Below are 140,455 nucleotides of genomic sequence, written 5' to 3' on the forward strand. Positions count from 1 at the left end.
AGTGTGTCAAATCACAAAGGCCTGGTTACCCTTCAGGGCTGTTTCATTTGTTTTACTAATTTCCAAATCTTGGTTATTTTTCTCTAAGTAATCAGGCTTGTCTTACCTAAAAATACTTCAGGGGCCACATGTGGAAATGTGCGCTCCATCTTTGCCTGTATGGTTTTTTTAGTACTAGCAGTTGTGTATGCCCAATAATGGAATTTGCACATGCAAATCCCATTTGTGCAAACTGACTTCAGACAGTAATTGCATGTGTAAATCCTCTAATTTTATGAGCATTTTATTAATGCTCAGAATCTGTAGGTGCAAGTGATTTGTTCTTGAAAATGGACTCTGTGTGTCTTGTTAATATCCATAAATTTCTGTAGCTCTCCAAGAAGGCAAATTTTGGCTTCTGGTGAGCATCATATTGGTTTGAATGTCTGTTTATGTCCTGAACAAAAACACAGAGTTCAATTCTATAATTAAGCATTAAGGCCCTGATTCAATGAGGTACTTAAGCATGTGCATAATTTTAAGCACATGATTAGTCCCATTGACATAAAGTTACACACAAGCTTAAGTACATTGCTGAATCAGAGCCTTAATCACCATTATTTTTTCCACAAATCCAGTTCATATTATTACACATATTCTGCTTTGGATCCTTCCAGTGGTCCAAATAACTCTAAACCAGTCTTCATTGGAATCAATGATACTGTAGAGCTAATGTTTGTTTTGTTTTTCTTACAGAGACTTTGACCTGTTTTCTCATTTATGGTACATCTCACATACTCACCCCTATTCATCCTACCTTAGTTTAGAAAAGACAGAAGGAGATTTGTATATTTCAGTCTAGAAAAAAAATATAAATAAAAAATATTCCTTCTTGAAACACATGATCTAGGATTATCCCTTAATATTCCACACTGATGGTCAAAGGGGAGGAAATTATTCATTGCAAAAACCTTCACCAATCTCCTTGCTTGACCAGTAACAAAGAGAGGATCACACATTTAAATAAATGCGCACTGGAGGTTTTTTGAATGTGCAAATTGTTATTTGAATGTGCAGTGAGGTTCAATTGTTGTACATTGAAATAAGGGACTCAGGTCATTGCAGTGGAGGGAATGCTGGCCAGGGTTGTGATGAAGGGCCAGGAGAACAAGGGCTGTCAACTTACACTGTAATGCTAAACAAAAAATAGCTATAGAAACTAGGTTATTTATTGCACATGCACAGAATGCTGTTCTTAAACATGTATAACTTTGTTTCTAAACAAAAATGGTTCAAACATGGTAAATGCATTGGCCCTGCTGGAGGATTATGTCAGTGGCAAGTATGGAGTATCCACAAGCAAAAAGAGAAACATGGAGCACCAGGTGAAAAACACCACTTTGTCACACCTGAATCCTAATCAGTATTGCATGATTAAAATCTATCTTTGTAATAAAGTGCATTGGTAGCCTGAAGCCAAACACTCCCAAATTTTGGGGACCAGGCAATTGTGATCCAAAACCTCCTGATTCCCAAATCAGGTTTAAATTTTGCAGCTTTATGCCTTTTCTTTATTTAAAAATAATAAATACAAATTTTAAAAAAAATTGAACCAATTTTCTGTTTTAAAGAAGATTAGTTCTTTTTTTCTGAAAGATCAAATGTTTGGATAGCTAAACTCCTCTGATGCGGTAAGGAAAGTGGTAAAGTCCTGAGTATGCGGCTTAGAAGCTGTTGCAAAACAACGTAGAGCTACGTGGAGCAGCAAGTGCAATGCAGAAACTGCAGAATATGTACATTGACTCAGAGACCTAAATAGACTTTACTGATCTGGGTGAAGTCTTTACTAAAAAAGTTACTTGAAAGCATGTAATGGAACAAGGCTTTTTAATGAATAGCTCTCTGAATGGCTAATTGATAATCATGGGCATACTAATTTATAAATAGACAATGATTTTAGGCTAGAGAAAATTACAAATGCGCGCTGTATCATTATGAAATGCACATGGCATTTTTTGAGTTCATTTATGTGGCTGTGTACTCTACGGTAATAATAGTACTTAACACTTATATGTCATTTATTTCCATCTTCAAAGTGGTATAGAAACATTAAGGATTGTGGGCCCGATCCAAAATCCACTGGAGTCAATGGAAAGACTCCCATTGACTTAACTGAGCTTTGGATCAGGCCCTAAATTGCGACTTCATGGCACAGGCTGTGCGAAGAGCAGGTGCGATGGTGTGCTGCTCCCGTAGAATTTCACAAAGACGCTGTGCCCGAGGGAGGCAGCGTTGAAGATGGAAACACACATAAGAGTTAAATGCAGTATTTCATAAGGTGCAGCATATAGTTCACCCTACCCATTCTGCACGGGTCCAGCTCTGCCGTCCAGTGCACAGACGAAGGGGCTGGGGGTTTCCAGAAATGCCAGTGACATTATGGGCCCTGGCCCTGATTGGCTGTTGTCCTGCACCTTGTGTAATCATTTATCCCAGTGCAAAGAGAATGTGAAATGCTACCATTCTGCGGAGGTAGCATTCTATACCCACTTTGTATTGTTGTGACTAGACAAGGTGCAAGGCAGCAGAGACTTAGTACACACACACACACCAGTCCTTATGCATATGGAGCACAATGGCAGAGACTGTGCTGGTCCCCTGTGTAGATGTGCAAAGCATGTGGAAAAGCTCCCTGAACCCTCTCCCCCCAGTGCCGAGTTTGGCCCTAACTAATTAACTGATTACTAATGACTTCTCTGCAGCTCAATCAAACAATCTTCTCTAGAAGATCAAAGGTAGCCAGGGCTCCCTGTATGTTTTTCCAAAAATGAAATACTAAACCAAAATAAGCTGTTTAGTCTACTATATAAGCTGAGGCAACTTCACTACAGTGATATGGATGCTTTGCCTGGTTTTGATCTCTGTGTTTTGGATACAGTGAGTTTTTCATTTGCAAACTCGTCATGACTCACATCCCACATTTGTTGAAACTCATCATAATTAGTACTTGGCTTCTCTGCGCACACTGATGAAAAGTACTTTCCTTGCAGAATTCTCCTCTCTGGCTTTGTATCTGAGTGCCTACTGTGTCTTGCTTGGAATTCAAAAGATGTCACGAGAAATTTTCTTCCTCTCTCTGTCAACAAAGCCAGAGGATTCAACTCAGCATTAGCGTTTCATGTGAACACTTTGTCTTCTGGATTAGAAGTCTACTAATGGCAGTGGAAGCAACGCTATTTTGCTCCTGTGGATCTTAATGCAGGTCCCATTTCCCCCCCTCTCCTGCAGAAGCTGTGCTACCAGGGCAGAAGGAGAGCCGGAGGAGCAGAATAGCAAGCAACCCTCCATTCAGGATGATGGATTCAGGAGATTCCATGAATTTAGGAGATTCTTTCCCCATTAATCAGCAGGGCCTATAAAGCTGGGAATTCTTGCCCCCTGATATTGGGCAGGTTATTTTGCCACTCTGCACCGCAATTTCTTCCTCTGTGCAATACCTCCTTTGCCAACAAAATGTTATGTCTATGGATGAAACTTGCTACGCAAGAGCTCCTCGTTATTGGCTCATTATTATAATTAGGTAGCACCGGTTGTCATGATTTTATGTAAGAGGCTTCCCTTAACCTAAAATAAAACATGGATATTGTTCTAGATTGAATTAGTTTTATTTTAAAAGTCTGGGTTTAAATAACAGGAAGTGAAGGTTTTGCAAACTTGAACTAATTTTGCAAACTCAAAGAACATTTAGAGAGGCTCATAAGTGTCAAACATTTTCAATTTAAAAGGCAAAACCATGACTGGGGTTAGATCTAATTAATTAAATAAACGTGAACTGTAATTTAGAGCATTAAAGACACTACAGTTATTAAGTGGTGACTATGGGACAAATTGAACACCAAGTTTGTGTGTTATGCCGCTTCTAGGAAGAATCAAGACATATTAATTGATATTGCTGTTATTTAAGTGGTCTCTCCATTGGAAGAGAATAGGTGATTTGACTTATTAACTGGGCAACTTTATTTTATTGGTGTCTTTTTGTTTAAATTAGATTACAGCTCCTTGTCTGTGGCTTTTAGGAGCTGAAGGACAATGTTGTCAATCTAAAATCTGTTGTCAGATTATATTGCTTTGTTATCATAAATGAACACGTGTCAAGTTTCCTTCCCCACTCTGAACTCTAGGGTACAGATGTGGGGACCTGCATGAAAACCTCCTAAGCTTACTTTTACCAGCTTAGGTTAAAACTTCCCCAAGGTACAAATTAATTTTACCCTTTGCCCTTGGATTTCCACTGCCACCACCAAACTTTATCTGGGTTTACTGGGAAACGTAGTTTGGACACATCTTCCCCCCCAAAATCCTCCCAACCCTTGCACCCCACTTCCTGGGGAAGGTTTGGTAAAAATCCTCACCAATTATGCATAGGTGACCACAGACCCAAAGCCTTGGATCTTAGAACAATGAAAAAGCATTCAGTTTTCTTACAAGAAGACTTTTAATAGAAGTAAAGAAATCACCTCTGTAAAATCAGGATGGTAGATACCTTACAGGGTAATTAGATTCAAAACATAGAGAATCCCTCTAGGCAAAACCTTAAGTTATAAAAAAGACACACAGACAGGAACAGTCATTCTATTCATCACAGCTCTTTTCTCAGCCATTTAAAGAAATCATAATCTTACACATACCTAGCTAGATTACTTACTAAAAGTTCTAAGACTCCATTCCTGTTCTGTTCCTGGCAAAAGCAGCATACAGACAGACACAGACCCTTTGTTTTTCTCCCTCGTCCCAGCTTTTGAAAGTATCTTGTCTGCTCATTGGTCATTTTGGTCAGGTGCCAGCGAGGTTACCTTTAGCTTCTTAGCCCTTTACAGGTGAGAGGATTTTTCTTCTCACCAGGAGGGATTTTATGTGGTTTACCCTTCCCTTTATATTTATGACAACCCGGCAGACCAGTTCAAGCTTTTGTCTGCTGTAATGCCTTTTCAGACACACTTCAGTTAAGCAGCAGGCATTTCTTTATATTCAAGGAGCCATTAGACCAGCTGATGATTTTGGGGAAATACATTTCCATCTCTCTATTTCAGTTAAATTGCTGCGTATTAAGTATATATTTTAATTCGCTTGAGATCCGTCAAACAATTTCTTTTACCCTCCGATAGATTTTAAATACCTTTTTCTTCCTGAAATCTAATCAACAAAGAGCCAAGACATTTTTTAGAAGTCTTAGAGCTGCAGAAATCTGATATCTTTCTTGCTTTCTCTCTCTCTCTCTCTCTCTCTCTTTGCAAACTCTTCCTTAGGGTCACACAGTATTATGCATTTTAACTACTGAAATCTCCCATACCTCACTGACATGATGATTAGACAGACCTTCTGAAGCTTCCTACCACTTAAACAGCAATGCTTCCTTTCCTGTAGCTTGCCTAGACGTTCTAAACCCCTCCTTTCCATCCCACAACTCGCCACTAGATCCTGTTTTCTTCCAATCCAACCAAAATGGTTTAAATGTACAGTGAAGCCAACTCTAGCAATTTAATTGCAATATTTGGTGTTCTTTCTAAGCCCCAGTCAAGTGATTAGCTAAGAATCTCAGCTTTCATTTAAAAAAAAAGTTTCTAGCCCTCACGTTTGCAGAGAATATCGCCAGAGTGTACTTCTAACGGCTCAAAAAGGAGAAGGCAAACAAAAAAAAACTTATTTATTTAATAAATTATTTATTTATTTAATAAAATCTCATGATGTTTAAGCCAATCTCATGAGTTGAGGGGACGGGGCTTGGTTCATGATTCGGGGTTGGCAATACTGAAGGTGTAATAGAAAACTAGGGAAAATGGGGAATGGAAGGGGCAGAATTGACATCATTGGATTTATTCTGTTTACACCAGTGTTGGTGCGAGCTTGGCCTATTCTGTCTCCACCTCCTCGATAATGTTTGCTAAGAATAAACAGGTTTCAGAGTAGCAGCCTTGTTAGTCTGTATCTGCAAAAAGAAAAGGAGTATTTGTGGCACCTTAAAGACTAACAAATGAAGTGAGCTGTAGCTCACGAAAGCTTATGCTCAGATAAATTTGTTAGTCTCTAAGTTGCCACAAGTACTCCTGTTCTTTTTAAAAATAAACAGGATAGCTAAACACATGCCACAGTATTGTGGGGAGTTTTGTTTTGTTTTCTTCAAAAGTTCAGCTCCATTTTATAGTGCCAACCTGTGCCATAGATTAATGTTCTGCACAATGAGAGAATAAAGACCATAATCATTCCCTTGGACCATTCATTGATGTTAATATGAGGAACATGAATCAGTGCTAACAAAATGGCAACTTTAGTAGCAACGCAAAAAGCAGGTGGAACTGGGGACATTTTCTCAACTTGTTATAGCATTAGCCTAAAAAAAAAAAAAGCAGCACACCTATATTATTTTAATGATTAAAATGCGTCCATTTTAGTTATGAGGTATGAAAAAACAAAATGGTTTCTGATTTCCTTTGCCAACTCCTATCTTTAAAAGAACACAGTTTTGTTTGAAAAATATGTTTTTAAGGGCCTGGATGGTTCAGAAGATTGTTCACCTCCAGGTCACTGTTTTTGAACTTACCTATGTCAAAACTGGTCCCCATTTGATGACTGGTTCTGTGTAAGAGGAGTTAGTGGCCTCAGTTCAATTCCTACTTGCTTTCTCCAGTCCAGGTTCTGCAGAGGTGTTTCTCCACTCCTGTGAACCCTGTAAGGTTGTGCTGGCATCTTCCAACTCCACAATTCTTCACTAAAGATGGTTAAAATTTTCTTATATTCAATTTATTGACACTTTTTAATTGAAATTTCAAATTTTGACCTAAAAAAAGAGGTGGACTGAGGAGAATCACTTTTTTCCCCACAAATTTTAGCAAAATAATCATCCTGCCTTCTGGCCAGCTATAGAACTGGTCAAAATTCTGATAAAAGTTTTTCAAACTATTGACATTTTGATGGAAAAAGCTGTAAGGAATTTTGCACAAAAAAATTGCCAAAACAAAACAATTCTCATTTTTTCCACCATCTGCACTTGTGAGGCTCATCATGCCACTTACACTACCTCTGAAAGCCTTCAGGTGCTTATCAGAGCCCACATTCCACCCTCCATCCCTGAACATGGTAGACTTCTCAGCTCTTTAGTTGACTCTTGCTCCCTGAAAAAGCTAAAATGATGCTATGGGCTAACAAGGGGCTCAAGGGGATCTAGAGGTGGCCTTGGTGAACCTCCTAAGTCTTGGAGGAAAAGTGGTGGGTCCCCAGTGAGGCTTATGGAGGGCTAAGGGAGCCCCTTTGATGAGTGTCTTATGGCTTAGGGGTTTGTAGCAGCCCCTTGAAAGGGTCAGAAATGTTGTTTATGGGATTCCTAAGCCTTATTGCAAGTTCTCCTTTCCCACAGAGTTTAGTAGATCCACAGAAAAGAAGCCCCTTTATCTCCCTTCATTCCTGTTTCTCTTTTTGGGCCCTGCCTCTACAGATCTCTGAAAGATTCCTTCCTATAGGCCTGAGCGGGGGCTGTGGGTTGAAGATATGTGGCTGGTGGGGCAGAGATCAGGGAGGACATTTCCTGTGTTTCTGTGACCTTCTGCAGGAGAGGAGACCATCCAGAAAGTTTTATTAAGTTATTTTAATTCTGTTTATGCAGGGAAAGAGCTAGAGATTTTTACAAATGAAAGTTTACATTCACAGCAGTCCTTTGATACCCGATACTAAGCTCTCTGGAGCAGCTTATCAAGGGTGACCTACAAAATTAATAACTTAGATATTGTGCACTGGGGGTTAGATCCACTAAGGGGATTTGGACTCAGTGTTGCAATGCCTAACTTTTGGGTGCCCTGCTGCCCAGTGGAATTCACATCCGTGAGGTGGGCACCCAGGCTCTGTATCTAACGCATGGGGAGGTTTAGGTGCCTAAGAATGGATTTCACAGAAGCCAGCAAGCTGAGTGGGAGCCCACTAAACTAGTCAATGGGAAATGTCAAGGCGAGGGGTGTGGCCTAAACCCCAGACCTCAGAAGGATTTAGGTGCCTCAGTCCAGGTTGGAAGGCATGAAAGAGAACAGGACAAATACTGTATGTTCTGCATAACTGCAGCTAACTGCTCTGCTGACTCACCACTTAAACATTGTACAAGTCAGGTGACATTACCACAGTGATAAATCTGATCTATATCAACAGGGTAACAATGCTGAGCCAGTCCTCTGTAGCATATTGAAGGAATATTGAGGAAATTATTGCCAGATGTGAACATTTTTTGAGTGGTGCCGCCTGACAAAATACATATTTTCCCTTCTTTTTGTGCTATTTACCTAGACTAGAATTATGATACACTTTTTTCAAATGTTTCATTTTTCCAGGATTCATGTGGAACAAATTAAAATTAAGTTTCCATAACAAATGACTTAGCAGCAGAGCTGTGAGATCACCTTCTCTCCTTCCCGCTATCAAGCTTCACATCCAGTAAAGATGTTCATGGCTGTGTTTGTGGCTTTTGCACACAGCTGTGTATTGTGAGTAATATAGGGTCATCTCTCCACAGCAGGAAAGCTAGAAGATGAGACATTGTGCCTTGGGTAGGTTTAGTGTCTCCTGGATCGTGCTGGCTGTGCTACCCCTCCAATAGTGCAGAATATGCTCCTCTGAAAGGCTGATGAGCCTTGAGCAAGAGACTAAGGGATCAGGAAGACTAATTGCACTGTCTAAGTATTTATGTGGCCCTATTCACCGTAACATCCGAGCATCTTTGCCATGGCGTTTGAGTACCAGGGCTGGAGACAGTCTGGCACTATCTTGGGAAACCTCTGAGTAGAGAAAGTAAAGACGTAGACACAGTAGGCCCATATGTATTTCCTCTGGAGTACTGTCTTAGCTGGTATATTTTGCACCAAAATAGACACTACTTTTATGGTTCAGGGGCAACAAGAGAGAGCAGAATTGACTTGGGTGGGTTTGCTCCCTTTTCAGATTCTCTATAAAACTGTGGGCAGAGCTTTCCAAAAAGGAACTGTGGAGAGACAAAGATCCCTTATTTACGATGAGCCCTTCAAAAGCACCATCAAATGTCTCAAGTAGCTTTAGCTTGCACTGTCTCCACTCTGTCTATGGGACTGCATCATGTACTTGTGCTTCTGTGGAGGTCTTGGTCCTCAGGGACTCTGGTACCTACAGGAAGAACTGGTGACAAATGTGATCGAAGGCTTGTATGAATGTCATAGTGACGATATGCATGTAATGAGACCTGTTTGTATCAGGGTATGTTTGTTTTACAGGTGTATACATTGAATACGGGGCACTGTGTGCTTGACAGACGTGCCCCCAAATGAGTCAGATGTCTGATATGGGTACAATGCCTATTCATTTTACTCTGAAGCAGACTTTTGTAAGTGGATGTCATAATACAATGCACTTCCAACAGCATTTGCCTCAATGTGAAGAACACCACTCCAGAGCGGTCAGGTGTTCATGAGTGCCATAGAACTGATAATGTACATAAGAGCATTTTCACGTTCAAGTCAGGTGAGCATTTATTTTCATATACCCCTGATTTACCTCCACTGTTATTACCTGTCCTGGGATTCTGTACTGTATTCTCATTATCCATTCTCTTTTACACTAATAATACACTCCTGAGAAGCACAAATGGAGCTGGATATCAATTGAAAATTCCCTCAGTAGACATTCCCTTTCTGACTACAGTCATAGACTTTGTTCAATGAGCTACCAAAATTCCCAAGTATCAGCTGTAATGTTATCATTCTTAGATAAATTCTCCAGGCAGCCTTAAAATTAGAAAGACTTTTCCCTTGCCAGCATTTAACCTCCATGTATTTGGCTGTACAAGACTTCTTTAGTAGAAACATGAAAGCCGTTCAAATAATGTGTCCAGTGTGATGCTGTTGTATTTCCTGAAGCAGCAGCAGCATCTGGAAGTTTCATTTGATAATGAACTTGAACAAAGGAATCTTAAGGACATATTTGACCCTGGAATTAGCCACCCACATTGGGAACTGCACCTGCTAGCACCAGGACTGATTTTGGCCCATAATCTCACCAGACTTCAGTCCATAGATCTACCTGAATGTTCCTGAGAGAATTTGTATAGAGAATCAAGGACTTAATGCAATAAACAAATGTGTCTGCTAAACATGAATGACAGGCCACATCTTTTGCAATTAGGAATGAGACAAAGGCAACATGTATTTAATACAGAAGGGCAAAACCGAAGAGTTCAGATCCAGATACAAACCCCAACTTCCCCAGAGTTTGAGTGTTTTGCTTCTTCCCATTATAGATGATGGCCTAATTCTGCTGTTTCTTGAAGTTTGCTCAATTTTGCTAAATTTTGACCCATGATACAGTATTGGAATAGATCCCTTACCTTGCTTTATTTGTTGTAAACTTTTTAGTTTCTAGTGAAAAAATATGAATAAATATGACATAAATGTGATGCAATTAAAAAGGGTCTTTTTAAATATTCTGTTCCCCCATTACAACCAATAATATAACAAGGAAACATCCAGTCCAGAGCAGAAGTGAATTAGGATGAACTTTCTATCAAACTTCAGCATGCTTTTGCTGGCTAAATATTTTTTACTTTTGTAGGCACAAACTATATATTACATACCATAGAAATGTCATCACTCTACTGTTTACAGTCTTTCTAACTTGAATGGCTAATAAGTTTAGCACATTCATGTTGCAGGACAAATTAAGCCTGTCAGAGTGACTCTCACTTCTATATAAAGGAAGTTCTAAACATTTAAGGGGAAATTTAGCTGTCAAAGTCAGTTAGCTTATTGAGGTGAGAGGAATCCCATGTTTCTTTGAAACCTTTCAGAGACTGCTATACCTGGTAGATGTAGACCTGTGTACTATAAACATTGCTTGGAAATGTATATGAAAAAATACAAATTAGCCACTACAAATCAACAAAAAGCGTAAAGGGAGTCACACTTCTTTGCTCACAACTATTATCAAGGAACTATTTGCAATTTCAAGGAATCAGGGCAGATAGATAAATCCATTTATAAAATCCTAAAAAGGGGTGGCTATCCATACATGTTATATGCTCTTGACATAATTTAAAATACCCTCAAGAACAATACCCCAACATAACTATAATGCAATTTGGTAGAACCCACCAGGAAACTGAAAAACTAGGGAAATGCAACCTAGATTGAGGTACTATAATGTGGGTGCATAACTGGTTGGGAAACCATTCTCAGAAAGTAGATATCAGTAGTTTACTGTCATGCTGGAAGGGTATAATGAGTGGGGTCCCGCAGGGATCAGTTCTGGGTCCAGTTCTGTTCAATATCTTCATCAATGATTTAGATATTGGCATAGAGAGTATAAATATAAAGTTTGCGGATGATACGAAGCTGGGAGGGGTTGCAAGTGTTTTGGAGGATAGGATTAAAATTCAAAATGATCTGGACAAACTGGAGAAATGGTCTGAAGTAAATAGGATGAAATTCAATAAGGACAAATGCAAAATACTCTGCTTAGGAAGGAACAATCAGTTGCACACATACAAAATGGGAAATGACTGCCTAGGAAGGAGTACTGCGAAAAGAGATCTGGGGGTCACAGTGGACCGCAAGCTAGGGAGGGAGAGGAGCTATTTAGGCTAGAGGACAATGTTGGCACAAGAACAAATGGGCATAAGCTGGCCATGAACAAATACAGGCTGGACACTAGAAGAAGGTTTCTAACAGTCAGAGGGGACGGTTCTAGAACAGTCTCCCAATAGGAATTGTAGATGCAAACATCTAAATTAGTTTTCAAGAGAGGGCTGGAAAAATTTGAGTGGGATTTTATGAGGGGGTTGCTTATGATTGTGAGGGAACAAGGCTTTGCTACCCTGGGGGCCCCTCTGTTTATGTCTTGTGTTCCTAAGGCTCATGCCTCAGGGCTGCAGCCAGTTGCCGGCAGGCGTCAGGAAGGGGTTCTCCCCCACCCCACCCCTAGTTTAATTCTGGGGTTTTTTGGTCTCCTGCTTCTGAAACATCAGGGATGGCCATGGCTGGAGATGGGACAGTGGATAGGATGGGTCAGGGCTCTGAGGTGGCACTGAGCGTTCTTTCTCTCAGGTGCTTGGCTGGCTGATTCTTGCTCACATGTTTAGCTTCTAGCCAATGGCCATAGGTGAGGTTGGGTAGGAATTTTCCCCCCAGGTCAGGTTGGAAGTGGTCTTGGGGGGGACTGCCTTCCTCTGTAGCATGGAGTGTAGGTCACTTGTTGGGATTATCTAGATATGTCTCAATGAATTCCCTGCCATTCAGGGGTCTTGGGCACTGGTGCACCTTGGTGTCTCTTATTCTGTGCCTGTGGCACATCATACTTGAGTCTCCTGTGGGCTGCAATATTTTGGTCTAATTTTGGTTGTTGTTCCCTTTAAACAAACACTAGCTCTTTCTTATCAGGAGTTATGCATGTAACTGGTTTGGTGCACCCATACAAGCAGGGGACCTTTCCTCATAGCACACACAGAGAGAGTATTGTTTGGTTATATTTACCAGCGTCTTCAGAAGCATTAATAACGAAACAGAGTTGCCTCCTTGGCTATCTCTTGCACACCCATTGTAAATATTTATGATACATTAACAATGAAATGCTTTTACTGTTTGTTCCTAAATTATTTCACAAGCATAATTCTCTAATATTTATTGCTGCAGTCCCTTCTTGGCCCTTACACAAGCAAAACTGTTAAGTCAATGGGCTTTTTACTTGAGGAAGTTCTTAGCAATAAATTAATAATAAAAACAATACTTATGTAGCATCTTTCCTCTGAAGATATTAAAGTGCTTTGTATATATGAGTAAATATTATTTCTAGAGATGGACAGAAAATAGGGGTTTTTTTAAAAAAAAAATTGTATTGAAAACTGCCAAAAAATAAACAATTTTAACTTTGTTCTCCAACCAAAAAAATTTGAGAAAAGCAGGTGCTGTCCGTGAAAATGTTTGTTTAGTTGAAAACCCAATTTTCCATTGTAAAAAAGTTTGAACTGAAATTTTTTGACCAGCCCTAATGAATACCCTCCTTTACAGATGAGGAAACTAGAACTCAGATAGTTCAAGTGACTCACCTGAGATCACAGACCAAGCTAGAGGCAGAATGGGGATTAGAACCATGAATCAGGCCTGCTTTTTATTTATTCTATCCATCAGACAGCACTGACCACAGAGAACCACAGTATTTTAAATGGAGCACAGCTGCTAGTATTGTTGTTTTCCCTTCTCAGTGAAACTTTGATGAAAGGAGGAAGTTTTCAATGCAAAATGTCCATCACTTTAAGATAATGAGAACATTTTCATTGCTTTAATGGTTAATGAAAATATATGTGGATAATGAGAACTTCCACTTACATGATTATGGATTAAAGAAAAAGTTTCAGGGCATAATTTAGCCTCCAATTTAGGGGGCCTTAGGAAGAAACTTACTCTTTGGCCAGCTTATTCCATAATTACCCACTACTGAATTTTTTTAACCTTCCTCTGGAGCATCTTGAACTGGCCACTATCAGACACAGGCTATGGGACTAGATGGACCACTGGTTCGATTGTATATGGCTAATTCCCACAAGGGTAATTTTCAATGACAATATATATTTACTGCCCATTCTTAAGGCTAGTTTTCTTTACACTAACTTTTGCTTCTAACTGAGAATGCTAATGCAACATCGTGAAACATCACTCAAAGTGGCATCAATAACAGGGCCTGTATAAAGGGAGTTTGAAGTTACTCAGCTGGAACAGGGGATTTCCTACTGAGTCCATCTCAGAGGAGTTGGGTGGGGGGAGGGGGGAAGAAGCACATCAGCAGAACTGTTTCAGGCCAGGCCAGTTGCCATGCCAACAAATTGTTCTGATGTTGGAACATATCGTTTCGGAAGTGTGGTTAGTATAATAGCACAATGGATATATTCACTTTCGTCTAGGTGCTTAAAGATGACTATATATTTCTCTCCTCTGACAAGAATCATGACATCATGCATGAAACATCAGGCAATAAGTGAGAAAAATAAGAATGCAAAGGAAACACCAATATTGTCTCCAAAACAGACAATAGAAACCTTACATGATTGTCAAGGTGTCTGCAATGAATTTGATATTGATGCAAATTGAGTGCCATACGCTTTGGATATCGTGATTTAGAAGGTATGGCCAGGCTGATGTGACATGACTTTAATATGTCTGCAATGTCATCCTGGATCTCTGCTTGCTATTTATACACAGTTAGCTGCACAGATGCAGAATGTTTCAGAAAAGCAGAATTGCCAGTGCTACTTAAACTGCTCATTCCTAATGATATTAGATAGAGCTTTGTTTAAAATACGATGACTTTGCATTTTAACAGAAGTGACCGTCAATATGTAAGTTGGGCATAGTCAAGAGATTTTCATCCCATAATGTTACTCTTTTTTAGCTTTTTATTCTTCAGTGTTAGGCATGTAACTTTCTAAATTCCTTGTAACAACTTAGCTAGGGAGGAGGTGGATTTTCCATTGGTTAAAGTGTTTAAATCAATACTGGATATCTTTGTAAAAGATACGCTCTAGCATAACCAGACATTATGATCTTGAGGCAGGAATTACTGAGTGAAATTCTATGACGGTTGTTATGCAGGGCGTCAGGCTATATGACATAATGGTCCTTTCTGGCCTTGAATGTTATGAATCTCTATAAAAATATTTATTTTAAGATTCACTCTTGTCAACTGACCAAGTTCTGAATGCATGATTAGGCCAAAAGAAGCCAATTACCTGAACTTTAAAGAGTCAATCTAAATTTCACACCTCAGGATAAAGTAATTTACTACGTGGAAGTGTTCATTATATTTATTTATTCCGTAGAATAAGACATAGGTTTCAACACGTACCACAACATCAAAAACAATGTGGCAGATTCTGATTTCAGTTTCATCAATGTACATACAGAATAATTCCAGTGCTGGCAATGAAGCTATTTGGGATTTACCCTGTGTATAAATGAGATCAGGATCTAGCCCAATATACTGCAAGAAGTAGTACTCATAATACCTAATAGGCCTTCTAGTGTTCTAACATAGCGGTGGAGAATAAGTCAACATACTGCAGGAATTACTGGGGGAAAGTCTATGGCTTGGGTCATGCAGGAGATCAGACTAGATGAACATAGTGGTCCCTTATGGCTTTAAAATCTATGCATCTATTAAGTGAAGACAAATGTTACAATTAATCAACTACTGTAACCCAAAGCATTAGTTATGAAAAACTGCACTCACAAGACGTGTTTCTTTATGTTGTTTTTTATTATTGTTGTTCAGCCTGACTGTGCTCTGGAATAATGACACAGCAGCAACAGTCACTTGGCTAAATTTCGCATTGATTGTTATATGTCAGCCAAATCCTGAAATCCTTACTGACATTTTTATCAGACCTAACTCAGGTAAAACTCTGAATGAGTTAGGCCTGCGTAAGCAGCAAATAAAGACTTCAGGACTTGACCCAGTATACATGTGGTGATCGTTAGGGTATGTGGTCAGTTTAGGTATGCGGTATGGGGGAACTAAAATATGTGGGTGGAAGTGGTATAATGGTGTGAAACCTAAGGACTCCTTGGGGGCCTATTGGGTTGCTAGAAGCCACCCGGAATGTTAGTTCAAAAGTCAGCTGCAGGAAGAGGCCCTCAGCGACGGGAGTGTAAAGACTTGCCAGCTGGAAGTGTTTTGGTTTGGACTGGTTGAAATTGCCAAGAAAGCTCACTCCAGACTCCAGAGACTGGCCCATCAGGGATGACAGAGTTCCGGGCTCCTGTGAGATCAGACTGGGAGAACATCAGACTCTGGGGCTTATGAAAAGGAAACCTGAATGGGGGTATGAAATAATATTTCCAGGGATTGAAGAGGACAGCTGACATTGCCAGATGACCCATACTGGAGTTCATTCATGGGTTTTAATTGTAAATAACAAGTTGCATGTTGGTTAATTCAGTTCAAAGCGGAGCTGTGGTGAATGGAGATTTCTGCAGCAGCCTTCAAAGAACACCTACCATACCTATAAGGGGATTCCTGCTCCTGGAGATGGGTCCTTGTAACAAGGAAACAGTGGGACAGGGGCCCTGAGGTAAAATTTCCAAATGAGAAGTTTGGTGGTGGCCACAGATATCCAGGGAAGGAAACCCAGGGCTGTGCAAAACCCTGGGTCATCACAGTATGTAATCAGCAAGTCAAGTTATATCTGTAGTGGAGAAACATATGGTGTGCTTGTCACTTATAGACTGCAATAGCAACAGAGTGAATAATAACGGCTGACGTACAGTATCTGCGTGGATAGATTTGAAAGTCTTAAAATGGAAAAGCGATGCTGTAATTCTTTTGTAGAGTATGAAATTATTATAATCGTGCAAATGTAAACAGGATACATGTCATATGTTTTTATTTAGGTCTTGGGCACATTATATTTGGTGGAGTGTAGCTGTGAGCCGTGTCCGATGTATGTTAGGCACTGAGACGCATGTATTGAAGCTGAAGCTTACAAAAATAGAGACACTTAGAACCTGTGGTAAAAAGATAACATATGCTAACAATCCCACTTATTGCAAAGTCAAACATAATTGTAAAGCCATCCGAAAAACATCTATATTAACAATTATAGATGATGTAGTGGTTGAACTTTTTTCTTGAATGAATAATAGCAATTGTTAAATCTATTTGAGGTATTGAGTAATTTACAAGTAGTTAAAAATACAAACAAAGTGGCAATTTTGAAATTTACACATTCTTTGGTTCCACAATATGCTTTTCATTATTGTACAGTGCCTTGAAGAATGGAACCAATAAAGCTAATGTTTAGTCATGCGTAGTACAGATTGTTTACTGTACTTGATACAATGATTTGGATAAAGACCTTTGCACTGAGAAAGATTAATCTGTTTAAACAAAGACAACTCAGATCTGATCTTCCAGATGAGGTGTTAAGAGGGAACACATTTCTTTTTTTTTTCCCCCAGCGTTAATTTATAGTCAGAAATGTACCTTTTAAAGTAATCATGATGAAGTCCCACACTAGAAGCGGTTCTGAGAGAAACCTGAATACTGCTAACAAGGCTGGTTGACTATTACAAAAAAAATTGTGCATATTTTCATGAAGTAGCAAGGTTAGTTTATTGATGGGTTATATTATTCTTTAGACATAGATGGCTGCCAAAGCCCTTAAGTGTTAGGTATGTTTAAGGAAACATTTTGTTCTGACTTTAGCATGCTATTTGTCTGACCAATCAACAGCTAATCCAGTCTGGCTGTAGTGAAAAGTCACTAGATTTGTTGGCTTCCTCATAGTATACAGTCATTGTCATCATCATTCCTATCTCATTGCCCATCACCCCATTCATTTGGTGACATTTTAAATCTTTCCCAGACATGTCTCTATTGACAGTATGGATTACCCAGGGCAACCAACTAGAGTCCGCCCCTAGAAGGGTCAAAATAATAAAGGGAATAAGATGCACTGAAATTACTGAGGGTGATCAGAATTAATGCTTGAGAAGAAATAAAACTGTGAGCGGATGCAAACCAATAGATTGGGACTTCCCTGAGGGATGATGGAAATGCTTTAGAATAATGGCCCAATTATTTAATTTTGAATTCAGTGAAAATCCTATAAAAGTACTTAAAACATCCCCATTAACACCAAATGAGCTCATCATGATTAATGTTATTAAAACAAGTGCCAAAGAGTTTAGTAATGATTAAGTCTTTTATCTCAGGTAATAAATTTATAACATCCTAGAAATATTTCCAATAAAGCAGAAAAATAAAACTTTGTTTTATTTTTACTCTCCCTAATCTATTTTCGTCCCTCTCTTTCTCCACCCCACCAAATCAGCCCAAGTCACGGGTATATGTTTTTACCCCCTAAACTTAAGGGATGCACAAGAAATTACTAAAACAAATTTAGGTCCCTAAATTTAACGCACCTAAAGCCATATTTAGACATTTAAAGAAAATTAAGGTGCTAGATCTTGAAACCAAAACCCCTGGTGTCATTTTAAAGCTTCCCATTGACTTCAATGGGCATTGGATCTGGCCATAAATCCAGATTTAAGTACCAAGTTTCAGGGCACCAGTATTTGAAAATGTTGGCAAAAATCCCAGTGCTGCCATAGCTTCTTCCTTTCATGGGTTTCAAAAAGAGCATGGGTGGAACTTTGAGAATTGCCCAAGATATGGACCAGATTGTGGCTGACCATGCATGGGTGTGAAAATGGATGAAGACAACCTAAGGAGTCTTTTCATCTCTACATAGGGGCCATGCACAGTGTGTCTGGGGAGCAGAGTAATTCCAGGCTAGCCATTGTCCCCATCCCCAAATTGGGGTGCAGAGGGAATTGGGATAGATTATGGACAAGACCAGGACCCCTCCCTTCCTCCTCCCCAGTCAGCAGAGCTTATTGGACATTAGAACAGGGCGCATACTGCACCCATAAGGTTCGCTATGTTGCCACTGCAGCTTACACTCCAACAGAGCACCAAGGGGAATTTGCGCTGTCAGCCAGAATTCTGGCTTGGTCTTCTGTGGCTTGGTTTTCTGTGGGGTCAAAAGTGCATTTGCCATTAGTCATGCTCCTTGACATAGCCACCTGGAGTGTACTGGAGCAGACAGGAGAGAAGAATGTATTTGATTTGGTTTTCAAGTGGGTGCAGACTTGGTTCTTGGTGAATTTATAGCAGCAAATAATTAAATGTAATTTAAGAAAAATCATCAAACAATTTCTTTCTTTGAATCCACTATTTTTAAAAGTCACAATAGACTTGTACGTAACCAGCAGTTTTCCACTTTCTGACATTTCTTGTAGAACATGAAAGATATCTTGAAATTGTGTGTGTGTGAGTGTGAAATTTCTTTAAATTTCACAGATTTCCCCCCTCATCCCACATTTTGCAAAACGTACCCATTATTTGATGGCAGTTTGCACTTCAGTCATCTTTGCAGTAACTTGCAAAATATTTCCATTTCCAAACACCTTGAAATTTCAGCAGTGAAAAGTGATTATTCCCTCACAAGTTTGGACTCAGGAGCAATGCTGAGTGCTTTCTCATGGTTTTGTCCATGAGAAATCCAGGTGTATTGTATTTGGTCTACATTTATGCTAAAAAAGAACATAATGGAAGTGACTAGCTGTTTTCCTCCCATTTCTTTTTGTAGTGCTCTCCCCAACACACACACACACACTCTCACTCTATAAGCTAGGGCCCTCCATGTTGACCCCCGGGTCTTCAGAGTCTTGTGCACTGCCTGTATGCAAACATGTGGGCCTGCCCATTCAGAGCTCATTGCAGGATTGGGCCTAAAATCCAACAGTACAAGTTCATATCCCTCCGCCATATATACTGCCTTCAGACACCAGGAAACTGAAGTTTTATATGTCTGACCAAAAATGTTCACATCTGACAAGTGATATTAATGCCTAGGAATTGAGCAGCCCAGTACTGTAGCCCTTTCACTGATAAAATTCTCAGTGAGAAAATACTGCTGCATTTGACTGTGCCTGTTTCTTCCCAATGAAAAGTAATAGTTCTTTGTTCTGTGCATTAAGACAAAAAATGAGAACAGTTCTATTCATTTGCACAAACTTCATGAACCTTTAGTAAGCTGTGAGGGGGGAGGGGGGATTATGAACCAAGTAATAGAAAATAGCAACTAAGCTGCAAAGATGACGTCATAGTTTATTAGAATTATTTAAACACCTTAGACATATATCTATACTCAATGGAGAATTTTCAGCACTAAGTGCCCGTGAAAATCAGCTTTTCATTTGGGATAAAATCAAATAACCACCTGACTTAACATAGGACTGTTTTATTTGTCTTTATAGACACAGGGTCTAAATAAAGCCTCTCTCATAATTAGCTATGCTGAAACAACCTTGGTTATCTCATGGTGATGCATATGCTAGTGGCTATGCATCCGGAGAGAAAGCTAACCAGAACCACAGGATATTTCGGACCTCTGGGGGAGGGAAGTGAGCAACACTGCTGTGGAAAGTAGCTGGAAACAATCCAGCTTCCCCAGGCCAGTCAGTCATGAATATCCTGCCTTGGCCACAGAGGGCCTGTGGAGGAAGCAGGCTCACAACAATTGGGAAAGGTTTGTAACCACAGGAGTCAAATGAATGAAGCCAAGAGTCTGCCAAGTGATGCAATTCATGGGAAAAAAAATCTGCAGCTCCTACACAGGAGCATTCATCATTCACTGTGACCTTCCTGGAATGTGCTGACAGACACAAAGCATTTTGTATGACATTCTGCCAGTGAACTGGAATGACTGCTGCTTGCAGTATTGTTTTCTAGCAGCAGGGCACCATCTTCTGGAGAGTGCATAGAATGGCTCAGCAGTTTCTTGCCTGGCTTTGGCCAGTCTGATGGTGTTTTTGAGAATGATGTGCCATCCCTTTGAAAATGCTTCAGAGAAAGGTTTTCAAGGCTCAAATTAAAAGCAGTCGCTGTTTCAATTCAACACAAATGTCAAGTATTTTGCGTGTCAGAAAGGGATGTTAAAATGGAGGGTGGCTATAATGGAGCTGGAAGAGAAGCCACCGTAGAGAGGGTAATGCAGAGAGAGATACCATGGTGATAAGCATAGTATAGAGTCATAGGTAGATGGATGGCAAGAGAGGAAACACATTATCAAATGATCAAGGTACCTTCCGGCATCCTTTGTACTTTACTAGTTGAAGGGGTCTGTAGCTCAGATCTAGTGTGTGGCAAACTTCTCTAGGTGATTTAAGCTTGGATTTTCAAAGGAGCCGAAGGGAGCTGGACACCCAACTTCCTTAGGCTCCTTTGAAAATAATCCCAGTTTTAGTCTCTGATCACATGTCAATTAAGTAAAATCTGCCACTTCTCCACCTCAACCCGCCAGCATCCTCTGTGCACAGCTGCAAACCCTACACACTCCAGAGCATGGATAGTGTCCCTGTGAGTGCCCCGGGATACAAACCTCCTAAAAATGGGCAGGGCCCTAGGTCTCTCCCCCTGCTGCAACAGCCACCAGACCCGTGAAGGTCACAGCCTGATGCATTGCCTAAGGGCTGGTGCAATGTTCTTTTCTATTGTTTGCCGTGGAGCTCCAGGAGAATTTGGGTCTGATTCTCCCTGACCTTGTGTAGTCATTTGCCAAGTCAATGATAGCACTTTGCACTGCACAAGGTGCAAAGCATCAGAGAACCTCTTCCAGAGTGTCCCTGAAATACATGTCTGCAGGCAGACCCTTAAGGGGGCCTGGCTCTGCATTGTCCCGGACACAGGCCTAGGCTTTGTAGGCACAATCTGGCCCACAAACAGTAGAGAAAGATAAAGATGATGTGCACTCTTTGCCTTGTAAAGGTTGGTCATGTAACTAAGGGTATGTCTATGCTGCAATTAAAAACCCATGGCTGGCCCTTGCCAGCTGACTCAGGGCTAGTGGGGCTCAGGCTAAGAGGCTGTTTAATTGCAGTGCAGACAGTCAGGGTCAGGCTGTGGGTCCAACTCTAGGATCCTGAACAGTGGAATGGTTCCAAAACTTGGGCTTCATCTCAAGCCCCAAACAGTCCATAGCTGCAGCCCCATGAGCCTCAGTCAACTGGCACAGGCCAGCTGCGGGGGTCTAATTGCAGTTAGACTTACCTTAAGTCAACACAAGGCTGACTTCTCCTGTAACATACGGTGGAGTTGGGTTTATTCTCCCCTCTTCAGCGCTACTCTTCCAAACTCTGGGGTGCCCCTGAAAATAACAATCCTCATATAGCTTTTTACATAATCACCCTTGTGAGGTTGTGGGAAATGCATTGTTCTTCTGCTAACTGGAAAACAGGGGTGATGAGATTTATCCAGAGTTACACAGCAAGTCATCACAGGATTAGAACCTAGTTTTCAAGACTGCAAGGTCCATGAATAATTCACTAGGAGGAAATAACAGATTTGTCACCCTCTTCATAAAAGAAAGACAGAGACAGCAAGAGGTTAACTTAATGAACAACTCATCCCTATGCCCTCACTCCATAATAATAATTTTTGACACCTGGAATAGATTTTTTCAGGGCTATTTTACCAAAGCCATTTCATAGTGGGCAGTTCAGAAAAAGTGTGTGGCTACAGCTTTAACAATAGAGCAGTGAGCAGCATGGCTCCAATATTTGTAGCTTTGTGTTCACTGAACCAGGCTAAAGCCCAGTCCAATGGAAAATATTTCTGTGGAAAAGCATTTGGGTTTTTCACTCTGACTTTTATAAAACCAAAGTCTGCTTCATTTCTCACAGTACAGCTGTAACCTTAGGTCTCCTGTCCCTGCCACTCATTGTGGTCACTGGGTTTTTCCCATGCCCCTTACTGACAGCAGCCTGCTTATTGGCAGCACCTTCTGGGAATATTCACCCTGGAGCCCCAAATCTTGGAGCATGTGACCCCAACTCTGTCACTCACCAGAGTGTCTGGGAATGGGCCACACCACAATAATCACCCATATCCAAAAGTAGCCTGAAGAGGGCAAGCAGTGTTTAGTGGAAAATGGCAAGATAATACAAGCAAACCAGTGGGTAAGCACTGAAAGGCCATCTCTAGTCTAAGATATGGAGAACAGCTTGCTAGATAGAGAAAAAATTGCAGTTACAGTCATTTAAAATAGAGAATAAAATCCTTCGTTCCTGATGGCTCTGCAGTAGCTAATTTTTCTGAGACAATCAGAACTAGTATTCCAGTTATCTAAGATAAGAATTAACCTCATGGCACATATTTAATGAAATATTGGGCCAGATCCTCAGCTGATGTAAAACAGCTTAACTTCATTGATGGCAATTTGTGCCAATTCATATCAACTGAGGATCTGACTCAGTATGTGTTTTGTCAAGGTTAATGCAATTGAATGTCCGTACTAGTAGAGTAATTATTAGCTGTAACAGTAGTTCAGTGCCCTAGATATGTATGAAATAAAGACTGTCTGGCATTTATATAGTGCCTTTCGTTCTGATGTAGCCCAAAGTGCTTTGCACGCACTACAACTACGACCAGAGTCATTTTACCCACCACTGAAATGCAGCTAACTCTTTCTAGGGCTATATCTTCAGTGGGTGTAAATGAGAATAGTTTCAATTACTTCAGTAAAGCTGTACTGACCTGTGCTGAGGATCTGGCCCAGAAACCTGCAATACACACCTCAAGGTCCAGGTTATGGATATTAACAAGATTTATCAGGCAAGCAGGAGTATCACACCATAGTAATTAAATACAAACATTATTGCTGCCTTAGCAATAAAATCAAAGCTATTTGCTTCCAATATAATTGGCATTTTTTAACATTCTGTTATTGAAGGGACATGGAAAAGAGGGTGTCGAATGGCTTTTTAGAAATGTATCTTGATAACTACCAAATTTTCAAAAGTTTTGGGGAGCCAAACTTGAGGCCTGATTTTAACAGGGTAGGCACTCAGCATTTCTGCACATCAGGCCTCTTCCAAGACATCTTAGGTTGGGCACTGAAAAGTTGAGGCACCCAAAATCATGAGTCACTTTTGAAAATCTTGGCAGAGAGTAATACATAAAACATCCAATGAGGTAACCACTTTTGTATCTAATCTTGTAAAAGCACAACAAAATATTATAAAGCCCGTAAATGTGTCAAATTACAAGGTGATTGTAATGAGTTGTATTCATATTGGATAAATAATAAATAAGAATACCTTGCTTTCAAATAGCACTTTTCATCAGCAGATCTCAAAGTAGGTAAACAATGTGTTATAATCTTAAACGGAGCCCTATTGAGCCACTCATTAAACAGCTCAGTCAGTGTAGAAAGATCATCATAGCAAAAGAGTCCATTTAAAGCAAATGTATCCCGAAGTTTTTGAGCCTGCTTTCCTGACACTCGGAATTCTCACTGCAGACATTGGGAGGTTTGAGTGTGCAAAGAACATAGGATTATGCCTTTGTTGCCTAAATATCATCCTTGAGAATTTATTTAATGGTTGACAAGGGATAATGTCTTTATTTCATTTCACATGTTGGTTTCAATTCCTCTGATTAGCTTTACTGAGCCAATATGACAGTAAAGTCACTATAATGTGCTGCTGGTAGAAACCAGCAGCAATTTCCAACCTCTCAAAGCAAAAGGGGAGCGGGGGGTGGGGGGTTGAGGGGGAAATTGTGGCTGAGAAGTACAATGGGATATTTCAACAGAGGGCATGTTTGCACTACAAAATTAAGTCAACTTAAATTAATTCAATGTACAGCCACCACAGTAATTATCCCAGTGTTCAAGGACAAGGTGGAATTTGTACCTTGGGAAAGTTTTTAACCTAAGCTGGTAAAAATAAACTTAGGGGGTCTTGCATGTGGGTCCCCACATCTGTATCCCAGAGTTCAGAGTGGGGAAGGAGCCAACCTACAGCCACCACAGTAATTAAAGCAGTGTTTCGTGTCCACACTAAGCTCCTTCTGTCGGCAGCGCACGTCCTCACCAGGAGCACTTCCACCAACTTAACTGTGGGGCATTGTGGGGCACTGGCAGCTGTATCCCCCACCCCTCCCTGGGACTGACACCTTGCCCATGTGGGGCTCCAGCTGTGAGCTTCATGTGGGGTTGATAGCTCAGGTTGTCCATCCTGGGGGGAGAGGGGGCCGGTGCTCCAGCTTTGAGCCCCACACAGGGCTGACAGCTAACAGGTAATATAAGTAATGCAGTGTCTACAGAGACACTGAGTCACCTTAACTACATCAACCTAAGCGCTATACCTCTCTCAAAGGTGAGTTATTGTCAGTGTAGTGGGACACTTACTGAGTTAGGTCAACGCAAGCAGCCTCATGTCAACCTAACTCAATTGCGTAGACCAGGCCAGACTGTGCTTAAAATGCTTTGGTTTTGTTTCTTGTTGTTAACACCTACTTAACATCAATGAGTAATATTTTGATGAAAGCTTTTGCTCAAGATTTAACATCCTCACCCTTTGAATGAGGAGTTAAAAGTGCACAATAAACACCTTTGAGACCTCCCAAGATCCTGCACTGAAACAGACAGGGGCAGATTTTACATTCCTGATATTTCTAAGGCCTGGTCCACACCTTTTTTGTTGTACAAGTATAGCTATGTCATGCAGGGGTGTGATTTTTTTTTAACAGATACAGTGTTACTGGTACAGCTCCTAGTATGGATATGATTGTATCAGTGTAACTCATTCCCTTTCCTGCATACAAATAAGCTACCCTGGGATAAGCAAACGTATACTGGCATAACTGCATGCACACTGTGGGGCGGGGGGTGCATACACCTTTAACTAACCTGGGACAACTTTTGTGTGTAGACAAGCCCTAAGGTGAAAAACAAGCCAGGAGTTCAAACAACCGTTCAGGCCTTCTTCCTCCATAGTATAGAAGCTGAAAAAGCAGCTTGGCCAGTTTTTATAATATCCATTGTAAATCATATTTAAAGGTTGTAACCAACTTCCATTTCAAAGCCTTATTTTTACCACCTTTATACCTTTGAATTGAAAAAATTATGGGTCCTAAAAATGAGTAGATTTACTCTGAAGGCAAAGGAGACAGTATCTGGAAAGTTTTTAGAAAACTGGTCAAAGTTTTAAGCTTTAAGTAATGAAACAATGTCAACTTTTGTCTGAAGTTCTCCATCTCGGTCTTGCTCAAAAATGGCTTTTTAGTATCCCTTCCAACTGTCTATTCAACTATTTTACGGTCTATGCGTGGAGATAACAGGTCATGTTTAAGTAATGTTATTAATGATTCTGCTGACAGTTTGGGGCCTAAACCTGCCCCTACTGGAATCCTGATCTCAGCCATGTCAGTGGAGTGATTTGCAGTTTAGTGGGGCAAGGTTTGGGTTCTCCATGTTTGTGAGAACATATTGCCCTCTACTGGCCGGCTGCAGCTTAAAAAGAACATGAGGATGCTTTGAAAACTGACCAGTAACAAAGACCTTCCGTTAGCTCAAGTGGTAGAGGCATGTGTTTTTTGGAACTGTAGGACTAGCTGTGTATACCTAGGTCTACAGGTGTGCAGTTTATTGTGATGGTGATGGCTTATATTGTCCCCCTTGGTCTTCAAAAAGAAAAGAAAACCAAATTCTTCCTGCTTTCAGTTGTGTAGGGTTAAATCTTGTTGACAAACAGTACGTGTGCTGAACATTTTAAAACAACTAAGCGAGTACTTTTTGAGATTAACATTATATAAACTCCCATGCTGGGCTTAAACCAATCTCTACCTTTTATGGGTTAGGGGAGGAGACATCCAAGATTACCCTAAAATTGCCTATGATGGGATTCCTTGCAGCTTCCTCTGGAGTATCTGGTAGTGGCCACTCTGGGAAATAGGATATTGGACTAGACAGACGTCAGGCCTGAACCAATCTGGCAAGTTATATGTTCATAAAAGGTTTGAAAAATAGCTCATTTGTGAAATCCTTATGAAGGGCCTTAATTCTACAAACATGCATAACTTTATTCACATGCACAGCCCCATTGATTTTAATGGAACTAAATGCATGAGTAAAGTTATGCAAATAGTTAAGCATTTGCAGGATCAAGACAGAGGGTCTAATATTTCTTTTTGTTTTGTGCCTGCCTAATAAAATCATATCACACTTCAAATTTGAAAGATAGGTGGATTCTGACATTGGCGCACACAAGAAGCAGTTTTCAAGGACTGCAATAATAAAATGTTTGAAAAATCGCCGTGATTTGAAAACCAGATATAATTCACCATCATTGAAGTTGACCAAAAAAAAAAAAAAAGAAAAGAAAAGGCAGGCAGAAGATATACACAGCCGCTAACAGCTGAAGAACTGCCTGCAACACAGAGAAAGGCCAAAGCTCTAATACAGCAACAAGGTCAAGCAAGGCCTCAAAAAATTCAGCATTCCCACTGACAACTGGGAAAATCCTGCCTACAATTGTTCAGTTTGGAGAAGCCAAGTTAAGACTGGTGCAGTCACCATGGAGAGCCTTCAGAAAGCCCAGCCTGAGGCTCACAGGTGAGCCAGAAAGCAGAGTATGCTTCAACTTCCATCTGGAGAGTGGACCTGTAGCCACGGTGGGAAGGTTTGCCAGTCGCACATCAGGTTCTTTTCCCATACCATTGCTAACCACCACTGACGGACCGACTTTGTCGCATCTCCTTTCATCTGTCAGGATGTTGGACGGCCACCACAACACCAACAAATCCTTCCAACACCTCAAAGCAAAGATACCGGGGAGTGTATTGTCTGTAGACAGTGCATTTTAACTGACAGGTTCTTTCCACCTCCGTTTCCAACCTATTAAGAAAGCCTGGATGTTTGCTTACAGCCATTTTTAGTTTGGCTAGCTCTATTAATTTCATTCAATAAACTGGCTACCCATCCATCCCTTTTATATTCAGTTTGTAAAAATGCATTTTAATTTACCTACACAAATGAGGAATAATGGAACATATTAAAAAATAAAATAAACTGCCTAAAACCTTTCCTTGGCAAATTCCCCAGTAAAATAAAAATTCATTAAAAAATTATTATTTAGGGACTCCAAGGCTATGTCTACACTACGCAGCTTTTAGCGACACAGCTGTGCTGCGACAGCCATGCCGCTAAAAGGAGCACAGTGTAGCCACTGTTTGTCAGCAGGAGAGAGCTCTCCCCTCGACAAAACCTTCCACCCCCAATGAGCAGCGTTAGCTTTGTCGGCAGGAGAGTGCTCCTGCTAACAAAGCAGTGTTCACACCAGCGCTTGTCGTCAACAACACTTTTGCCTTTCGGGGGGTAACACCTCTGAAGGACAAAAGTTTTGTCTTTCATTTACCAGTGTAGACAAAGTCTATAGCACATGAAAGCTTATGCTCAAATAAATTGGTTAGTCTCTAAGGTGCCACAAGTACTCCTTTTCTTTTTGCGAATACAGACTAACACGGCTGTTACTCTGAATCCTATGGCACAGTTTCTCAAAGATATTTAGGTGTCTTGATTTCAGTGGGAAGTAGCCACCTAACATACCTTTGAGGACCTGGGGCTGATTTACGTCTCTCTCAGATCACTTAAAATGAATGTATTCTTTTCATCAGTAACTCAAGATATAAAATATAAACACATCAGAAAATCTGCTTCTTTTTATTTAGGTGTCTAAAATGGATTTAAGTACCCAACCTTAACAACCCAAGAGTGAAAATGATCATCAGATTGTTTTTTTTTAATATATGAGCATTTTAAAAAAATGACAGTGGTGTTATATATTTATTTCCATGCTTTTAAGAGCTAAGGATAGGTCAGTACACCAATGTCACCTAACAATCTTTGCTGTTTTTTGGTAAATGAAGATTTTTGTTTTAGGAATTCATATAAGCTGCAAATCCCAAACCAAACCAAACTCTTAGAAAGATAAAATACAACAATTATGGTTTTAACTAAACCAAACGCCCAGCCATTTGGGCTATTTCTAACAGACAGAACAGATTTTGAGAGAATCTCATTGAAGGTTTTCTTCTGATTCCTTGAGGTTATGTTTGACAATTTTTTTTCCTCCTTATCTGTGTGGCCTGGTAAGTGCAGTGCGTGCCTAGTGTTCTATCCACATTGCATCCAGAATAAGCATCTATGGCCTAGGATGTTCATGGAGTTAAATTAAGGCCTGGTCTACACACCCATTTTATACCAGTATAACTATTTCAGCTAGGGATGTGATGTTTTACTGATATACTTATACCAGTACAACACAAAATGTGGACACAGTTATACGAGTGTGGCTTATTCCCTTCCCATAGAGGAATAAACTATATCAGTATATAAGCACTAACAGGTTATACCATTTTAACTATACTCATATAGTTACAGTCTTTAAATATCTCCCTGTTGCACTGACCATCGAAAATAAATATCAGGGTACCCTAATCTTTGCCTCTGCAAGTTAAACAGTTGAAAGTTCATGGTGTTTCTCTAATTCAATCTCTTAGTTGTTTTTCTTTTTAAAAGGCCTCCTATTGCAAAGCAAGTGCACCCAGCAGGATACATGCTTCCACCCACGGCCCCAGACATCTCAGACCTACAGCTCAACGCTACATTGGCAGGGCCAGTAGGTATTGAACAGTGAGCACAGGTGTGCCAGGCTCTACACATATTTCTTTTTTTCCCCACAAGACATCACTAAAAATGAAAATGACAGACTCTGCTCCCTGCATCACACTGGTGGGCTGTGTCTTGCTTGCTGCTCTGCTCCTGTGTTGCAACACAGGAAATTTGCCTTTGCTAACACCTGGTGTTTGAAACAGCCAGCTGGCCTTAACCTCAGTCTCCTATAATTGATGGCCTGCTTGTGTAACCCTGTGACTACCTCTCTCTTTAGATGCTATCTCGCAGTTAATACCATTCCACATAGAAACATCCTATCTTCCTGTTTTGCATATCAATCAATCAATCAAATCAAGTGATCCTTATAGAAACCAGAGACAGCCTATGTAAACTGGTAGACAGAGGCTGTAAGCAACAAGCGTTAAATCTACACATGCTTAAATGACATACTGCTTGCTCTATTGCAGACTTGGAACCAGGTCATAAGAATAGCTAGGGATGTAACCAGTTAGCAAACACTTTTGTGTTTAATGGCTGGCTGACCATGTATTAAATATTACACAATGCCTCAAGTTCAAATATCCCAAACCACTTGAACTTATTCAGCAATGCAGAAACTTGGCTTACCTATATAGGCTATCTTGCTGACCAAGATTGTTTCCTTGTGTTCCCCCAACTGTCTGTTTGTCTAACCACCCGTATCTCTTGTCTTATACTCAGAGTGTAAGCTCTTTATGACAGGACGTATCTTTTGGTCTCTCTGTACAGCGCCTAGCACAATGGGGACCCAGTCCACAGCTGGGGTTCCCAGGTGCTGCTGTAATACAAATCATAGATTGTCTTTATGTTCTACCTTTTAAGCTTGAAGTCCAGTGAAGCTGGCTTTTTGTTTGACATATTAGGACTTTGGGCTGGTCTACACTAAAGCTGTAAGTCGACCTAAGTTACACTACTTCAGTTATGTAAGTTACGTAACTGACGTCAACTTAGGTTGGCTTTTGCTGTGTCTACACCACGCTGTGTTGATGGGAGATGCTCTCCCACGACTTACCTTATTCTTCTCTGGGAGCGGAAGTACAGAAGTCAACAGGAGAGCGCTCTGCCATTGACATAGTGGGTCTTCACCCGACCAGCCAAACCGACACCGCTGCATTGATCGCAGCAGTGATGATTTAGCTGTAAATATAGACAGGACCTTTGTCCCTGTGCTCCTCATTCTGATGTATCTTTGTTCTGGGGTTAGGAAGGGTGGTCTGTGGGCAAGGGCACTGAGCTGGGTCTTGACGGAGGCCTGGGTTTAATTTACAACTGTGCTCATGTTTCCTGCATGAACGTGGCAAGTCACTTAGTCTACCTTGTGCCTTAGTTCCTTATCCTTATTGTGGGAGCAATATAAATACCGAAGATTAATAGATAGGTACCTAAATTGCCCTCCTCACTGTAATATCTCAACATATCACAAACACTGATGATTTTATCCTCACAACACCCCGGAAGGTGTTATTCTCCTGAGGTAATGATAAACAGTACTAGCATGCTGTTTTGCCGATGGGGAACTGAGACACAAGGTAAATTGATTGACTTGCCCAGACTCATACAGGAAGTCTCTGGCGGACCAGGGACTTAGACCCAGGCCGTCCCCCTTTTAGGCTAGTGCCCTGACCGCTGGATCATTCTCCTTCTTTTACAGATGTTTCCTGATCTGGGATTTGTTTCCTCTCAGTCTGTTGCTGACCCAGTCTTGTGGTCCATGAAACAGAAACACATTTACTGAAAGCATGGATCCTCTCAGAAGAGTAAATGTAAAATAGCATCTTGGGGTCTATGTTTGTTTCTTCTCAACAATTGCCAGATTCAGCTGGCTCAGTTTCTGATTACAAAGATGTTTTTTTCTAACTGATAGCCCTGCAACCTCATCCTAGAATTTGAAAGTCAAGCTGGTGAGTGCAGCGATAATGATTCTGTGGGTCAGATTCTGCCCTCACTTACACCTCGGCAACCCTATTGGCTTTATTTGCACTTAAGTGCTGCTTTTTAAATGTCATTGGGCTCTCCATTCTCACTTCTTTGTCTGTAACCACCCTGCACTTAGACCTGTTAGACCTACCTGACCTTTTATGGAACTGTTAAAATGATCCTTACTTCCACATAGTACCTTAATACTGCCGGTTACTGGAAAAGATAGCATATCCCCCTGAGTAAGCAGGATGCCCTGTTAAAGGCTAGGAGGCTTTAGTTCTTGGAGCTTTGATCAGTCCAGCTGTTTGAAGTCTCTGAATTGTTAATTGCTCCCTGTTAGCGAGGGGCACGGCTGAGCTGAGCTAAGCAGGAAGACTGTATAAAAAGTCACTTGCTAGGTGAACACGAAAGATGTGAACAGAGGCAGACAACACTGGAGTTTCAGAGAGAGTTTGGAAATTCAGTGTGAGATGCTTTTCTTCCAGGTTCAGCCCTATGTGTGGCCAGCAATGGAACTGTGGTGGTGACCTATAGTGGGTGTGCCATGTTCTCTTTCCTACCTGAAGCCAGAAGGGATTTCACATGTAGGAAGTGCAAGTTGGTGGCTGTGCTGGAGGAAAAGATTCTCGGATTGGAGGGGCAACCTGAGATGCTACGGAGAATCAGGGGAAATGGTGAGTTCCTAGATGGCTAAATACCATTTGGAAAAATACCAGTACTCCAAATTCAAGGAAGAATGGAACTGGCCTCCAAAGAATCACACAGAGAGGAACTCAGAGAGGAGGCCTGGCGGCTCAAAACCACCAGAGGCAAGAGGTAACAGTACATTCTATATGGCAGGAGAAAAATGAGGATGAGCAGGCTGTGGCCACCAGAAAGAACAGGACTAAGAGGAATTCCACACAGATAGAAGTTTCAAATTGATACCAGGCCTCAGTGTGGGAACTATGGAAGATGCTTCTGAAGATGCAGCAAGTCCAAGGGAATGGAGATATATATGGGACACACGTGGATGGCAACTTAGCCCAACCTATTAGAAAATCAAGCTTGCCTGCAAAGAGGTCTCCAACCATCCAAGGAAGACAGATCATTGTTGGAGATTGAATACTCAAAAGAATTGAAAGAACATTCTGCACGGGACAGGTGGATAACAGGATGCTGTGCTGCCTTCCCAGAGCCAACACATGAAATGTTACTCTAAGATTGGATGGGCAAGGATCCACTGGGTGGTTGTTCATATTGGCACTAATGACATTGCATTGCAGGATCTCACAGATAGTAGATGACTTCAGCGAACTCAGAAGTGTGCTGAAGAAGAATGTCTAAGTGATCTTGTCTGAGATTCTTCCTGTCCCACAAGCAAATGAAGACAGAAAGCAGAAGATTCTGGAAGTGAATCACTGGATAGGTAATTGGTGTAGGGTTTGTTTTTGTGGAACTTGGGTCTATCTTCTGTGGTGACAGGGGGTTGTATAGTTTGGATGGCCTCTATCTCAGTAAAAGAGGGGCCAGTCTCCTTCAGGACAGGCTGAGTAGAGTAGTCAGGAAGGGGTTAAACTAATAGCAAAAGGGAAGAGTAAAAAGAAGGAAGATAAGAACACTCAGCACAAAAGCAAGATGGTAAGAACAACGTTAATCAACGACCCAAAGCCAAAGGACATGAAGAGAAGAAATTCTTGAACTGCCTCTACACCAATGTTAGGAGCCTGGGTAACAAAAAAGAAGAATTGGATTTGCTCCTTTATCAGCATAAATTCTATCTAGCTGGTATTACTTGACTCAAGTGAGATGATTCACACTATTAGAATGTTAAAATCAATGGTTATAATCTATTTAGGAAGGGTCAAGTGGGCAAAAAGGGGTGGGAAAAATTGCAAATGTGTCAAAATGTGTCAAAAACAGCATTACCTGTTCTGAATCACTGATAATGTGGATGAAAATGATCTTATGGATCAATGTCCTTATAGATGGGGTACTTGTTGGTGCCTGCTGTAGGCTACCAAATCACACTAGGGATAAGGATGACCAGCTCCTTATGCACCCATATATAATGTGTGGGAAAAAAGCTGTGTGATCATGGGGGAACTTCAATCTGCGTGACATGTTGCCAGTACTAAAACATCCTTGGAATGTCTAAACATTATAGATGACAAGTTCCTAACTCAAAAAGTGTTGCAGCCAACATGGGGGAATTCTTTATTAGATCTTGTCCTAACAGATAAAGAGGAACTGATCACAGAACTAAAAATTAATGGTTACTTAGCTACAAGTTTTCATGACTAAGGCTACTATTTGGTCACAGAGGTCGCAGAAGTCACAAAATCCGTGACTTCCGCAGACCTCCGTGACTTCAGCCCACAGTGGCTGGGAGCTGCAGGGTACCCCCACCTCCCGTGGTGGCCAGGAGCTGCGGGGGAAGCCTGCAGTCACAGGGGTCCTCCGCTGCTCCCCAGCCGCTGCGGGTGCAGGGGGTCCCCAGAGCTCTCCAGTCCCCACAGCTGGCAGGGGATCCCTAGCAGCTCCTCAGCCGTGCCACCACCAGTGACAGGGGAATCCCCTGCAGCTCCCCAGTCCCTGTGGGCGGCGGAGGATCCCTGACAGCTCCTCAGCTGCTGCTTCCAGTGGGGAAATCCCCCAGAGCTCCCCAGTCCCCGCAGGCAGTGGGGGATACCCAGCAGCTCCCCAGCTGCCATGGGGGATCCACCACAACTCCCCAGTCCCCGCGGATGTGGGGAACCCTCACAGCTCCCCTGCCTGGGGGCAGGAATCCCCCTCCCCAGTCAGTGGGATCCCTCGCAGCTCCCCAGCTGCCACAGGTGGGGGTCCCTCCCAGCTCCTAGCCTCGGGATAGAAGCCACAGCTCCCAGCCACAATCGGGCCGGGTGCTCGACCCTCCTTCCTCCCCATTTTGTCATGGACATTTTTAATATAAGTCAGGGACAGGTCATGGCTTCTGTGAATTTTTGTTACTTGGCCGTGAACCTGTCCATGACTTCTAAAAATGTCCATGACAAAATCATACCCTTAATCATGACTTGATCACATTTATAATGTGCAAGCAAAAAAAAAAAAGTCCAGACCAGTTAGACGATTGATAGATAGAGAGATATAGTTGGTGCTTTAACAGGGAAAGTGGAAGCAAGTTAGGAACTGTAGAAAACTGCAGAAAATTCATAGGGGAAACCTAGGGACACAAGGAGAAATGTATGGCCAGCAGTGTTAAGGACAATCAGGAATTTTTATAATATATTAGGAACAAAAAGAATCCTGACAATGATGTTGCTTCATTAGTAGATTGAAAAAGCAGATGTGTTCAATAAATATTTCTGCTCTATATTGGGGAAAAACAGATGATATGGTCTCTTCATATGGTGATGAGAATGCTCTTTCCATTCTGCTAATATCTCTGGAGGATGTTAAACAGAAGCTATAAAAGTTGGATATTTTTAAAGCAGCAGGTTCAGATAACATGCATCCAAGATTTTTTAAAAGAGCTGGCTCAGGAGCATGCTGGCCCATTAACATGGAGTCTTGGAGCACTGGAGAAGTTCCAGGAAATTGGAAGAAAGCTAATGTACCAATTTTTAAAAAGGGTAAACAAGGATGTACCAAGTAATTATAGGCCTGTCAACCTGATATTAACCCTGGCCTAGCTAATGGAGCAGCAGGACTCAAGGAGGGTAATGTAATTAATGGAACTCGACATGGGTTTAGAGAAAATAGGTCCTGTCAACTGTCTCTTTTTGATGAGATAATGCATTTGGTTGGCAAAGGTTATAATGTTTATGTAATATATTTAGACTTCTGTAAGGCATTTGACCATTGATATTTTGACTGAAAAACAAGAATGATATAAAATTAAGATGGCACACATTAAATAGGTTAAAAACTGACTGACTAATAGGGCTCAATATGTAACGATACATGGAGAATTTAGCGTCAATTGGGTTTGTTTTCAGTGGGGTCCCACAGGATTGGTTCTTGGCTCTCCACTATTTAATATTTTTATTAATGATCTGGAAGAAAATATAAAATCAGCACAAAGTTTGCAGGTGACACAAAAATTGGGGGAGTGGTAAATAGTGAAGAGGACAGGTCACTGATTCAGAGCAATTTGGATCATTTGATAAACTGGGACCAGGCAAAAAAAGATGTGTTTTAATACTGCTAAATGTAAATACATCCATCTAAGAATGTAGGCCATATTTACAGGATTGGGGACTATAGGATGGGAAGCAGTGACTCAGAAAGATTTTGAGGTTAATGGTGGATAATCAGCTGAACATGAGCTCACAGTGTGGTGCTGTGGCCAAAAGAGCTAATGCAATCCTGAGAGGCGTAATCAGGGGAATCTTGAGGTTATTTTACCTCTGCGTTTGGCACTGGCGCTGCTGGAATACTGTGTGAGGTTCTGGTGCCCACAGTTCAAGAAGGATGTTGATAAATTGAAGAGGGTTCAGAGCAGAGCTGTGAGAATGATTAAAGGACTAGAAAACATGCCTTATAGTGATAGACTCCATCTATTTAGTTTAACAGAAAGAAGCTTTAAGGGTGCCTTGATTACAATCTAGAAGTACCTACGTGGGGAACAAATATTTAATAATAGACTCTTCAATCTGGAAGAAAAAGGTATAACACAATCCAATGGCTGGAAGTTGAAGCTATACAAATTCAGATTGGAAATAACGTACAACTTTTTAATGGTGAGAGGAATTAACCATTGAAACAATTGACCAAAGGGTTGTGGTGGATTTTCCATGACTGACAATTTTTAAATCAAGATTGGATACTTTTCTAACGGATGTGCTCTAGAAATTATTTTGGGGAAGTTCTATGGCCTGTGTTATGCAGATCAGACTGGATGATCACAATGGTGTCTTCTGGGCTAGGAATCAATGAATCCCATGTTAATGGTACCAATTTAAATAGGATTCTCACCCTCCTCTGCCATACCTCTTCTAAAAGACTAAAACAAAAGCAGAAGTAATCCTCCCAGTTCCTCACCTGGTGCATTAAATTCAAAAACTATCTAAAAAGATTAAAAATCATGCAATTACAGGATCAGTCGCTGAATTAAAGGCTCCTTTAGGATAGTTCAATGTTTAGGACTGAAAATGTAGTTCTCAGTTACAGTTGTGTGAAGCTGAGTGGTAACCTTGACGGAGCTGCTCTGCTGTAACTGACATCAGAGTAAGGCCTTTGGTGATTATTTTTGGAATACTTATTGGTTATAAATCAAAAGACAAACAATAAATATTGAGACAAAATCAATGAAACTGTCTTTTTTGTGTTAAAAGTGATGTTCTAAAACAAACCTATTTGTTAAACAAATCAGTTTGAAAACGTGACCTAGTTTCAGTTTGCATGTTTCTTTTAACTGTCTCGGAAAAGGCTGTTTATATAATTTTGTAAAGAAATGTGAACTGTTCTACTCCATTTACATTTCTTTGTTCCAAAATGTATTCTCCCTGTTAAGATTCCAGTCGACAAGGAAAAGCAGACATCGTGATTACTTTACAACTGTGAAACTTTAACCCACAAAACCCATTCAGAAAACACAAAATGAGTCACAGGAAGGGGTCACTTGCTTGCAAAACTCATTAAAAGCAAGGCAAGGCAAAATGGATTTCCTGTATCAATAAATAGAGTGCTGGCAGTACACTGAACACCTGACATTGCTACAGGCTTGGAAACCATATGAAAGTGTAGCCATTAGAAAACTGAGATCAGTTAGTAACTCTCCAGGCCCCAGTTCAGTAAAGCATTTAGGCATGTTCTTAGGTTCTGATGAAGTCCATGGGACTTAAGTATGTCATTAAATTCTTTGCTGAATTAGAGTCACAATGCCTAGCCAAGCCTTTTTTGAAAATAGATTCATGTGGCATTATGGAGCTGTATACCCTACTTCAGAGTGGTGAGCTGCTATATGGTTTTCTAATTCTATGGACAAATTAGGAGGGTATTGTACTTAATTAAGATTTAAATGTAACGGCACCTGCAACTTTCCTCAGCTGCTTGCAATACCCTCTTAGACTCTTGAAAAACAGATTTGTCCTTGACCAGTTTTATCCTCTCCTACTTGGCAAACCAGCCAGAAAGGGCCTTTCACCTCTCTCATGCAATGCTCTCAAAGCAAAGCCTGGCACGGTTTCAGGCAAAATGCTTTCAGGCCAAAGCCTGAGCCCAGTGCCTGACTCGAAAAGCCGGGCTCAGCACTGAACCAATGTGCAGTGATGAGAAGGGAAGATTCTACCTCTCAGGCCCCAGAGCAGTCATAGAGGCACTTCATGGAGACAATGCTAAACTACTGAATTTGTCTCTGCTCCCCAAGCTCTGTTTTTTCCCCTCTCCTTGCCCCCATTCCTCTCCCTGCTCCTGCGCCCATTGTTCTCATGCTAGACTTGAATGGCTAAAGTAGCCTTTGCAGGCCCTTCTGTAGCCCCCTCCCAGGCAGGACAAGAGGATCTTGTAGCACCATTCCCTGTGTGCTGTCACAGCGGGAGCCACAACAAAACTGGAGGGGTGGGGAGAAGGAAAGGGGCAATTTCCTGGGTGATCACCTACACTCAGCCCTTCCCTTGCATAGTTGAAGGAAGGAAAGCCAAGGAAAGCCTGGATTTTCCTCCAAAACTGAACGGGCTGTAGTCTGCTGTATTAGACGTCAGCATCATTCATGTGCATTTTCAATGCCGTATCTTTACTGTGGATACACACAGAGAAGGTCTTTTAAAATGGTGCCCAGCTTGGGTGTACACAAGAGGGTGAGTTGAAGGCCTCATATTTCCAAGTGCTTATATTTGGTCCTGAATATTGAACAAAGTAGTTTCTTGTATTTGGTTTTACATCTTGCAAAAATCTCTCCCAAGGTATTTGGTGCCATTTGCAAAGCACATTAAGCACTCCAATTGTCTAGACCTGTATATTTAAAGGGAAATGTTCCTTCTTCCATTGTAACACCACGAGGCAGTTTTAAGTGCGCAGCTCCTCTGAAAGTTTGTTACCTCAAACTTTTTATGCATCCTTTGTTCACAGGATATCCCAGGAGCAATAAATAGGTCCTTATAAAGTCTGCTTTGTAAAGGCGAAGGTGTCATTTCTGTGATTATTAATTTGAAAAGCACCCTTGTTTCAAACCCATCTCCAGAACTTTAGGGTAAACTTTTACACAGGTCAGAGCTTCACAGACAACAGAGAGGCCTGGTGCTGCCATGAGTGTGGACTGTCCAAACATGGCTTTTTTCACAATTTTGAACTGAACTTCAGCTGCTGTAGAAGCTTCTTAACTCCAAACATTTTTATTTTTTAATCATCAACTAATGCCAGCCTGGCAGCATGGAGAACTGATTGGTCATTATTTTTTCAGCAAATCCAGCAGAGGAAGCGCAATGCATTTTTTGTGTTCTCATAAATAGCAGCAATTATTTTTCTTGTCTATTTCTCAGCACTGGAACAGAAAACAAAACAACCCTTACTGTGCAGTCCTGCTCCCATTGCAGCCAATGACAGTACTCCTATTGCCTTCACTGGGACATAACCAGACCCTTATGTATCCAGGGTCTCAGTCAAACTTGAAGGATGTGAGTTAGACACCCAGGCCCAGATTTTGAGCTGTGCTCAGGCCAGGACTTGAGGACAGGCGGGATGGATCGGGGTGGAGGAGCCAAAGATCTGGCTTTAGGCCTTTGCAGCTCTGTAATTTTGGATCAAGCCCTGGAGGCCTTTTTGGTCCCTGCAATAAGTTAGCATCAGGGTTGCTCTAATGCAGGAGTTCTCAAACTGGGGGTTGGGGCCCCGCAGGGGGTCACGAGGTTATTACGTGGGAGGGTTGCAAGCTGTCAGCCTCCACCCCAAACACCACTTTGCCTCCAGCATTTATAATGGTGTTAAATATATTAAAAAGTGTTTTTGATTTATAACGGGGGTCACACTCAGAGGCTTGCTACGTGAAAGGGGTCACCAGTACAAAAGTTTGAGAACCACTGCTCTAATGTCTGCCTGGCTGCTCCAGACACTAAGTGCTTTTTGACAGCCAGGACTAGTGGGAGAACAGAGGCAGTCTGGCCAGGCCACCTTCAATGGCATCTTCCATTAGCTTTGGCTCCCGGGCTCTCTGCAATGCCACAGGGTGAATACTACAAATGCTGGATGTGATAGCAGGTAACCCTGAAAAAAGACAAGCCATTACTAATGGACACAATTATCACACAACACAATATTCTTTCAAGTTGGCCAAAAGACACAAGGCCACAGCTGACCATTTTTAAGATGTCAAAGAACTGAAATGGCAGAAAATTATTTTTCAGCTGTTTGCGTTTATTACAATATATCTTTAACGTCTTTGCATTCAGCACATCAAAATGAGGTGTTACAATGATTTCCATCAGTGCATTAGACAGAGCAAATCCTGTATATAAATAGAAATAGAAATGATGAGCCAAACCAAAATATAAAATAAAACATTCCCCCAACCCCAAAAGCTGTCAATAAATTTTAGCTTTGATATAACTGATAAGATGCATATATTATCCTCCCCCTCCTATGACCACCCGTGTTGAGTGGGACAGTCATCAGATTCATGAAAATAAACAATAGTCACCACCCCACAGTCTAGTTTATAATATGTCTATTGTAGAAATAGAGCACATTGCGGTTTGGGTGTTTGCATTTGCACTATGTTAGCAAAAAGTATTCTTTCTGTAACAGAAACCACCATTACACTGAAAGCAGGCACCATTTTTCTTTCACGGAAAGAGTAAGAATTCCTTTAACCATTCCACTTTGTTCTTTATGAATGAATAATCCAGTTTAAAGATGTAGGCAGACAACTGCCTGACAGCCAAAGCAAACTATAGTGTACACTTAAAAAATATTATAAAATGGAGCAAAATCTTTTGTTGCTAACAGAACAAGCTTTTGATTTTCCAAACTGTTCTCCCCATGAGCCAATTTAATAAATATTAGCTAAGAGTAATATATACCTTTGGGTGTTTAGACGGCTACAGTCAAACTTCGACAGAGCACAATGTCCCCTAGTGTAGTAGGGTCTTCAAACTGAAATGGTTTAGATCAGCTACTCATCTACACTGCCATTTTGTTTCCAATACCAAAAAGTGATTAAAACTGGATTCACTACTTATTGGCACATCAGCAAATAAATGCTATGGACCTGCCTTTCAGATGCGTTTCACTATGGGTGAGATCAATGGGAGTTCCAGTTGCTCAGCTCTGAAAGTTAGGCCCTAAGTACTGCAGGAGGGTAACTGAACTGAGTGCATCTTATCAAGTGGCTAGGAATTTTTTATATCATAAATGCACTACAACAGGCCATTAGCAAAATAAATACAGACAGGCTATGGCTAATATGTTCATCCGGTAACTCAAGAGTTAATGACAGGGGGGTCATAAATAATATCTACAAAGAATATTTCATAGTTTCATACAGCTTAAGGACAGCAGGGGTCATTAGATCATCCATCCTGACTTCCTGTACATCACAGGCAATTAAATTTTACACCCCTGTATTGAGCCTGTAGTGGGTCATCTCCCCACTCTCGCAGAACGGCGGTTAAAAGCAGCCCTGGCTGCAGCTGGGAAATGGAGTGAGAACAGCTGGGGGAAGCTGAGGGAGTAGCTGACAACAAGTGTGGCCAGCTTATAAGAGGGCCGGGGGCCAGGAATTGGGGGGGGTCTCACTCTAGCCCTGGAGTGGGAAGGGCTAGCTGCCTGAGAGGATGGTATCTGAAGCAGGGCAGTGCTGGGGAAAGGCAAGAGGAGCTGGGGAGCCTTGCTAAAAGCCAAAGCAGGTACTGGGGTTGCAGAGGTGCAGCCCAGGGATAGTCAGAGGCAGCTGGTCCAACTCCTTGCCAATGAGTGGCCATGACAGACTGCAGTTTGCCCCAGTGAGTGGGGACTAGATGATGACTGGCAGTAGCCACTGAGGCAAGGTGGGTTTAGAGGGTGGGGGGTTTCCCTGGGAGGGGGTACTGCCGGGGCAGAACCTGAAGGTAAAGGGGCACTGGGGTCCAGGAGGGACACGGGGCCTGAGGCAGGTGAGCCACCAGCCTGCAGAGGGTGCTCTGGGCTGGAATCGAGCTAATTCCCAAGACGACCAGCAGGTGGTGCCACACCGGTGTGTCTCGCTTTGCTACAGAGCCTAATAACTTGTATTTGGCTAAAACATATCTTTTAGAAAGGCATCCAGCCCTGATTTCAAGATATCAAGAGATGGAGAACCCACACTCCCATGTTAAAAAATGGTGCCTTATTTCCAATTTGAATTTGTCTGGCTTCAGTTTCCTGCTGTTGGCTCCTGTTTTCCTTTCTCTGCTAGATTAAAGAGCCCTTTAATATCCAGTATTTTCTCCTCCTCATATGCTGTAATTAAATCACCTCTCAATCTTCTTTTTGCTAAACTAAACAGACTAAGCCCTTTAAATCCCTCACTCTCAGGCATTTTCTCCATTCCCTGAATCATTTTTCTAACTCTTTTCTGAACCCTTCCCCATTTTTGAACATCTTTTTAAAATGTGGTCATCAAAACCTGTATGACATATTGTAGCAATGGTCTCATTGAGGCTTTATACAGAGAAAATCACATCACTACTCCTAATCCCTTGCTTATACAGCCAAGAGTCACATCATATAAATTACAGTGTGGTTGTAGTTAGAGACTGACTCTCTAAAATTGGCACCCTGAGGCCCACATTGATGGTGTCTCAGGGACTCAATACCAAATTTGTTCAGTTTACAATAAAAAAGATATTTGTTTTTGTTTAAAACTGCCAGCCCAGCACACTTGACCTACGAACTGAAAGTCAAAATGTGTTTTTCCTCCTTGTGCACTAATTCTGACTTAAGTACAGCATACATGCACCTGAAATATTCTTTTCGTGGGTCAGAGATCCAGTGATGCTGCACAAGAAGGAAAGTCTTTGGGCACTTGTGTAAATGATTTCTCAAGATGCAGAGCAATGTGAATTGGCCCCTTGACTTTAACATCCAAAATAAGTCAGTATGCAGGGCCAGCAGTTAGAAAAATCCATATTTTAGGGCACCAATCTATTTCCCACTGCCAGTGGCAAAACTTCCATTGAGTTAAATCAGGAGCAGGGTCTAGCCTTTCCTTTTAAACTGAGCAAATTTAACATGGGAGAAACTGAAATACACTAAATATGGAATCCCATGATACCATTTTCAGAAAGCAATTATGCTTTGGACATACCCCCAGCCAAATATCTTTAAAAATAAAAAAAGATAATCATTTTATTATTTATCTCCAAACGCAAATGTTTTGATCATTTGGCACATGGCCAGTTGCAGTTACAATTTAAAGCAAAGTACTGCAGTACATTATTTGAAAAATGCTCTCAAATGATCTGCAATATTGACTCCAATGCACACAGGTAAAATTTAAGGCATTGAAAAGTAAGTAACATAAAAGAGCAGTACCTACAACCAGTGTCTGTGCAAATGAGAAAAGAAGTTTTCAGGTACAGAACTGAAAACAAAAAGGAAGATTTCATTGATGCCAAAGATGGCCAGATGTACTGCAAAGCACACACAACTGAAATCATGAGATGCATCCTTAACCAGCAGCAAGTTCACATTTTAGCCATAGAAAATGCTTCACAAAATACTTTTCAGTTTTGACAAATCCCTTGAAGCTGTCAGCTCCAGCAAAGTGCCACTCAGTGCAATCAATGGGTAAAATCTTGACCTTACTGATGGCAACAGGAGTTTTGCCATTTACTTCAACCAGGCCAAGATTTCACCTAATGGGTCGAATTCTTCCACTTGTATACTTACACTTTGCCTTAATCCAAATGCTTTTGGATTTCCCTTACTTTCAATTCACACTGTGCATTATTTATTATTTATTTAAAAAAAAAGCCAATTTAAACCAGCTAAAGTTTTGTCCCAATAACTCTTATACGATCCTATGCTTGTTTGGGAGTGGATTACTGTCCGTTCTTTTAAATGAGGGATTTTTAATTTGACAGAGGTTGCAACCTGTACAGACAGACATACAAACTGGTGTCAGGGTGTTGAAACCCTGCCCTTCCCATCCTGCTAAATGGAAGGGGGTTCTGGCTCAATGGGAAGGTGGCTCATGGCAGACATGGTGTGGAAAAGGTTGAGAACCACTGGTGGGGTTTTTTAACTAAATCTTATCGTATTTTTAACTGAAAACCAGTATCATTGCACTTGTAATTGATCTTTTTTTTAAGAAGACTGTTGCACATTTTGAGCATGTTGGCTGAGAAGTTGGAACCACCACTCCCATTCCTAATCATTGGAAATGTGACTTTAAGCGTGGAAACACAGTTCCAAATTTGCTTTTAACAAATGAATACAATGCTCACAATAGCACATATTCCAGCTGATCTGTCCAAGGCAAAAACCAAGCTGTGTCCTTTAAATATAAGATGACCAGTCCTTTGAACTGAGGCCAAGAGGCTGTAGGTGAATTTAAGATGAGGACGGAAGAATATCCTGGTTTTCAAAAGGTGGTAGTGGTTCCCTCCAGTACGTGAACTGACTGTAGGTATCAGAACAAGGGAAGTCTGAAGAATGGCTTCTTTTCAGCAAAGGAAACAGGTGATCAACCACCTCACAGAGTCTGACGTAACTGGGGGGGGAAAAATACTGTTTAAATCATCTCGGATTGTTTATTTATTTTGATTTAAAAATAAAGATGCCCACCTAAGGCTCTAGGAACCCTAATGCATGTTACCAATACAATTTAAAGCTCATCTGCACAAAATGATCAGTCCAACCAGCTGGCTTCCACCCCTTCATCGGCATTCATTTTGAGCAGTGATGTTCAAAGGGTTATGTGTTGGAAAACAGAGTTTATCGCAGCTTATTTTGGAAATGGTTAGGTGGTGAAGCCCACATAGAAGAATTATTTATTAAAAAAAAACAACCATTAAGGCCCAGATTTTCAGAAGTGACTAGAAATTTGCGGTTTCTCCTTTACTGGGTCCCCAACTTGAGACATCCTAAAGAGGCTTCATTTTTTTCTAAAAGAGCTGAGTACTCACTCTCTGACAATCTGGCCCCTTTCAGGTGTCTCAAGTGGAGAACCCAGGATTGCAGGCACCCAAAAATCATTAGTCACTGTTGAAAATTTGGACTAAAATGTTTATGAGGTTTCAGTGTCTCAAACCATATTCTTTCCACCTGGCTGACTCACTGCAGCATCCTGACATTTATCAGACCACCACGTTGTAACAATCCTGCTACTGTTCCAGGATTGCTCACGTGCAGTGACTGTAGCGTGATAACTATATGCACTATTTCTTTTTTTTCCCCCTCTACCTGTAACTCTATAAAATGATTTTTTAAAAATGTCTTTGTAACCTGCTGTGAACATTCTGTGTACCTCTCAGATATAAGGAGTATGAACCCTCACTCACACTAGTGAGCAGTTACTCATACAAGCAGTGTTACTGAGTCAATGGGAATGCTCTTGTGAATAACTGTCCACCAGTATGAATAAGAGGTTCACATTCTGGCTCATAGACACTAACAGAATTAAAGGGACACACACATTTAAATCTACATTTGTCTGATTTTTTTTCTATCCACTATTGGTACCAGTTTACCCTTAGGTTCCTATAACTGAAAGAGAAAAATATAGTTATTTATATTTGTTCAGGGCCTGATTGTAGAACCCTGCTCATGTGAGTAGTTCTGTTGACTGTAATGGGATGTCTAGTGTGTGCAAGTGCTTCCAAAATCAAGCCTTCAGTTCGTTTAAACTCTGGAAAATTCCCATTAACTTCAATTGGACAGGGATTTGTGTATAGCCACTTTTAGCTGTGCCCACCGTATAGTTAGTTTCAGCTTTTGTTTGCCCAAGTCTTTTGCATAGAAACCCTGACAAGGGGAAACGTTAAAGAAAGAATTATTTAAAGATCACAAAACATGGCAGAGGGACTCGGAAAACTACATTTAACTTATTTTTGAAACTGACTGCACTAGAAGCGGACAGCATCCCTATAAGCAAATAAAAAAAAAAAAAAGGTTTATTTTATTTGCTGGCTCAGTGAGTATCTTTCTTGTTAGTTCAAATAATGTCAAGTGGAGACTTGGTATTAAAGTAATCAACTGTTATATCAATCCAAATATTTCATTTTAAACATTTCGAGGAAACCTTTGCTAAAATAGAGCCAAATAAATTCTTGGTTTAACTCTCATTGTCAACTGGGTGATGAATTTGGCCCATGAAGTACTACTTACGATGAGATGTTGGTTTTTGCATGCTCTTGTATAAGTTCTCCTTTGGGATTAACTGTGAATATTCTGTTTAAAGAGACCCCCACTTGCTTGTAGGAATAAACGTCCTGGCAAAAAAGAAAAAACTTAAACTTAAAAAAAATTAAACCATACTTCTGCCTTTGCACAATACATTTTATTCTTTATAGAATATATAGTGCAGAATAATATATAAAGAATACTGAAGTGCATAGTATTGGTACTGAATATATGTGTTATCCTGCATCAGAAGCTCTCATAGCATGTTACTAACATTAACTAAGCCTAACAAAATCTATAGGAACTAAGAGCTTGTCTACATGGTGCATTAGTGTGCACCAGGAAAGTGTAAATTCTTGTCCAGCATGTCATACATTTAGTGGCCCATGTGGACCCTGCTGACATGTATGACAAGTTCCCTAGTGCACATTAACATAGTGCTGTTTGTAAAATGGTTTCTGTTAATGTGCACTAGGGAACTTTTAGTGTAGGGCAGCAAGATCCAGATGGGCTTGTTAGCATGCTACACACTAGTGCAGATTAGAATTTACTCCCCACTGCTGTGCGCTTATGTATTCTGTAGACAAGCCCCAAGTTATCATAATTACTAGAGGAGATTAAACAGACACAGGGGTACAATTTTCAAAACTGGCTAAGTAACTTTGGAGTCTAAGTCCCTCTGACTTTCACCTGCCAAATTTTGCCTTGGTTTATACTACACCAACCACACGTTGCTCACTGGGGTTGTGCTGTGTGAATGGGAGTGGAATTTGGACACACATTTCTAACAGCGCCGAAGAAAGGCATTGTTCTCAGTGTTTTCAAATAACTTTACAGATTTTAAATACAGTTAAGCTGTCAACGACCTGGGATTGCTGGGACTGCTAACTTATGCAAATACATATGTCTCTACTGCTACCTTGCCCTCCATGTTTGTCTCTTTATTCACCTATTGAATATCATCCACATCCTAAACTGTGAAGTCTCTGACTGAGATATACTGACTTTACATTATTCGTTTTTACAGGGCCTAATAAAATGTGGCCTTAATTCCTATTTGAGGTCCTGAGGCATTACCACAAAAGAAATACTGAATAACAACAACAGCACTTTTCCATTTCATAGTCAAAAATAATTGCAGCTATTACTTACGGCAGGTCTGTTTCCAAAGGCAGCATAAAAGGGTTCTGTGTTCGGATGAAACAAATGTTTGATGTCTGTCAGACACTGAACTTTAAATTTTTCTGGCTTCTTTTCTATCACTTCCCTAAAATAAAAAAGGAGGTATTTCATAAATACATCCCCTATTTTATTTTTATTTTATGTAATACATTTCATCTAGTCAGATTCTAGCACTGAAAACGTCCATACAACTTCATTTAGAAGCCAGGGCTCCTATTAAATGTAGATGTTTGCACAGATAAAGTTCACAGTAAAAACAAGCCTCCTAAACAAAGGTACTTTTATTAAAAACAGTGTGGTAAAGATGTGGCTACTAAACAAGGGTAATGAAATATAGACAGCTGTCAAGGTTCCTTCCCCACTCTGAACTCTAGGGTACAGATGTGGGGACCTGCATGAAAACCTCCTAAGCTTACTTTTACCAGCTTAGATTAAAACTTCCCCAAGGTACAAATTATTTTACCCTTTGCCCTTGGATTTCCACTGCCACCACCAAACTTTATGTGGGTTCCTGAAAAAACGGAGTTTGGACACGTCTTTCCCCCAAAAATCCTCCCAACCCTTGCACCCCACTTCCTGGGGAAGGTTTGGTAAAAATCCTCACCAATTTGCATAGGTGACCACAGACCCAAACACTTGGATCTTAGAACAATGAAAAAGCATTCAGTTTCCTTACAAGAAGACTTTTAATAGAAGTAAAAAGAAAAGAATCACCTCTGTAAAATCAGGATGGTGAATACCTTACAGGGTAATTAGTTTTAAAACATAGAGAATCCCTCTAGGTAAAACCTTAAGTTACAAAAAAGACACACAGACAGGAATATTCATTCTATTCAGCACAGCTATTTTCTCAGCCATTTAAAGAAATCATAATCTAACACATACCTAGCTAGATTACTTACTAAAAGTTCTAAGACTCCATTCCTGTTCTGTCCCCAGCAAAAGCAGCATACAGACAGACACAAACCCTTTTTTTTTCTCCCTCCTCCCAGCTTTTGAAAGTATCTTGTCTCCTCATTGGTCATTTTGGTCAGGTGCCAGCGAGGTTACCTTTAACTAAGGGGTTTACCCTTCCCTTTATATTTATGACAACAGCAATTTCTAAATAAAGATGTATGGTATATGTAATATAATGATATAAACTGCCTTACTGAAAACTACAGAATGGGTCAATAGATTATAATGGCCTTCCCTTTGTATAGCTTCTCTACGCTCTCTCTGGGATTTAAATTTCACCATGTACCAGATCCAAAGGACTACCTCCAATTAAGCTACTTCCACTGGCGAGGTCATCCATCAATGACAATTAGAGGTAAGTAAAGACAAATGCATCTTCTAATTCTCTTTAGTGCTTCATTACGGAATAATGAATAGAGGAGCCAGTTCATCTCTGGGCTGCAGCCCTTTCACAACTGCCTCTCTTGGCAAAATGGGACCAAACAGGTGACAGAGTTGTCCCCGAGCGAATTCCCGAGAGAGAGAGAATCCTGCACGTGCAGAGTTGGTGTAGCTGGCCCTGCATCATTCCACATAGCAGACCCCAGCCCAGGAGCACACCTATGGAATGATACCAGGGAAACTGAGGCATGGCTGGAGTGCTGTTGGACTCTGGCTATTGGCAGCTGTATGGGCGGAGCAACAGGCAGCCAAGTACAAGCTAGGCCAACCTTCAGGTAGCTCTAAATTGTATCAGGAGTTGAAGCAGCTCCCCAGATGACTCAGGGATCAAGGAGGCACAAAGGTGGGAGGAAAGCCAACTTTCCCCAACCCACACAAACCCTGAGCCAGAACTCCCCAAAAGCCATGCTGGTTAAATCTATCACTAAGAATGGATTAAGTTTAGAAGTGTGAGCAACAAGGGTGATGTCGTGGTGGGAGTCTACTATAGACCACCGGACCAGGTGGATGAGGTGGACGAGGCTTTCTTCCGGCAACTCACAGAAGTTACTAGATCGCACGCCCTGGTTCTCATGGGAAACTTCAATCACCCTAATATATGCTGGGAGAGCAATACAGCAGTGCACAGACAATCCAGGAAGTTTTTGGAAACGGTAGGGGACAATTTCCTGGTGCGAGTGCTGGAGGAACCAACTAGGGGCAGAGCTCTTCTTGACCTGCTGCTCACAAACCGGGAAGAATTAGTAGGGGAAGCTAAAGTGGATGGGAACCTGGGAGGCAGTGACCATGAGATGGTCAAGTTCAGGATCCTGACACAAGGAAGAAAGGAAAGCAGCAGAATACGGACCCTGGACTTCAGAAAAGCAGACTTTGACTCCCTCAGGGAACTGATGGGCAAGATCCCCTGGGAGAATAACATGAGGGGGAAAGGAGTCCAGGAGAGCTGGCTGTATTTTAAAGAATTCTTATTGAGCTTACAGGGACAAACCATCCCGATGTGTAGAAAGAATAGTAAATATGCCAGGCGACCAGCTTGGCTTAACAGTGAAATCCTTGCTGATCTTAAATACAAAAAAGAAGCTTACAAGAAGTGGAAGATTGGACAAATGACCAGGGATGAGTATAAAAATATTGCTCGGGCATGCAGGAGTGATATCAGGAAGGCCAAATCACACCTGGAGTTGCAGCTAGTAAGAGATGTTAAGAGTAACAAGAAGGGTTTCTTCAGGTATGTTAGCAAGAAGAAGAAAGTCAAGGAAAGTGTGGGCCCTTTACTGAATGAGGAAGGCAACCTAGTGACAGAGGATGTGGAAAAAGCTAATGTACTCAATGCTTTTGTTGCCTCTGTCTTCACGAACAAGGTCAGCTCCCAGACTACTGCACTGGGCAGCACAGCATGGGGAGGAGGTGACCAGCCCTCTGTGGAGAAAGAAGTGGTTCGGGACTATTTAGAAAAGCTGGACGTGCACAAGTCCATGGGGCCGGATGCGCTGCATCCGAGGGTGCTAAAGGAGTTGGCGGACGTGATTGCAGAGCCATTGGCCATTATCTTTGAAAACTCATGGCAATCGGGAGAAGTCCCGGACGACTGGAAAAAGGCTAATGTAGTGCCCATCTTTAAAAAAGGGAAGAAGGAGGATCCGGGGAACTACAGGCCAGTCAGCCTCACCTCAGTCCCTGGAAAAATCATGGAACAGGTCCTCAAGGAATCAGTTCTGAAGCACTTAGAGGAGAGGAAAGTGATCAGGAACAGTCAGCATGGATTCACCAAGGGCAAGTCATGCCTGACTAATCTAATTGCCTTCTATGACGAGATAACTGGTTCTGTGGATGAAAGGAAAGCAGTGGACGTGTTGTTCCTTGACTTTAGCAAAGCTTTTGACACTGTCTCCCACAGTATTCTTGCCAGCAAGTTAAAGAAGTATGGGCTGGATGAATGGACCATAAGGTGGATAGAAAGCTGGCTAGATTGTCAGGCTCAACGGGTCGTTATCAATGGCTCCATGTCTAGTTGGCAGCCAGTATCAATTGGAGTGCTCCAAGGGTCGGTCCTGGGGCTGGTTTTGTTCAATATCTTCATAAATGATTTGGAGGATGGTGTGGATTGCACCCTCAGCAAGTTTGCAGATGACACTAAACTGGGAGGAGAGGTAGATACGCTGGAGGGTAGGGATAGGATACAGAGGGCCCTAGACAAATTGGAGGATTGGGCCAAAAGAAATCTGATGAGGTTCAACAAGGACAAGTGCAGAGTTCTGCAGTTAGGACAGAAGAATCTCATGCACCGCTACAGACTAGGGACCGAATGGCTCAGCAGCAGTTCTGCAGAAAAGGACCTAGGGGTTACAGTGGACGAGAAGCTGGATATGAGTCAACAGTGTGCCCTTGATGCCAAGAAGGCCAATGGCATTTGGGGCTGTATAAGTAGGGGCATTGCCAGCAGATCGAGGGACGTGATCGTTCCCCTCTATTCGACATTGGTGAGGCCTCATCTGGAGTACTGTGTCCAGTTTTGGGCCCCACACTACAAGAAGGATGTGGAAAAATTGGAAAGAGTCCAGTGGAGGGCAACAAAAATGATTAGGGGACTGGAACACATGACTTATGAGGAGAGGCTGAGGGAACTGGGGATGTTTATTCTACGGAAGAGAAGAATGAGGGGGGATTTGATAGCTGCTTTCAACCTGAAAGGGGGTTCCAAAGAGGATGGCTCTAGACTGTTCTCAGTGGTAGCAGATGACAGAACAAGGAGTAATGGTCTCAAGTTGCAGTGGGGGAGATTTAGGTTGGATATTAGGAAAATCTTTTTCACTAAGAGGGTGGTGAAACACTGGAATGCATTACCTAGGGAGGTGGTAGAATCTCCTTCCTTAGAAGTTTTTAAGGTCAGGCTTGACAAAGCCCTGGCTGGGATGATTTAATTGGGGATCGGTCCTGCTTTGAGCAGGGGGTTGGACTAGATGACCTCCTGAGGTCCCTTCCAACCCTGATATTCTATGATTCTATTCTATGATTCTATGAATGACTCACATGCAGTTATTTTGTGACAGCCTATATGTCACTGATACTAAAAGCATTTATGTGGGGAGATAGATAGGATACCCTTTGGCCAACTTTCTAAAATATATGCAGAAAGCAATAACATTTGAAGATATCTGAGATGGAGAGTGGAAGGCAAGGAAAGCTACTCTTTTATTATCCCTAGCTACAACATATCCAAGGTTTCCCATATTTAGAGTACACTGAGTGATACTGACTGACACATAGCAGATTGTCAGTAGAACATTTCAAAGAACATCCCATTAACAATTTTAATGAAATAAACCTTTTCATAGCAGCACTTAATAACCCACAATATTTTCAGTAGTCACTTAACAAGCTTCATTGAAGTAGAAAGTAGATATTAGTTTCACTATCTGTGTGACATGTTAAGCTATGTGTTTAAAAACTTATTATATTTGATTTCCGTGTCCACACAGTTTAGTTTCACAATCAGAAAGAACCACATTCTCTTTATAATATTCTGTGATACGGCTGAGTAAAATATGCATTTCCACATGAAACTGAATGTGACATTTTTGTTAAGCAGCTCGTCAAAAACCACTGGAATTGATCAAAAGTCTTCTGTAAAAAACAATTCACATAAAACATGTACACTGTCTGACAGACATTGCACATTGATTGCCATTAAAAAGTCAGCATTCATGAAAGTACTGATAACTAGAAATATCCATGGTAACTGTGTAGTGAACAGGTGGTATCTGTTGGCAAATGCTGATTTTTTTAATGGCTACCACTGTAAAATGAGACCTGTCTTAAGTAACCATCTAAGATACTAGCAAACTTTGGTTGCCTACTAGAGGTTGGTCTTCAACGAAAGGCTGCACCAACTCCTATTGGAAACTTTGAGAATAATTTAAAGTGGTCACATAAGAGGTGAATTTTGTATTGGGTACAAGCTACTACCTAATGATACCTGTGAAAGGCTGAGAACAAGCTGCTTGGACTTAACAACACAGGTCCTTGAGGTAGCACTGTTCCTCGTTCGTTGACCCAGTGCAAATATCCTCTCGTCATGTCTGCCATTCCTATAGCACGTGCCGAGCAATACAGAAACTTGTACCCATTTCTATTACACAAACAAACGAGGAAGAAATTACTTTAAATAATAAGCTGGACATTTTCACAATTGTGTGATATTTTATTTGCCTAGGACATAAGCCATGACTATTAGAGATTCAGATCTTTAACCTCTTTCAACCAAAAGAACTCACAAATTATTACTAAGGAGTAAAAACATTACAAGCCAGACAGCAAAAATCTGCATAGCTCCAATGAATTCACTGATTTATACCAGAAGAGGAAAATCTATATCAGAGATTTGTATGGCCCCCACATAAAATCTGGCTCTGTGTATTTGCATCACATCCCGCACCATTTACTGAAATGAGTCCTCTTAAGAAGAGACATTATGCATCCAGCAACAATGTTGCATCAACCTTACTTTAAATGGAACCCACCTGTGGGGCTTTGTCATAGCAAAGGCCCTTATCTTGCATTTTGACTACCATAATCCTCTCTCTGACACTGATGCCATCAACCTTCCCTCCTCCCCAACCCCCATCAGCTCTTTGCATCCCTCTACAGGTACTCCCTTCATCACTGCATCGAGCACAAGCTTCTTGTCCTCACTTTTAAGGTCCTTCACCATTTAGCCTGATCCTACTCATCCTGTCCAATTTCCTGTTGTGAGTGTAATTTACACATTTCCTATATTCACTATTCTTGTAAATAGTTGCTGGACACCTGGAGCTGTGAACAGGAATCTGGTTTTGCATTTAAATTGAGAGAAATTAACACAAATATTTGCTGAATACTTACTGGCTCACTTTATGGTACAACTTTGCAATCCCTTGGTGCGTCCAATCCTTGCCAAGAGTGGGCAAAATATGGCCTAAAGTATCTGACCTGAATAAAGATGGGGAAAAACAGAGCAAATGCACTGCAAGAAATAACTTCCAAAGAACAGGCAGAGGCAACTTCAAATTTTTTTTAAGGAAAAGGTGCTACTGATACATGCCCTCCTAAGCATTCATTGGCTAGCAGAGCAGGCTGATAGTCTTTTGGCTAATGCACTGGCCTGAGATTCAAGAGATCAGGGTTTTAGTCCAAGATATGGCACAGATCTTTTGTGTGACCTTGACAAATAGCTTAATCCCTTTGGTCCAGATCCTCAAAGGCATCTAGCGCCCATTGATTTCACTGGGAGTTAGGGCACCTACATTCCTTTGAGGATCTGGGCCTCAGTTCACCATCTAGAAAATAAGGGAAATAGCTTTACTGGTTCCAGTGACATTCCCCGTTGTAAGTATAATGAATTTAGTATTACTATTTATGTTATGTAGCACACAGAGGCCCCAACCAAGACAGAGGGGTCCATTGTGAAAGGCATTGCACAGATACAATCAGACAGTCCCTGTCTTGACAAGCTCACAATCCAAAGAGAAAAGACAGACAGAGTGTACCATGGTGGTGGGATGGGAAACAGAGGCACAAAACGGTGAAGTGACATAGTCAATTCCCAATCAGCTCAGTAGCAGATATAGACCCCAGATCCCCTGACTCCTATTCTGGTGTCCTGTCCACTAGATCACACTGCCTTGTCCCACTGGATTAGCTCTGGAATTTGTCATATCTCTAACACCAGAATGAACATCACTCCAGCGTGCCTCACAGATGGGACATGACAATGAACTCATTAATGTGTGAGGTGCACAGATACTACTGTGATAAGCACCACAGAAAAGCCTATAAGTAACAAACAGATCAACAGTATGGCACATACCAGCCTTTAACAATCCAGTCAATGTAACAGGATTGTTTTTTGCTTCAATGGAAAAGCAGGTTAAACATGAAAATTCAAAGCCTGAACACAATGGTCCCTTGCCCCAACCCTACGTCAATAACGATTTTTTGAGCCTGAAAGAGATATTGCCTGGTAGGTAAAAACTTGCCTCGTTTGTCATCTTACCTTGTGATAGTTCCATCGATGTCAGAAATAATAACCTTGTCATCCCAATTCCATAGGTAGATGGTGCCTTCACAGCGGCACGTGCCTTGATATTGTGTCGTAACACTAAAGATCACATCATTAGGGCCATTCTTGAGCTTTAGACTTTTCTGTGAAACGTTATTAGCAAGATCAAATTGTGCAGGTGAAATGGACAGAATAGTATAAACACAAATGGGAGAATGCTAATTGCCTTAGGCATGTGTTAATCTCCTTCCTGTCATGGGACTATCTACTGAATAATGGAAGCAGAGTTTGGCTGCAAGGGCCATGCTGTGCCCTTGATTCATAAGCTGAATTAAAAACAATGAGTTCTGCTTTGCAATCAGTGTCACAGTACGGCCTGAAGTGATCATGGCAGCAAAAAAAGACTGGCTTAAAGCCCCTGCAAAACTACTGCATCTGAAAAATAAGCCCCCACGAGCTTTGTATACCCCTGCTCTCAATTTATATATCCCTGCTCTCAATTTGTTACAGAACATGACCAATAAACCATATCTGTCTCTTAAGGCAAATTCTGGACCTCTTGCCATCTACAGAGAACACTCTCACTTAGCCACATGGGAGTGGTGGGCTGCCTAATGTTGTATTCCACAAGTATGTTTACTTCTGAAAATTAATTAGCTGTGTGTGTGTATGTGAGAAAATGCATTTTCCTAAATAGCCATATTTTCCAAATCAAATATTAATACCCTGGGCTTGAACAGCAACAGCAGCATTTATCAGCATTAGTCACAATACCTCTGTGCAGAGGAACTGAAATTAATATGGTCCTGGTCACACTAAATTCATAAACAGCTCTTTTAGAAGCTGCTGTCTTCTGTGTGTGTGCATGTGTGAGGGAGGAGGGAGAGAGAGAGAGAAAAATACACACACACAGAGCGCCTGGCCCCTTTAAGCCAGGTAAAAGAGCTGGAGCAGCATAAAGGAGGCTTAAACGCCTCATTTCCAGTTGGTGGAGGATTCTTCTTGTGCACAACAGCCATAAGGCTGTCCTCTGAGAACTCCCTTACAAAACTTGGCATGGGGGCATGCTGGGGACAGGAGTAGAGTCAGATGGACTGTCAGGGAAAGGACCATAGCACACATCACTGTGCTAATTCCTGGCAGCACTGCAGGCCGTCAAGCAGTTCAGGGACGCTGCCCTAACTTAGACAGTCCCCCAGCACTGTCTAAATTATTCGCAGGGCCTCTTCAATCCCAAAGGCAGACCCGAAAGAGAGGGTACAAAGGTCCCTTAAAACCACTCACATCCACACCTGGGCTGCCAGTTCTGTGCCACGCCTCCTAGAGATACAGAATTTCATCCATGACACAGAAGATTCACAGACTTCTGACAGGTGCAATGGGAACTGTTGGGTGCTAAGCAAACCAGGTCCCTTATTTTGGTGTCTTAAGGCAGACTTCAGAGTTTAACTGTAGGCTGCATTTTGGAAGGCCTCAGTCTCCTGATTTGTCAATACAACACCTTTTCCATTAAGCATGAGATTTACTTCAAACATTAAGACATTTTTAAAAATTTCATAAGGCCTTATAGTCAGCACAAATACTAAGAGTTTGTTAACCCTGTGCTAGCCTGAATAACTGCATTGTGCCTGTTGAGCTAGAAATGACATTTCGGAAGGAATATGTAAAAATAACTCACAAGCTGGTCAGAAGTGAGTCGAAGGGTCTTTTTGTAACTGATTCCTGATAATAATGAGAGATGACTTGAGTTTGTTTGTAATGACCCAATGTTTGGTTTTGCAGCTCTCGGGTCTTCATCACTTGAAGAAGATTCATCCTTTAGTCTGGAACATCACACAGACAGAAAACGATGCTATCATCTCTCAGTAAATGCATTTGGGTATCCATTAAAAATACATTAGCACTGACACTGAATAAGTCAATTGATTCTCTGCTTCTAAGTACTGTCTCTTGGGAGGTTATTTACAACATGACTTTAGAAATATATCAATGAAGTACTGAATTCTCATTCACGCATGTCTTCCATTATTCATATTTGGGTTCTTCGAGCTATTCATTTGTCTGTATGCTAGTATTGTCACTTTAAGTTAACAGACTTAAATTACAGTCCATGTTGACTCATTAAAAAACTCAAACAAGGTATAAAATCGGTTAGCTAATGTGAGCAACTACAAAGAAGTTTCATTCTAAGGAAATAAAAGAGAAAAGAAAAGAATGTATTTAATCTATGAAGAGTTCAGCAATTAGAGAATAAACCCAGAACATGATTAATGCAACTTTCTAATGGAAAATAACCTGCACCATCCATTCTTTGTGAAAGCCGCAATTTTTGCCAATGGGATTATATTTTTACTGACAACTCTGGCAGGATTGCCCTACTCAAAATGTTAAAATGAAATGCCAACAACTTTTTGTTCCTGCGCATTATATTAGTTTACGTATGCATCATTATAAAACTATTTTTCCTACCATAATTGTTTTTAAAAACCTGTCAAGGAAAATTTTTCACATAAGAAAGAATTGTAATGGCAAACAGAACTGTCATATTAGGTGGTAGTTTCAAATATTCTTAACATACTGCCAATGTGATCTTTAATATATCACCGTTCACATTTTTTTCTGTCACAGCTTGGTCTGCGTGTTGTTGGGAAGTCCTGACCCTGGTGTCATAAATACTGCATGTTGTGATGGGCAGCATTTAACGCTGTAACCCGCCTGACTCTGTGGTTGCTATATCTGGCCTAAAAACTGCTTGCTACTCAATATTCTATTTACCATAGAATGGTTTTCAGCGACAAATCCTTCCTGATCTGTTTCTGAAGTCGTTAAAACTCAAACACGAAACAGTAATTAAAGAGTGAAGTGTGATTGAAGTTCTGATATTGCTTCAAGGCTGGGTCTCTAAACAAACATGTAAGGGACAAAGAACCAAACATTACTGATGAGGAATGTGTCCTCTCAGGTCCACTCATGGATCTTGCAGTTTTGGGATAATGTATGTTATTGAGGCAGCAGTGTATGTGCCACACATTTAACCTGCCAGTCTCTGGTCTCCAAAACAAAAGGTGGCTCCCAGTGCTTAATTTGTAATGAAAGAGGTGCTGGGGCTCAACCAATTTTTTTTACATTAATACCTGATGCAGCAAAGGTGCTGGAGCTGTGAACTGCCAAGCCTAGAGGTGCTGGGGTACTGCCCTGGCACAAACTAACCACTGGTGGCTCCTCATTCCAGCTAGTTCTCCTGGATTGCAATGTCAGCCTCCAAAAAACCTCAAGCTAATTTGGCATGTGTAAGCTATAACTGAATCTGGATCTTACTACCCCCTCTCCAGCTCTGGCAGATCTGAGTGAGGACAGCACGGAAGCGGGCACTGCTGTGTTCATGGTAAGCCACTCGGTTGTACATCCATGGGATTTGGGCTGTGCAAAAAGGAGACCAGGCAGGAGACAGCTACTGTCTGCTACTTCATCCCCATGGGACTTCAGCAGGTAACTTAATGCTGGCCCTGCAGAATCCTCCCTAAGTGGAGATTCAGGGGCCAGCAAGAAATACTACAAGAGCCGCATAAATTAGGAGGATCTCCTGGCTTTGAAAACCCTTCTTCTGCTTCTCCCTGGAAGAAGTAATAGAAAGCTGTGGAGTTTCCTGTCCCCTGCATGACAAGGATGAAATAAGAATCCCTCTGAAAGGAACAACTTATGCTCCTGAGCCTCCTCAGGTATGTAGAAGCAAACAGCGAGATGTCAGACTGCAAATCTTCATAAATCAGGGGATATTACAAGGATCTAGGATATTTTGATTTCAGTGAGGTGCAAAAAGCTTTGGAAACATCCGCCCGATTTTTATTTATTTGTAGGTGCTTCTAAACTTCCTGCATATGGCTAGGATTGAAAACAGAAGGGCTAACATATAAGGAGAGAGAGAGTAGTCATGGAGATGCCAGAACAAGAAAGTCCAGTTTTACAGACTTAAGTTTGGAAAAGGCTCATTAAAGTACTGCAGACCCACAACCTGGCCCTAGATAGAATCCCCCACACTTCATCGGCTTAGGCTTTATGGAGGTGAAGTGGATTTTACCATGGGTGAATTTCACCAACATTAAGGGATCAAATATAGAGATAGGATAGCATAACAGATTACAAATCTCAACCAGATCTCATTACTTCCCCTGCTCTGCCATTGAAAAACTTGAAGTACCCTGCTTTCATTTTTAAATGATCCAGAGTTACTTTGGCTACAACCCTCTTTTTGCGCACCTGTCTGCAATGCTCATTTGTGATAACTCCTCTTCTGTAGTAAGCACATTCCCACTCAAATCTTGCGTTGGCTTGGTTTCCTAAAACACAGATATTAGAAGTTGTGAATTCCATAGTAGACAGAAAGAGGAAATATTTAAAGGAAATAATCTTTTTGGCTAAATCCTGCTTGCTTCACTCATGCAGGTATTCCTATTGCTTTCCCCAAGACTATAAATGTGAGAAAGGCAAGCAGGACTTGGTTCTGTGCATGTATATGATTAAAAAAAAAAAATCAAGGGTTTACTGTAGGAAAATTTTTGCACAGAGCACTATAATACTCGCAAGTATCAACCACAGCAGAAACTGAAATTTGTTTTTCTTTGGCAGATACAGAGAGAGGGCGGATTTCAAATGGCAAGAATTGGTGGCAATTGTGGGACCAGTAGACACTCACGGCTCAGAAACTCCATTAACAAAATCTGCTACCAAACCTATTTTGGGCAGACTCAGCTCTGACAATTTCATCTCAAATGATGAAAGTTACACGAGGCTATCATGGAAACAAATGGACAGCAATAACTAAAGCTTTTTCTACCTAATTGCAACTGTCACAGCTCAGTTTACGAGGGAACACTTCCAAGAAGGCAGTCATAGAATTCAGTAAGTTGCAGAAGAATATGGCAAGAAAAAAAAATTATATGAAGCTCATAACTAAAGTTCACAAGAGTGTCTATTTTATGTAAACTTAGAAAACTCAAGGATCAGATATTTCAACTTTTTAAAAATTAAATGAAGACAGATTATCAGAAGTTTTAGAGATTAAATATGTTGAATGGGCAAGAGAACAGTGGTTATTATAGCACTTACACAGTGCTTCAATGTTCATAAACAGCTTTGAAGATGTAATTAAAGCACCCAGTCCCCAGAGATTGTTGAAAAATGGGCTGTTGAGGGATTAACAAAAAGTGAGGAAACACATTTCTTTTATTTTTTCATCCAAATTTAGCTTTTGCTGTAATTTTCCAACAAGCTCTAGTAATAAATATTATTATCCTTCAAATGTGGAAGCAGAACTGTAGAAAGGGTGAGCAACTTGCCCAATGACATACATTAAGTTAATCGCACAGCCAGGTTCAGAACTCAGCAGTTCTTGGTCCCCATGTCCCTGACTAATCTATTAGATTATGCTGCCAAAGGTAGATGCAGTGAATACAAATGTAGAAGTGAAATAGACAAATGTTTTAGCTAAGGACCTTATCCACTGAAGTCAATAGGAGTCTTTCTATTGACTTATGGGTTTTGGATTAAATGTATTAAATGCCTTTCTTGTGTGTGTCCTGTCTGTAGAAGCACAACCTCTAGAGGATGCATATGTAAGCTACATGAGATTCAAACCTCTGACAAAAACTAACTCCATCTGCTTTTTAAACTTACCTCTTTGACAGTGCTATTCCTTCCTCGCCATGAAAACCACCATCTTCCGCCTTTCTTGGGCATCTTATCCCTCATAATAGATTCCACAGTGGCCTGTGATAAATGGATGGTAACATAAATAATGGAACAAAAGAAAGGGACAACCTGACACATGCAAACAAAGGAAAATGAGGAACACAATTTCAACCAAGGATAAACAGAAGAAAAGGAAACATACTGTCTGGGGGCCATAAATTTTATAAAAGCAAAACCTAATGGCATCCAGAACTGCACTGAAGTAACTGAAGCACGAATACTTGAGGAGTTTTTAAAGGAAAAAGAAAAGGCGGTCAAACCAAAAAAGAAAAAGAAAGCATAAAATGGCATTAGTATAATGTCTAGCATGGGTAAATAATCGTCTGATTTGAGGTTGTTTAATGAAAATTGTAAGTTACAAAAAATATAAAAAAAACAGGTGATCAGCTTTTGGAAGAGGTCTCAGGTGCAAAGGCTACAAACTAAAGGGAAAGATGGTGGGTTACTCTCTCTAAAATAAAACTAACATTTGTAAAAAATTTATCATCCCTTTGTGGGGAGTAGTGGGGTTACTATTTTTATAGGAATTTAGAGATGACACATGCTGGATTGACAAGGACTAGATCCTACAGTTATTTATCCAGAGATACAGTGTGGAGGGCAACAGCGCATACTTCCCTTCAATAACTCAACACCCAACGTATCTGATCCATGATTTGGAGTGATCATTTCCAAGGGTGAAAGGATTTCGTTTGCACACCCATGAGCCCTTGGCCTCTCCACTAAAACTACAAGGGTGTCAGTGGTGTTTTGCAACCTGCCTATAGGACTACTAAGGGAGAAAGACATTTTTATGGAAATATATGATGGCCTCTCCTCATTTAAGGTTGCAACCAGCTTTCCACTGTAAGCCTGATTTTGCCCCTCCTCTCCAAAGATCAGTGTAAAATTGTGTAGGTGATAAGGGATATTATAAGACAAACCACAATCAAATCTAAGTTCTATTAGTGGTTAGAAAGATGAGAAGCAGAGTTCAGCTACAGCATCCATCTCTCTCTCTCTAACTATATTAGGTTTTTCAAAGGCTCCCCTTTACTGTTGAATCTAAAATGCATAAGAACATAAGAATGGCCATACTGGGTCAGACCAAAGGTCCATCTAGCCCAGTCTCCTGACTACCGACAATGGCCAATGCCAGGTGCCCCAGAGGGAATGAACAGAACAGGTAATCATCAAGTGATCCATCCCATCACCCATTCACAGCTTCTGGCAAACAGAGGCTAGAGACACCATCCCTGCCCATCCTGGCTAATAGCCATTGATGGACCTATCCTCCATGAATTTATCTAGTTCTTTTTTGAGCCCTGTTATAGTCTTGGCCTTCACAACATCCTCTGGCAAGGAGTTCCACAGGTTGACTGTGCGTTGTGTGAAAAAATACTTCCGTTTGTTTTAAACCTGCTGCCTATTAATTTCAATTTTTCATGAAATGAAAAACGCCACAGCTCATGCTTTCCCAACTGACTTTCATGTTCAATCTCACCTTTGGCAAAGGTTTCTGGAATGCTTGCATTGCCAGTAGAAGTGGAGCAGCTGTGGTCCAGTTGTAGTACCTGGAAATCAAAAAAGTTTGTGTACTGTTACATTTTGTAATACCATCGATCCCAATCCACAGCCTAACAGTAATTGCACAGTCAGTTAAAGCAATGGAGTTTATTTAAACTAAAGAATAAAGCCATGAAGTTCAGATTTGGATCTGCAAATCCATTTCCTACTTAGACTACTTTGGTTGTGTCTACTTATTAAGGCAAAGTTCCAGTAAAATGTTAACATCATACTTTACTTATTCAGGATGAGGTTAATATTCAAAGAACCTGGTTAAAGACTCTGGCTTGCTGGCTGGGGAATCCTCCTCCTCTGAATTGCTATAAAGGGTGACCAAATTCCCAAATATCTATCCTCACCTTGGCGCTTCCGTTGTGTACGTACCTAGTGTGAAAGCTTTTCCAGTACAAGGACAGTGCATATTTACTATACCACAATTCCACAGGAGGAGAAGACACATAGGAGATCATGAAAGAAAAGCTAAGCCCCAAACAGAAACTGTATTTCTCATCCATTCCTCATATCTGCACCATAGCTCAGGGACCTACATTTTCTACAAGACACCTGTGTTGCTCTTTGCCCCTTCAAGGCACTGTACAAATGTTCAGGTTTGAGTTCTGTGAGGTGCTGACTTTCTTCTGTGGTGTGCTGAGGGCCTGCAACTCCTATGGCACTTAGGAAGCTAAATCCTCAGTGGTGCCGCCCAACTGCCCATGAGAGTGAGGTCTGCACAGCATCACACTTGAGGTCTCCAGCATCTTACCTAATCAGAACTTCCCTAATTAGTCCTCTTCTCACTACACCCTTGTGAGGTAGGTAAGTGGTATTATCCCCATTTTACAGATCAGGAAATCAAGGCAAGAAATTAAGCAACTTGTCCAAAATCACAAAATGAGTCAGCAGAGAGATGAGGGAATAATATATTCAGTGGATGTAGGTTCTTTCTCTGCATATAGAATGGCCACAGGCCGATCATGATTTCCCCATAAGTATTGATCATTCAGTTGTACTGAATGAATGTCTTAGCAAGGTTTATAGTCCATTTTATTTTTACTCTAGGTATTGAGTGTGAACACTGTCAGCATTCAATACTAGCTCTTTGAAATCCAAATTAGTTACTTAATTAACTATAATTGGCTTTGAATCTCTCAGGGTTAATCTACAGTAGGAAAATGAGTACCCATTTGTTCAGCAATGGTGCAGCTGGTGTAAGCCCTAGGGTAGCACTAAAAATTTGCAAATGCTTTTTCCACATTCCAGACTTTTGCCTGCTGAAATGTACTTACTTATTTCCAATCTTAACCACAAGGTTGGGGTCGTCAATGATAGCAGGATTGTCCACAAACTTCTGATACGTTACTGCTTGTTCTAAGAACTGATCTGTTGGAAATATTTAAAACATACTCCCATAAATACAGTACTTGCAACGGGACAACCTACCCCCTATAACTAGCATTAAAACATCCTGAAGAGCTAAGCTGCAGGCTCAGGATCAGTCCTTCACGACACGGGTGGCAGAGACTAGCAGTACTATGGAGACAGGGCTTAGATCTCCAATCTTGCAAGTGCTTAGTATTTCCTGTGAGCTGCTCAGTGCCCTTAACTCCTCACAGGAGGTGCTCAATGAAAGCTACGGTGATCAGCACATTGCAGGATCAGGCTTTTCACTCCTGGGAAAGGATGTACCTCTTCAGTGACCTTCTCTGGCTAATTAGGGAACAGGTGTTGATGGACTCGATGCAGAACTACAGCCCCAGCCAGAAACCTGATCAATACTTGCAGGGCCTGGAGGAAAATGAAAATGCACCCTCCTGGACAAACACCCCCATCCCCTCCTTGCCTTCAAGAATCACAATTATTTGGATTATTAACAATATAATAAATAGAACTACTTTATCATAAATTACCCTCTGTATGGAATATTTTAACTTCTAGTTTCTAAATAGTTTCTAGTTTCTAAAAAAACTTCTAGTTTCAGAGCAGTGTCAGTCTTAGATATTTCAATGGCTCCCAGGACTCGTATCTGAGCACCTCAAGGTCTTTGATGTATTTATCCACACAACACTCCTAAGAGGTAGGGAAGAGGTGTTATCTCCATTTTACAGACGGGGAACCAAAGTGCAGAGAAACTAATGACTTGTCCAAGATCACACAGGAAGTCTGTGCCGAAGCTGAAAATGGAACCAACGCCTTCTGAGGCCCAAGCTAGCACCCTAACCATTGGGCCATTCTACCTGTCCATGGTAGTGACAGCTGTGAATTTATCATCAATTATACACCACAGTAATAGGCATAATAAACAGCAAATGCACCCTTTTATTACAGTTGCATGAAGTGAACCTGTAAATACAGTAATTTCCAAAATATATTACATTAAGTTAAAATCAGTAATATAGTATTAATAACCCCAGAACTTGACATTTTTATGCAAAGGAGAAGAGCTACATACTCCCTCAGCCTTAAATTCCTACCTCTAGCCACAAGAGGGTACTGTTTCCTTTTTAACAGGAGTTGAGAGTTGACTAACAACATGTAATCATAAGGTATAGGATCATTCTGTACCTTTTGTTATCTCTTTGTTGTCACTAAGACCTCCACAGAGTGAAATGGCAATTGAAGGCAAGTCTCTTATTCCATCCGAGATGCCTTCAACACCACTGTCAACACCTGAACTTCCACCAGAGTGAGGGGACTGATTGGCTGACCGTGGTCCATTTTCATTTGCATTCTTTCCGTGTGCAATATTATCACCGCTGTGGGGATGAGGAGGGGGAGAACAGTCTTTCAGTCCTCATTGTTTTCTGATCTGTATCATTCCCAAATTCTCTCCCTTCACAAGCCCAAACCCAAACTGTAAACACACTATAGTATGATCTGGGAAGAGGATCATACAAATGTTAAAAGAAACTCTAATGGAAATTAAACCAAAATGATAATGATATATCTGGGGAGAAAACACATTGTCATAAATAAAGGCATCATATGTGTCATCCAAAAATAATTTTCTATCATTTGTATTTGTATTTCTAGGTGGTCAATCACTATAGTACAGTGAGAGTAATATAATGATATTAATAATACTAAACTTTAGGTGATTTCAGGTAACAAACAAGGTGAAAGCATATTGTGTATATATCTTTTATGCTAAGAGCCATATATTCATGGATCAAGGGCAATATAACACCCAATAACGTTAACGGAAATTGCACAGCAGTCTGAGACTAGTATATAATGCTTCGCATTTTCTATCACATTTCTTATGAACAAGTATAGATCTGTTACAAAGTTTCAAGAATCCCATCTTTTCTCTGCATAATTTTAGGTATCCTTCCCAACATCCTTTTTTGACCTAGACTCTCATTTAGCTGAATGTTACTTACAGCCGGTATTCCTATAATCTTGGCACGAGACCTGCTAAGAATCTGATGGGAGAAGATGGAGATTTAACTAATATAGTCTAATCCAAATAAATAGTTATACTTTTTGGGGAAATAAAGAGCAGCAGCTGCTGGATCCATGTCGGTGAGGTCATCTAAATAGACACCATCAGCACCAAGATGCCGGCTTCGTTTATCTGTCAAACACAGAGTAAATAAATAATAAATTGGTGTCTTCCAAATACACAACAAGAATTAAAAAAACCCTTACATCTTAAGGAGCTATAAAGCACATAAAGCATGTGCACACAATTCATAGTTAAAAGAAAAAAAGATTATTTACAATGAGACAAAACTGCAAGGCCAATAGTTTCACAACTGGCCACTGATTTTCTATGCCTTAGTGAGACACCAAAAGGCTGATTTTCAGAGGTGCTGAGCACCCACAATTCCAACTGAGGTCAATGCCGGCTACACGTGATATCTCATTGGGATACCTAACCTGGATACCTCTTTTTGATACCTAACAGGTGAGGGACCAAAAGAAACTTTACAATGGTGTGGTTTTGCTGGAAGAGGAATTATTTAAGTTAAGCACCAATGTTGACACAAGGACAAATGGATACAAACTGGACATCAACAAGTTTAGGCTTGAAATTAGATTAAGGTTTCTAACCATCAGAGGAATGAAGGTCTGGAGCAACCTTCCAAGGAGGACAGGGGGCGCAAAAAAATCTAACTGGCTTCAAGACTGAGCTTGATAAGTTTATGGAGGGGATGGAATGGTGAGGTTGCTTACAATGGCCTGTGTCTCATCTGTGACTGCTAATAGCAAATAACTCCAACGGCTGGAGATGGGATACTAGATGAGGAGGGCTCTGCGTTCCTACAGAGAATTTTTTCCCTGGCTGGTGTGTCTAGCTGACATGCTCAGGGTCTAACTGATCACCATATTTGGAGAGGGAAGGAATTTTCCCCCAGGTCAGAATGGCAGAGACCCTAGAGGGCTCCTTGTACCTTCTTCTGCAGCATGGGACACGGGTCACTTACTGGTTTAAACTAGTGTAAATGGTGGATTCTCTGTTATGAGTCTATTACAAGAGTGGGTGGATGAAGTTCTGTGACCTGCAATGTGCAGGAGGCTAGACCAGATGATCACAATCGTCCCTTCTAGACTTAAATTCTAACAGCCTATCTTAGGTACTTATATGGCCCCCATCACCATGTTATCTGAGCATGTTACACACTCTAATATATTTAGACTCGGAACATATCTGTCCAGGTAGAAGTGCTATTGTTCACATTTTTCAGATGGGAAACTGAGGCACGGAGCTGCTAAGTGACTTGTTCCTCGTGACAAAGGGCAGGGACTGGAACACAGGTCTCCCAAGTCCTAGGTCAGTGACATGGCCACTGAACCATCTTTGCTTTCCTGCTGTAGCCACTTCTATAAGAGTGACTGCACAGAGGGTGAAATCCTGAGAGTCTTACTCAGAGCTGTGACCTCCAGTTTGCATCCTTTACTCAAAACACAAAATTCACTCCCTGAATTTCTGACGACTAATCAAAGGAAGGCAAGTGAAGGACCACAAATGATTGCATACTAGATGGAACACCTCAATCTTACCTTCACAGACACGGAACCCCTGGGGAACTGGTTGAGAAATGTATCTGTAATAATGTCTGCTCATGTAAAGACTCCAGCACCCTGGAGAATTTGGGATCTACCAAAATACATATTATGAATGTGTAAACTTCACGTGGAGATTATATCCCTTATCAGAAAACAATCTAGCATCATCTTTGGAAATTAGAGAGGAATAAAATGGACACAGTTATATTCCAATTGAAGATTATGTGTATTCTGAACACAACTGAAATTCCTTGTGTGTGACTGGACCATTCTGCTTTGTGGTATGTGTGATGTTTAAGCAAAGGACATGTTGCAACTTTGTTTGGCGGCTGAGACATTCCACAAGCTAGCAGTGGCACGGTTTAGCTGTAGGGCAGACTACTGATACAGCTGAAAAGGAAACCTGTAGCTCAGACCACAAAATTCTGCAACCCGTGGGTTTGTAAAATAGGGAAGAATTTACTACAAGTTTTGCAGCGCTGCTTATCCGCACAGATCTGCTAAGTACAATAACCAAGGAAGAAAATTATTTCTCTCGCTGTCATTCCAGCTCTCTTTGAAAAAACCCACTCCACACATACATGCTCAACTGTTGTTTATGTTAAAAGGCATATTGCTCTCCTTTCAGGCTCTCCAGAAATGCTCTGATCTTATGGATTAGTTCATCTGGCTACAAAGTGCCTAATCACTGTGGGATCTTGGTGCAATATCATGTGCATGGATTTGCAGGAGCAACTGCTTTACCTTTCTTTCTAGAAGGGGAATCTATTTTGCTTGCTTGCTGGACTAAGCAAGCTGCAGCTTGTTTGATTTCTTCATTTGCAGGCAGTGATGGTGCAGCTGCTCCTAGAGCCTCTATCTCTGGTTCATTTATCTCGGCTGGCGCTGGCTGGGAGTCATTTTCATCGGAAGTCGCAACAGCTGCCTGTCCAATGGTAGGAAAAGCAGTCAAGCTGCTTATCTCCTCTGCAGACTCACTTTGAATTACCCGAAAATGAGTGCTTTCCGAAGGATTTACATTCACCGTGCTGGATTCCTTTGCCTTGAGTAGAGAAGTGGACTAGGAGAAAAAATGAACAGATCAGTATAATGAAAGCCCTTGAGAAAAAGAGAGAACCAGACACAAAATACAGGTTTCAGAGTAGTAGCCGTGTTAGTCTATATTCACAAAAAGAAACGGAGTACTTGTGGCACCTTAGAGTCTAACAAATTTATTTGAGCTATAGCTCACTTCATCTGACACAAAATAGTCAGAGTTTAGCCTGGTCTATTCACACAAAGCTCTACTTTCCACTGCCCTGTATGGTTTTGATTTCAATGGGAGGTGAAGGCATTCTGCATCTCCTAGGAAGCGGAATAGGGCCCGTAACACTTATCGTTTCCATGCCCACTAAAAGCTGATTCTCAAGTAAACCAGCTACAGCTGGAAATCTCAGTTAGTTGAATCACTCATTCTTAACAGCCCAATTAAATAGATGCTCTGTCTGCAGAACTCCTGTTGATTTCAGAAGGGGAGCTGCACTCAGTGGTTACAACCCTGGGACTTTAGTGAACAAACACTTCTAATAAAAATGGTGGCTCCTAGTGATTCTCTGAGAAGCCATGCTCAGAACAACTCCTATTAGCCTGCCCAGGAGCTAAGCCCCGTTTTTCTTTACTTGGTAGCGCTGCTGCTTAGTAGAGCAGCTGCCAACAGACCACCCGGATCTTAGTTTGAGTCTTGATTATGATAACGTTCAAGGCATACACACCGCAAGGCTGTCATGTCAGAGTCAGCCTATTGGTTAGAATATGCAACAGCTAGACATGCACCATCCGCTGCCATACCCCGAGTGCCAAACGCTGCATTTACTTCAGCGTCACTCATTGTTATGCAGCTCTAATACTTTACATAAAATTAATAGTTGTGATCCATATGCTTACAAAGCCATAGTAAAGATGCCTCTTAGTTGGATATATGGGTAACATTTTCAAAAACCTCTTAAGTGACTTTGGAACCTAAGTCTCATTGACTTTCAATGGGACGTAGGCTCCTAAGTCACTTAGGCACTTTTGAAAATTTTATTCTGCATCATCTGTCCATAGGGCAATTGTGGGACATAGCATTTTTGTACCTGGTTGTTTCAGTCACTGATGTCTCTCGCTATCTATAACCAGTTACAGGTGGGGCTATGAATTTCAAAATCAACTGGTGACTTTGGGTGCCCATCTGCAGACCCTTTGAAAGGGCCTGACTGTCAGAAGGTGGGTGCCCAGAACTTTCTGAAAATCAGCTCCCTTTAACATACTTCAAGATGGGCACCCAAAATACCTATTCACTTTTTTCATGAAAACTTGGCCAGGAATGTTCTCTATTTCAGTCAGTAAAAAATATGAACAACATTAAGTACCTTTAATTCTGTGCACAAAGTGTTTACATGCAAAGTCTTCCTCATTTAGCAGAAATGTTTGCCTACATAAATATTTCCTGTCTAGGCCAAGCCCCTAACTTGCCATTTCTTCCCCTGCAATACTTTAAAGATCCAACCCTTCTACTCTGTTCCAACAGCTAAACTCTTGTCCAAGTTGTCATCATCTCCCATATCAATCAGTGCAACCTCATCCTCTTGGACATTCATTCCAAAAGTCCACAATGCCCTCTCCAGCCCATCCCAACTGCAGCCTCTAAAGCAATCTTCCTAGCCCATCCATCAAATCGCATCACCATCCCCTTTTGAATTCCTCACTGGCTCCCCCTTCTCTCTCTCATTAGATATTAATTTCTTGTCCTCATCTTTCAAGACTCAACATAATTCAGCTCTTAATCCTGACTTTGATTTGCCTGTATGAAGTAAAAGCCTAAAATCAAACACATATATCAGCTATGTGAAATATTGCACCTGCATGTACATGTGCCCTATTAACAATACACAGTAGATATTGGAAGGAATGAAACAGGAGTGATGTTTGATACCTTTGCAGCTTGAGGTAGTTCTCCCCAGGCCCAGTGCATTTGTGGGTTATTCTTCTGCATCCCCCTGTCCAAGGATTTACTGACTAATTCTGAATCGCTCTTAGGAGTGGGAGGGCGTGAACTTGAGGGACTGGAAAACAAAACAAAACGGTACGTATTAAACAGCTAAGTAAAAGCAAAGCATAGACCAAGCTGCATTATGCAGCATTCTTGTTGTATATTATCTGTATTACAAACGTCACCACAATATGCTAGGCACCTTCCAAACAGTCACTGACCCAAAGAGTTCAAAAATCTAAGGAGCTTAGCAGCAAATCAAAGATGTGGAAGAACGACAAACCATTTTCAAAATAACTATCTCAGACTGGCTCTCTGTGCACCCATTAACAGCTGTCAGGTTTTGATAGGCATCGGGGTCTTGAGGAGGAATTTGAAGGTGGTGGGGGTACAGACTAGTTCAGGGAGGGCATCCCATGCATAAAAACACATGGAAGAAATAGTGATAATTAGTAAATTACTACTCTGTGGCACCACCAATCATCTTTGTTTAATGCAATAAAGTCAGTCGTCAATAGTACAAATGGTCAAATCAGCCACTAATCAGTGACGGTTCATAGACTCTAAAGCCAGAAGGGATGACTCTGATCATCTAGTCTGACCTCCTTTATAGCACAAGCCCCTCAAATTTCATCCTGAATTCCTGCATCAAGCCTGTAACTTCAGGTTGAGCTAAAGCATATATTTTAAATACACATCCAATCTTGATTTAAAGACTTCAAGTAATGGAGAATCTACCACATCCCTGGGAAAGCTGTTCCCACAGTTAATTACCCTCACTATTAAAAATGTGCTTTTTACTTCCAATCTGAATTTGTCATGACTATGACATTTCTTAACCTTTTCTTAGATCAACTAAATAGATGCAGCTTCTTTAGTCTGACTGTTTTCAGATAACAATTACTTTGCACTAACACAATGGCAGATCTTAAAACTTGACAGTTTTCCCTCCGATAAATAGACAAGGTTACCTAATTATCTGCATTTTGCCGTTACAGTTTCCTGTGCTTGCTATAGGAAATACCTTAAACACTGCAAATGCTAAGTTCCTCCAGCTACAAGTAATTAGTTATTTAAGAAAATGAGCACATTTGTGGGTCCTTGCTGTAGAAAAAAAATTTCCTATTGATTTCCAAGCTCTTTACAATCATTAATCAATGCTCACCACAATCTCATCATTTTACAGATGGGGAGATTAAGATTTTTAAAGATATTTAGGTGCCTAAAGATGCAAACAGGCATCTAGTGGGATTTTCATGGGAGTTATGCACCTATGTACTTTTGAAAATCCCACTGGGGCCCACATCCACAAAGGTATTTAGGCTCCTAGCTTCCATTGATTAAGGCCCAGGTGTCTATCTGCATCTTTAGGCACCTAACTACCTTTGAAAATCTGTCCCTAAGTGACTTGCCCAAGGGAACACAGTAAATCAGTAGCTGGGTTAGGACTTGAACCAGCAATCCTACTAATCCACCTTTGTCCCCCACCCAAAAAACCAAGAATGCATATTGTATCTACATATATATATTCAGTATTTTGTTTTGTAAATGTCTGGCTTTGCTTAAATGCAATTTAGATATAATAAAACTTAAAAATGTAGAAGGCAAAAGATGTCCACATTCCGAAATTCTTTTCTATAGAGCTCCCCTTGTAGATTAACACACAAACACTAATGTCACTTTAAGAAGTGCATAAGAATTATAATTAGAATGTTTGGAATGTCTGGGCCTCTTAAATTAAGTGCTGTAATATCAAATCAGAAACATAAACATGCACCAGGAGGCAAAGGAGAAGAAAAATTGCATTTGCAAAAAAAAAAAAAAAAGATATTAAAGCATTCCTACTGTCCTACTACTTAGATTGCTTGGAACATGATGCAAAGGTTAGTTTCCCATGCCATCTACAAATAGCAAGCTAGGGTTGGTGTTCTCACCATTCTGAGGTGAGCTGTCATTTCCTTAGAGTGAAATCTTCTGACCCTCTTCCTGCCCACAGAAGTCCCAAAACTACCATGCACTGGGAAGCAAAAAGCTACATAGTGCAGCTCTGCAACATACCATGCCTTTGGAGCCATCGCAAAAAAAGACTTTAGGAGACTCCAAGGCTGAGAAAGAACGTGAGCAAATAATGCAAATGCACTGTCTCTTTGCAGCATACTACTACTGCTCTGCTTGGAAAGGATTTTCTCTTCCATGGATGTGCATAGTCTTTTTTGGGCCATAAGGTTACTCAACTGAAGAGAGAACTCTTCCCCCCATGGGTAGGGATTGAGCCTGGCAGAATTCTATGAAAAATCACCAGGAATTTAAATACCCTGATCTGTGATGTGGGACTCCTCCTGCCTCAGCGCTTCCCCTGGGCTTACAATGAGAAACTCAAGGACTTTTTTCTTTACATACGATGTTCCCTTAATAATGTTAAACCGCTCCTCCCACTGACCAACACCTCTCTGACCCATGGTTTATTAATGAAGGCACTAGCTATGTTTATGAGCTCATATGCGTATACTTCTGCCTTCACACCTCATGTATATTTCTGCCATGCTGTGGCTGCTTAAGACAGTGTTCACTGCACATAGCTACGGTCAAAATCAATTTTGATAAAGAACTAACAAAGCTCATGATCACATTGCTCATTGTCTTCAAAGATTTTTGTTTTGTTTTTTACTGAGTTGGGACAAATTACGTGCCAGAGCAATGGAAGAGTTTTGCATACTTCAATCAGGGATGAGCGGGACTTATTCAAGATCAAGACCATGTAAGACTGGTAATCTAGTGATTGTGTTCTGCCATGTAGGAGACCTTCTAGGTTCATTTCCCACTTCTAATTTCTTGCTCTGTGGCTTTGAAGGGGTCGGGAATATTCTTCAGGTAATGTACTAAACTCCTGAGGAAGGCATGTCTTGCATCAGTCAGTAGCCTCAAGAATATTAATGGCTCCCAAAGGAATCCCGATCATGTTTTAAAAAATGGTGATCATGACATGAACCTCAAGGCTAGGAGGTATACGTCAGAAGGGAAATAAATAAATGGAAGGGTGGGATGTCAGTGGGAGAGGGGCGGAGATTAGAGAATGATGTTGTAGACTATGGGGGGGATAAATTATAATCCCACAAAACAGACTGAATTTAGTCAGAAGAAACTGTTACAGAATCTATGTAAAAAATACTATGCTCTTTCAGGCAAAGGGAACCATATAGTATGATCTGAACTTCATTAACGGAGTAAATATTTGGAGAAGACTGAGAGTTCTCAAAATAGTCCACTTACCATCACAGCAAGGTGATGTGCACCGACAGGTCAGGCAGTATAGCAAACATGGGAAATTCCTCTGGCATACAATAAACCCTAGTGAAATTATTATTATCTTTGACATTTGTTATGTGCACTGCAGTAGCGGCATGAAGGCAGGACCCTATCATGCTAGGTGCTGTGCTAACAGATATCAAAATAGAGTCTCGGCCTGAAGCTTTTACAATCTAAGCTGTGATAAGAGGTGGGGGATATGACAAACAGATGGAGAGACCACAAGGAAACAGTGTGATGGTTGTGTACAGGGGAATAAGCAGCATTCACAGCACACAAGCTGGCTGATCAAATGCTAAAAGGAGCTATCTGTTTCTCGCTGACACAGAAAAGATGCATTTGAGCACAGGAGGGAGGTGTTTTTGATTATTTAAAGTGGTCTTGTGCTTGGAAAAACGACACTGTAAAACGGCATTGAGAGCTTCCATCTTTATAACCACCAACCCGGCAAAGACTACCTGAGATCTGAGATTCAAACCAGGCTCTTTCCCTCTCTCAAATCAACATCAGTAATAAAAGTTCTATAGGTTGAATTAGGCCCTGTTATCACTGGGCAACCCCACTGTTTTCCAATTAAGCCCTTGGTGAGACTTGTGAAATTCCATTGTCTTCAATTAGTTATTACAGATTAAACCATGATTGAATCATATCCAGCATTCTGTTGATGTTACACAAGAAGGAATGGAAACCTTACTTTAGTCACTGTCATGTCAGCATCCTTTCGTCTACAAGAGACAGTGGGAATTGCCGTCTATGATGTAGATGGTTTGCAATGTCTCATGTGACTGAATAATCCAATCCAAGATTTGCATGATCTTTGGCAGTTATTGCAAATGTATGTATCTTGATTGGGAGCTGCTTGCTTCTTACAGGCTCTTGTGTCTTCAAGCTGTAGGAGCCAGCTTCTGTCATGGACTTTGATACCCTGATGGAGACGATGGTGCCACTTTTTATGATCACTTGCCAAGATTTCCCATTGGTCAGGATCAATTCCAAATTCCTTTATCTCTCACTTGCATTTGTCTTCGTAGTGAAGCTTGGGATGTCCTGTTGTTCTTGTTCCCTCTGATAGCTCTCCATATATCATGTCCTTGGGTATGCATCCATCTTCCAACCTACTCAGATGGCCCAGCCAGCGCAGTCATCTTTGCTTGAGTAGGGCTGTCACAGCTGGTAAATTTGCCCTTTGAAGAACCTCTGTGTTGGTGACTTTATCCTGCCATTTGGTGATGAGTATGTGGCGTAAACAGAATAGGTGGAAACTGTTTAACCTTTTCTCCTGATGAGCATAAGCTGTCCATGTTTCCCCACCATACATGAGAATGCTGAGGATACAAGCTTGGTACACTAGCATTTTGGTCTTGATCATAAGCTTTGAGTTGTTCCACGCTCTTAGTTAGTCTGCCAAAGGTGATGGCAGCCTCTCCAATGCGAACATTTAGTTCTTCATCCAGTAAGAGGTTGGTGGTCACTGTAGAACCTAAATAGCTGGACTTTTGGACTACTTCTAGCTGGTTTGCATTTAAGGTGACGGAAGGATCTTGTGGAGCTACCTGTCCTAATACAACAGTTTTCTTAATACTGACGGTGAGAGTAAATGCCTGATAAGCACTTGAAAGGTGGCCCATGATTTCCCGTAGTAGATCTTCATCATGGGCTATGCGGGCAGCATCATCAGTGAATAGAAGTTCCCTTATTAGCACCTTTTTGACGTTGGTCTTTGAGTTAAGTCATGATAGATTGAAGAGTTTCCCATCCGATCTTGTGTGGAGATACACTCCATCTTTCATGTACTTAAATGCACAGTTCAAAAGTACTGAGAAGAAGATTCCAAAGAGTGTAGGGGCAAGAACACATCCTTGCTTCACTCCGCTTTTCATCTCAAAGCTGTCTGAAGTGGACCCATCAGACTGGACAGTTGCTCTCATGTTGCTGTGGAATGAACATATAAGACATAACAGGGCTGGTGGGCATCCTATCTTTTCTAGTATTACAAATAGACCTGCTCTGCTGACTGTGTCGAATGCTTTGGTTAGGTCCACAAAGGCCATGTACAATGGTCAGTTTTGCCCTTGGAGTTGACTCAGAGAAAATATGTCTATAGTTGATCTTCCAGCCCTGAATCCGCACTGTGATTCAGGGTAGACATGATTCGCCAGCTGTTGTAGGTGCAATAAGATGACTTTTGGAAGTCAGAGCTCTACACACAAGAAAGAAACATCACCAACGAATCGCTGGACCAAATACAAACTCCACAGGTCACGCCAGAGCTAGATGTGGAGCCCACTGTAGAAGAACTAAGCAAGGCCATTGATTTGCTATCAAGTGGCAAGAGTCCTGGAAAAGATGGCATCCCAGCAGAAATCCTCAAGTGTGGGAAAGACAACCTACTACATATCTTCATCAGCTGTTATTTAAATGCTGGAAAGAGGGTGAGGTACCACAAGAGATGCATGATGCAAACATCATCACTCTGTATAACACTGAAAGTGAAAAGGGCAACCGTAACAGCTAAAGGGGTATCTCACTAGCTACTAAGTGTAGCAGGAAAAGCTTTCACAAGTCATCTTTTAGTCACTAGAGTCAGCAGATATTACTCAAATGCCATATCCCTTGAATGTTATGCAATCTATCGTAGATACTTACTGTGGTGATAGGAGGATAAATGCACTGAAGATTGTGAGGTGCTCAGATACGTGGTCCCCAACATCTCCGTGAGGTAAGGAGGTTCTATTATTCCCATTTTACAGATGGGGAATGGTGGTGCAGAGAGGGTAAGTGACTTGCCCATAGTTACATAAGAAGGATGTAGCACAGTAGAGACTTCAATCTAGGTCTCCTATGTCCTCTGCTATTGTCCTATGCACTGGATCATCCTTCCTCTCTCTAGATGCTCTCTCCCGAACAGTCCAAAGTACAGAAGAGCTTCCACCCCCGACCCAAAGAATGAAGATCAGAGGACAAGAGAAAAAGGCTTCCTCACTCATGCCACCCCCTCTTTTGTCTGATTAAGCATCATCTTGTGCGGGGTTTTAGATTTTTCATTTTAAAATACTCTGGTATCACAGAGGGAAAGCAAACTCTGCAGGAAGGCCCTGTGTTCTGTGAAGTGGAAATGATTTTTGTTTTTAAGCTACAGAAAGCCCGAAAGGAAATATCTGTATTAATTTCAATAGAACTACAGCAATTGACACCAGCCGAGGAGCTGGATCATTTGTCCTTGGATGTTTCCTTGGTCTTTTTTTCCATTTTTCTAATCCTTTTTCTCATTATACTGATGTTATATTACCCATCATAGTGTAATGCAGGGCTTCTCTGTGCAACTTACCTACATTCAAAGCCCAGGTAGGAGGTAAGTAAAGGCAATTCTGCTATCTTGCATTTTCCTCCCAAGTGTCTAGGTTAGTAATAAGCAGCTTTGTAAGTTAGGCAAAATTTGCATATTGTTAATGCATTAAAGGATTAATCACACACCCCAAAAGGGGAAGAATAACTCCTCTACCTGTCTATAGCAGGGAAGTGAGAGGATTGATGAGGACAAGAACTAGATAGGCCTCCATCTGCTGGAACAGTGAGATGGGAGGATGGCCCTGTGCAATCAAAAGGCTTACTGGATAGCACGATATATTGAAAGAGAGAAAAACTGGGTGTCATTATTCAAAATAGGTGCTAATTAACACAAGCTCTTCAGGCACTCAAAGGCCATTTGAAAACAGGACTGTACATCTCAAGTTTTCAAAATCTAAGCATTGCAGTCTAGAAGCACAAAGGTAGCATACAGTTCAAACTAGCCACCAAGTCTCCACACAGAAATAGACTTCATTGGAACCTCACTGTGACCTGTGGAAAGAGGACTTGTCTGACGTCAACTGAACAGCTTTGAGGCTGTTCCTCAGGAGGAAAAAATGCAGTCCAAATTGACACACTTTGATTCTAATGTATGCACACCCACACTGTGTGTACACAAAGAGTATTAAACAAGAAATGCATAAGGAATATATGTATATAATATGCTGTATGTATATGTGTATTATCTATAATGAACATTCCATGTTACAGTCACCTTTGTCACTAAAGAAATAGTTTTTTGAAATAGACATAGGAAGCTTATTTTCTTGAATCATAAAGAATCTTGGTTTTTTACATATTAGGGCCCAATCTTGCAAGTCTTGGAAGGATCAGGCCCAAAGTAAAAAAAATACAGTTTGAGCGTTGGCCTGCTAAACCCAGGGTGTGAGTTCAATCCTTGAGGGGGCCATCTAGGGATGTGGGGCAAAAATTGGGGATTGGTCCTGCTCTGAGCAGGGGGTTAGACTAGATGACCTCCTGAGGTCCCCTCCAACCCTGATATTCTATGATTCTATGAAAATAGACTCATGACTAAATTCACTAAAGTCTTTCTGTGTAGCACGGATTCAACTTCCACTGAATGTTCAGCCCTCTATATGGTAATTATACAAACCCATTGACATCAGTATTACTGCACATGTGAGTAAGTGCTGCAGGATTAGATCATTGTTTCTGGACAAATGAATTTTTGGTTTAGGGCAGCATGATTCCCAACTTCAAAGATCAGCACTGGGCACGTGATCAGATTAAGGCAACAAATATTCCACACAGCATATTCCACATTTGAAGACTGGAAGTGAGAGCAGAGTTGCCCTAAAGCTGTTGCATACTGTCTGAATTCAAATGTAGAGAGACAAGGTGGGTGAGGTAATATCTTTTATTGGACCAACTTCTGTTGGTGACAGAGACAAGCTTTCAAGCCACACAGAGCTCTTCTTCAGGTCTGGGAAAGGTTCTCCCAGCGTCACAGCTAAATGCAAATGTGACATTGGGAGTACCTTTCCCAGACCTGAAAAAGAGCTCTGTGTTGCTCAAAACCTTGTCTCTCTCACTAACAGAAGTTGGTTCAATAAAAGATATTACCTCACCCACCTTGTCTCTCAAATATCATGGGACTGACATGGCTACAACTATACCACATATTCAACTGCAGAAGGTATTCATCTAGTAGTTGATAGTGATAATGCTTGACTCAACAAGACTTGAGAAGGCAGCAAGTAGGACTAAGGGCACGTCTTCACTGGCAACATTTAACATGGCTTGTGTAGTCGCAGCCCATCTCCATGAGGGGAATCGCTCCCAGAGCTGGGAGCACGGCTCCCAGCGCTGGTGCACTGTCTATACTGGCATGTTACAGGGCTGAAACTTGCAGCACTTGGGGGGGGGGGTGTTTTTTCACACCCCTGAGCAAGGAAGTTGCAGCGCTGTAAAGTGCCAGTTTAGACAAGCTCTAAGTGAGGAAGGGGAGATTGTTTAAAAAAAAACTATATATTCTACTTCTATATACTGTACCTCTGAAGGGGTGACCACTCTCCATCTGAATGGGTGTATGGTACAGACTGCGAAAGCATACTGATTGCAGAAGCATTTATCTCAGACACTTCTTCACTAAACATATCCGTAACAGATATCCTGAGCACAAAAACAAACAAACTGGAAGTTAAAATAATGCCTGAATATTAATTTTCCTCATATCTCAGTTAATAGAATAATGGAGACATGTTCTAGTAAGAAGACATGCAGATGTTGGTACAAAATCAAATAGTGAGAGAAAACCACAGTCTCACTCATACCCTATAGTTCCACAGATATCATTCTTCTCGTCACTTTGCTGTCAATTTCCTAGGTTAAAACTCATTCTCAGGACCAGATGCTCTTCAGCCATGTGTGCTGCTGGGGGGGGCGGAGGGGGGGAGCTGAAATCTGAAGAAGTGGAAGGGGGAAGCAATGACTCTGCTACATGCTACTCTCACCCCCTGAATCCTCAACATCCCTTCTGTAGGCAGACTGTGGAAATGGGGCTTCTCTGGTTCAGAGTAGATGCATGGGGGATGGGAAGTGCGTACAGTAGGAGGGGACAAATCCGAAGCAGCAATCACTGTACGTCACAAGCTTCCCTCCTATTCTGCCAGATTTCAAAGCAGAAATGCACCCATGAGCTACTGTTGCTCTAAAACACAGGTAGGGAGAGGAAAACAAGGGAGAGCTAACTGCAGAGCTGAACAAAGGGGACCAAGAGAGGACCCACAGAGAGTTTGGCTCTCCATGCTTGTAACTCCAGGATCTATGGGGTTAGCCCAATGATAGCTCCAGTAATTAGTGGATCTGGATATTCTGGATTAATCATCAGAATGTTTTTTATCCACTGTATGGACACAAAATATAGGTCAAATTCTCTGCTGGTATATATCAATGCAGAGGAGAAATGCTAATTTACACTAGCTGAGGCTCTGGTCCTGGGTATCTATTAGACTCCTGTACCTATACATTACCAGGGAGTAATAACCAAACTAAAAATGGGTTTTCTCCATGTTGGTTTCAGATCAGAAGTCTCTTGGATTTCATAACTAGTTTTGAGGGCTTGGTTATTAATTCAGAAGGACATCTTTACACACACATCCAAAAAACACCTGAGTCCCCTCTCTGTGCAATACATGCAAGAAACATTTAATCCTTTCAATCTGGCATTAGATCTGCATTATAAATGATACCTCATATTGTCCACGGGCTCATTCTCTTCCTCTGAACTAATCTGTATAGAAAACATTTCTTCATCTTCTGACGTGTCTTCTCTTTTTAAACTGTCAAGTTTATGGGTAGATTTCCTCCTCCTCTTCCTTCTTTTCTTCACAGAGACACAAATCGAGGAGCTTTCTATAGCAGACTGGGAAGCAAGACTGGGGATTGATACCTGTGAGGATCCAGTGGATTCCAGATTCCTCACCCTGTCTATCAAGTTCCTCTTCAGCTGTGATTCCATCAGAGCAGCTCCTTCTGATAGAATGGGGGATGTAGCAAGGTGGTAAGGAATTACCTCCTGAAGACAAAGAAATCAAAAACAGGGGATATATTATTCCCCCCCACAGTCAAAAATATAGGTCTAGCATCTGAGCCGAATGGTCTCTGTCCATTAACCCAACTGACTATCAAAACAACTCAGGCCCAGAGTGCCCCTTCCCCATGTGGGCTCTCGAGGCTTCAAGCCAGGGGGAACTGTTTTCAGGGTGGCAGCTCCTAGAGGAAGCAAGGGAGGGTACCTGCACTAAGGGGTTCTTCTATATAGCTAATACTGGCCCATCAGTAGCTCTAGTCTCTAGCCAGTTGATACTAGATATAGGCCAGAACCAGAAGACTGGGTCCAAACAACATAGAATTTTGGAGTAAGTCTGATCCATCTTAATGGCTCAGCACCCTCTGTCTCTCTAATGGACCTGAACCAGAATCCTAGATCCAAACCTCCACAGACTCTGCTCTGGATCCATACCCAAAGCTTGTGGTTCAGGCCCATCTCAAATGTTAACACATCAGCATAGAGACATTGGGCTAGACTGTGCCAGGCCTCAGCATGGATGCAAGGAGAGGCCTGAGAAGCCTCCCCACACTGTCCCACCCAGAGGCACAATTACTGTCCCTACACTCCTGGAACACAGAGACTGTTTCTGCCGTGTGCCCCAACAAGCTGTATTCTCCCTGCAGGGCTAAAGGAGGGCAGGAAGGGAGGAGGCAGAGCCACACCCACCCAACAAAAGGCTCGTGGAACTACCCAGGTGCACAGTGGAGCATATGCTGCACCTTGGAAGGTACATTCACTTCCACACTCAGTTAGGGCTCTGCCTTGTAACACAATTGTTCCTTTTGCTTTTCACACAACTTGAACATAAAGTAGGTGACTGCTGAGGTTCCAATTGAATGGGAGCTTCGCAGGCACTGTGCACATCCCAGGGCAGAATTCAGTGCTTATTAAGTGATGGCACCACTATTTCTTAAGTGAAGATTCATAACTTATGTCCTGGTCATGCCCCCGTGATCTGCGTATAGATCACACCACTCTCAGGAAACAGTAGGCTAGTAACCTCTGCATCAGTGACAGGTATGACTTGAATCACACAATGTCAAGATTTCATGGAGACCAGAAATTTCCCAAAGATTCTGTTTATGAGGTGGTTATATACACTAAATAATATAATATACACACCCCAGTTTATTCTGTATTTTATCTAAAACACATTTGGAAAGTTTCCTAGCAATCTTCTTTATCTGGAAATGATTGCTACCATCTAACATATTTAGATGTAAAGACATGGGGAGAAAGATTGTTCATGGATGCAATTCTTAACTGAAGTTAATGGGACTGAACTGGTGCATCAGGGTTTAAAATTTTTCTCATGCTGGAGAATCAAAACAATTGTTGCATACTCCTAAAGCAAATACCTTTAAAAGGTTTCCCCTTCTCTACCTTGTGGGAAGTGTCATCAACATTAGTGTGGGCCTCATTTAAACTGCATAGCAGTTAATCACAGAGTCTCCCAACAGGAGTTCTAATTTAAGTAGTATTCAGTGTGAGTAATGGGTGCAGAATCATACCTTTAATGAGTAACGAACACTTTAAGACCAAATGTTTAAAAGGACACATGCACTTTTGCATAAGCACAATGCTCAGTGCACACACACACAAATCAGAGATTTGTGCAAGCATAGGCCTAGGCAGTGTAAATCACTGATTTACAAGTGTGCATTAGGCAATGTATTTGCAGATATTTGGAGTGTGTTAAAGTGGGTGTATTTTTGTACCTGTGTGAGCATACACACACACACACACATATTTGGGCCATACTTATTATTTGACAATGGGCTATGCCAAGCTGTCAAAATTTAAACCTGAAATGCTAATTTAATCCAGTACCAAACTCCTCTATGAGTTGCTGTGCATTTTTCTATCAGAATGATACAGTTACACATACACTAGATAGAGGCATATTTTTAAACAAAAGCCCTAAATTCAAAATCGCTGCCACAGTGTATGCATCAGAATTTTGACAAATGAAAATTATCTTTGGACATTACCTGATCATTATCCATTTCCTGTACAAAAAATGCCTCTCCGTTGTCCCCTAGTTTCATGTGCAAATCTACAGATTCTCCATTAATTTCTATGTCAACCTTGGGGGAAAAAACAAAACAATAAAAATAAAGTAATCTTAGGTACAGAGGAACTGCCATATCAAGTCCATCTATTGCTCTAGCCTGTCCCGGACATTGGTCAGATGCTTCAGAGGAAGGTGAAAGAAACCTATAGTAAATAATTATGGGGAAAGCTGCCTATTGGGGTAGTATCTTGCTAACCTCTGTTAGTTAATGGTTGACTTGCACCCTGAATCATGAAGGTTTTTATCCCATATTAAAAAAATTCTGTATTTTATCTAATGTAACTGTAGGTGTTGCATTAGCCACATAAATTTCTAATCTCTTTTAAATCCTACTGAGCTCTTGACCTCAGTGATATCTTGTCATCAAAAAGTATCACAGACAAATTGTACATTGAGTGAAAATGTATTTCCTTTTATCAGTTGTAAATGTATTGCCTTTCAAGTTCATTAAATGCGCCCTGTCCTGCCACTATGATAAAGGAGAAATAGGAAAACCTGATTTGCCATCTCCATACCATTCATTGTTGTTCAATCACTGTCATATCCCCTTTCTAAATAGCCCCAATCTTTTCAATCTCTCCTCCATGCCAGAAGTATCTCTATGCCTCTAATCATTTCAGTCACCCATTCTATTTGTTATATCATTTTTAAGATTAGGGTGACCATAACTGAACACAGTATTTCAGGCCAGGGCACCCAACTGATTTACATAAAGGCATTATCCAATATTATTTTCTATCCACTCTTAATACACATTTTCCCTTTTGACTCAGAAAAGTAGTGAGCAATAGTTTTCACTCAGCTATCCACAATGACACTCAGGTCTGTTTCCTTAGCGATTTCAGTTAACTTAGAACCCAAAATGTGTATAAGTAGTACAGATTATTCTGCCAAATCATCATGCATTTGACACCAGTGGCTTTCATTTGACATGAGGCTGCCAGTTCTCCTAGCTTTGTAGGTTCCTCTGAAGTCCCTGACAGTCTTCTCTAGCTTTGAATAACCTAAATAATTTTGTCATCTACAAATTTTACTACCTCACCATTCACACCTTTTTCCAGGTCATTAATAAACATGATGAACAACAAGGTCCTAGTGTAAAACCATGAGAACTTAATGTTAACATAGGTCTGTACTGTCAACCTTTTGCCATATTGAAAAGGAATTTTGCAACAATTATGGAAAGCATTTCATCATGAGCATGTATAGATTATTATTTAACAGAAACTACAGCAAAACTTTAAAATTTAGCTATAATGAGAGGAATCTTGAGATGTACCTTAATTAAAATATTTGTCAAGATTCCAACACTATCCTATAAATATCATCCAGTTAAATAACATAAGCCATAGTTATATCTTGCGAAATTCCAAGTAAAAGTCTAAATGTAGACATGGAAACTGTATTTTCAGTCAATAAATTTGCCTAACTGTAGTTTGGTTCACAGTTATTATGATCAACTGTCTACACATTATGCATTAAAATAACGTTATCAGTATCAACAATTTCAAATGAACCTTGAAAATACAGTTTAGGCTCTTTATAAAGACCATTTAATGAAAGCTTTGACTGCTACATTGTAACATCTTCTGTACCTACATGCAATGAGTTCACACACTGAGAAAACAAGAGAAAAGTAACAAGATTTCTGTTTTCTTACCACTTTCTCTCTAGAACGCAGAACCCCCATTTTCCCAAAGCGCACATGGAAAGGGGAACACTGAAGATTTCCATCTGGCTGACGTACAACAATTATATCAATACATCCAGATAGCGTGGCAGGATTTAATCCCTTGTAGAGCTCCTTCACAGTAACAAATACTTGGCCTGCTAACTGCCCAACGTAATTCATGGTTTGTGCCTGGAAAGAAGCATACAGAAGATACGTGTAGTCAACAAAATCTATGGTATTGTCAAGACTTCTGAACAATCCAGAAACCTTTACATTCCAGCAATGGATTATTTTCATGTTAGAAAAGAAATGATTTCACACAGAATGAGAATACCCAGTCTAATTTATTTACAGTGGCTGTACTTTTGAACAGACACTAAAAAACAAAGTACAGCTCAGAGTTATAACTACTTCCAAAACTCCAGAGAACAGCTGTGTTCTAAACCACAGTCAGACTTTGAGACTCTGCAACTCCCAAATATTGCTCCAACTGTATCTAAATTGACAAGCTTTTTTTGTTCCATATCCCTCCTCCACAACATCACTTTCTTTCGTTTTCAATATTGAGTACGCCTTGCCTGTATAGTTGGTCTGGGCAAGTGGGTTGCCCCTCAGCTGGTCCATTTCTCCCACCACCATTTAAGTCAAGAGCAAATCTCCCACTCCAGTACAAAGGGAGAGAGAGAAACTTCATAAGACTTTTCCTGTCAAAAAAATAGTATGTGATCATGTAATTGGATGTTTTTCTAAAAGATCTGCTCTAGCAATTATTTTGGGGACGTTCTTTGCCCTGCGTTATACACGAGGTCAGACTAGATGATCACAATGGTCCCTTCTGACTTTGAAATATGAATTAAACACTATATCATAATGCACACATACTAGGGGGGCCCAGCCTGTTATGCACCCACTTTAAGGTATTTTCATCTAAACAGCACCCCTAATTTCTTATGAGAGCATCATGTGGGACTGTGTCAAAAGCCTTACGTTCCAGGTATCAAAGTTAGGTGGACTGGTCTACAATTTCTGGGTCCTCTTTTTTTGAAAATAGTACTGTTTGTGCTCTTCCCTAGTCCTCTGGGACCTCACTTGCCCTCCAACCATTCTTGAAGATAATCACTAATGATTCAGGGATTACTTCAGCTAGTTCCTTGAGAACTGGAGGGTGAATTTCATCTGGCCCTTCTTACTTAAATACACCTAACTTATCTAAATATCCTTTAACCTGTTTTTCCCTATTCTGGCCCAAGAATCTTCCCCCTTGTGTAATACTAATTGTCTTAAGCATCTGGTCACATTTAACCTTTCTAGCGAAGACTGAAGCAAAAAAGGCATTAAACATCTCAGCCTTCTCTGCATCACCTGTTATTTGCTCTCCTTCCCCATTAAATAATAGACTTAGATTTCCTTCCTCTTTCTCTTACACCTAATATATTTATAGAACCTCTTTTTATTGCCCTTTATTTCCCTTGCTAGGTGAAACATATTTTGTGCCTTCGCCTTTCTAATTTTGTCTCTGTATGCTTGTGCTATTCTTTATACTCATCCTTAGCAATCTGTCCATGTCTCCATGTTTTGTATGATTCCTTTTAGATTTTCAGGTCATCAGAGATCTCCTCCACAGCATGTGCAAATTGAGATTTTTCAGAGGATTATAACTTGATCAAATTTTGGTGGATATCACAGGGACAGCAAAAGGCAAATCCCTAACAAAAAGGTCACCAACTTGCCAAATTTCAAGTCCCTGTTCCAAGAATGTGGATACTACAGCTTTTCAAAGGAGAGGTTGTCAGCATTTTTAACATGGGCAAAACAGTGTATTTTTCACTAACTTCATTCTTGGAAATGGCTGAAGTGTTTCATCCGAAATTTTCCATAAAATTTCAGCCCATGGCCAATATCCAGCATAGAAAACCTTGTCTCAAAAGGTTAAAGTCTGGCAAAGTTATAAACAACTGAAAACAGGATCTTATAATGGGAAGTTTGGGGAACCTGAGCACTAATGTAGCATAATTAATAATATATGGATGTTTGTAATTAAGTAATGGGTTCATGGTGCTAAAATTTTCAAAGAGGAACACAAATCCACATGGTGTGCCAATGAATGCAGGAATGACCACTGGAGCTTTGAGTTAGCTGAAAGAGGTATACAAACATATGCAGAGAGCTCACTAATCTTCATGAATATGAAATATCTCCTGTTCATTATTTATACTGCTAAATTCAGGGAACACACGGTATTTAGAAAACATGTTCCTGATTAACTCATTTTAACAAGAAATATTCACTAACTGGTGCACACGAGTAAAACCTTCTACTATCAAGAAAGGGAGACAAACCACTCTCCCTCTGTGGGCTCTTTGATTACACAAGCATCTGGCTGAATGCACCTTTAAGGGGCAGCAGCATCCTAGTGCAGCTAGAGCTCTGGGCACAGACTGCTGCTTTGGAAATACTACCGTTGTTTCTACTTGGGGATTTAAAAAAAAAAAAAAAAGATACGATCTAGTAAGAAACAGATTTTATTTTCAGCTCAAACAAATGTAAAGGTTGTTACAATTGGGCCCAACACATCATGTCCCTGATTCACCTCAGTCTATGCCTGATACTGTCATAGGACCTGGCAGAGTCCTGCAGCAACAGAATGTCTAGTAGGTGAGCGGTTGCAAAGAAGCCACAAACTCTCCTCACATGAGAGGGAACCTGCGGGGGCCAGCACAGTCCCAATGATGCCAGCCAGGGAAGAGGACCGGGAATGGCTGATTCAGTGCATCCCCTCAGCAGTTTATACCAGTAGGGCTCCTAAGCAGCTATGAGAAGATTTTAAAATAGCCCTCACCCAGCACAAATCACAGCAATCACAGCCTGTCCTCAGAATGAAGCCCTCTGAGAGTGCAGAGAGTCAAGGTGCAGTTTGCACCCCTCTGCTCCAGCTTAGATGACTTTAGCCCCTCAATAATGCCTTTGCCTCTAGTGCTTTGTTCATTTGTTTAATGTACACCAGGGGTGGCCAACCGGTGGCTCCGGAGCCACATGCGGCTCTTCAGACGTTAACAGGCGGCTCCTTGTATAGGCACCGACTCCGGGGCCGCAGCTACAGGCGCCAACTTTCCAATGTGCCGGAGGGTGCTCACTGCTCACCCCTGGCTCTGTCACGGGCCCTGCCCCCACTCCACCCCTTCCCATCCCCTCCCCTGAGCCTGCCGTGCCCTCGCTCCTCCCACTACCCCCCAGAGCCTCCTGCATACCACAAAACAGCTGATTAGGAGGTGCAGGAAGGGAGGGGGAGGTGCTGATCAGCAGGGCTGCCAGTGGGTGGGAGGCGCTGGGAGTGGGGATGAGGAACTGATGGGGGGCTGCTGGCGTATTACTGTGGCTCTTTGGCAATGTACATTGGTAAATTCTGGCTCCTTTGCAGGCTCAGGTTGGACACCCCTGATGTACAACATTCTCTGACCATGAGGAAATCCTCTTCCATCTTTATGTGTATTTTCATACATCCTCATTCATTTCCAAAATGAAGTCCAGGAAAACTGGATCTGATACTTTTTAAACTGCTGGCCACCAGCTAGAGCTGATGGAAAAGTTTTGGGATTGTTTCAAACTTCTAACAAATGCTGTAGTGGTTGTACGTTCAGGGCATGAAAGGGGCACAAGGCTATTTACAGCATGAAGTAATTCAGAATTCTGACTGAGATTCCCAACCACATTTAATTTTTAAAGAGCAATACAACCAAGAGTTATAGTCTGGGGCCAGGGTCAGTTCCAGAGAATGTCAGCATTCCAGGAAACATTCCTCAATTCCCAAGGAGGCTGCATGTGGGCTTGACCATGTGGTTTACTCCAGTTGCTCCAAGAAGTCTTTTACTCGCTATCCAGGCAGCAGTTCCAAGAACAAACAACTTCAAGCTCAGGGGATATAACCCTTAGTATTCCTCACACTGAATTTAGTGGCCCTCTGACCTCCATAAGAACACACTGTACAAAGACATAATCTTTCTCTGTATGGTAGTAGATGTCATACCATATGAAAATATTGTTGCTACTGGGAAAATATAAAGCCATTCCGCTCCAAGCTCATTAAAAAAATCAAAGAGAAATTATGCTGACTATCTGCACTGCTTCTGTTAGAATTTCCCAATTTCTGTCATTTTGTTCTTTGTACTGAACTAGAATGTACTGGCAGATCTGTACCTTGGGACAACAACATGTAGCTACAATGAAAATAAAAGCACTTAGCCAACTTTTCCGACTACCTGGTATCATTTTCAACCTGAAGAAACATGAGCCTAATTCTGAAAGCTGCTGAGCATTGTCATCTCGCTTTGACTGTAAGGCACATTCAGCATTTTGCATTGCAAAACTGGGATCCCAATGAAGACACTTTTTCTGGTAGATGAATAGGTCAAAAATAAATGGTTAGCTGTCATATTAAATATTTTAGTAACCTACACCAGGCTGATCTACGTAAGCCACCACCACCACCTCCTCATTTAAATCTCTTCTAAAAGTTCACTTCTCCCACATGCCCACAATAACTAAGTTCACTGTCTTAAATCTTTTTTCTCCGTTTTATATATAACTATAACTATAAAATGAAACCTTTAAAAGGAGCCACCATAATGTCCACATACTTTTAACTGAATTACTTTATAACCACGTTTCTGTATCCTTTCTGTGACCCCAATTCCCCACCATACTGTTCTTCACCCTCACTCATTAGGTCACATCAAAATGTAGATTGTAAAGTCTTTTGAGCAGGACTTCTGTTCCTTCTGTAAGGGGGCCTAGCACATCTTCGGCTGTTCTCAAATAATGGATGGGATTTTTCAAAAGCACACAAATCACTTAGGAATACTAGTCCCATTAACTTTCAATGGGAGTTGTGCTCCTAAGTCACTTGGTGCTTTCTGAAAATCCCATGCAATAATAACTTTGATAACATTGTGCCGGTACCCAGGGTTCTGAGGCTCTTACCACCACCTGTACTTAGCGCAAAGTAGTTTTATCTATGCAGGCTGTGGATTAGCTCCCCGAAACTAATAACCTCTGGAAGCACAAGCACTACCTTCCAGGCCTCCACAGACCTCACTCTCTCTGTACAAGTAGTGATAGGCACACACCAAGTCCTCTGGGCGTTCCCTGTAGTGTCCAGCCCCTTATCTAATGAACACTCATAGAATTATCAGGCCTGCTGTTCCCAAAGGAACAGTACACACCAGCTTGTAAGAGTCAACTCCTGACCAGTAATTTGCTTAACACCAAAGCACTTAGCTATATTTATAGTGAGCACAAGGATAAGTTTATCAAAAAACAGAGATTCAGTGAATAAGAATATTGGGAACAAATGGTTATATATAAAAACACAATCATAACATGCTTTCTAGAGACGAAACTTAGCTAACAGGTTAACCTCCTCTCTAAAGAAGCTTATCTCACCCAAAGTTCTTTTCACCGTTTTCAGCTAACTCTAGTTGAGACCACTTTTTCACGAAGCAAGTCTGCCATCCATTTACTTCCTACGTAAGGAATGCCCAGGTATCTCCTTTGTACCCCCAAATATACTCAAGCAAACCTTTTATATGCACCTCAAGATAAGGTTCTCTTCCCCTGCTGTGTTCCTCTTCCTGTTAGTTTAATTCTTCATTTGCATTCATTTCAGACTGGTGATAAGGGACCAATTGTGAATGGGGCAATAGTCAATTTATACATAGTGTGACAGAGTTCCTCCTCTGCCTTGGTGGGTCCTGCGTTTATTGGTGGATTTTCTCGCCTCAGAGGTTCATGGCAGCCCTCAGATTGGCCACTTTTGTGGCTCAAATCTGCCATTCATTCAGTTGTCCTTTCCCCATGCTGGCCAGTGATGAGGCTAAAGAACAATCCCTGCAGTCTCTGCTGATCCACCTAGTGGATCGGAGAACAGGCCAGAGACCTTCCCCTCTGGTGGAACCCACAGTCCAGTTCAACTCCTCCGGTATCAAGTAGGCAGTTGGGGGAATGGAGGGAACCTGGGCCCACCCTCTACTCCGGGTTCCAGCCCAGAGCCCTGTGGATTGCAGCTGTCTACAGTGGCTCCTGTAACAGCTGCGTGACAGCTACAACTCCCTGGGCTACTTCCCCATGGCCTCCTCCCAACACCTTCTTTATTCTCATCACAGGACCTTCCTCCTGATGTCGGATAATATTTGTTCTTCTCAGTCTTCCAGTACTACGCCTTCTCACTCTCAGCTTCTTGCACTCCTTGCTCCCAGCTCCTCACACTCACCACAAACTGAAGTGAGCTCCTTTTTAAACCCAGGTACCCTGATTAGCCTGCCTTAATTGATTCTAGCAGCTTCTTGATTGGCTGCAGGTGTTCTAATCAGCCTGTCTGCCTTAATTGTTTCCAGAAAGTTCCTGATTGTTCTGGAACCTTCCCTGTTACCTTACCCAGGGAAAAGGGACCTATTTAACCTGGGGCTAATATATCTGCCTTATATCACTTTCCTGTAGCCATCTGGCCCAACCCTGTCACATATCCCCCCACTCTGCTCAACAACACGGGTCTGGGCAACTTGGGACGTCAGGCAGTGTACCCGTGACAAGCCATCTGCATTGCCATGGTGGCTTCCAGCCCGGTGTTGCGTGGTGAATTGGAAAGTTCGTAGGGACAGGAACCATCTGGTCACCCTTGCATTCTTCTCTTTATTTCACTGCATTCACTGGAGGGGTGCATGGTCGGTCACAAGGGTAAACTGTTGTCCCAGAAGGTAATAACGTAGTGTTTCCATGGCCCATTTCACAGCTAGGCACTCTCTTTCAACCACGGCATACTTCTGCTCTCTCGGGAGGAGTTTCCTGCTGAGGTAGAGGATTGGGTGTTCTTCATCTTCGATCTGCGATAGGACAGCTCCCAATCCTACTTCAGATGCATCCGTCTGTAAAATTAATTCTTTGTTGAACTCTGGGGCTATAAGCATGGAGTTACTGTAGAGGGCTGTCCGTAGATACATGAATGCTTTCTCTGCGGCATCTGTCCACTTCACCATGTCTGGACTTTTATCAGATCTGTCAGGGGACTCGATCTGGTAGCAAAATGGGGAATAAATCATTGGTAGTACCCCACCACACCCAGGAATACGCGGATTTGCTTTTTCTGACATGTCCAGGGCCAATTTTGGATAGCCTCTAGTTTGTTTAGTTTGGGCTTGACCATGCCCCTTGACCATGCCCCTTTGGGCTTGACCATGCCCCGAGGTATTTAGCCTCAGCTAGCCCTATAGTACACTTGGCTGGGTTGGCTGTGAGGCCAGCCCGTCTTAGTGTGTCCAGAACCGCTTCCACCTTTTCCAAGTGGGTTTCTCAGTCAGGGGTGTGAATAATCACATCATCCAGATATGCCGCTGCATAACTGGTATGGGGCCATAGGAGCTTGTCCATAAGACAAAGTGGCAGGTGCCCCATGCAGTCCAAAAGGAAGAACAGTATATTAAAACAGACCTTCTAGGGTAGAGAATGCCATCTTTTCTTTCGCATCTTTGGCAAGGGGAATCTGCCAGTATCCCTTTGTTAAATCAAGGATGGTCAAAAATTGGGCATTGCCCAGGTGGTCAACTAACTCATCAGTACGGGGTATGGGGTATGCATTGAATTTGGATATCTCATTCAGCCGACGAAAGTCATTACAAAACCTAGTGGTGCCATCCAGTTTGGGCACCAACACAATCGGGCTTGACCACTGACTGTGGGACTCTTCGATGACTCTCAGCTCCAACATCCTTTTTACCTCTGCCTTGATCTCCTCCCTTTTTGCCGCTGGGACCCAATAGGGCCTTAAAATTACCTTTGCCCCAGGGTCTGTGATAATGTGGTGATATGCTTCGGTGGTCAGACCTGGTTTGGTTGAAAACACATCCTAGTATCGGTTGATCATCTCAGTTACCTCCTTCTTCTGGTTTGGTGTCAGATCAGTGGATATCCTGATCTGCCCCTGCATGTTATTTCCCTGGATCGGGGTCTCTTGGGCCACTACACACGCCTCTTGTTGGCTTTAAGAGGTTAATGTGATAAATTTGTTCTTGTTTCCGGCGTCCTGGCTGCCACACCTTGTAGGTTACTTCCCCCATGGGTTCAACCACCTCATAGGGCCCCTGCCATTGGGCCAAAAGCTTGCTTTCTGCCGTGGATACCAACACCATTACCTGATCCCCTAGTTGGAACTGTCGGACTTTTGCCTGGCGATTGTAATGGGTTCGCTGGACCTCCTGCGCCTTTTCCAGATGTTCCCGTACAATAGGGGTGACCTGGGCTATACGTTCTCGCATCTGCAACACGTGGTCAATTATATTTCTCCCCTCATTGGGTTCCTCTTACCAGATTTCTTTTGCGATATCTAGTATGCCACGGGGGTGGCGTCTGTATAATAACTCAAAAGGGGGAAAACCCAGTTGAGGCCTGAGGTACCTCCCAGATTGCGAACATAATGTAGGGTAGTAGGGTGTCCCAATCCTTCCCATCCCGACTTACCACTTTCCTTATCACTGCCTTGAGGGTTCGGTTAAACCTTTCTACCAGCCCATCAGTCTGCGGATGATAGACTGAAGTTCTCAGGGAGGGGATATGGAGCAGCGTACATTAGCTTCGACATAAATGGGGTACTTTGGTCTGTTAATATCTCCTTTGGTAGCCCCACTCGGGTAAAGATCCCCACCAACTTAACTCTTTAGCCATCATTTTAGAGGCCGCGTTCCGCAGGGGGACGGCTTCTGGATAGCGAGTAGCATAATCCAGAACAACAAGTATATATTGGTGGCCCCGGGCTGTCTTCTCCAGGGGTCCCACTAGGTCCATGGCTATTCGCTCAAAGGGGACCTCTATGATGGGAAGGGTACTAAAGGTGCTCTCAAGTGGGGATGGGGACTGTGCAGCTGGCACTCTGGGCAGGAAGCACAGTACCTCCGTACTTCGTCATATACTCCGGGCCAGAAGAATCATCGCAGGACCCATGCCAGGGTCTTCTCTACCCACAAATGCCCCCCAAAAAGAGGACTATGGGCAAGACTTAATACTGCATTCTGGCGTTTTTGAGGTACTAGGATCTGCTGTACCTTCTGCCCCTGTACTGGCGCAACGTGGTATAAGAGATTCTTCTTTGTTATGAAGTAGGGTCGTGGTCCCTGGGTTTTCCCTTCCACGGGGACCCCATCTATTTTGGTCACCTTCTTCCTAATGTTGTCGTACCTCGGGTCTTCAGCCTGGTCCCATCCAAAATTTCCTCTCCCAGGGCTAATCTGCCCGAGTTCTAGGGGGCCAGTCTCTGTTGCCTTTACTGGTTCAGAGGCGTTAAGGTGTGGGACAGACTCGGGTGCTTCTCCCTCGTGGGTGGCCTCCTTTTCAGCTGCTCAGGTCCACCTACCTACAAGAGCGACCCTCTGGCTTTGGGTCAGTATTCGGGTTCCCAAGGCCTTAGCTGCCGTCCTTTCCCTTTTTGACTTTCTCCCCTGTCTGGGAGTGGAGAACAGATCTGGGGATATTTCAAAGAAGATTGGGGGTTGACAGTCTACTGTGGATGCCTCACTGACTTCAGGGTTTCCCCCTTTCTCCAATTCCCCTACCGGGAGTAAGTCTCCAAACCCTGGGAAGTCCCTCCCTATGAGCACCGGGTACGGGAGTTTAGTGACTACACCTGCTGCTACCTCAGTAGTGTTCCCCTGAATCTCGATTTTTACTGGGATGGTGGGGTAATAACCAACTGTGCCAGGGACGCATGTTATCGCCGTACGCTTAGCCCACAGCAGCAGATTACGCTTCACGAGCTTCCCCAAGACAAGCATGATAGCACTCCCCAAATCTACCAGTGCTGTGGTCGCTACCCATTTAGCTTCACTGGTCTGGTGTACATATGTGGGGTTAGTGAGACCCCCACAAGGTGGATTAGGGAGCATGTGTCTGCCCAGTTCCCCAGGTTACACTGCATAGGCTCCTCAGCATTGGGACACTGTGCAGCTATGTGTCCCCACTCCCCCCAGGTGTAACATCCATATGGTGCCCTAGACATTCCCCGGTCTCTCGGTTTGGGCAGTCTAACATCACGATCCTCTTCCCCCTCAGTGCTCCGACTCTTTGTGGACTCTGGTGGGCCTTCAGCCCCTCTCTTTTTCCACCTGGGCTCTCCTGGTGGCCCAGTCACCCGAGCTCTAGGGCTTGGTGCTGCTAGTTTAACCCGGGGTGCTTCTTCCTCAACTGGAAGGGTCAGCTCCCTCACCGTCCTTCGCCTCTCTACCAGTGCGACAACCTCGTCATAGGTGGAGGGTTCGTTCTGGCTTACCCAGGCGCGAAGGTCTGGCGGTAGTCCTCTCATGTACCGGTTGATGACCAGAACCTCAAGTATCTCTTCTGGACTCCGGGACTCAGTTCGCAACAACTTTCGTGAGAGATGGATGAGGTCAAACAATTGGGACCACGGGGTTTTGTTTTCCTGGTACCTCCACTCGTGATACCGCTGGGCCTGCATTGCGGTCGTTACCCCAGATCTGGCCAGGATCTCTGCTTTCAGCTAGGGGTAGTCTGCTGCAGCTTCTTCAGGCAGATCATAGCAGGCCTTCTGGGCCTCCCCACACAGGAATGGGGCAAGGATGCCAGACCACTGATCTTGAGGCCAGGCCTCCCGTAGGGCTGTCCTCTCAAAGGCCAGGAGATATGCCTCTATGTCATCCTCCCCTGTCATTTTCTGCAGGCAATTGCTGGCCCATATGATCCGCATCCCATCATGGCCGTGGTTCATCTCTGTAAGGGCCTTCACTTGATTTACCAGTTCCCGCAACATAGCCCAGTCTTGAGCAGCCTGGTCCATCAGCAGGCGATTAGTCTCTTGCTGCAGCCGCACTGCATCCTGCTGCCTGGACACAGGTAGCCTCCTGCTGGGCAGCCATGGCTTGTATCAGTGCCCGCACTACCTCGTCCACTGTGGTGGAAAAAAAACTCCTTTTTTTCTTTTTTTAATAATAATAACGCCCTCCTTCTTCCGCCACGCTGTGCACACTAAATCCCACTTCTTTCACCAGTTGTGACAGAGTTCCTCCTCTGCCTTGGTGGATCCTGCGCTTATTAGCGGATTTTCTCGCCAGCCCTCAGATTGGCCACTTTCGTGGCTCAAATCTGCCGTTCACTCAGTTAGCCTCATCACCGGCCAGCATGGGGAAAGGAAGAAGAACAATCCCCACAGTCTCTGCTGATCCACCTAGTGGATCGGAGAACAGGCCAGAGACCTTCCCCTCTGGTGGAACCCACAGTCCAGTTCAACTCCTCCGGTATCAAGTAGGCAGTTGGAGGGATGGGGGGAACCTGGGCCCGCCCTCTACTCCGGGTTCCAGCCCAGAGCCCTGTGGATTGCAGCTGTCTACAGTGGCTCCTGTAACAGCTGTGTGACAGCTACAACTCCCTGGGCTACTTCCCCATGGCCTCCTCCCAACACCTTCTTTATTCTCATCACAGGACCTTCCTCCTGGTGTCGGATAATACTTGTTCTTCTCAGTCTTCCAGTAGTACGCCTTCTCACTCTCAGCTTCTTGTGCCTCTTCTTCCCAGCTCCTTGCACGCACCACAAACTGAAGTGAGCTCCTTTTTAAACCCAGGTATCCTGATTAGCCTGCCTTAATTGATTCTAGCAGCTTCTTGATTGACTGCAGGCGTTCTAATCAGCCTGTCTGCCTTAATTGTTTCCAGAAAGTTCCTGATTGTTCTGGAACCTTCCCTGTTACCTTACCCAGGGAAAAGGGACCTATTTAACCTGGGGCTAATATATCTGCCTTCTATCACTCTCCTGTACGAAGAAACAGCATATCATAGAAACCTTAATTAGTAAAAAGCAACAGATTACTCTGGCTACTCAGATGGTTAGAATGATTCTAAAGATTGATGATATTCATAGGCCAGGAGAATCTGAAGAACGAAGGCTGAAAAACAAGGAATAAAATGTAATGGAGCCACTGCAGTAACAAAAATTAGTGGGATCTCAACAGTTCATCTTTTATTTCTTGACAACTTTTCTTTTTGTTTTAGATATTTTAACTGCTAGTTTTAAAGACAATAAAGTACCATTTAGCAAAAAACAAAAAAAATCACTCTCCTGTAGCCATCTGGCCCGACCCTGTCACAATAGATAGATGGTGTGACAAAGTTCCTCTTTTGCCTTGGTGGGTCCTGCGCTTATTGGTGGATTTGCTTGCCTCAGAGATTCTCGCAGCCCTCAGTTTGGCCACTTTTTCTAGTGGGTCCAACTTGCTGTCCACTCAGCTAACCTCATCACTGGCCAGCATAGGGAAAATGGAGAACAATCCCTGCAGTCTCTGTGTCCCACCTAGTGGGTCGAGAACAGGCCAGATCCCTTTCCAATTTAGACCTTCCCTTCTGGTGTTTCTCACAGACTAGGTCAACTCCTTCTGTGTCCAATCAGGAGTTGGGGGGATGGGGGAAACCCAGGCCCAACCTCTACACCAGGTTCCAGCCCAGGGCCCTGTGGATAGCAGCTGTCTACAATGTTCCCTGTATCAGCTGCGTGACAGCTACAACTCCCTGGGCTACTTCCCCATGGCCTTCCCTCAGCACCTTCTTTATCCTCACTGCAGGATCTTCCTCCTGAAGCCCGATCACGCTTGAACTCTTCAGTCCTGCCGCAGCATGCCTTCTCACTCCCTGCTCCTTGCGCGCCCCCTACTAACTGATGGGAGTTCCTTTTTAAACCAGGTGTCCTGATTAGCCTGCCTGCCATAATTGAGTCTAGAAAGTTCTTAATTGGCTCCAGGTGTCTTGATTAGCTTTCCTGTCTTAATTGGTTCTAGCAGGTTCCTGATTGCTCTAGGGCAGCCCCTGCTCTGGTCACTCAGGGAACAGAAAACTATTCATCCAGTGGCCAGTATATTTGCCTCCTACCAGACTCCTGTACCCCACTCATCTGGGTCTGTCACAATGGCTAAACATCTCTTGTCTGACAGAAAACCTGTTTTCTGGTGACTAATGCCTTGAAATAGACTTCAGTAACATATTCTCAGTATACATACATAACTCTTTACATAGTATCTGCACATACATTTCACAATGATATTGATGAACCAGAATATACAAAGCAGAATCAGGAGATTCCTATAACCCCTCTGCACTCCCTGTTGCCATTAACAAGTTCTTGAGTCAGAAATATGTTGCACTCAGAGTTGTCTGGCAGGCTGTTAGAAGATGATCTGTAGCACGTTAAAATGCAAAGCAAACCAAAAGCTCAATAAAAAAAAAACCACATCTACAGAGATGTCTTTTTGCTATATCTGTACAACACCTAGCACAGTGGACCGTCACCCATGAATAGGGTCCCTAGACACTATAACAGTATGAATAATAAACAACCGTTAATAATAACGTATACTATCCCTTTAATAAGTAGGAACTTTTCACTAAACCAGTGCAATGCTGGAAGGGGCCAAAACCTGAGGACAAATCCTCAGCTGATGTAAATCGTCATAGCTCCATTAAAGTCACCGGAGCTGTGACAATTCCAGCTAAGGATCTGCCCCACTGGTCTCAGCTGTAAGGATGTAAAAACTACAGCTCACTTCATCGGATGCATAGAATGGAATATATATATATATATACAGATAAGTTGGAAGTTACCATACAAACTGTGAGAGGCTAATTAATTAAGATGAGCTATTATCAGCAGGAGAAAAAACTTTTGTAGTAATAATCAAGATGGCCCATTTAGACACTTGACAAGAAGGTGTGAGGATACTTAACATGGGGAAATAGATTCAATATGTGTAATGACCCAGCCACTCCCAGTCTCTATTCAAACCCAAGTTAATGGTATCTAGCTTGCATATCAATTCAAGCTCAGCAGTTTCTCCTTGGAGTCTGTTTTTGAAACTTTTCTGTTGCAAAATTGCCACCCTTAGATCTTTTACTGAGTGGCCAGAGAGGTTGAAGTGTTCTCCTACCGGTTTTTAAATGGAGAGTTGGGGTAGGTTAAATACCACTGCAGATACACAGGTTCCCCCAAACAACAGCTTTGGCCTCCATAGATGACAAGCGATATGCTCATTTGGGGGCGGGGACTGGAGTAAACTTCCTGGTATCACCACAAGGAAGAAGAGGAAAAATCCTGCTGCCACCCACTCAAGTGAAGAATAAGGAGGAAACTCCACCTGTTTGAAGTATGGATCACTCACTCACCTATTCAGAAATACACTATGTAGGCCATGATGACATGACCTTATAAGCTCCAAGTATGGTATGCCTGGCTTTAAAAATAAATATCTCATTGCCAGCATGACAGATAAAAAGTTTGCTTTAGACTATTCTGTAAATAAGATAAAGCAAGAAAAGCAACAAGAAAGGCTGGGATATTAAAAATATGGCTTAATCATAACATATTTTAATCACATACCTATTAGCCAAAGCCAGTACCAAAGGCCTTCCCAGCATGGTCCAGGGGCAGCAGCCTAGGAGAAAAATCAGGCCCACCAACTTCCTAGCTGCTGAAACATGTCCCTACCACACCCACACACTTCTGTCGTGTTTGTCTACTGGTGCCTAGTAATCTGCCCTCTGTTAATGTATTAGGCCCAACCATTATTTTTCAAATATCAGAAATATTCTGCAGTTCAACCCTAGTAAATAAAGTTCCCTAGTTCACTTCTGCATTTCCATGTTTGAAATGCAAGTGTAATCCACACACCTTCTGGGTGTGGTGTTCTGTCCTATCTAGTGGCACTGAGACCACTTAGAGCAGGGGTGGCCAAACTTTTTGGCCCGAGGGCCACATCAGGCTGTGAAACTGTATGGAGGGCAGGTAGGGAAGGCTGTGCCTCCCAAAACAGCCTGACCCCCGCCTTCTATTCGCCCCCTCCCACTTCCTGCCCCTGATTGTCCCCCTCAAAACCCCCGACCCATCCAACCCTCCCCCCCCTTTTCCCCTGACTGCCCCCTCCTGGAACTCCTCCCCGCCCCAAACTGCCCCCCGCCAGGATCCCACCCCCTATCCAACCTCCCCCCTCCGCTCCCTGTCCCCTGACTGCCCCGACCTATCCACACCCCCGCCCCCTGACAGGCCCCCCCAGGTCTCCCAGACCCTATCCAACCCTTCCTGTTCCCCAACCCTTGACCACGCCAGAACCTTCGCCCCTAACCACCCCCTGCTCCCTGTCCCCTGACTGCCCCCTGGGACCCCCTACCCAACCCCTTTACCGCCGCATGCGTGCGCTGCCGCCACCCCCTTACCATGCTGCTCAGAGCAGCAGGAGCTCGCAGCCCCGCTGCCCGCACAGCGGCGTAGCTGCAGGGGAGGGGGAACAGCAGGGGAGGGGCTGGGGGCGAGCCTCCCAGGCCAGGAGCTCAGGGGCTGGGCAGGATGGTCCCATGGGTCGGATGTGGCCCGCGGGCCGTAGTTTGCCCACCTCTGACTTAGAGAGAGAGAAAGAGAGAGAAAGAAATTAATGAGTCTGCTCTACAGCCTTTGCTAACAGCCAGTTGGCCTTTAGCTCATGCTGTAGAGGCTCATACACTGAGGTCCCAGGTTCAAGCCTGCCTGCCAAAAACCAGGGTCTGCTGATGTTACACAAGCACATATCAAACAAGAATGCCTTTGTGCAAATACTTGTATTTCTTTATCTTACACAAACTGTGGATCAAGACCCAAAAATGGGTTGCAACCCCATTTTAATGGGGTTGCCAAGGCTAGTGTTGGCCAAGGGCCCCAGCAAGTCCCAAGCCCAAGCCCCACCACCCATGGCTAAGGTTACATGCCCCCCACCTACAGCAGAGCCCTTGGGCTCGGTCTCCGGTCTCCTCCTGGGGTCATGTAGTAATTTTTGTTGTCAGAAAGGGGTCACATTGCAATGAAGTTGAAGAACCACGGCAATAGTTCATTGTAATAATGTCCTTTAGCTTGTATGGAGTTGCCATCATTTTCAACATCTGTCATTCCAAAAGCCCAAGAAGTCCTTCAGTTTGAAAATGTTGATGTTATATAAAAAATGTAGTACTATGTTAGTGCAGTACTATGTTTAGTTATATAAAAAATGCAGTACTATGTTTATAAAAGCACTTTAAACCAAAAAAGCAAGCTCAATCAAATTGGAGAGTGGAAGTTTGCTAGTGATGAAACCTCATGTGCAAAGACAGGAAGGATGGTCAGTGGTTAGCATGTTAGCCTGGGAGTGGAGTGACCCAGGTTCAACTGCCTCCTTTACCACAGAGGCCTTAGGCTCTTACTCTCTCAGTGCCTCAGTTTCCTATCTGTAAAATGAGGATCAATGTGGATATTTCTCTTTCTCTCGGGGCTGTTATTGGGATAAATACAGTAAAGATTCTGAGGTGCTCACATACTTTACCAACGGGGTCAAAATAAATGCAACAGATAGACAGCAAAGTACAAATTAGTACATGAGATTTAGAAACTTTTAAAATAACTGGAGAAAATACAGCAGGCTATATTCTGGTGCTGATCCAGGCTATTCCACTGAAGTCAAAGGAGTTTTAGAAAGGTAAATCAAAGCAGAATGCGGTCTGGTGATCCAAGAATAGAGCATATTCAACTCTGAGCTGGGACCTCTCTGTGGCCTAGTGTCCCTTTCTTTCAATTAAGTTGTATGGTTTATAATAATACAAAGTAAGATTTGTCTCTTAGCCTTTGACTCTATATTTTCTGGATTTAAAGAGTTTCAGATCAAACCCTTATTATATTTTGAGTTGTTCTGGTCATCATTGTGTGTGTGTGCATATACACACACATACCTACACAGCATACACATATGATGTATGAAAAAAAGCCTAGTATCAAATCCTGTTCATCTTCCTGACAACCCAATGTCACACTGAAGTGAATGGGGTACTCACATGAGTCAAGAAAGCAGATATTGGCATGCAGTTCACATCCTGGGCTAATAACATGAAGATTTTAGTTTAAAACAAAGCTATTAGAGATCTAGGAGCATCAGAAATCCATTAGTGTTCCACTGCTCTTATGTTTCGCACCCTTACTCTTGAGATTGTCAAATAATTTTGCTGGGGATTATTTTTTACTTGATTTTCATTTTTAAATTCACTCCAGGAATTTATGCCACTTTTAAAGCAAGCAGAAATTTCCATCTGACTTTATAATTGAAATGCTGACAATGACAAATCCTTATCTACAGCTATTTAAAAGTTGCTGACATATATATTTTCTGCCATGGTAATGAAAACAAGCAAAGAAACAACAAAACAGAACAAAGTGGAGTTTAAGGGGTCTGTTGGTAGGCCAATGAGTTTACATATGAAAGAGAAAATCAACTCCAAAGCATAGTAGTTAAGGTTTATCACATATCAGTGGTGAAAACATCATCTTGGTTATCTAAGTATTATTAGACAGGCTACTACATAGTAGTGAAGCACACTCTTGTCTTATAATAAAAACATAATTCGCACAAAATATAGCATTTCTTCAAAACACAACACAAATTCTTCTCACGTAGCACAGTCTCAAAAATGAGGGTGAATATAATGACATTCATATAAAACCTTATAATAAAGTACATAATGAAAGTTTAAATCCCTCTTCTTAAAGGACAAAGAGGATCTATCGCTCGAAACAACTGCTAGTTGTTACAGAAGGAAAACACCACAAAACAAAAATTGAAGTTCAGTTTTACACATTCCACTACACAAATTCCACTACCCTCAAACCAGCTTTTACTTATCTTAAATCTATGCCTCACCTGGCCTGGTTATCCCCCTTTCCTTTTCCCCTCTCAGCTAAAGCTGGGATGTAGTCTAGTGACATTAATGTAGCATGTTTCTTCAGTAGATCTCAAAGGCAGGTAAAGACATATGGGAAAAGTGAAGCACGGACGGGTGAAGTGACTTGCCCAAGGTCACACAGTTAGTCAGTAGCAGAGCTGGGAACAGACTCCACGTTTCCTAACTCCCTGCTCAGCTCACAGCTGCCTATAGGGGAGTCAGGTACACTTTGCTGAGAATAAACAACTAAAGAGAGAAATCCAGCTCTCTCCTCTCCACTCATTTTTTGACTGAGGCAGACAGGGAAAGAGGATTTCTCATCCTAGCCTTTTGGGGATCTGGTGGAGCACTTTCTAAAGCCTAGCATTGATGGTTCCAGCAAGCCAATTTAAAATTAAACATTCAGATGAACCTGAAAACAGAATTTAGCTGGAGGAAAGTAAGCTATATCATTTCTTCACAAGAATTATTATTTTCACTAAAATTGTTACTAAAACCAGACCCAGAATTAAGAGAAAAAGCTAGTGCTCCAGGCAGTTCAGACCATCCAAGGCACGGATCTGAATCCAAGCAGGTGAGAGAAGGGACCCCCAAGGTCATGGCACCACATGCCAGAGGAGGATGAAAAGCCTGCCTGGTGATGCTAGCTTAAAGCTCAGGATTTCAATGGGTGACATACCCCAAAGCAGTTAAAAACCCAGCTCTGTCTTTCCCATTGCCCCACCCCAAATCCTCCTTGTGTTTTATAAACTCCCCAATTCCTCCTTTTATCATCGATTCGCCGCACCTTTCCCCCCCCCCCCCCCAAACAGAAAGCATCAACAGCTCCCAGGACCACAGGAAGGCAAAAACACATCACACATACACAACACCCCACCCTCACCCCTTATTCTCCTTTAGGGCAAAGAAGGAGGTAGGGAAGAATATCAAGACAAAGCACTGAGTAGCTCCAAAGCTTGTCTCTCATCAACAGAAGTTAGTCCAATAACTGATATTATCGCTCCAAGAGGAAGCTCAGTTACTTACTGCCTTGTCCTGGGACTGTCCTTTGTGTGCAAACAGCTTGCTGCAGAGATGTCAATTGACCTCACTGGCTGGCTAGTGCCCGCCCTAGAGGAGGGACCCACAGGATACAGACATGGGTAGGTGGGGGGCGAAAGGGGAATCAGGAAAGCCTCAGAAAAGCAGCCTTCAGCCTACACCGCAGCAGACCTATCACGTGTCAGTCGCTTGGGGCCTGATCCTGTGAATGTCCCCAACACCCACTGCTGCATGCAGTGTAGATGCAGTGTAGTGTGGGCCCCAAGATATTAAAGAGAAAAGACACAGAGCTCTGCGTGGCTCGAAAGCTTGTCTCTCTGACTGACAGAAGTTGGTCCAATAAAAGATACTCCCTTACTCACCTGGTCTCCCAAACATCCACTGACATCAGTAGGAATTAAAGCAGCCCAGCATCTAATAGTAGGGACTCAGCATCCCACCAGATAAGGCATTTGGGGGCTGATCCAAAGCTCCCTGAAGTCAGTGACTCTTCTCGTTGACTTAATGGGTTTTGGATCAGGCCCTAGGTAAGGAAACTGACTCCATGGGATTTTAATGTTCATTCGGTTTTTTTTTTTTTTTAAATCTCACAATTCAGGGCAGACAGATTTTGGTGTGTGGGGTGCATTTCAAATCTGCCTCCCCTGCTGGAAAAGTCCTACAGAATGTAATGGGATGAATTCAACAGGGTTCATTAGAAATTAAACAGACGTCTACAGGCATGACGCTGAAATCCTATCAGTGGGATTATATCAGGGACGTCTTTGGCCAAATATACCAAAAGGGGTTATACTAAAAGTTACATTCTGTGCAAACACGGGGGGGGGGGGAAGCAAATGCGGGACCTAATTTTATACATTGCCCAGACATAAAAAATGAAGAGCTCAGGAGAGAAACCCCCCAAATTACAGTTCACCCTCAACTGACAGTCCTGGGGGGACCAGCCAAAAAAAAAAAAGCAGCCAGCAAGCCAACAGGCCGGGGCATTAACTAAAGGGGGGGAACCCCTCTGTATCAGAAACCTGGGGCGTTCGCCTTTTGCAAATGCAGTTGCTCATCATATGGCGCCCCTGCCAAAGTGACCAGATCAAGGGCCCAACCCTGCTAGTTTTCCACCCACAGGACTAGCCCTGGGAATCACAAGAGACAGGGTGGGAGATCATGTCTGTGACTGGACCAGCTTCTGTTAGTGAGAGACACACGGTCTGGAGTCACACCGCGCTGTTCTGGGAATCAGGGCACTTCTGTGCAGCAGGGTGCAGCCTCTAAACGGGCTACCCTGAGTCCTTTCTCCACCAAGAACTACCAAGGAGCTTCCTTTTGGGGGGAAGCAGCGTCACGTAGCACGTCACCCGCGCTGCTCTCACACCCCCATGGCTCCCGGCGGCCGCCGTCTGGAGTCCCCCTGGCGGGGCCCTCGCCGCCCAGGCTTGCCTCCGCCTCTCGTATTGTGACTCAGCGCTAGGAGGCGGAGAGCTGAGGTGATCCCGCCGGCCAATCAGGAGCCTGCCTGGGCTCAGCCCAACGCAACCGGGTGGGAGGTGGCAAATCGGCGTCAGCTGGCCGGCGCCGGGAGTAGGGGGCTGGCTTGGCAAGTTGTTTGCAGGAGGGGGTTTTTTGGTTTGGTTTGGTTTTTTTTGCGGCGGGGCTATGTCGTGTAAACGGACTGTTCCCGAGCGGATGGGGTGGGTGGGGGTGTTATATAACCATTGGGGGGCAGAGCTCAAACCCGAAGTTGCAGCCAGTGGCGTGATTTAGCCGTAGAGTAAAAGTATTGTGCACAAGTTCTGAGTGCTTCAGTGGGGTTGTTTGTGTGAGTGTGGGGGGGGGGGGGTCCTTTGCAGATCCATGCTCTGTGACACACTGATCTCTCTCACCCCAGCAGCACTCAGTAATTAAACCGTGGCCAGGTCCTTTCCCGATTTCCCAGGACGAGCTCAGCTAGACACGTGCATCTATCCTAGCTATCCAGTGCGAGAGCTGCGGACACCCCACGGGTGTGCGCCTTCGTCACCTCTGCTAAGTGCATCTTCATAGCTCTGTGATACGAAGATGCAAATCATGCAAGGGGCGAGCCACAAGTTGCTAGGCTGCGGGGGAGCCAACCAGACAGGATTGGGCAGAGGCGGGGGTGAAGAGTCACGAAGGAGATTGAGAGCAGAGGAAAGGAAAAGGAAGATGGGGACAGAGAGAGGAGAAGGAACTGGCAGTCAGCAGAGGAACACAGGATAGAAGTTGCAGCGTTCTTCTCTGTGTACCAAATACAGACTCTTCGCATCACCAAGGACCTCAGGAATCGAACTTCCAAAGATGTCTTTTGAGGGGAAGGAGCCTTGTGGCTCAAGCACAGGAGAGAGTGTCAGCAATCTGTGTTCTATTCCTGCAACAGCCACAGACTTCTCTGTGACTATCACCAAGGCACTTACACTTCTCTGTGTCTCCATTTTCCCATCCATGGAATGGGAATGGGAATATTACTAATTGTTGGTTCAGAGAAGTGTGGTGAGGCTTAATTCATTAGTGTTTACAAAGTGCTCCAAGATCCTTGGAGAGAAAGCAAGATAACTTCAGAGTGTTATTTATATTCTTACCTTAATGAGATTGAAGGGGGGGAAGAATTTTGAACTGGAAGAACTCAGAAGTCTTAGAAGGCCTCGAGGAACGAGGTTCTCAAAGTTTTATCAAGTTTAGACAACATTCAGAGATGACCTCATGGATCTTCTATTTATGACCATGCAAGGGACTTTCCTTCCCATTCATGATCAAATAACATCTCTGTGGCAATGACAGCAATTGCTTACACAAAGAAGAAATATCAGGGAAAAGATTAATGTATTGTAGGCTTTTTGTAATACTGTTTATCAGTTGGAGATGAGGAAGAGAATCAGCATCACCACGTGACCAGCCAACTCTATGTGGGCCACCAGTGGACCACATCATTGATATTCTAGGGAGAAAGGTATGGAATCCTAACATGCATAAATCTTCCTGTGATACCACCGGAAGGGAGTCGGTTCCAAGAGCGCAGGTCAGCCGAGCTAGTCGTCCTTAAAGGTGATCATTAGTATTCACACTGTCTGAGCAGACACACTATGAGAAGATTGTAGTGTGGTTGAGAAGTTGTGGGGATATATACAAAAACAGTCCACGCATCAAATCAGGTTATTTTTCATAAATTTTTCCATGTATAATATCTATTGTTCTTTTTTGCTTAGCCTATAGTTTTGAGAGTTAGGAATAGTAATAATAATAATTTAACAATATCTAGTTCTTATATAGGGCTTTTCAACAATAGATTCCAAAGCACTTTACAAAGGACATCAGTATTCTTATCCTCATATTATAGACAGAGAAAACGGAGGCACAGAGAGATGAAGTTATTTGCCCAAAGTAATTTAGCAGACTGCTGGCAGAACTGAGAAGAGAACCAGTCTTGAGTTCCACTCCAGTGTTCTGTCCACTAGGCAACACTCCTTTCAATTCCACCCCACGCTAATCTGATGATTTACCATCCTTATTTGTAATGGAATATAAAGTAGAAGGTTTTAGCCTAATAGTGATTCACTCTCATTAACCCACTATTGTAATATATAACAGAGAGAAAGTGTGAGAGAGCCCTTTATGCTGAATTACTTATACATTCAAAGTAGGGGGTTGCTAACCAATGTAAACACATTTAAATGAGGTTTTAGGAAGAATCCCAAATACTGAAGGTCTGTTATGGTGAGCTGGCTGTGATAGTATGCAAAGGAGAAATTAAAGGGGAAATGGAGCAATGAGGATGAGAGAGTGTCCAGAAAGTAAGGAGAAGATAGACTATAACAGTTTATACAGAGACAATGAGGAGAGTAAACAATGGTGCGTAGCAAATGATAGCAGAGAAAAAGGAGAAAAGAAAAGAGGAAGAGAAAAACAGTGTTGGGGAAGACATTAAACTGAAGAGAAGGGTTAGAGGCACTGTCCGCACATCACACACATATGGACATTTTGTAAAGGAGAGACAACTTTAGGTTTGAGGAACAAGAGGGTCACATTACCTTTGGTATTCTAGGGCCAGATTTCAAAGCTACTATTTTATATGTGCAATTCCCTTTGCAAGCACAGAATCCAGGCATGTGCAAAGTTCGCCTTCAAATAACTACTCAGTAACATTTCAAGTTTTTCTTAGTTTTTCAGTTACGTTGGGAAAGCACCTGCCTGCTCTCTCCCCTAACCCCTCCTCCTAAAGGTTTCAAATTCTAATCCGTCCATCAGACTCATCATCTCTGGCAGCACGTCTTTTTCTTTCCACTAATCCCTTCCCCACCTTTGCTAATCCTGAGGGAGCCGTGATGCTAGTGCTCAGACAGCTCACCACCAAAGCTTAATTGCTGGATGTCACTGGACCCTGTGCAGCCTTCCAGACTCCCTCAAACTCTTGTTTATTTCCTGCTCCTGCACTTCCCAAATTAAAACTATGCCATTGGTTATATCTTTGTTAAAAACCAAAATGAATCACGATTCACACAAAGGAATAGCTAAAAAGCTTATTCATTCAATGTAACATTCAAGGAAAAAGCCCTAACAATATCGTACTGTTCTCTGAAGTTAACTCTTAGTCCTTTTGGTTTTGTTTCCCACTCTTATCCAATCCTTTACCAATAGACAGTAGTCATCCCAGGCCTTGAGACATACCAGTACATAATTCCAGCACTGACATAGATGTGATTAGATTTTGGTCTGCACTCTGCTGTATCAGCATTTAGAATCTAATCCATTATTGGCCTGTCCTTTGAAAGGATGGACATCATGTAACTCCTCTGTGCCTCAGAGGCCAGGATTCCTGCTAGTCTTCCAATCCTATAGCTTCCACAGGGATGTAGTGCAGCAAAACTTCTGCCCTTCCATGATCTCAATTCACTGCTCCTTTCTCCTTCTTCTCTGCTATCTTTTGCTACACACCATTGTTTACTCTCCTCGTTGTCTCTGTTTGACCTCTTATCCTCTATCTCTTCCTTACTCTGTGCTCTCTCGCTTCCTCATGATCTACTTCTCTTTAATTTCTGGAATTCTAGCTTTGGGAATTATGGAGTTATGTGCTCAAATATTTAACATGTCTAGCCATATGCTGCTTGGACTGGGATAACCTGACTGTGACTTCCACATTTTTTAAACACAGTCCAACCATTATACCATTATGATGATGTGCTTTGTAATATTTGCACTTCCTACTCTTTAGAAAAAATATAGTCCTGATGCAAATATAATACTGCAGAGACAGCCACGTGCTTGCAAAGCATCTCTAAATTTACATTAACAGCAGAACAGCATCCTGGTTCTTCAACCTACTGTTTTCTCTTCTTTTTGGCAGTCCCTTTGTCCTGGTTGTTCTGGACTTTTCAGGCTACACCCATGGGACAAATTCTCCAGTAACTGAGCGTCAGATTCTGATGCCCTTACTCATGTTGCACAATACATTATTGAACAAGTAGTCCTACTAGTTTCAATAAGATTTCATGAGTAGTAAGCTATTTTGCTACCTGTTTGAGTGAGAGTATATGAATCTGGCTCTTAGACCACACACAATCCATTGCCAGACTGTAAATCAACACATAATTGGCTCTGTAACGCTGCTGTTCCCCAAGATTTATTGTTGAAGGTGGTAAGAGTGGTAGTGACACGGGTTTGTGTCCCAGGATTTGAATCTGAATTCCCCCTACCACAACATTAAAAGGCGGTTCACATTAAAGATACTGATGTTGGCCCATCTCTTGTTCTGACAATAAAACTGTTACAATTTTTAAGGGCACAAGAAGGTTAAGAACACTCAGTCACAGATTCCTACATGGCAATAAACATATTCATTTACAGGGAGATGTCAAAAATTTGGATCCAAACCTGGGTCACTAGACTTTCCTGGAAGGTGAGCAAAATCCCAACTCAAACGAAAAGACTCTTTAATTTTTATAATCGATAATTCCCAGCATTCCTCCCCTCTAAAGCCAGAGCTCGCCTTTCAGTTCACAAGTTTCTAGCTATTCATGGATTTCCAGATGTTACACTTTTAATATGCATACTGCACATGCATTAATATTTTCATTCACTACACAGGGATGCTTGGCCTTCAGTAAATTTATAATGAATTCATAGCCAAAGATGGAACTAGAATCTGCGGCTAACCTTCTCTCTTACTCAGACCAGTATATAAATCCAAAGTAGCGAAGCTGATGTCAATGTATATGGTTGCTCTAGTTTTACGTTGATGTAAGCATGCGAGAAGAATTGGGCCCTGGACTGCAGATTTCCTAGATAAATGCTCCATCAATTGAAAAAAAGGAACAGTTAGTCTAACTCGGATAGGTTCAAGAGCAGTTGTCTAATATCAGATTTTGTCCCTCATTTGATTTAGGTCACGGCAGCACCTGTCGCTGCAGTATGTGAATCTTGGCATTTAATCTGCTTCTCAAATGTCTTATTTATTTGAGGACTGCTTAGAAACATGTTTCAGTAAAAGCTATTTAATTCTGTAGGCTTCTAAAATGTTTTTCCCTCTTTTCTTTAGTGCCTTGTTATCAATTTTCATCCCCTATCCTTAAAAAAACATTGCTTTGTGGACCCAATCCTACTCCCATGGATTCCAATTTCAGCTGGCTGGAGCCCTAAATAGTAAACAGCTTGCTTTTAGAAAAATATATAAAAAACATTAGCCCTGCCCCATCTTAATATGGTATTATCCTTTTACCTTATTCCATAGGAAACCATCTAGTCTTCTGTGTTGTGTCTAAATTGTCAAATACTAAACAGGCTAAACCAACCACTCAGATCTGCTTTGTCTTTGTTTGAGATCCGGGCACTCCATGAATTTTAGCTTTCTGACTTTGTTTTCCATATAGAGACATTTCTTACATTGTACATTGTAGTCTCATAGCCTGCTTCATAGCAGACGTATTAGACCAGGCTCTTCTGTCACCCTCTCTTCTCTTCCTTGTTTCCCTCACTTCTTTGGTTCCCCATATCGTCCCTATGTCCTATGAAGAGCTCATTGTTGAGAGGAGTGATTGTGACATCACCCTCAGGGGGACCATATCATCGTCAGAAATATTGTAAGTCAGAGTGAAAGGGGGTGGAGGAGAAGAGCCAAGATAAAAAGGGAACAAGAGAAGAACATTTTATCAAATTAAAAATTATAGTTACTTTCCCAGGGGCTGTTAAAATTGGAGTTAGCCACAGGACCAGAGCAAGATAATGTGTACACAACAAAATGCTCCCCTACAGTCATACTAAACTTATTTCACTCCCATGTGGCTCATATTTCAGAACAATATGTGTTTTAGCACAGTCAAATGTAAAGTCATACATCTAGGAACAGAGAATGTAGCCCGTATATAGAGGATGGGGGACGTTATCCTGGGAAACAGTGACTCTAAAAAAGATTTGGGAGTCGTGGTGGATAATCAGCTGAACATGAACTCCCAGTGTGACGCTGTGACCAAAAGGACTAATGCAAACCGTGGATACCATAAAGTGGGGAATCTTGAGTAGAGGGTATTTGTATTTGGCACTGGTGCTACTACTGCTGTCATATTATGTCCAGTTCTGAAGTCCACAATTCAAGAAATATGTTGAAAAATTGGAGATGGTTGGGAGAAGAGTCACGGGAGTGGTAAAGGATTAGAAAACATGCTTTATAGTGATAGACTCAAGGAGTTCAATCTATGTGGCTTAACCAAGAGAATGTTAAGGGATGAGTTGATCACAGTTTAAAATTACCTATACAGAAAACAAATATTTGATAATGGGTTTTTTCAATCTAGCAGATAAAAGTGTAACAAGATCCAGTGACTGCAAGTTGAAGCTAAACAAATTCAGATTGGAAATACGGTATATATTTTAACAGTGCAGGTAATTAATCATTGGAAAAAATTACCCACGGTTGTGGTGGATTCTGTATCACTAATAATTTTTAAATTAAGATTGGATGTATTTCTAAAAGATATGTTGTAGTTCAAAGAGGAATTATTTCAAGGAAGTTCTGTGGCTTGTGTTACACAGGAGGTCAGGCTAGACAGTCACAGTGGTCTTCTGGCCTTAGAATCTAGGATAACCAGATTAGATTTTGTACTGTATGATGAGGGATTTTCCTTTCCTTTTTTTGCCCTTGCAAAATAGTTCCACAAAAATTATCCATAAGGAAGCTAATGGGCCACTTGAGAAGTTACCTGCTCAGAAAGTTACATGACTTGAAGCTACGGGTTCTCAAAGGAAAGATTCTGAATCTTCCCCCAGCTCTGCCACTCAGCTTAGAATGTCATGCAAACCTCATTGAATCATTTATCTCTAGCATCCTTAAAGAGGTTTCACACCAAGAAATGTCTTTAAAAACATTGTGCTCCAGCATATTTGATTGCTGGAACAGGAAAACATAGTCAAATTTTTACTTCTGTGGTCCACAAATGACCAAAGGGAATGTTTAATTAGAGATGAAAAATCAACACTGATGTAATTCCACTTGCATCAGTGGAGTTGCACCACGGATGAACTGAGTCTCAGCACCGTAAGTAATAATGCCCAAGTTACACAAGTGGAAGCTGAACGCTTACGAACGCTTTCTGAGACTTGATAAAAGTCAAAGCATTGCATTGCTCTGGTTTGTTCTCTTCAACCATAGCTCAATATTCCTGAGCTCATAAGTCCAGTGGTGTGCCCGCTCAGACAAAACACCTATTGACATCTATAGAGGTTTTCAAGAATGCAAGATCAGATCCATTGGGTACATATCTAGCAATGTCATCTCAGTCCTCTTTTAGGAAACAATGTGGCATCTTCCACAAATGCTGTTCCGGCCAAACAAAGTAAAGGAAGTTTCTTTCACAGGTGTTAATCCCACGCATGAAAAGTGAAGCATATGCCTGGATATACTACATTTTGAAAGCACAGCATAGCAAATCAAAAGTAAAACAACATTTATACTGTTCATTAAACAAGCTACAAGAAAACAGTACAAACCTTTGTTTGTGGGCCTTCAGGGTTAGACAAAGAGCCACTATACTTCAAGGAGTATAATATTTGCTTGACTCTTCCCATGTCTCCTTCCACCTCTTGAATAGTGGGTTTAATGCTGGAGGGCAATAACATTTGATAACTGATTCCCCTGAGAACCTTGCTGCTTTTATCTCTCTCGTGCCCTCAATTTCACTGGGCAGTTCTGCGGCTGGCACTGAATTAGCCTACCCAGCTGCTTCTAATATTTTGTTTAGCTGACTGACAAATACTTTCTGTCACCTGTGCATGGTTTGTTCACTGTTTTAAATCATCATTATGTAAAACAATATCCCTTTTCAACACGTTTTAGTAGTAGGCAAGAGTTTAACAGCAGTAGCCAATTTAAGATAACACGTAGGTCTTTTGTATATTCAACCTTTTCTTCTATTGTAATCGTCTGTGCATTGTTAAGGATCTAGTAGTGCTCCCACTGAAGTCAATGGTAAAACTCCAGCTCCCAGCCTTTTTTGCCTTTTGCTCTAACACTAGCATTCCTTAGCTTCTTAATACAGTCGAGTACACAGACATGCATGCTAAGTGTAGTAGTATCTAGGAGAGTGACTTAGCTCTGTCCGTTGCTTGCCCATGTCTGGGCGAAGCAGGCTTTCTTCTTCTACAACAGACATCTAATGAGCTTGTCAGGTATATTGCACGTGTGCCACTAGTGGTAGGATCGGAAGTATAGGCAGGACACAGGTGCTTTTACCATCCTGCCGTCTAAGGGGGTAGGAAAGGACAGCAGGATTACTGGGCCTCTTGAAGATTCCTTGGGTTTGTGAAGAGACCTGAAGGAGGGATGACAAACCCTTGTCCAGGGAAGAATTCGGAGATGTGACTTTCATACAGCTTTCCTCATCCTCAGCCCTCTTTTATGACTTTTACTGTGAGAGTGGGGGCAGTCTGGCCCTCTGTCGGTTGTGCATGGTTTCACCTTTCCCTCACACAAAAATATCTTAAGAAATTTTGCTCAATCGAAAATAAATAAATAAATAAATAAATAAATAACTGCGCACACCCCTCAGGGCATGAGACTAAATATAAGAGATTTCAACTCCAAAGAAAAGTCTGCTTCATCCCTGCCCCAGCACAGGGGGAAAGATTAGGTAGCTTGAAGCTTCCTTCTTCACTGGATGTGGGGATCAATGCACCCGCTGGTGTAGGCTAGAGCAATCCTCACCCTTGCTTCAGTGGGGGTTTGCAGAGGCACGGAATATCCAGGTTGCAGGTCTGCTCTGGCCACAGCCTTTCCTACCCCAAATCTCCTGTAGTCTGACATCATTCCCATACTCCTCCCCTAAGCCCAGGGATGATACAGAGGTTCTACTGAGCTGTCATAACTGGCTTTTGCAGCTGGATATAGATTAGAAGTTGATCTAGTCCAATATCTTGTCATTGACAGTGTCAGAACCAGATGTTTCAGACACTGGTGCAAGAAACCCTGCATTAGGGAGTTTAGGGATACCGTAGAACCCTTATTTTACAAACTAATTAGGGTTTGAGGAGTTCATAAAAATCAAAAATTTCACAATGCTGAACATCTCAAAATTACAGCAGGTCTGGTGCATACATTGCCGGATGGTGAACATCATTGCTTTCTTTTTGTCCTTCAAACCATTGCCAAGCAATTTCCAAAGCATTGAGGGTATCAGAATGTGTAGTTATGTTGACTTCTTCTTTATCAATCTCACTTTCATTGTGTGATCATTTTTTCCCAATTGGGAAAAATGGTTCATATAACTGGTTGTTCGTAAGACTTGCGTCTGTAAAATCAAGATTCCTCTGTAATTTGCCTCAGTGAAATCCGGCAGCAGTGTGTTCTACAGGCTATTTATCCATTTTGTGAAAATGTATTCGCATGAAAAAGGATCTTAGGCCTAAATATCTGGTCTTCTCTTTTTGGTCCTGCCTGAGATCAAAGCTAGCTTCATCCTACTGTTCCTGAGGTCATATGTTTTAGAAAACCTATGATTATTGAATAAGATAATTATCAGAATTATGCTGCACTCCTAGAAACAAGTCTACACATGGTTCAGACACAGAATTAGGTCATGCAAATCTCAGACATGGAACAATAGGTGGAGTCAACAGCTCTTCACTAATTCTGAGGAATCAACTAAAAGACAACTAAAGACTTTTTCTAATTTGTTCTTGTCCAGACATGTTCAATCTCCCCCTTTAGCTTGGAGACTTGCTTAGTTTCTAATAGTCACTGGTGACTTCAGGTTATATCTGCAGCACAGAGTTCCCTGAATTTATCCATGCAGTTCAGCAACTGGAGAAAAGGTGATTGGATAGAATGTACTGGGACACTGTCTACCAATTCTATCTAGTCTAAAAAGCAGAGGTGGGGCAAGCCAGACTTGGCTTTGTTATTGCAGAAACCCCATTGTCATGTTTTGATTTTGGAAATCCAACTGTTGATGCTAGACCCACAGGTTATAGGAATATAGAGAACTTTACCCTTCCTAGCTTTTCTTGCTCACATGTGACTAGAATTGAGCAAAAAAATCAGAATTTTCATACCACTGGAAATTCCAGAATTTCAGCATTTGAATTGGGACAAAGTTGAAATATCAAATTTTTTTTCACAGAACAAAACTTTCAGAAAAATTTTAATTTGGAAATATTTGATGCACTATGTCTCTCGGTCGGGGTGGGAGACTGTGTTGCACCATAGGAAATGTAATCTGGCCACGTAGCCTGGCCCACAGGAAAGAAAGGGCCATCATATATTCAAACAACTCCTATAAGGCAATGTGCCACCATAGAGAAATGCGTTTTAATGTTGAACAGATTCTAAGTGAAATGTGTTGGGTCAGTTCAGCAAACTGAAATATTTCAATTAGGTCAAACTGACCCAAAACAAAATATGCTATATCAGTTTTCCCAGGGGAAATTTTTAAAAAAATCTGCAACATACAATTTTTTGCATAAAAAATTTCAATTTTGCAGAAACTGCATTTTCCATCAAAAAATAATTCTAATGGAAAATTCCCAACCAGCTCTATTTGTGATCATAATACTGATACAATACCTCCTCTTTGTAATACTTGCCCATCTCCTAGGAACGTGATAAAAATAAGACTAAAAACACATAAGCCCCATCATTCACCTTCTGACTATGCCTTTGAGAGCAAAGAGCCAACCACACTCACCACAGACAAAGACATAACTGCACCCAGAACCCTAAGATCAATATTGCAAACAACTCAGTAACAGCTGGCAGTAAACCAGCACCAGCATTCTAAACAGGCAGAGTGTTTGGGGAAGCTCAGTTGCTTTGATGTGGATAAACTTTAGACAATTACCCCACTAAGCCCTGCAGCCCTTCATCCACATCTCCAACGTGCTCCATAACAGATCCTTCTTCTCTCCTCAGCAAGCTCCTGTCCCCTCTAGTTCATTGGCATAAACAGCAAATCTGCTCCTTCATCTGGAAACTATTAAGAACATATCACCTCTTGCCAAGAGGGCCTCTTGATCTTTTCTCTGTCTCACAACAAATAATTCCCCACTCATCCAGCTAGCTCTCAGGCCCCCAACTTCCTAGAGCCCTGTCCAGAGTCTTCAAAGTCAGAATGGGAGAAGAGAAACCTCTCTTAGAGGACCCCATCTCCTCAGGTGAGAGGGAAGAAGAGGCCTTCACAGCTGGGGACACATCCTGAGGGAGAGAGGAAGAAAGAAAAGAGAGCCCTGCCCAGAGACCTTGTCTCTGGGTTATGATGGGAGAAAAGAGTGGAAGAGGACTCAGGCTCTCAATCCCACAGTGTATTAATTTAGAAGACCTATAGGTGGCAGCTCATTGGTCTTTAAACCCCCTCATCACCACAACATCTTCTGGAGAAGATAGTCCATAGTAAAGGGGCAGTGTGCAGTGACTCTGATCCAGGGAGAGGACTACAGAGGGCTGGTCTGGGGGGGAACATGTCCCCATTTTCTCCCCATTTTACCCTCCAGGACCCCCTAGGAATTTTCCAAGAACTGCAATTCTGCCTGCTGTGCAATAAAGAAAAAGGGTATGCAATGAGGAAAAAGCTTCCCCACAAGGGTCAGGCATAATTGGCTCTGGGTCTATTTAATTCAGTACATAATTAAAAAGTAATTGCAAGCACTTGCACGTAGACACAAAAATAAAGAATATGGATGTCAACATTCTTAGTGAGGAATGGGAAAATATTTACCACTGATGCCAATGAGTTTGAGGGTGTTTATTCTGATGTGCAAGCATTTTTCTCAGAAAGTACACTGGAATCATTTTCTTTAGTGGAACTATGCCAGGGAAGGCTTTGGCTCTCTCTATGCAACAAACCTTCAGTTTGATCCATTTTACATGATTCATTTAAACCAGGGGCTCTTCAGAAGTTAATATGCGGCTCCTTGTATAGATACCAACTGCGGGGCTGGAACTACAGGGGCCAATTTTCCAATGTGCTGGGGGTGCTCACTGCTCAACCCCTGGCTCTGCCACAGGCCCTAACCCCACTCCACCCCTTCCCACCCCCTTCCCTGAACCTGCTATGCCCTCACTCTTCCCCTTCCCCCCCCAGAGCCCTCTCCATGCCACAAAACAGCTGATCGGAGACGCGGGGAAGGAGGGGGAGGCACTGATAGGCGGGGCTTCCAGTGGGCGGGAGGCACTGGGAGCAGAGTGGGGGAGCTGATGGGGAGCTGCTGACATATTACGTTGGTAAATTCTGGCTCCTTCTCAGGCTTAGGTTGGCCACCCCTCATTTACACTATGAAATAATTGGAAGCTTATCAGAGACTTGTTTCCATTCCTGCTGCACTTCCCTTGGTTCACATGTAAATCTACCAGCTAGGAACAACTCTTTGTCCTTAAGAACTTGATTTTAGTTATAGAAGATAAGCTTGTTTTAATATTACTTGCTTAGCATGCCAGTATGATCAGCACTCTACATCACATATAAATAAAGATAGTCTCTATCCTGAAGAGCTAACAATCTAAAAATGTTTGAGCCAGATTCTTAGTTCATGCAAATCAGCATAGCTCCACTGACACAAGTCAAGTTCTGCTGATTTACATCAGCTGAGGATCTGGCCCACTATTTTGAATATTTTGTACAAGTTACTTTAAAAATGCATGTTTCTGTATTTAACACCACATTGATAAAACAATAGAAAAACAAGAAACAGATGCAGAAGTATCTACCTCTAGAGCACCAGAATAACACAAAGGCCTTCTCAGAAAACAGGGAAAGAAAATAAAATTAATAGAATAAACAAACAAAATCTTGTCCACAGATAGCTCAGAGTCATGACAGCATACATGACTGCCTCTGAGCTACACTTTTTGGACATCCAGGTTTTCCCCATCACACTCACATTCTGCAATATGGTCATAACAAAACAAAGCTTCCTAAGTACTCAGAATGGTGATAGCAGATGTCAGTCCCCTACAACCATAGATGACAGCCCAGGTCCTTCTCAGAATTTTCATTGAAATATTCTCCGGTGTGGATGGAATCATGTAATCCAATGACTGCACAGGGGCCTGGGCCAAATTACAATTTGACTCATTTAATTCTGTTTACCTTAACTCCCCTTGTGAATCCAATTGTATATTGTGTTCTTCCCTTACTGTTCCAAGACACTGGGTAGCGTCATGGTGTGCTTTTAAGCAGATGACATGTCTCATTCCAGGATCAGGTGCACTTTAGTGTACAGAGTGATTTTTTGTGTGTCAAATGTTTTGAGATCCTCTGTTTCCTAGAGCAGAGTGGGGTTTCCTAATCTCCTATGATTTCATTTCAATGCAACATTTAGAAGGCAGCTATTCTTAAAAGACCACTTCTCCCCTTCTGTTCCATTTTGCTATATATAACATTCCAGTAGTACACAGGACAAAAGGTGAGGAGTCTAGCTATATGGAACAACAATGATACCAAAGAAAGAGGAAATCAAAATCTAACTCAGACAAAACATACATTCAAAATGTATTCCAATACTACATAATTATAGAAACGTAGGGCTGGAACAGACCTCGAGAAGTCATCAAGTCCAGCCCCCTGTGCTAAGGCAGGAACAAGTAAACTTTGACCATCCCTGACAGATGTTTGTCCAGCCTATTCTTAAACACCTCCAATGACAAGGATTCCACAATCTCCCTTGGAAGCCTATTCTGGAGCTTATCTACATTTATAGTTAGGAAGTTTTTCTAACCAAATCTCCCTTGCTGCAGATTAAGCCCATTACTTCCTATCCTACCTACAGTGGACATGGAGAACAATTAATCAGCCCTTCGCATATTTGAAGACTGTTATCAGGTATGCCCGCCTGCAGTCTTCTTTTCTCAAGACTAAACATGCCCAGGATTTTTTAACCTTTTATCATTTTTGTAGCTCTCCTCTCCAGTTTGTCCACATCTTTAAGTGTGGTGCCCAGAACTGAACACAGTACTCCAGTTGAGGCCTCACCAGTGCCGAGTAGAGCAGGACAATTCCCTCCTGTGTCTTACCTACAACACTCTGTTAATACACTCCAGAATGATGATAGCCGTTTTTGCAACAGCATCATATTGTTGACTGATCTTCAATTTGTGATCCACTATAACCCCCAGATCCTTTTCTGCGGTACTACAAACTAGCCAATTATTCCCTATTTTGTAGTTGCATTTGATTTTTCCTTCCTAAGTAAAGTACTTTGCATTTGTCTTGATTGAATTTCATCTTGTTGAATTCAGACCAATTCTCCAATTTACCAGGGTCATTTTTAATTCTAATCCTGTCCTGCAAAGTGCTTGCAACCCCTCCCAGCTTTATATCATCTGCAAATTTTATGCTTTGCACTCCATTATCCAAGTCAATAATGAAAATATTGAATAGTACTGGACTGACCCTTGTGGGACCTCACTAGATATTCTCTCCCAGTTTGACAGCAAACCATTGATAACTACACTTGGAGTACAGTATTTCAGTGTGCAGAATAGCAGAAATAAATTCTCCATTCTTATAGAACAAACAAATATGGGCAGTGATGAGCTGCCAAAAGCTGAAGAACCGGTTCCTTCAGTCACTCTGGGTCTTCGGCGGCACTTCGGCGGCAGGTCTTTCAGTCGCTCCGGCTCTTCGGCGGTACTGAAGGACCCGCCGCCGAAGTGCCGCCAAAGACCTAGAGCGAGTGAAGGACCAGCCACCAAAGACCCGGAGTGCCGCCAGGTGAGTAAAAATTAAAAAGGGATTCTCAGGGGAGCCTCCCCAGCTGAGAGCTCAGGCAGGCCGGACAGGACAGTCCTGCGGGCTGGAGTTTGTCCACCCCTTTAACAACTGGTTCTAAACCAGCTTCAAAATTTAACAACTGGTTCATGCGAACTGGTGTGAACTGGCTCCAGCTCACCACTGAATATGGGTGCATATCACAAGTGCAGGTGAGATTGTGTTGGAAGGTTTGGAATCTCATCTGGCTGCAGATCCACATTTTTCCAGAAACTTACTTCACTTTTGGGGTGAAGAGGTTAGATCTGGAGCATTGATTCAGACTTTCTTTAGTTACCAGTAATCTGATTTCCAGACGCTACAATATCGTCTGAGCTTCTCTCTAGCATCTGAGCTCTTTTCCTGACTGTTGTTCTGCAGGAGTTTTGGATTCCCAGGTCATTGCTTTGTTTTCCTAGCTCATCCACTGAGATGAAGGTCCAAATCTAACCCATTCCAGCTCTGGTCCACCTTAAGCTTTCTTTCTGTCTATTCCAGTCATCCACCTGTCCACAGCATCTTCATTCCATTGTCAATCCCAGATTAAACATATAGGGCTAAATCATCAACTGGTGTAAATTGAAATCCTGACCCCAATCTGTCCTGTCTAAACAAAAAGGCTGCTGGGCTGTACAAGCCATCTGGCCTGCACAGAAGGGGCATCGTGAGACAAAGATGAGTCAGCCACAACACCCGAGAGCAGAGTTGTTCCCTAGTAGCTCTGGGTCATGGACTTCCCATTCCAGATTTCAGACAGTCCTGCCTCTAAGCTTCCTGCCCCTCAACCACAGTGAGAGTATTTCCCAGCAGCATTTTATTTTTCTTAAGAAATATATTCGAAAGACACTGACAGAATTCTTCCGTTGTTGCCTCGATTTTCCTGTTTTAACGCATCGCTCCTTGTAATGGCAATGCAATGGTGGCCCTAACCACGCCTGTGAAGTGGAACTCTCCCCACATCATCCCTGTTCAATGGTTCTCGTGTCTGATTCTATTCTCCTCTCTCAGGGCAAGTTCTTCAAAGTTTCCCTGCTGCTGCCATTTTCCCCTCCCCTGCTAGTGACAACCACATTAGGGGGTCACCCGTTTTTGCACAGCCTCACCAACCAGCAGGGAGGTGTTGGTATCTCATGCAGACAGCTATGTTGGGATATGGGGTGTTGGGATAATGGAAGCTGGGGCAGGAGCTGAATGTGGGCCTGTGCATCTTACTGCAGACTGAGCCACACAAGGCGCAGCGCCAGCCCCACCTGTAGGTACTACAGTTAAAATAAATAGCGGTAACAATTGAAATCACACTCACGTTCAAGTTACGAGTCCAAACGTTTCGGATCCAGCCAGGATCCCTCATCAGTGGAATCTAAAAGAAAATAAACAAAGAGAAATGGTGAGAAATAAAACTTAGCAATTAAAGTGAGTTGGCACATCCGTGCATCAACGAACTCTCTTTGGAGTCTCTCTGCTGTAATACACGTCTCCTCCTGCATCTTTCATGGGGTGTAAGACACTTATGTTGCCATCGTGTCCATTATAACCTTTTAGCTACATTGAAAACAAGTTTCAAAAACTTCTGCTTTTTTCCCTAGCTCTAGAAGTCCATTTTCGCAACCAGTGTACAATGGCAATGTGCCACACAAGTCAGAGTACCTGGGAGCACTGGACCTCTGGCCTGATCAGACACCCTACTCTTTTGTAGGGTGCTCTGGACAGTGCAAAGGGTAGAGGCCAAGCTGTGAACCCACATGCTTTGCTTTTGCATCCCATTTGAGGACAATAGGGAACAGATTCGTTCCTCCAGCCCAGCCCACATTCACTGCTCTGGCAGAATATAGGGGCCACTAATGCACCCCAAGGGGGCAAGGAAGAATTCCCCCAAAGCAGGCACAGCATAGGACTGTCATAGGTATTTCAGTCCCCTTGGAGCAGCCCAGAAACCAGAGGGTGCAAAGGTGATGTAAAGCCATCTCTGCCCCTCATCCCCCAGGGTTGCACTTTGTGTTCTGTGCCTCCAGGAGGTGCAGCACAGAATTGAACCCGAGGACTGTGTCTAGCCCCAGCACAGGAATACAAGAGAGTGGGAAAGGTTCCTGGCACCCTAGCTCACCGCCCCCCCCCCATCATCTAGGCATCCATCCATGGCATTTAGCCCTACATGTCCTAAAGATCAAATGCAAAAATGTTGTTAATGTTTATTCAGCTGGTGTGCTGGATTGCTGCTTATTCCACAGTTCATAGTTTTCTCCCTGTCTTGGTCCACTCTTCATTGTCTTGGTAGGTTGGCACACGTAATAAAAAAAAAACAAAAAACAAGGAAAGAACTCACATTTAGTCCTTCAGGGCTCTGATCAGCGTAAGCATTAGTGTGGTTCAATAAACTTAGCCCCTGATCCTACAAGGATTGATGTATTCACTTAACTTTATGGACTGTAGGTGAAATCCTGACCCCATTGGTGGCAGTGGCAAAACTATGATGGTACGTCTCATACTGTGTAAACTTAAGCAGATATGTTAGCATTTGCAGACTCAGAGTCTTAGGGTTGCAAACAGCATCTGTAGCTTGGACTTCTTCTGCAGGAGTAATATTTTTAAATTAGTGTAGAAAATAATCATTTCATGTATAAAGCACACTACAGCAAAACATGATAAAATGAATTAAAACGTAGTCAAAATATTTAAAAGCCTCCCACTTTGAAAGAGATTAATAGAAATGAGGGAATCCACTAAAAAAAGAAGGGAAAAGGGACTGGAAGGAAAGGCACTAATCATATGGGATCCATAAATGTGGTGTTAACTGAAGCTGAGCAAATCCTTTACAACATTTTTCCATCAATATTAATTCAAAATCAAACATAGCCGAGTTTGCAGCCTTTGTGTGTTCTGCAAACATTCAAATTCGCAAGCTTCTGACGCATGAATGCTTTCAAAAAAATTAATATTACCCTTTAATAACATTATTTCGTTATACAACGCCCAAAAGTGTGCTAGGAACCTTCCAGAGCAAATAAAAAGGCATGACATGATTCCTGTCCTAAAGAACCTAATTTGGACATGCCTACGCAAGTAAAAACAACAATAGGGGGAATCAGAGACAGAAGAACAAGAGTCACAGTAAAAGTTCACCCAATTCTGGGTAGGTGCCATTCTTAAAGATTCCATTAAACATGTATGGGTATTACAAACACATTATAGATAGATACATATATTTGGATAACACAGCCTGTGGGTGACCGGGAGCAGGGAAAGTGAAGGAGAAGCTGTTGGAAGGGAGGTAGTCCATTTGCAGCTTCTGGGGACAGTGAGCACAGGGGAAGGGTTTGGGCTGTGGGTAAGATCCCAACCAGGAGAGTAGGGGGCCTGACACTTTCCCCTCCCGCACTCCCTGTTGTGAGGGATGACGGCTACAACAATACCTCAAACTGAAGGCGGAGGGCGGGGGGTAGGAAGTGGCCCAGGGAGAGCTGGTCAGGTGCACCAGAAAGAGGCATCTGAGACACTCCATGCCCTCTCCCCCTTGGGCCTTGAGCTGGGACCTGGTGGAATGATAGAGTCTGGGTCCCTCTTCCTTCCCCTCCCCCTCCATTTGGGGAACAACGGACTGCAGTTTGACTGCTGGGCCCACTGACCATCAGGCAAGTCCATCCCAGGACCTTGAGGGTAGACAAACAAGCCGCAGCCTGCCCACTAGACCTGCTGGCCTCCAAGTGAACCCTGCTCCACATAGAAAGTGAGTTTTAGAAGGGATCTGAGTGATGAGAAGGTGGTGGCTCGGCAAATAGCTCTTTGGTGTGTATAATACTACCTTGCACTTCCAGAGGAATCGTCTATTTAAGGATTACAACATGATGTTCTCGCATCAATGTACTGAACCCCAGAACATCCATGTGAGGTCAGTAAGTAGTATTAACCTCATTAACCTCATTAACCTCATTTTCCACGTGATGAAACTGAAGCACAGAGAGATTAAATAATTTACCTGAGGCTACACAGAAAGTCTGTTTCAGAAGTAGAAACAGATCTCTCAACAACCAGTCCCTGCACCTTAACTATAAAGCCTGCCTTCTCCTCCTGATGCTGTGAAAACACTATACAAGATGATAGGAAAGAGAAGGTTTTTTTAAACAGCATGTAAAGATTAAAAGACCCAGCTCAGCATCTAATACAAAAATCAGGGAATTAAAAAAAACATGTATTATAGACAAAAGAAGACGAAGCTATAAAACCCATTCTTGATTTGGCTGATGATGCTTTTGAATGAATGGAGAATACTAATATAAGTAATTTTAGTGAACTTCGCAAAAAGAAAAGGAGTACTTGTGGCACCTTAGAGACTAACCAATTTATCTGAGCATAAGCTTTCGTGAGCTACAGCTCACTTCATCGGATGACATGAGCTGTAGCTCACGAAAGCTTATGCTCAGATAAATTGGTTAGTCTCTAAGGTGCCACAAGTACTCCTTTTCTTTTTTGCAAATACAGACTAACACGGCTGTTACTCTGAAACCTTAGTGAACTTCATAATTGCGCCCTGTGAGAGGGGGAGTTCAGACTTGGTCTAGTGGAGCCCTGTCCCTGTTTGAGAGGCATTGGCAGGGAGGCCATGCCCTGTGTCCTTCTACTGCCTTTTCTGGACAAAGTTTCTGCCATCTCTCTTGATTTTCTTTCCCTCCCCTTTGCTACAGTTCTTTTTTCCTTCTCAAGCTTTTTCTTCTCTGGGTTTTTTTAAGTGATCTCGGGGTGTTACTTTCTTTTCACTCTTGTTTCGTAGCTCTCCCTGCCCTATTTCCCCATTCTCCAGAAGGTTACATGCTGTGTGAAGTGGTGGATCAGTTTGTGCTTCCATAGGGCTAGGCTACAAGGCTCATGCCACTGAACTGAGTTCTGCAAAAGCTGAGAAGTTTTGGGGTGGCAGATTGCCACCTACACATGTAGCCCACTCCAGAGAAGTTGCTTGCATGTCTGAGTGCATTAGGGGCTCGGGTGGGACCAGGGAGGGAAGGCCGGTGGCTTGCACGGGACTGCCTGCTTCTTGACCCAGAACCCAGGACCAAGTATACAAGGGGTGGTTCCTGAATCATGCATATTTATCCACCCCTACTGTCCTCTTTCTCTGCCCTGAACCTACTGGACTAGTCTGGGGCCTAAATAGCTTAAAAACACTGTTCAGTTGAGTATAATTATTTTTAAAATAAAAAAATGTCTGTACTTATTAATGGGTTAGTGCTTTTTACCAGCAGTAATGTAAAAAAAAAATTGTTCTTAATAAGTTAGACAAGCCATGAAGTAAACACATTTCAGAACCCCTGTAGCAGGAATTGCCACTGGCAAACATAATTGTTCATTAGTAGAAGTCAACAGTATGTTGCAATCAAGTGAGTACAACATAGTACATACAATAGTACCAACTGCCTTCCAATTCAAATCCTATGAAAAACATGAAGTAGGCACAGTCCTGAAAACATTCTGTGTATACAGATGTATCAATCACGTGTCAGTCTGGGATCCCCGCCTCTAGTTTAAGGGCACAGTTCAATACCAGTTGACAATCCGTTTAAAAGTCCAAGCAAATAATGTAACTTTCAGATACGAAAATCATGTAGCTTAATATTGTGGTTGAATATTATTTGATATCTAGGACCAAAGATTTAATCAAACATAGAAAATGCTTGGCTTATATCCCAGCCAGCTTACATTTCAAAAGCAACACTAAAGCAAAGATTTTATTATTATTATTATTATTATTCAGCACCGCCACTAGTGGGGAAATTTCGCATCTGCCAAGTGGAATCTTGTTGGCTCCCCTCTTTGTCAAGATATAAACCCACCACCTAGCTTTCAATAGGCTGAGAAAATGAAATAGATAGAAATAAGAATGATTTTAAAGAAGATATGATGCATCAGATTCTCTCTTCAGCTACACCAGAGTAAATCCATGGTAATTCTCTTGATTTCAGACAAGGAAGAGTGATTTTGTGCTTAAGGCAGCAAAATGGGACACAAGAGATCAGGGTTCTGTTTCCAGCTCCTCCTCTGAATTCCTCTGTGACAAGCGGCCTGCCATGATCTCTCCATCTTTCAGTTCCCGACCTGTGAAAAGGCAATAACTCTCCCCTGTCAACTGGTATGTTGTGAGGATAAATTGATTAATGGACATGAGAGAAATCTATAAATACTCTGTGGAGTACTAGAGGTGTGACAAAGCAGAATTTGTCCTGGTGGCCCTCATCCTGCCATCCACTACAATGGTGCAGCTGAATGGCTTTAACACCTAGTCCTATGTAAAGAATATTGCAGTAATCCAATCTCCAGGTGACAAAGTCAAGGATAACTGTAGTGCAGTCCTTGTTCAAAAGGAAAGTCTACAGATAGGCAGATATGGTGGTGTGGGGCAGGAACCCTTGACCTCTGTTCTTCCATGGGGATCCAACAACATTCCCTCTAGTCATTGTTTTCAAAGCAGATCTATATCAGAAGAGTGTTATAGGTGGGGGAAAATAAGAGTAGGAAGGATGCTATATGTAACATAGGTGATGTCCTGCTAATGCCATATAGCATGCAGGAAACTACCAATATTTAATACATCCCTACATATTTTCATAGCAATAAAATCAGATACCTAGTTCTTTGAAACGTGTCCATCTACTAGTAGTTCCCTGCCCTTAGGCCAGATTTTAATTCATTTTGTCAACCTTCCTCCTCTTTCATGACACTGCATTAGTCACTCAGATAGAAAATGCTCAAATGGCTCACTAAAACGTCTGTGAATGACACATCTATTCGTGTGTGATAGTCAGCATTTCCTCATCCTCCCCAAACCATTTTGGTTATACAGTGATTTTGAAGATGCAGCTAAATTGTCAGGCTTAACACCTTCCCTGCTACATCCATCTGCTTGTTTCTTGGCTGCCATTTTAAACAGTGGCGTCAATAGAATGCTACTACATACCAGGTATACAGGGCAGCACAGGAAATGAGTGAGCCAGATGTACTGTACGCGTACCTGGTACTATAGCATTTAAAATCTTTATAAACCTTTTGCCCATGGCTCACCTGTCTGTCAATAACTTTAAAAACAATTTTACAGCTTTCCAGCCCTCAGGGATCCTTCCCCGCCCCCCCCCCATCCCCCAACATGCACACACTCATACGCCTCCATTCACACACATACACACAAAATGCAGCTATCCCTTCCTGGAAACTTTGGGGAGTACAGAGAAGAAAGAGCTGCAGAGCCACTGGCAAGAGTGAGGATTAGCCAGTGAAAGGCAGGAAGAACTCCCACAGCAGAGCCGATCTGAGGAAGGGGGACAAAGCGACCTTGGTGAGGTGGAGTAGGGTGAAAATGACAAATAACTACATGAAACAGATCATCTCAGAAAAGGTTATTTTCTTCAAGTCAGTTGGTGCAAATAAGTGAACCGGGCTGTTTCTAAACAGAGTAATCGTCAAATCTTTTATATACAGGTTCTGGACTAGAACCTCCACAGGTGTAAGCTGGTGTAACACTACTGAAGTCAACAGAACCATATCAATTTAGACCAGCAGAGGATCTGGCCTTATGTAGCCAATCTGGAGAATACATTTATTTTCCCTGTGCTATTTTATAAACAGTGTGGACCAAATTCATCCCTGCTGCAATTCCCTTGGCATCAGTGCAGTTACACCAGGGGGTGATTTTGAGCCAGTGCCTTTAAGATTGTAGAAGGAAAAACAAGACATCTTGAGAAATATCAGGTGACTTAGGGACGTACACTCTGGTCAAACAGGCCAAACAGCTGAGCTAAACCTAGATCAGTGTTTATGTTTACAAGCTTGAGAGGTTTGTGACATCCCCAAGCACCATAGCATCCTGATGTAACAAAAGAATTCATCACTGTAATGCTGATACTTAGTTGTACTGTTCTTGAAATAACACAGTGCACTGTTTGTTTATATATTCAGTCTCTAGTAAATTTTATCATAGGCAAACCACAAATGCCTTATGGAAGCTTGCTGGGGCATGTAAAATAAGAAAAGGGGCATTTCTCTATATTCATCTGTTTTTCATGTGAATCTGGGCACGGGTTTTAGCGCTTGCTGAGTCTGTGCATGGGATCAGGAGCAAAACAGCAGGAGGCTTTGTTTCACACAAGGGAAACGTGAACAAGCCTTTAATTTTGTGAATGGAGCCCTTTGTCATTTTGTCGATTGCACCTGTTTCCATAGTGCTGTATAAACGTTCTGGAGGCACGTATGAGGTAATGGGCCAGATTTGAGCTAGGAATAATGGGGGTGGGACAAGCTGCTGGAACACTTTGTCTGTTTGCTGGTAGAATTTTAAAAAGACAGTTTTCCTATTCACTTTGGTCTGGTAGTGATGTTCCCTCTGGCCTGTCAGTAGAGCACCTGTTTAGCTGGCCCCAGATATGACAGTTCATACGGTATATTAGTAACCACAGTTTCTTATGCCTCCCCGCCTCCCAACCAGGGAATGAATCCAGTAGATCTTAGGTTGTAGACATCCTGGCCATGTCCCTTCCCTCCTGGCCTGTCTATAGACCCTTATCAGTGTTCCCATGTATCTCATACTCTTGTTCTGTTTCTCCCAAGACTACAGAAAATCCCTACTTGGTGTCCTAATTGCAGTTTATCATTGCAATTTTCAATTTATCAATTTCAATTTCAGTTTATCATGCAATTGCATGTTTCCAACAAACCATTTATAGGGTATGTATTTCTCAACTGACCATAGTTTGTTCCATCCAGTAGAGGACAGTGGTTCACATAAGCTATCCAGCCACACTGCAGTCCTCTGCCACACAAAACTGCATGAGGGATTTTGAGACCACAGAATGTAGCTACCCAAATTAAAATCTAGCCAAGAAACCAAATGTCAAAGTGTTAAACAATTCCCAATGATCATTCACATTTTTCTGGTTAAATTCTTCTTCCCATTTGATTTGGCTCACAATTATTTTCAGCTTTATGAAAGTGGCCCCTTTTTAAAACACCGAGTATGTATGTAACTTGTATGAACTTTATTATGTTTGCACATTATAAATGTGATCAAGAATCAAGCCATTATTTTTTAGTTCTGTAATCGGTTCCTCTTTAACTGTTGCGACAAGATATAATATAAAATTCCCCCAATTTGGATGCAACACCTTCTGAGTTGGGAAATTGTCATCTACAATATTTAGAAATTCCAAGGATGTTTTAGTGCTGGCAGCATGAGACCACCAGCCTATGTCACTCAGATATAAATTCCCCTTGATCATGAAGCTTCTTTTCCTACACATTATAGATAGGTGTACAAGGACCCCATCATCTGGTTCTGAGTGTGATTTGGTGATCTAGTGAAGTGTGTAAAAGAAGGCGAATATTTACTGAGGGTAGCATGAGTGGATGTAGTTTGGAGCTAGGGAGCAATATTTTGTAAGGAAACATACATGATTTTTTTTTCTTAATAAAATCTCAGACTAGGAAATCTCAGACTGAGAAATATTCTTCGGGAGATGTGGTGAAAACCCTATCAGCTAAAACATTTAAAATTAGACTAGAGAAAGTATGTACATATACTGTAGGAAATAATGCTGCACTAGCCAAGGGATGGGCTAAATGACCTAATAGGCCTTTTCAGCCCTAATTTCGGATTCAACTGTTTCAGACATCAGTGCAATGAGGTGACTGTATGATGTCGTCTGGACACTGACACTGAGTAATTCAGTACTTTTCTGACAATAGATGCAATAAACAAAATGATTCATTCATGAAGTAATCAGGTCATTTAAAACTGTGCTAATAATTAATCCCTCCCTATTTATTTAGGAACAAAGGGTGCGGCCCCCAAGTCCTTCTGCTTTTCCATTGATGCCATCTGGGACAACCTTCCTTTCCTTCTTTCACTCCCACCTCCACTCCCTTTCCCAGGCAACCCCTTATTCACAGACTGTTAGATTCAGAAGAACTCAGGAAACGGATGCATATTTTCAGGAAACATCAGGCAAGATGCTACACGCTACTAGTAGTTCCCTGCCTTTAGTGCAGATTTTAATTTGTTTTGCCATGTCATGAAGAGCTTTCTCAACCATCTGTTGGGTGATGCAAGCATTGTAAAGCACTTGCCACTGCATCAAACCGCAAGCCTAATTTTTGTTAATATCTTTTTTCATTTTGAATTAACCTGTTTGTTTCACTAGCTTTTGATTTCTGAGCTATTTAACTGTACTGAAGATCTAAAGTTTTACAATCAAGCTTTTGGTAATTAGAGAAATTTAAAATATTAGCCACTTTGAACAATTTAAATGTCATATTTAAGCAACTGTGGCTAAAAATTATTTGATCAATTGTCTTCAAACTTTCCAATGCCCTCTGTCCCCCAGATGTTTAGTGTACCTTGAAAGTAATCACAAAAATACCTATTCCGTGCAAAGTTATCATGGTAATGAATATAGGGCTTTTATTGGAACTCTGGGAGCAAACTTAACTATGGAATTATTATTGAGTGGTCCATATTCAGGGTAATTTTTATTGCTCTATAACTCAAAATCAGCTTGAACAATTTTCTTCAGACTTTTCTGAAAAAATCGCAGTTGAGGTGCCATTCTGAGAAAAATCCATTGCTACAAACACAGGCAGAATAACTGAATAAATCAAACAAACATGCAAATTTGGACTTAAAATCCTCTACATAGTGTAGAGCTAAGAAAAACCATCTGTCACAATGGTGAAGTTTAGGACTCTTATGTTCTCACTATGCTGCGACTAGACACCAGAAGGCAAACTGCTTAAAAGTACAGTATAACTGCTGTAAATAGATACAATAATTGTTAATTACTTTGCTTAATTAATCCTATTTTCCTGCAATAGAGTATGTCCAGAAGTGTTTAGAACTTGACTGTGTGGAAAGTTTGGAAGGGTAGTAACAAGCCATTTTTGGAGCTAGAGGGAAACAAAAAAATTTTAGACAAGTGAAAGTATCAAATCAGAGTGGTAGCATTAAGATGAGTTTATTAATGTTTGCAAGGAGCTTTGAGTTCCTTGGATGGAAGGTACTATAGAGATGTAAGTATTGTTTATTATTTAAATACTCTATAAATAATACTAGATGATTAAAACCAAATCTCAACATTTTTGAAAAAGGAAAGTACAAAAATTATAAAAAATATCGGGTGAGAACCTGGGAAAACTTAAAAACTTGAAAATAAGCCCAGCCAAAATCTGGGAAGCAAGGAGGAGGAGGAAGCCCACAGTCTAATGAGAGTTCCAGCTCATGTGATGTATTTCTCTCACTACAGTTGTGCACTGTGCAGTGCTATTTCTGAGAAAAGGAAGGTGATCGATATGAACCAATCAAAATACAGTACAGCTCTGCTGACTATTAAAACATACATTCACAACAACAGGAGGACCTCTGCCCTCGTTTGCTAAAGTTCTCAGCCAACAGTATTTCAGCTCATTGAAGAGTGGTGACACAAATTTAGTATCTGCATACATGAATATGTTTTGGAAATCTTTAAAGACATGTCAATAAAATGACTGTTTGGGGAAGAATATAGTAAGTGAAGCAAAAGAAAAACAGGTGCAAATTCTGTGGTCTTTACTTGCTTGTGTGTGTGTGTGTACAAAAAAATCTAATTGTAAATTAGGCAAAAAAAAAACAGAAAACAGGCTACGTCTACACTGCACTGCAGGACAGAGCATGGGGGTTTGGAAAGCAGTGCACACCAAAATGCTTGTCTGTAACTCCCAGGTGTGGACATTGCAGGCGTGAACTAAAAGATTCCTAGTTCCTGTTAATATAGTTCTACTTGAAGAGGACTATGGTGCCACAAATTAAGACGCTTTTAGTTGACTCCCTCATTGTCCACATGGGGAGTTACAGAACAGCACTCTGGTGTACACTGCTATTTACACCCCCTGTAGTCTGAACTGTCGGGCAGTGTAGACGAGCCCATAGAGTTTTACTTGTTATTCAAGTGCCTAGTCTAGTCTATTTTACATGGTTGACCTCCTATCATTTCTCTTGTCAGGCTATTCCACACTTTCCAGCCCAATATTTTCCTTCAGTAACCTGAGTCCCCTGCATCATGGGTCATTGGTCAGTCCATATCACTTACACTGGTATCCATCTTTGACATCAATCACCATCTAGTGCTGTGTCCACACTTGTCTTTGGGGAAATATCCCACCATTGATTTATCAGGGGTGCAGCTCCACAGGTGGTCACGCCAGCAGGAGATTTTGAGAACAGCAGCATTGACAATTTGGTATTTCTACCACCTTGCTACCTACAGCTGCTCAATGTGGGCTTAGCAGTAATAAGAAACAAAACAAAACACAATGCTGAGTGGTACCTTGTCTACTCTAGTGCTCCTGTTGCTGATTGAGCCACAACAAAGTTGGTGAAACAGTGCCAGAGTTTAAATAGTTGGTGTACTTAAGGCCAAATTGTGTCACATGGGATATCTGGCTTTAGGAATGTCTTTGGGCTTTTCATTCTCTAGGCTTGGCTGCACCATGGAAATGAAAGGTCTGGACTCCTGAACTACAAGCCTACTGTAGCTACCGGTGAAGTGGCTTTGATGACAAGACCAGAGACCTACCTTCTTTGCCAGAGGATACTGCCACAGCCTCCACTGTGGGTGTGGGTGGAGAAAGAGAGGAGGTTTGCATGCATAATGAAGTCACAAAGGTCTTCAGGACTCCTTCTGAATCAGCTTTCATTCAGGGATTTGCAATTTAAGGGAACACCCATTCTCAGAGGAATACAGGAGTAAACAGCTCAGTGAAAAAACAAACACTTCCTAATACTCCATGCAAATATGATCTATTTTAAAACTAGCTTGGAGGACCAAGAGGCTTAAAAAAGGAGCCTGCACAGTGACAGCAAAAATATTTGCTTAACCCAAGCTTTGTTCTCATTTTGCTCTTTCTTTGTGTAATACCTGTAATATAATCCTCCTTATGTGAAGAAATTCCCGCAGAAGGCAAACACAGAGATCGAGTGGCTCATGCTTTATTTCCAGCTGACCAAAGAGGACCATACTTTTGCACCCCTTATTATTATGATGATGCCAAAGATTTCATGATGTTGACCAAAAGTGCTATCAATTCAGTGGAAATGGACAAAATGTTTCAACTGTGCTGAAATTTGTTATTGTTGAAACAAGTCTGACCAGTCACAATGTCACTAGTGCTCATAATACAAAATATCCAATGTATTCTTGTAAAGAATTGACATAAAGAGCTTGATTCTCTGCTTCTACCAGTGTACAGCCCAATTCAGTGAGGTGCCCAACTTTAACTATATTGGTAGTCCTATTAACTTCAGCAGGGGTATTCATATGCTTAAAGTATCAGGGGGTAGCCATGTTAGTCTGTATCCACAAAAACAACAAGGAGTCTGGTGGCACCTTAAAGACTGACAGATTTATTTGGGCATAAGCTTTCGTGGGTAATAAACCACTTCTTTGGATGCATCTAAAGAAGTGGCTTTTTTACCCATGAAAGCTTATGCCCAAATAAATCTGTCAGTCTTCAAGGTGTCACTGGACTCCTTGTTGTTCATGTGCTTAAAGTCAGGCACATGTTTAAGCATCTTGCTGAAGCAGAGTTTAAGCAGAAGTAACTCCATTACAGGCAACGGAATGACACTGGAGTAAAAGTGGTGTAAGTGAGCAGAGCATCAGAGCTGGAGATTGGCTTCAGTGCTTTGGCCAATGAAGGAACCACCGAAGACTACGCTGCAGTAGAGATGGGTAGAAACACTGATTGTGGAACATCTGATGAGGCTTTGCCCGAAGTGGTCTCCCAGGGTTCAAGAAGGCAGAATACTCAATCCTCACAACAGCCTCAGAGCACCAGTCGTCCCCATTGCCACTGTATCCACCCACCAAGCCCTGTGGGGGCATGAGGCATCAGCCTCAGTCTTGGATCAACCAGCTCAGCTTTTCCCTCCCTCAGTCCTCCCTTCACAGTTGTATTCAGGGTCCCTTAGCCCCTAGAGGTGGGGTGTCCTTCCATGAAGGGTCCCTACATTTCCCCTCAGGTCAGGGCTGGCTCTTCCAGGCCTCTGGAGGTGTGGCGGGATTAAGTGAATCAGAATGGGGATTTATACACTATTACATGAATATCGGTGCCACCCATAACACTGCCTGGGCAACCTGTGACAGACGTACTTCTGGCCCAGCTTGTGACGTGTTTTCTGTAATATCCCACTACTTCCTTTTCCAGAAGTTATGTCCCCTTTTCATTTCCCTGCTCTGCATGTCTCCTCCTTGCCCCTAGGCCAAAGCACTCTCCCCAGGTGTGGGAGTGCTGCCCGTATGACACCGAGCCGGCCCCCTCTGAATAGCACTACAGCATGGAGTGGCGTGAAGGTGACAAACCGGGCAAACACAACATGAAAGTCAGTGCAGATAGTCAAAATGCAGTTGGTTTTATCCTAATTATTAGAGCTCATCATCAGTGTGTTGCTTACAGAAGAAAAAAACAACCAGTGAGGCTTATGTTCTATTTTATTGTTATGTATTATTTGTATTACCGTAGCTCCTACGAGCCCCAGTCAGGGGCCAGGACCCCAGTGGGATAGGCACAGTGCAAACACAGAACAAAGAGACTGTCCCTAGATCTTCCTTCTGTGTAAGTGTGTGGTTCCCACTGTCCAAGGAAGCTGGACAGACACACTGAGAGATGTACAAGGGTTAGCACGCAAATGACTGCTGCTGGTCAAGCGATTCCCTGGCCACACTGAGTCAGCAGTTTTACTAGCCAATTCCAGGGATCCCTGGTGTGACAAGAATTGGGCAGTCATTCAGGTACGCAGCCTGACCCCTGAGATACGTAGAGTGCTGAAGTTGAAAAGTTCACTTGATCCCGTGAGTTCATGCCTGGAATGTACTGTCCCTTTGCAGTGAGTCAGTGAAGCCGTCAGGTGACATGTGCTCACTGGCACTGGGTGGATTCTGGTTACACTCAGGCTGATTCAAATGAGAAAATAAGTCCACCTTCAAAAACAGAAATCATACCACCCACATTACTGAGCAAGTCGTGTCTGTGTTTCCCAATAGTTATAAACTGACATCATCAGTTTAAAGAGAGCAACAACTCCACTGATGCGTAAGAACATTGCAATAGGATTCCTAATGAGTTAACTTCATTTAGTGCCCGGGCAGCTGGCGCCACTTTAATAGCACATGATGCTGCTTCAGAAGGTTAAAATAGATGCCTTGGTGTTGACAAAAAATGAGGGGATGGGGAAGAGGGTCATCATTAAACTCATTGGGCAAGAACAAGGGGTGCCCTGGGATAGTGCAGCACATCTTTGGTGGAAAAAAAGATGTGGCTTTCCATCACCTTTCTGCCCCCCAGTTCCTACAACTATCAGGAGATGGTTCAGTCCAGGGCACACCTTAGAGCATCCTCAGGAATCTTCTAAATTACACTGGCTTGTAACGGCCCCTGAGGAGCCATTATGCTGGCAGGGTTCTCCGGAGCACAGCAAGCGTACTCCAGACACCTCCATCTGCCTGCAACACCTCCCTTATACCTGGGAGGTTTGGGCAGGTTTAGCAAAGAGCCAGCTTAGCCAGCTTTGTGTCACTCATGGATTTCTCCATGCCAGGAGAAGCCCCAGCTGCCCATTTAGGATTGGCATGAAAGGATGATCAGGCCAAAGATCAGACCCATTACTAAAGCTGATAAACGTGACAAATGATTTACAGAAAATCAGACATGCACAGTACAGCTGAATAGAGCATAGCAAAGGGGATGATAAAAAGCTATTTTGCAAGGGTAGGGGTAGGTATGTGAGAGCAAGTACTCCCTTCTATTTCCTCAGCAAACAGGAGCACAAAAGCAGTGGATCTAGGCGCATGCTACTGTCTTAGGCCTTGTCTACATGGCAAAACTGTACACACTAGAAAGCTACTTTTAGTGGCAAAACTCAGCTGTTTTACCGACAAAATAAAGCCACCTCAATGAGAGGCATAAAGTTAAAGTGACAAAGCGTCAGTTTAGAAACACTGCTGTTTGTTTTGTCAGTAGAACTGGCTTTCGCCAGTATCCCACAATGCCCGCCTTGACCACTCTGCTCACTGTTTTGATCTCTGCTGCCCTGCAAGCATGCACCCCTCCCTATCAAAGCCCGGGGAAGTGTCTGACAGCTGAGCATGCTGTTCCGTTTGGAGAACAAAGAGCAAATCATTGGAATGCTCCTGTTCTGCCCTGCACTAGGGACACGGGGGCAGGCAGGCTGCCGCTGCAAGGAGCAGCGTGTGCGTGTAGGAGTGAGTGGGGGATGACACTGTGTGCTGCTTTGACATTCCTCAGCATAGAGAGCTCAGAGCTGCTCCCCACAGCTGAGGAGGCTGTGGGAGAACTCGCAGGGAATCACAGAACCATAGGCAGGCAGGCAGAGTAGGCTGCTTTGGGAAAGACTGCTGTGCCAAGCAGAGCTGGGGGCTGATGTGCCTCAGGATAGGTCAGTCAACCTGCTGTCTCCCCAGAACCAGACACACCACTCTCCTCTCCCTCACACACTTGAGTTAAAAAAAGCAGCTGTCAATCTACTAGGATGCCCCTGGAACGATGGGATTGAGAAACCTGCATCATGTGACCCTGTACCTGCCCCATGAGGCATTGCAAACCCTTCCCAAAGCACCCTGAGGCCAGTTGCATAGTGGAATAGCTACCACAGTGCACTGTTCTCCGTGTTGCTGCAAGAGCTGCTAGTGTGGATGCGCTCTGCCAACACAAGGAGCTAGTGTGGACATGCAATAGCGGTTTTTATTAAAGCGCTTTAATTAAAGTGGCATAACTTTTGCCAGCAAAACTTTGTAGTGTAGACAAGGCCTTACTCTAAATCCCACAGAAACCACCACAATAACAAGTGCAATATCTGAATAATAGAGTAGACTAGATATTGGCCTCTGTGGTTGGGGAATTGGTACATTGGGATGGCTGCATTGACTGTATCAACTTCCGCAACTCCTCGGGGATATACTGATAACTGATTTCAGTTAGAACTGGCTTCACCAGCTTAACTTATTCCATTTCCCCAACTGCATCATAAAAAACCCATTTAGAGCCCTATCCAATTCACATTGGTTTGAATAGGAGTTGGATCAGGCCCCTTACAAGGGATCACCAGGACTAACCACAGCTGGGGGAAGCAGGGGAGAATGGCTCTTTCCAGACCCAAGCTGCCATGTGAGCCAGGCATCAGGGCCTGTCTCTGACCTTTGGCAGATCACTGATAAAGTTTGCAAATGACACAAAAATTGGGGGAGTGGTAAATAATGAAGAGGACAGGTCACTGACACAGAGCAATCTGGATCTCCTGATAAACTGGGTGCAAGCAAAAGCTGGGCATTGTAATATGGTGAACTGTAAATGTATACATCTGGGAACACAGCACATAGGCCATATTTATAAGATGGGGCAAGCAATGACTCAGAAAATGATTTGAGGGCCATGGTGGATAATCAGCTGAACATGAGCTCCCAGTGCAACACGGTGGCCAAAAAAGGTAATGCCATCCTGGGATGCATCAGCAGGGGAAGCTTGAGTAGGAGTACAAAGGTTATATATTGCTGTATTTGGAGATTGGTGCAATCACTACTGGAATACTGTGTCCAGTTCTGATGTCCACAATTCAACAGTGATGTTGATAAATTGGAGTGGATTCAGAGAAGAGCGAATGCGAATGATTAAAGGGTTAGAAAACATGCCTTATAGTGATTGATTCAAGGAGGTCAATCTAGATAGTTTAACAGGGAGAAGGTTAACAGGGGACTTGATTGCAGACTATACGTACCTACATGGGGAACATATACTTGATAATGGGCTATTCAATTAGCAGGGAAAGGTATAACATGATACAATGACTGGAACTTGAAGCTAGACAAATTCAGACTGGGAATAAGGCATAATTTTAAACAGTGAGTGTAATTAACCATTGGAATAATTTATCAAGGGTCATGATGGATTTTCCATCACTAACAATTTTAAAAGATCTGTTCTAGGAATTTTGGTGGGGGGTGCGGAGGTATGGGGAAGTCCTATGGCCTGTGTTACACTGGAGGTCAGACCAGATAATCACAATGGTCCCTACTGGCCTTGCAATCTGTGAATCTTGAGATCCACAGGTTTCCGGGACACAGCAGCATTCCACTTCTGACAAAAGCCAGGCTAAAGAAACATGTCACCTACAAACCCTTTTCCGCTTTGTTTCAAGTTGCCCAGCCAACCTCAGCATGCCATAGCCAGCATGAAACATGATCCTTTGGAGAACGGAGGTGATGTGTAGGAACAGTAAGTGACATTACTAACATAGTGTGCCCATAGTCAAAGTACTCCTGGGGGAATTCTACACCACTGCACACACACAGAAATCATGTCCCCTTTCTGAGGGGGGAGCAAAGGGAACTGCAAGAACAGTCACACACCCCTCCCCAGCGGTACGGGTGTGTAGTTTTGGGCACCCAGAGCAGCTGGCAGAGAGGTAAATCACTGGCGGGGGGATGGGGATGCCCTGGCCGATGCCAGGTCAGACCCACCCTCCCCATCTGCCTAACTCCTGTGCATCCCCCTAAAGCACACCTCTTTGCACCCAGAACTCCCAACCAAGTTCCATGCAGCCAGTCCCACCACCAAGCCACCGAAAATAAATACAAATTGGGAAACATATCAAAACCTGATTTACCAGATTCTTAATGGGCTTTACCAGTTTCACGCTACCGCAGGGCTTCATGACAGCTGAGATGCATGATATGGTGCGTGGCTGGTACACCACGACAGAACAGAAACAAATAATCGAATAGCAGATTGTGACCTTTCCCAGCAACCTAAACATTCTAGATCATGAATCTAATTGGAGAACGGAAAGAAACCCTCTTTTGAACAAGTGGCCAATGTACTGTATGACCAAACCCAGAAAATGTGCTAGAAATATGACTATTGCATAATGGTATGTGATTAAATGACTTGGGCCCCGATCTAGCAAAGCAATTTAGCATGTGCTTAACTTTAAGCATGTGAGCAGTCCCATTGACTTGAACAGGCCTACTCAGATGCTTGAAAGGTAAGCAGATGCTTAAGTGTTTGCTGAATTAAGACTCAAGTCACTGAATCATGTACTGTGTAAGGGCTGCAAAATTTACTAGTTCTCTTCTGTATATTTGTAACCTGCTTTTCTCTCCCCTTTCTGAAAAAAAATAAAGAAAAACAGGAAAATATAAAAACACTCTTTGGCATTAATGGGACCAGGATTTGCCTCTCCATGCACACAAACAGCTCCAAGCCTTTTCATTTGTAAATTTATCTCATTCACCAGCACTGCTATTGTCAAGGTTCCTCCCCCACTCTGAACTCTAGGGTACAGATGTGGGGACCTGCATGAAAACCTCCTAAGCTTACTTTTACCAGCTTAGGTTAAAACTTCCCCAAGGTACAAATTAATTTTATCCTTTGTCCTTGGAATATCCACTGCCACCACCAAACTCTAACTGGGTTTACTGGGAAACGTAGTTTGGACACGTCTTTCCCCCCAAAATCCTCCCAACCCTTGCACCCCACTTCCTGGGAAAGGTTTGGTAAAAATCCTCACCAATTTGCATAGGTGACCACAGACCCAAACCCTTGGATCTGAGAACAATGAAAAAGCATTCAGTTTTCTTACAAGAAGATGTTTAATAGAAGTAGAAGTAAATAGAAATAAAATCAGGAAAATCATCCTGTAAAATCAGGATGGTAGATACCTAACAGGGTAATTATATTTCAAAACATAGAGAATCCCTCTAGGCAAAACCTTAAGTTACAAAAAAGACACACAGACAGGAATAATCATTCTATTCAGCACAATTCTTTTCTCAGCCATTTAAAGAAATCATAATCTAACACATACCTAGCTAGATTACTTACTAAAGTTCTAAGACTCCATTTCTGTTCTATCCCCGGCAAAAGCAGCATACCGACAGACACAGACCCTTTGTTTCTCTCCCTCCTCCCAGCTTTTGAAAGTATCTTGTCTCCTCATTGGTCATTTTGGTCAGGTGCCAGCAAGGTTACCTTTAGCTTCTTAACCCTTTACAGGTGTGAGGATTTTTCCTCTGGCCAGGAGGGATTTTAAAGGGGTTTACCCTTCCCTTTATATTTATGACAGCTATGAAATTCTTTCCTGAGTAGGCCATGACCACATGTCCACCTTTCCCTGTCCATACCAGGCTACGCTTTCCATGTGGGTGTACACATTCATCCCTCTGCAGAGGGCTAGCACAAGGCCAATGCACTAGTTAAGTGCTTCTCAATTGCATTTTGAGGGCTTAATTGGGAGGCAAATGTTTCACGGATCTTATCTGGGCCCTTAACGACATGTTCTCTGATCTGTCACTCCACCCACCCTCAAATCCACTCACTGGCTTCTTCTTTTCTGCCTCAGATTCAAGGTCCCCATCATCACTTTTTAAGCCTCTATTCTACACTGTCCCTGCCTGCATTTCCTCCTATACCTTCTCCCAGACTCTACCCTCTGTCCGAAGCCTCCATCTTTAACACAGCCTTTCTCCCAGAAACACAGTTAGGCTCCTATTCAGCAAAGCACGAGCTCACCTTTAAACATGTGAGTTGTCCCATTGACTCCAGCGGGATTACCAACAGTCTCAGAGTCAAACACTTGCTTAAATACTTTGTTAAACTGGGTCCTCAGTCAAACCTGACCAGGCTCAATGTGCCTATAAAAATGTTCCTTTCTCCTAAAGCTGCCACCATGCATAAAACACTAAATATCTAAAATTGACTATTTTGTTCCCCTTCTCTGTTAACCTATCACCCATTGGGCAAGTGGTGCCAGCCAGAAATTAGAAACATGATCTAGTCTTGTTCTTGCAGTCATAAATATTGGTACAGTATGTCTGCCAAACTTCTATTAATAAATCACCTCTCTCTCTCTGCCACTGGGTTATTCTATGATAAAAGGCCAGCCCCCTCCTCCTCCTCTTCCCTCTTGTTTGTACTTCACAGATTCTCAGGGACTGCTTTCAACACTCTGCTAGCTCCTAATCTATTGAAATGTGTCCATCATACCCACTCTCTAAGCCAGTATACATCAGAGGAGGAGGAATGTTGAAATCAATGGCATTACTCACATGAGTGTTACAGGATCAAGCTCCTTTGAAATGTAATGCTGTGGGCAGAATATGTACAAACAAGCAAAAACATCGTAAGATTTGACATCAACAGGAATTGACCTATGTACACACAACAACAGAAAGAAGATGACTGTGTATATTACAGGAAAAATACATCAACAGTAAATTGTTAACCAAATAATTCCTAATCTAAGTCAGCTATTATAAAAAGACTAACCTACATCTCACAGAAACTTAGAACCCTCTGGAAATTTCTTCTAGGTTTCTTTCAAACTCTATGTGCGAGAATGTTCCGTGCTCTCCTTTTAATCTTCCAAGTACTCTCAAGGAGAGACTTCAAAAACAGAGTAATCAAGTTGTCCCTTTTCACTCCTGTCACCGCTCACCAAGTCTTAGCACCAATAACCTTCTCAGTGAGTCCCCAGCTCCACATTGAACTTGAGAGCAGTTAGTCTCTCAAATGAGTAAAACATGCAGTACGCACGCGTACACACACACACAACTTGAAAACAGACTCACAAATGAGTAAAGCATGCAGTACACACACACACAGGGGCGCGTGTGTGCTGCTGTAGAGATGCTTTGTGGACATCTCTTCAGGTTCTATTCTATCAGCTGGAGTGCTCCTACATCACAAATCTAACACAGGAGTGCTGGATGAAAGCAGAGTGGGCAGTGAATTTGAAAATAAGATAATTTCTTTTTCACTCTTCCTGTTGCTTTATCCTAATGTTAGTTTTTATACTTTTCCATAGGGGATGGGAGTTATTTTGCAATATACAGTATATTTAATCATCATCATCATCATCCCTAGCTCTTATATAGCTCTTTGCATCAGTAGGTCTCAAAGCACTTTACAAAGGAGGGCAGCATCATTATCCCCATTGTACAGATGGGGAAACCGAGGCAAGAGAGATGGCTGACCTGACCAAGTTCGACCAATGGTTGAACCAGAATAAAACCCAGGTCTTCTGAAACCCAGTCCAGCATGATGCTCACTAGGCCACATTGCTATTGTTTACGTGTCTGTGGTACCTGAAAAGCATCTCTCTAATATACACACAAATGAAAAGCTTTAAAAGAAGGACTTTGTAAGTGCTCGGCCATTTTTTGTCCACACAAAAATGTTCCATGAATAACAAG

General features: G+C 42.3%; 1 protein-coding gene across 2 annotated transcripts; it reads right to left on the reverse strand.

The window, feature by feature from the left end:
* Positions 1–39,317: 39,317 nt before the first annotated feature.
* LPIN1 (lipin 1) lies at positions 39,318–102,043 on the reverse strand. 2 transcript variants are annotated; one of them, XM_077812513.1, is made up of 21 exons: positions 101,941–102,043; positions 83,161–83,361; positions 81,418–81,513; positions 79,065–79,390; positions 77,866–77,985; positions 76,007–76,114; positions 69,142–69,271; positions 66,933–67,248; positions 64,659–64,752; positions 63,741–63,931; positions 62,465–62,558; positions 61,117–61,186; positions 59,559–59,651; positions 58,143–58,222; positions 55,564–55,708; positions 53,880–54,028; positions 52,730–52,816; positions 51,825–51,977; positions 46,421–46,535; positions 45,254–45,357; positions 39,318–43,637 (listed from the first exon to the last, which is right to left on the reverse strand). In XM_077812513.1, exons 2-21 carry the CDS (start codon positions 83,350–83,352, stop codon positions 43,478–43,480), a joined length of 2,823 nt encoding a protein of 940 aa, XP_077668639.1. In that variant the 5' UTR covers positions 83,353–83,361; positions 101,941–102,043; the 3' UTR covers positions 39,318–43,477. The 2 variants fall into 2 exon arrangements, with proteins under 2 accessions (XP_077668639.1, XP_077668640.1); XM_077812514.1 differs by lacking the exon at positions 76,007–76,114.
* Between the last annotated feature and the right edge of the window lie 38,412 nt (positions 102,044–140,455).

This window comes from Eretmochelys imbricata, chromosome 3 (assembly GCF_965152235.1).
Source record: "Eretmochelys imbricata isolate rEreImb1 chromosome 3, rEreImb1.hap1, whole genome shotgun sequence".
NCBI classification, from domain to species: domain Eukaryota; kingdom Metazoa; phylum Chordata; order Testudines; family Cheloniidae; genus Eretmochelys; species Eretmochelys imbricata.

Excerpts from the sequence above, each read along its gene's own strand:
- LPIN1 (XM_077812513.1), bottom strand. The coding sequence starts at position 83,352 with ATGAATTACGTTGGGCAGTTAGCAGGCCAAGTATTTGTTACTGTGAAG. Across the intron at positions 79,391-81,417 it reads AGGAAATGGATAATGATCAG|GAGGTAATTCCTTACCACCT; the intron begins GTAATGTCCAAA and ends CTTTGTCTTCAG. Across the intron at positions 55,709-58,142 it reads CAAATGAGCATTGCAGACAG|ACTAAAGGATGAATCTTCTT; the intron begins GTGCGCAAAAAG and ends GTGATGTTCCAG.